Here is a 109040-nt window from a genome sequence, read left to right as displayed (position 1 = left end):
CAATGGGAATGCTGCACTGCCTGCCAGGATTTCAGTTAGAAGGGAGTAGTGAAAGAGAAGCAGGGAAGTTGCAGACACCATGGTAAGTGCAGATTTCCTCAGGCTGAATGATAATGTATGTGTTCACTCAAAGTTGGAAAAAACTGTCTAAGACCTTGGCCACCTTGGCTTTGAAAGAAATCACACACACAGGAGTGCTTGGCACTAACTTGCAAGCAAGCAATGGAAAATACTGCCAGAAAACTCATCCCTACTACTAGACTTTGGATGAGGGAAGGGCCAAGATGGTAGATTGGTACAAATAAACTTCTTTCTTTGTATACACCAGATCTTTACACAGGATTCTAGAACATGAGACTAGGATGAAGTGAAAATACTGTTTCCAGAGAAAAGACAGAGAATGTTAGGGTTAGGCTTAAGTTAACCTAACAATCTGGGCAAAGAAAATGCCAAGTATTATCTTATGTGATACCTGCAATAGTAATTCATAATGTTAGTGGCTTTACACTTTTTTTCTACTTTGTCAGGTTTTTCCTGTTCTGTGCAAAATGATGAAATTCTGCCTCTGAGGTTTGTATTTTTTTTTAAAGTAAATTGTGGAGAGTTTTTTAATATAAAGAGCGAGAGTCTCTCTGACATGTCAGGTCCATCTTGTCCCATTCAGATGAGATTTTTTGGTTTTCATTAAATAATGAATTTTGTATTTGTATATCCTTGTTTATCCTTGTTATCTTTGTATATACTTGTTTTTTCCTGGTTTAAAACCTTGAACTGTAATTCTCACAGTTATTTTGTGTTTTCAACTCAAGGCTACTCTTCTTCTTGCTGGGCAGTTCTGAACATTATTATAAAAATCTTGGTTCAGGTATTTTTTTTTGTTTTATTTTATAAAGAAAAATATCACCTTCTTTTTCAGCAGCACAAACACATGCAATGTAAAATGTCATAGAAGAATTAGCCCTTAAAAGATAAGAGATCTTTTGTTCACAAGTTCCAAACAATTTAATAAAAAAAATATTTGGAGTTGAACTGCCATTTTTAGTTCGCTTTTTGTATAATTTACTGTAGATCTTTCAGATAACTGGCCCAGATAACTGGGCACAACCCAATGAAATGAGTATGTTCTTGATGCAAATGTAAGCCATCTTTTCAGTTTTCTCTAGATGAAAGTTTTGTTCCTTCTTAGAAAACACCATGGTGAGATTTTCAAATGACAAGTGCAGGATAAATACTCTCTCCTGACTTCACTTCAGACATTTAAACAGAGATGGTTACTGATACTGCTCAGGAAATTTTTCCAATGCAAACTGGTCAGTGCTGTGCACTCTGCTTTTAGTGGGACCGGGCCATTCAAAGGCAGGGCTATTATGGAACAGAAATGCTCTTTCAACATTCAGTGTTTTATTAGGATTTCAGTGGGGATTAATGCTATGCATTTAAGCTTTTTATTTCCTCTGTAATGTAATATATTCTAAATTTTCACTAGCCCACTTAATTTGTGAGTTTTCAGGCTGTGAGATCAGTTAGATCTAAAAAGGGAAGTTCATAGCATTTAAGAAGTACACCACTCATTCTTTTCAGCTTAAAACTCTCAGGGCAAGGCAACTGCCCTGCCTTAAGGAACAGCACCCAGTGCTATAGTTTGTGGTTTACTGCAAACTCTCTCCACTAACTCTCTATAGGTGTTACATCTGCCTCAAACCTTCAAGTTCAGAAGCTGTTACCAACATACAAGATGACCCGTAAGATCCCTGCAACCCAACCCATCCTGTGATTCTATGAACCTTATATTTTGGATCATGCAGGTAACAGTTTCTTGAGCTTGTCTCTTTTTACAGATTACAGAGATATCAAGATTGTGTAGAAGAGACTTGCTCTGCAGGGATATTGAAACTTTCAGTATTGAAATATCACAGACACTGATTCCAGGGGAAGGGGAACACTGCTGGTGTTAGCACAGATAATCCCACTGGGAGAACATCTTAGGAACCAAATACTCTTCGGAGTCTCTAGTCATTTTAGTTCTGAAGATATTCTCTGAAATTACTGCAGCATAAACATGAAAGCAGATGCTAAAACATTAGGAGAAGCTTACCCATTGCTACAAGATGTGCATTGCTTACCCATTGCTACAAGATGTGCATTGCAACTCCTTCATGCAGCGAGCAGTTTCCTTTATGGTTGTTTTCTAGTTATATCAGTAAGGCCTGAAAGGTATTTTGATTCCTGTATTCCAAGAACATGAAATAAAGAAATGCATCAGGGGCACTGTTAGTCGTTTCCTAATGGATAAGAGACAGAAGATACTCATATTCTTTTTCCTCTCCATATTTGAAAAGCTTCAGATCTTAGATGCTTATTTTAGTAAGAAATTAAAAACCTGAAGCTCTCGTTACTCTCTGTTGACTCTAAAGGGGTTAAGAGTTGACTGTCTCTGATTTAGACATTTAGTTCAGCCCTTCCGTGCATTTCCTATTAACTACTATGAACAGTTTAGAAAGAACCTCTCAAACTCACTAAGTAGAAGAAAAAAATATGACCTGTTCTATACAAGTCATATCAGAAAGCTGAAAAAGTTCAGTGAATACAGAACCTTTTCATCCTACCCTAAAGAAAACTCTCACCATTTCATAATGGGCTGATAAAGGAATTAAAAAAAGTCCAGATGCAAGGAAGATCATGAAAACTTGTTCAACTCCAATGCTCAAGGAAGCTTAGCACATTGCACAGGATCTTGCAAGTACTCAACCTGCAAAGCAAGCAGGAACAGAAATGAACTATGTGTACTCTTTCTGAAAATGTAAGAAATGTAAGCAATGGAGGAAATTTCACTTTTTTTTTTTTTTTTTTTTTTTTTTAATATGGCTGTTTGTACCAGGTCATAACACCAAATGCCCAGTGTTGTGTTCTGATAATAGGACAATGACTTGTATCCAATGACCTTGTAACTGAGGATGCAGTCTCTGATGCTTTCTCTCTATTACCCAATTCAAAACATATAAAAATTGAGGCAAAGAAAAAAAAATTTGTTATTTGATTTTCTCAGCAGTGGTTTCCATGTGTCCTTCAACTTTCTGGATAATTTGAGACCAGCTTTCTCTGCCTCTGCAAAATGATCTTATTTCTTAAAGTCTGTGTCACTCACAGTACCTGGCAGCACAATGCCACAGATCTAGAGAGCTCCTGTTTACAGGATGTGCAACTTGCCTGCAGAAATTCCAGGAAACAGTCTGCTTGCTGTGACCTCAGAGCAGCCATTTCAATTTGCCACAAACCATCTGACAATAGAATTGTATTTACATGGTACACATGTTCACTAGGCTTTTTATTACTCTCTGTTAGTCACAGATCAGGAGAATATAATCTCCTACTCACTAGAATTCTGATCTCTGAGTGATTGTTCATTCCACTTTTCAATCAACAGCTTCTAAAACTATCACAACCACACTTAAAGTAAAAGCTTTGCCACTTTCTTCTTGCTTCTTCGAAAGGTCATAAATAGTCTTTGTTCTTATCCCAAATATTGTCTTAAAGGAACAAATGATTTCCATTGTAAATAATTAATCTGACAGCATTTTTCTGACCATGCTCATTCAGGTAAAGAACAACTCTATGTATTATGAACTAAGCCTTTATTTAGACAAATATATATCTACTGAAAGTTACTACTCACATTAAAAAAATATTCTGAAAATTACTACTCACATTATTTTTAATGCAACAGTTACTTTATATAGACACTATAGACAAACACATTATAGAGAAAATTAAAGCTGATCCCCAGAATCCCTCTACCAGCCTGAATAAGCAGACTCTATCCTGACAGTTCCTGTTACATGTGAGTAGGAACTATTTTCTTTGATCAAAACCATAGCCAGACATGTCCCAGGAGGCACCCTTCAGTACTTCCTGCACTCATGAGAATGTGTTAAATGACTCTGTCCAAATGATTTTTTTAAAAAAATGTGATTCTTATTCTCATTTTTTTTCACACACTTGATCCATATGATTGTTATAAGATAAAAAGTAGTAATGTGCAGTAGTGACTCTCATCACCTCCTGATTGTGATTTCCTTGTTTCCTGTCTAGCAGGAAGGGAGGGAATAAGACACAAAGCACTGACTGTCTCTGCTTAGGTAATGGCAGATTTAGAGATTTGTTGAGATGCAGGGAAAGTGAAAGAAATAGTATGTACATACTGGGATCTTAATTTTTTTTTAATTTGGTAAAATGCTCTGTTCTGCATTCCCTCTAAGACAGCTTTTTTTGGTGAGTCATGTCTATAACTCTCACTTCTGTGTTGAAATTGGTTAGATTCTCACACTGCTTGAAAAGTGAAAAAGCCAGCAATTTATTTTTAATGTATGGGTTTGTTGTGTTAATATTGCTGTTCATTAAACATCATGAATGGTTACACAGATCATTTAAAGACAGTTTGAACTACAGATGAACCCATTATGATTTTACTGTGAATGCCAAATTACCACAATCAAAGTCTTCTTAAAATTTAATAAGATGCCTGGACTTTTACAGTCTGGCAATCAATTTTGGCAGAACCAGTTGTAGTGATGTATGTTCTGAGTAGATCAGATGATAAACTTTGTCACATCATGATCTCCAGGATTGACCCTTGATAGTTCTTAACATATTTCTGATCACCTAAATCTGTAATATAATTCATTTCCATTTTTGTGCTGCTCCAAATGGTCTTTAGCTGTCTAAATATACAACAACCCATTACTTTGTTGTAATCTGACAAGCCAAAATATTCAAGATAGCAAGATCCCTCCCAGCCCCTGCACCACCAGTAAGATTGTGTCCTGGCAAGCTGTTTGGCTCCTACTATAGATTCCAGAAATCAAAGTGCTGCCTGAAATATTTTTTTTCACTCATTCTGCCATTGTTTTCCTTCAGACTCGGCTATCTCCGGATGTGCCTCCAGATCTTGTGTAAACAGATGGAGTCTTTGTTTATTTTTGAAATAAACAGAACCCAACCACAGTCTGCCTGGCCAACATCTTCTAACTGGAATGGCATCTTTGTTCTCATAAAGAACTCAACAATTTGAAAAAGGGATAAGCAAAGCTTCTATGCAGATACAAGACTCAGCTGCAATGAACACTTGGTGAATATTGTGTGTTCCAAGACTACTTTTATATTTGTCTTTGTTCCATAAGTGTTGAAGAAAAAAATCTCCTGCAATGCCTGTGATAATGCTGATGGAAAAAAATCAAATTAGGAAACTTAATTAAAAAGTTCTTTGCAGACCTGCAGCTCTTATTTTGCCCTTCATGACTGCTCCTTCTTTCTTATTGAAAGAGATTTTGTCATTTTTGCAGCATTTTAGACTATTACCAGGTAATTTGCTCATTTGAGGGTTATCTAGACTCATGGTCACTGATAAGAAGATCCTAAGGGCTAATGCTCCTATCAGATAAGGAACATGTTTCACTGACTTCCATTTTCTACATTCCAGTTTTCTTATTGGATTGAGATAACATCTTTGACCCATAGTTTCTTAGTCCATTAACAGCTGGAAATACAGCACCACTTAAAATACTTTGTATAGTTTCCTCTTGAACTAACAACTTTCCTTGCTCAAAACATAAACTTCAGTAATCCAGAAACAACTGAGAAGGGGTTCCTAAACTGATCCTCTTACCCTGGCAAACATAAATCTTACAAAATTCTACCTTGATTTGATATTTTATCAGCACATGAAATCTGAGAACTAGAAAGTTTAATAATTTGGGTGCAGAGATGAATAACTTCACTCATCAAGATAAGATATTAGAATTTTAATTTCAAGCCTGTTCAATAATGAATGTTTCTAATAGACACAAATATTTCTTGGGCAACTTACCAATAATCTGGTGGCCATTGCTTATCTTAATTTGAACTTATTGCCAATTCGTACTTGCATTGTTTTTTAATTAAAAAAAAAGTTACTGTATTAATTTCTGAGTCTTCTTTCCTGTAAGGTGACCTTGTAGCATTTTTATTCTTTTTTTTTTAAGTTCATGCTTTGTTTCTGTTTCCCCCACCAGGTTTCTTTCTCATCTGTTATTATTAGTCTGGCTCATTTTCTGCATCAGTCTTCTCATCTACCCTGAGCATTCACTGTCTGTAGTTTGGAGAGACTGCAAATGGCACCAAAGAGCAGAAAAAATTTATTGTTTTTCCTTTATTCTATTGTTCGAACCTGCTTGAGAGTTATTGTAGGGCTGGCTGAATGTATATATTGGAAAGAACTGTTGGCATTAAACAACTCTGAAGATCAGTTCCTCTCCCTTTTGGTGCTCAGATAAATCAGTGTGATGATTAAGGCTAGGTGAATGATAAAATTGCTAACAGGGAAGGCAACTCAAAGCAGTTAATACACATTAATAAAAGGGAACAAAAGCTTTCTGCTCTGAAGATCAATGGAAGAATGCAGGACAGGACTCAAAAGCCTCTCAGGTTGTCCATACAGCAAAGAACACTCAGAAAATTCGACCAAGACTGTAGGAGTCCATTAATACTCATCAGGATTCGTGACAGAAAGTAACATAAATGGCTGAACTCTGAAGGCTCCGAGGCCAGTTTGCTCCCTGCAGAAAGATAAACTTAGGCACTTGTGGGAAATGCTATTGCAACACTCTATCAACAATGAAGCATGTACCAGTGCCGGACCTCCTTCGGGGATGGCGCTTGTACTTAGAGCGGACCTCGAAACAAAGGAGCTTTAACTTTTGGTCTCACTCTCAGGGTGTCCCCATGCCCTGAGCACCGGGAACACGTGCTCCCGTGAATCCCCTACAGCCATGGGGCACCAAGGCAGTGCTCACCAGGCTGCTCATCTGCCACGGTGATGCCTCTGTCCAGACAGTGCTGGGTCCAGCATCCACGGCAATCACACAGGACAGAAGTGGCACCAGCTCTGAGGTTCTCCTCATGTCTCCTCGGTTCCTCTTGGCTGGCAACAATGCGGAGATTTTGGATATAGCTCTTTGTAATCTTTAGCAGCTGATAGTGATCAGTGTCTCTCCATTCTGTCTCACCTCTGTGAGTCATCAGGATTTCTTCCTTGCTCCTTTTCTTCAGAACTGGGTGTCTTGTAAAATGCACACAAGCTGTGCTGGGTTGGGTAATGTGCCTGCCAATAGCACAGTTCAAGCTGAGAACTCTTTTGCTGCTGTGTGCTTCATCCAGCACCTCATGCCCAGATATTACCATTCATTCTCCATTCACAACAAATTCCAGCCTTTCTATTACAGCAGTCTACATCCAGAGGTAGAGAAAACATTCTAAATAGCAAACATACCCCAAAACCCCACAGCTCTGCTGATGAATGGGGCAGGTCACTAGTGATGAAGAACTGTGAAAAGGCTGAGAGCACAAAGCCGTTTTCCTCTTGCACTTTACTAACAAGGTCAGCCCTTAGGGTTCACAGAGCTCTATGCCTAGTTTGGCAAGGTTTGGAGGAGGAGACTTTAGCGAATTTAGCAAATTACATGTTTGCAAGTCCTTAGGGCTGAACAGGAGCTGCTTGTAGAGGTGCTGAGGAAGGTGAGTAACTTCATTGTGCTGCTTCCTATCGCCTTCTAAAGGCCGTGGTAATCAGATGGGATTTCCAGTTACGGGAAAAAAGCAAATGTCACATCCATCATCAAAGCAAGGCGCAGGAAACTGCAGAGCAGTCATCCTTAGCAAGTATCTCTCACAGGTCATGAAGGAAATGTTTCTGGAAGCTGTTTCTAGGACGACAACGGACGAGTCAATTCAGAAAAAACAGCACAGTTCCACCAAAATAATTGCCCTCGGTCGTGAGAGAGTTGGCTCTAGGACAGAAGTGATAAGAGCAGCACAAACTGATTTTAGCAAGGGTCTTTTGCTGTGACATCCACAGCATCTTTGTAGTCCAGTCGGGACTGAGTAAGTAGACAAGGTGGATGGCAGCCTGAACCACTCTACTGAAAAAGTAGTGGTGACCAATCTGAAATGAAACTGGCATCTGGTTATGAGTGATGTTCCTCAGGGCTGAGTAGGGGAGTTTGACTAGAGGAACTCTAGAGGTCATACATTTTTCTCTGATTCTGTGATGAAGCCTTGCATGGCACTCCTTCGAATTTGGGTCCTCATATGGAAACCACAAATTATTTATGTTTCTGTGGATTAATGGATTAGGCTGCAGCCTTTCCTTGATTCTGAGCTGATTCATGCAGCTGATTCTTTATGATATAAAGTGGCACTGCATCATGAGGCATTTCCAGCTAAGAAGCTTCTCACTGCGAGATCTTCTGCTATGTTGTCCTGACCAGTAGTGACTTCCCCCAACTCCAGAACACAGGCATTGCTTGGAACCAGTCCATTCCTGCTTTGTGATTTGGGGACTTGCAGTTAAAAGCAGGAAGTGAAAATGAACCAATATTGAAAGAGGACTTTTAGTAAGGATCATATATTATTTTAGGCCCACATAATTTTCCTGGAGTGTCCCCTTCTCACAGCTATTCTGATGCATAATAGGCTTTTCTTTATAGTACTTGGATCTTTTGACTTCACTAACTCTCAGTTAAAACAGTTCACACTTGTCCAGGAAACTCGCCTCTTTCATGTACCCTTTGTGCATTCCTCTCTCTTTGTATTATAGCATTAACTAATTAATTAAATTAACAGCCGGTTTCTTTGTTTTCATCTGGGAAATTTACTCTGCTCCAGCTCCCCTCCCTAAAGTTAAACAACACTGAACAAGCTTTTTTAAGATACAGGCTTTTCATTGTTCTCTTTGCACAAGATCTGGTCAGATACTGTTGGTCTTTTAAAGCTGTTGTATTCACCAGCAGAAATGATAATGCTATGCATAGACTTCACAATTCAATGGGAGTTCATTAGGTTTAGACACATTTTCCAAATCCTTATATGCTATATGATTACTTTAAAGTTTTGGTATTTTTTTCCCCCATAAGAATATGTTTCAACTGGGAGGGTGTTTGCATACCAACTGTACCACTAGAGAAATTGTTTCCTGCTGCATTTAACAGTATTGTACTGATTTCACAGTTAGCATTCCGGATCTTGCTGCCCCGTGAAAGCAGCTTGTACAACTCCTTTTTGTGCTCTTGTCTCCTGTAGGGTCTAAATAGCAGGCAAAGACTTTCTCAAGGTTCTTTCAACCCCTCTTCTGTTATTTCTTAGGTAATTGCAATAGTTAATAGGAAATGTAATGTTTATATAGCTTTTAGCATCTGTACTGCATTGTTTTCTCACGTATTGTGTATCTAAGATACTAGATTGGATTTGGTCTTTAAAAGCTGTGTTATTCTTGTTAAATGTTTCTAAATGGAACGCTGTAAAGTACCACAGGTTTGGACAGGACAAAGCACAAAGACTCCAGTGCCATTCAGTGGCTTGATGGAAATACCATACGCAAAAGTTGGTTTTTTTCGGTCAAGACTTTAAGCATAATGAAATCGCAGTTGAGTCTTTGTGTTAGTTTTCCTGGTTTCAGTTGTGTGGGAAACACAAGAGTTGAAGAGTTGAAACTCTTCCTTTTCTCGTTTGTTGATGTTTTGAGAGTGCTGCAGTACACAACGAATCTGAATTTCAGAACGCTCCCCTCAGGTGTCTGCACTGGCGGCGCGATAAGGGCAGGTTTAACGAAGCCCAAGGTCTCGTTTTGCCCTGTAGCTAATCTATCTTATTTTCACGATCTTTCCTGAATCCGGCGCAGCCGGTCTGGACCTGAGGGGTTCCGTGACACGCCTGGCGGCCCGGGGGAGCCGGCGCTCCGCAGGTCCCGGCGCGGGCTGGCCCGGCACCGAACACCCCCGGACGGCGGCTCCCGGCACCGGGACAGCGGTGCCCCGGCGCGGTCCCGGCACCTGCGGCTGCCAGCGGTCGGTCCTGTCCCGTCCTGTCCCATCCCGTCCTGTCCCGTCCTGTCCCATCCTGTCCTGTCCTGTCCTGTCCTGTCCCATCCTGTCCTGTCCCGTCCTGTCCCATCCTGTCCTGTCCTGTCCTGTCCTGTCCCATCCTGTCCTGTCCCGTCCGGGCCGGGCCGCCGCGCGAGCAGCAGCACCGCGGCCGCGCGCCGCCCCCTCCCCGGTGACGTCACCGCGCGGTGACGTGTCGCCCGGCGGCGCGGGGGCCGCCGGAAGCGGCGGGAGGCGGCGCGGAGCGGAGCGGGTTGGTGCCGCCGGAGCGGCAGCGGCGCAGCGCGGAGCTCCAGCCCTGCGTTCCCTCCTTCCGTCCTTGTGTTCCTGCCTTCGCTCCGCGGCGGCGGCGGTACCGATGAGCGGGCTCCGAGCGCCCGGCGTGCGGCCGCTGCCGACCTGCCTGCTCCTGCTGGGGCTGCTCCTGCCCGCGGGCGCGGGCGCGGGGTGCGAGCTGGAGGCTGCGGACGGCGGCGGCGGCCGGCGGGGAGGACGGGGAGGCGCGGCCGCCTCTGCGGCGGAGCCGGTGACAGGTAACGGCCCCCGCGCGTCCCGCCGCCGGGCGGGCTGTCGGCGCAGGGGTGGGACGCTGTTCTCCCGGCGGCCGCGGCGCTCCCGGGCGCCTCCGAGCCGCCTCCCGCCGCCGCGGGGCCCGGCGCGGTGCGGCTCTGCGGAGGGCGGCGGGCCGGGCTGCGGGGGGTCCGGCTGCGGCGGCGGCGCTGCGGTACTGCCCGGCGCGGCCCTTCCCGGGAAGGAGCCCGCCGCAGGATGTGTGCAGGATCCTGTTGAATAGCGATATTGTTGAGATCCGGAGCCGCCGCTTCCGCGTCGCTCCCGCGGTGCCGCCCGTGCGGGGTCCGGGGCCCGCGGGGCCGCAGCCCCTCGCCGGTCCCGCCGTGTCCCGGCACAGCTCCTGCCCAGGCACAGGTGTCCATCCCTGCCCCACGGGCGTTTGGCTCTCCAGGAGAGTGGAAGGCATTCCAGCCTTCACTTAATTCTTTAAAGAAAAGTCACATTACTGTACTTAGGGCAATTGGGAATGCCTGCAATTAACACTGGCGGTTGTACTGAAACATTTAAAATAATCTAATTTCAGCAGGCTTTGATGGCTCTGAATTGCTTTTACACCTTCTGAATCTAGCTTGTAATAAACAGGAGGAAGCTTTACTGCCTTTAGACAGTTGACTTAAGAAAATAGGATTTGTGTGTTAGGAAATTCTCGGAAAGATTTAGAAGTTTGTCCTATCTCATAACGTGCTTTTCAAAAAGCTCCGTAGTTCGAAGGAAGAACATGAAAGGTGGACGAAACAAGGAAACCCCATATCCCTTCAGAATGAAAGCAGTGTGCATTTCTCAGAGAAAAACTTCAGATGTTGTTGGAATAGTGTTGACACCCTGAGCTGAAAGTGCTGAACTTCAGCTGATGACACATACCTGGAGCTTTTTTTCAGCCTAACACCTTAAAGACCTGAATTTTAATTATAATTAATGAAACTTCAGCCATAGTCATGAAATAACTCCAAGGTAGAGATGCAGGGGTACATGATCTAACAGTCCTGTCTGGGGAGGCGACATTTCTGAAATCTGAATTGTCCAGTCTGTTGGCTTGCTGTGTAAACTAAGGAAGTTGGAACATCCGCAGTCGGTGGAGCAGCAGTCGCATCTCCCAAGGGTGTTGTGGAAGTGCTGTATCAGAACAACTCTCTTTGTTTTTTGATTGTGATTGATCTGGTTGGAGGTGGTATTAAGCTGTTCTTACTTTGAATACTGCTGATGCTGTCTGCATTTTGTGCTTGATCAATTTTGATGTGTCTGTATGGAGAAAACCAAATTTTTTTAATGTTTTATGGGCTATAAAGGTACTGAGATGCCTATTAGCTGTGCTCTCTCCCACTTAGTGACTCTGCTGAAGAAGAAATACAATTATTTGAGGAATCTCACATGCTACAAGTGGGTTTATTGTGTTACATGACAGTATTGTCTGGAAAATACATATGCTTATAAGCCATCTTGCAAACAGTTTAAAATTTTAGGAGGTTTCAACATAGTTCTGTGTTCATCTACTTAATAAATACATGTTTCAATTTGTCATGGAAATAGTTTTCCTGCCTAACTCCCAAATAGTTTTAAGTTACTTTTTACAAAGCTGGAAGAACTCTTGAAGGTTTGGAAGAAATCAGATGAATTCTTCAGGGAGTGATTTTAGTTATATTATCTATCATTTTCTTGAAAGGTAAAAGTACTGTTGAACTAGAAAAGAATGCCAACACTCATCTGGAGAACAACAGAATAAACTTTTAATTCAGTTATTTTGACTAGTTTGAGAAGTACAATCCAGAAGATAAAAAGCTGCTAAATATAAAATTCTGCGCTAGGAAGAGGCTATGGGGTGCTCAGATAGAGGTATTTGGGAAACAGAGCTGTAGGAAATAATTCTGACTTCTAGTCACAGATTGGTCTCAATGAGCAACATGCAGCTGGCAAAAGTAGATGCTATCCTTGGATATGTTGATACAGTTTACAGAAGGCTCTTCAAATTACAGGAGGCTTTTTTCTTTTTGATTACACTTTTGTGTCTAGCTTTGAGTATTAAATTCTAAAAGTACAGAGGAATGTACCAATGTGATTTGAAAGGTTCACAACCTATGAATTATTGGGTTTTTTTAAATGTAGGTATTGTATAATTTTAATGTGTGGGAAAGGCTGTGTATGTAAGCAATGGTTCACAGAAGCACTGTGAGTTTTGGATTTTTTAAAAGCTTTTTTTTTTTTTTTTTTTTTTTTTTTCTACTGTGGATGAGACATGGGTTAAGAGGGAGTAAATTTTAGTGGATGTGATTTAGATTAAATATAGACTGGAAAGTTTTTTACCTATAACAGTCAAATTACGTAGACTGTTAAACAGGTTCCCAGTATTAGAGGTTTTTAATGCCTTAGAGAAGAAGCTGATAAAGGTAGTCTAGACACTTGACAGAAAAGGGATGTGTGATGAGTTTCAGGACTAGGAAAGAGCCTGTGATTCTGTTTTTGCCATATTTTATCAGATATTCAGGTGTTTACCTAATTGAGTATATAGATTATCATTACTGTTGTCTTGTCTGTGTATGTGTGCCTTTTTAACAGTACTTTTAAATGACAGCTGCATATGTAACATGTGACACTGTGCTTGAAGATATTTAGTCACGATTATGAAAATTGGACCAACAGAACTGTGTCTCCCTTGGAGGGAACATCATGAGGCTGTTAGCTATTCACTCTGGCTCTGCTTGTTCACTACTTAATTTGGTAGAAGGTTTTAAGGAACCTTCTGTTCTAAGCTTGAAGATAACACTGGGTTTTCACATTTTCATATTCACCCAATTTTAAGTTGCTTTGTAATTCTGGATCATTCTTTTAATGTGTAAATTTAATCCATGATCATGGATTAACTTGTCTGCTTTTGGGTGTGACAGAGAACCTGCACCTGTATTTGGCTAATAAATTTCTCTCAGATTATGTCTTATAATATTAGAGACTAGTTTTAACTGCATCACTGCATTGTATTTACTGAAGAACCAATAGGCAACGTAATGTAACCTTTTTTTTTTAGTAATTCAAAGATTTTTCTTTTAATTACATTTCTATTTTGGAACTTAGCCATTGTCTTAACACTCTGAACTCTTCAAATTAATCAGACTTTGGCATTTGAGAAGCGAAGGTTTCTGGAAAATGTGTTTTTAGCTGCAGCTCTACAATTGGCTTAAGCTGTTCTAATGTGGGTGGCTGTTTAAGTGGGGCTTTTTTCTCCGGAGTTGACCCCAGCTGGCCATGCATGCAATATTGTTACCAGAAGAGAGCTAGTAGGAGTAGGCATGCTCATCCCACTCCTGGAAACCCACAAGAAGGGAAGGAGTTCCATGCTCCTTTTCTGCTTTGTACCCCTCGACTTGCCCCGCTGTTGTGAGGGTGAGCGCTGTCTGTTGCTTTGGCTTGCAGGAATGTGATAAGCACCACAGGCAACAGGTAAAGCTATATTCATAGCATAGTCTTACCAGACTCTTTCCTGGCTTGCTTTAAGCCTAGTACCAGTGCAAAGAAGAAGGAGGACCATGGTGTCAAGAGAGAGGAACAAGGATGGTCTGCTTCCTAGTGATGGCACCTAGTGATAGTCTGAACAGAACTGTTAACAGAATTTCATTGCTAAGGTGACTGTGGAGCTGCATCAGTGATCATTTTGGGGCTTGAGTAATGCATTTGGAATTTGGTGGTTGTGTGAGCCTTCATGTATTGTGAGCTAATACAAAGAGGATGGTCAATTTAGGCACATAGCGAAATGCTTTTGCATGACTAGTTTGGGATGCACCAGTCTTGTAAGTTTGTGAGCTGTGACACTTCTGTTGCTTTCTTAGTAAACTGCTAGTAGATTTCTCTAGTGATGGAGACTCGGCATTATGGGTTTGGAGTTTTGTTTGTTTTTTGCAATTCTATTTCTTCTGTTTGTCTCTAGTAAAGCTCCTTATAATCTGGTTTTACTATTTCAAGTCCTGTCTCCTCTAAAGGGTGTTGACTTGCTATCATTTACTTTTTGATAGCATCTCAATACAGTCATCTGTCTTTGAAATATAATTACTTTCTCAGTTAAATGAAGTTTTAAATTTCTTAGCATGTTTTTTATTTTTAGTGATGAAGAATAGAAGAAATTCAGGAGAGATCTGTATTTTGATAGCTCAGTCAATAGCAGTTGCATTGTCATAACTATGGGATACAGTTAAAAAAGCTTTGAATGGCTGGATCAGAAGACAGTTTTGAAACAAATATTAAAAAACAATTAAGCAGGAAAAATCCTTTGTGTAGCTGAGTGGCATTGGACTCCCACTCAGAAATAAGACATCAAGCCCTTGTAACTTCCTTTGCCCTCAACTGAATTTTTTTACCTTACAGCCTTACAGTGTTTTGATTGTAACTCATCAGTGTGTTCTGCACCTTCTGGAGTCCTGTGTGTTTTTTCCTTCACCTCTTCTGAGGATTCAGTCTTAGTGTTGTGATTTAGATAGGGTCTACTACATATACTACTACTCTAACACAAGAAAAAAATACCAGCTAAATAACCTTTCTCAATACCCCCAGTGCTGCTCCCTGAAATGTTTGAACTCTCTCATGTCTCCATCAGCAGGTTTTTGTGTTGCCCTTTCAGCTGTAAGCTTTCTGAAGACAGCTCTGCTTCTCTGAGGACATCCTACCCCATTATGACAAGCTGGGCCTACGCAACTTGGGCATGACTCATTTTCTTCTGCCTAACTCCAGGGATAGTGATCTCTCATAACTAGGTTGAGCTGCCATATATTTGTCAAAAGAGGACTGCACCCAGTGACAGGAGCTGTTGATCTTGATAAGATTTCCCATGATGATACTACTACTGTGAAAATCACCTAAAAATACTGAGGTGTTTTAGTATTTGTATGAAGTAAGCAGTTTCATAGCCTTCTAATTGATTTGTAGATTGTGTTTTCTAACTTGTGCATCTTTATATCTTTTTTGTGTTTAGTATTCATTCTCAATCAGCATTTAGAGGGAGGAATGCACAGCAAATAGCTGTGATGTGGGAAAGCTAATGTTCTTTTTTTTTTTTTTTTTTTTTAAATTTTTAGTGCATGGCTAAAGACTCTTCAGAAGTCAAAGGTGTAGTGTTTTACATTAGGTGTTGACTAATTTACTGCAGAAATCCTGATGGTAGAGAAGACTTCATTGGGATTTGGGGATTAGTCTGTTACATCCTGTCTGTGGAACTAGCTTTTTAAAATGCAGGAACTTGAGATGTTTATCTTGACCACATAATGAGTGTGTAAAAAATAAATAACCACAATGTTTGTTGTTCTAAAATAAACATACACATATTTTTAGAAACCAAGGTGAGTTTCAAGTTATTACATAAGTTATTATTATTCTGCCTTTGGTTACTACTAAGTATCTCCAGTTACTATGGAAACTGCATATCTAAAGGAGGAGGGGTGAATAAAATTACAATGTGTTGTTAAAATTTAGAATCAGCACAAATAGAATGTGATGACTGTCAGAACATTTCCCTTATTTACTTGATTTCTCAATTCAAACTTAAAAGAGTTTACTTGTATCTTTTCCTCCCACTGCCCCTTCTGGATCTTGCTCATTTTCCTTCAAATCCAAAAAATCCATGGCATTTTTCAAAGACCTGGTAGAGGTGGGCGTCTTTAAATCTGTATAATGAGATGTACTGTAGAATTTTAACTAAAATTCATCTTGGGAATTGAAGATAATGTGCTTGTCAGTGCAATTATGAACTTGAGCTCACAGCACTCAGAACTGTTTGACTCATTTGATTCAGCAGAATTCAAATGAAGAGGTAAGAACCACTGACCTTTTCGATCTTATTCCTGTGGTCTCTAGCCAAGATTTTTTAAGTATATCAGGAGATTTTCTCTCTATACAGAGTGTTATGCTACTGCAGGTGAATCTTCTCCAGCTATTCCTAGATGTTGAGATGGGAAGGGAACCCATCACTGAGTTACTGCAGCTTGTATTGCAAACTACAAGCAGCACCACAGAAGCTTGTGTGAATTGGAATTGTTGTTGAGGCTACTTGAATTGTGAGTAGCTTAGCTTCTGGAGTAGCTCAGAATTTATAGGAATGCAAAGATAGTTTTGGTGCTTTTCCTCTAGGCAACACTTTCTGTTTCCTGTCTTTTTTGTGCATCATGAGTCATTTAAAAACTGTCAGCAGCCCAGCCCTCTGGTACTGTCTTCAGCTAAAATTTTAATACCTGATTGATTTTTGTGTGTGTGTACTGTGTTTCTGTAGTTAATGTTCATTAGTAAGAAGTTGTCATGTGCTCAGCCTCTAGAACTGAGAAGTTTACTAAAAACAGTAGTTTACTTTAACCTATTTAAAGCTGTGTTTAAAAGCATACAAACCTTGTGATAGAGTATTAATTTAAGTAAGGTTTTGTTGACTAAAAATTTGCTGAAGGCATTTTGGTTTTCTAGGCTCTGTGTATTTTCTCCTTAAAAGGAGAAACTTGCCCCACATGAAAGTGTTGTCTGAATGCTCCTTCTCACTTTGTAGTTTAGAATAAAGGAAGGGGTTAATTGTATGCAATTATTAAATATATGTGATAATGTTACAGAGGTAAAGGAACAGTTTTTCTCAGTTCCATCTAGTGGCTCTGTGAACTGAATTACTTAAATTCAGAGTTTCCTCCAAGTTAAACATGGCATTTAAAAAGGAAATTTTCACACAAGTGTTATTTTATTTTTAATAGTAAATAACTCCTTGTGGCTCCCCTGGAGATTTGTCAAGAATAACTCCTGAATGATATGTGTGTGTGCGTGTGTTCGGTTTGGTGGTGGTGTTTTTTTTTTTTTAAATATATGTGGCATTTGACAAATGAGTGTATCAGTAAGTGATTATTTTTTAGATATACTCAGTTTTCATGTAGAAGTATGTTCAGTGAACTTGGCTAAGAAATTACAAGCTTTGACTAATAAGTTTTGTCAATCTTCTGATTTTTTTTTTGTCCCATAGGCTTTTGCTTGAAATGCATTCCTCCCTTCTGCCCTCACTTGATGCATTGAGTAGGTGGGTCTTCTGTTTTTATGCATAGATCTAAAACGCATAAAAAGAATCTTATGTTGTTTTTCTAGTAGTCTGGAAATGACAAGCTTGATTAGTTTTTCCTCATTTTGAAATGCCACACAGTATTTTGATTTGAAGAACAACAAACAAGAAATACTATACTGTTAACAAATAAAAAGCAGATGCAAATCAGGTGTTCTGGGATGATTTTGAAACAAATGTGAAAGGTAGTTATTCTGAGTAAGAGTCTTCCTTCTACCATGGTTTTAATTCTAGATTGCTATATATAGAAAGTTGCAAGGTAACTTCTTGCTGTAACATTGTGTGTCTGTGTGAAAATACCGTTGGCTTCAGTTATTTTCATCGCCTGAAGTATTAAAAATTGTTTTGAAGTGAAAATGAAATTGCTTTTTTTTTTTTTAGTGCCAAGCACTTTTACTGTTTTGCTAAGTATGAAAATTAGATTATATAATATCATATAGTTCCAAAATTTATATTGCTAATTGTCAGGAAGGAAAAATATGTTTATATCCTTTCCAACTGGTGGATTTTAGTTACAGATGAAATGTATAGAGATAGTTCTGTCCTTCCCAGAGTATACTTTTAATTTTATTTGAAAAAACTTAACTTTGCCAGTATTTTTTTTGAACCTGGCTGCCTCAGTCTCTTGTTCATACCTGGTTCATGTTCCCTGAATATATTTACTGAAACTATCAGTGCTGTAGAGGGTATTCTAGTTACTTTGGAAACAGCACAGTAATTTGTTGGTCTAAAATACAGATAAGAGCTTCTGAAAAGGATTCCATTGACTTCAGTGTATGAACCTGTATTATTTATTCACTGGGGTTTCATTCCAAGACTGCATTTAAAGTAATGTTTTGGTTTTGGTCTTGGTCTTGTGATGCTCCACTGTGGATAACTAGTTTTGCAGTGATAGTGTTGCAGGCAGGGGTTGGGGACCTGTAGCTCTGCAGCTTTAAAGGATGTTAGCCTTGTGACTGGTTTAACTTAAAATGGGCTGTTTCTGCAGGAACGGGGCTCCTCCTATCTCTCCTTCCCTGCTTGTTTGGTGTGTTCTTGGTGCTCACTTACCATGTCTGGAGGTAGACTGCTTGGGGGAATTGATTGAGCTGAAAGCTGGGGTTTTTTTTCATCAGTATCAGGTCTTTGCTTCAGTTCAGTGCATGGCGGCTCAACAGTATCTTGTGAAGAGATAAAAGAGTTGGGGGCAACTATTATTAACCATTTTAGTGGAAGCCCACACATACCAAGTAAATAGCAATTGAGAAAGGTAGGTAAGGGAGACTTAGGTACTATGGAAAAGCAATGTTTTACCCAGATGTTACCAACTGTGCATCTGAAAGATCACATTTAAGATTGATAAGTAAGTTCTTCAGCTATCCATAACACTTGTAGAGAGAGGCTTTTAGATTAGCAGTAGAGCCATGATTTTAGTAGGGCTTCTTAAAGATATTAGTTATTCTAGATGATAGTAATTTAGCTTACAGAAAAATGGATGGTTTGGAATGAAACTTTCGTTTTGAGAGTTAATTTTTTTTTGCCTGTTGATTTATTGTAAAAGAATTTATATCTCGAAATTTAAATTGTTTTCCAGGCATAATTATTTACTTCTGTAAAGTGAAACTGATGAAATGTGATTTTATTAATACAGGATAATAAGAACATGTGCCATTCTGATTCAGCTGTAATGTTTGAAAGCTAAAAAACCCCACATATCTAACTCTAAATGCATCCAATTGACTACTTTTAACACTGTTATAAAAGAATCCAGGTAAAACTAGTTTGTTTTGTTTATTAAATAAACATCCTGAGAAACTATGCATCTGTGATGTGTTATTCTTTTGTCTCTGAAGCACTCGGAAGCTTGTTTTATGTTGCCTCATGTCTGTTTATAGTATCTCATGAACAGTAGTCAAGGCTCTTATTTCTCTTGATGTTGACAAGAGGTACTTCCTTATTCCAGCAGAGTGGAAGCTCTGTATGCAAACTGGTCTGTGATCAGGTTCACAGAAACCACTGTTTTTTTTTTACAAAACAGTGATGAACAATCACAGGTACTATGTTATCTTACTGGAAAGAAAAAGGATGCATCTTCACAGTGCCAGTTGGTTACATATGGAGCATCAGATATTACTGGAAGTTTGGTGTTAGCGGGGTGTTGAACTGGGGCTCAATCTAAGCTGCTGTTGCTTGCAGAGGTCTCTGAAAGTATTTCATGATACTGTATGACAGGGTGATGAGATGGTAGTGTTGACATGCAAAAGAGTGGTGCAGGGAGAGAAAAGAGGAAGGAGCTTACTTTAATGAGTGGTTTTGTACCATTAAGTGTATTCTTAGAGTTGATTTAACTGATGAAATGGATCTCTGATTAGCTGTTATACTTGAGATTTTTGGGAGTGATTGTGGATTGTTCTTTGAAAAAAGCCTGGGTGTTGGTCAGGAAGAAATACTACAAATTATGAATACAGAGAAATAGAATACTGATCATTGCCACTTGAGAGGATGTAGGAGATACAGAAACACACAGAATGTTCTGAGTTAGAAGGGGTCTGGAGGGATCATCAAGTCCTGCCCCTAAGTAAATGGCCCATACTGTGCTGAACCCACAACCTTGACATTACTAGCCATACTCTAACCAACTGAGCTAAGATACTTGAATGAAGCTTGCCAGTGCTTTTATATACATATTTTTGTGTAAGATAAGCTAGTAGAACTTCTCGATATTAAAGACCTGCCTGTGGCCGTAGCTCTTAGAAGCTAAAGGCAGTTTAGGCTTTAGCCTGCCTTCTTCCTCATGCTGAGCTATTCAATTTAATTGTTGGATTCATTTTTTGCTGGAAGAATATGTTGAAATTAGCTAAGCAAAGGTTGAATATACACTGGGCTGGAAGGCCAAGAAGGTGGAAGGAGGGATGGAAAAGCACTGTGACAGCCAGATGGGTTTTGAGTCTTAGGAGGGAGATAGCAAGGGTGTGTTAGGCCTCTTTGAAATAATGAGTGTTATAAGGCAGGCACCTGTAAGAAAACTGGTACTTATTTTCATGCTATGAGACCTGGAGGCATTAATTGTAAAATCAGCAGACTTTGAAAACAGATATATCTCTGCCCTGCTTCCCAGTTTGCAGGGTGAGGTGGGAGAACATGTCTGCATGAACAAGCACAATTGAGCTACAGATCTCATTTCAGTGCACTGTTTTGTAAAAGAAAAATGTGTTGTTTTGGGGAAAAGTTGTTGTTGCCATCACCCTCTGCACTGCACCACTTGCTGCTAGATAGTCCTTGGCAAGTTAGAATGGGTGGACACCTTTGATTAAGAGTGGCTGTTTCATATTTATTTGCTGATCTTCTATGAAACTGCAAGGTATGATTGTGTTGTTTGAGACAAAATAATTTGACAGTATAGTTCCATTTCCATTAGCATTTCATTTTTCTTTTTGTGCTAATGTTTAAGTGATTGCTAAAGTAGAAAGAGCAAGGGTAAAATACTTAAAGGAGAATGTCATAATGTTACAGTAAGATGCGTCCATAATTTATGTGGTTAGTTTTGGGAGGTGTAAGTAATCTGGTGCTTTCAGTTTGAGGACTGGCAAACTTTTTGCTCACTTTTAAAATCGATTTTATTGAACTCTGTTTCTGCTGTTGATTTGTATTGGTTTGCAGTCTCCTAACACTGAAATTTCTTTCCTGCCAGAAGCTAGCAAAATTACAATGACTTTTTTGGGTTTGATTTTCTTTTATCATACTTAGCTTTCTGTGCCCAAAGGCTGTCAACAGCACATTAACATTCTAGCAAAAGCCAAAGAACAAGACAGCCATTGCTTTGTTGCCCAAATTATTGTTTATATTCTTTAAATATGATTGTAATAGTTGATTATTCATTTGAATAGATTTTTTATGCTTTTGTAGAAATGTTTTAAGAATGATTCTTTAATTCTGGTCATTTGTTGTTTGGAGCTGTATTTTTGAGGTCTGTGAAGTGTTTGAGGGGACTTTTGGCAGAGAACTAAGCATACCAACTGAGTTTTCTGAATACAGTAATAATGTAACTGCTTAAAGACTAGATATTGTGGCTTGCTATCTGTCTTTGGTCTTCCACCTTCAGATCTGACCATGGGTGGAGATTTTAGGCAGCTGTAGGGTTTTAAGTGGTAATGATGATTTTGCAGGTTGATCAACTAATTTTTGAAGATCATTCATCTAAATTGCTTTGGAAAATAGGCATTTGCTCTGTAGTTACCACCAGGCCACTCTTGTTTGTAGAACACTGAGGGAACATAGCTGACTACTCAGACTTTATGGCCTCTTGTATTTTTTTTATTCAGTCTTCACCTGTCCTGCTCCCAAAAGTTTGTAAGGGTTATTGGAGTGAAAAGAATTGTTTCATTGCTTCTCATATGATAGTGAATACTTGAAGTGAAACTATCTGGTCTTGTCTTGGGTTCTGCTCGGGAAACTGACTGTAGAAATGTTTCGTACATGTGTGTAGTTCAGTTGCCTTGTTCAAAATTTTGTTGATGTACACAATTAAACGAAAGTGGAAGTGAAACACTCTGCTAGTAGCAAGGACTTGTTGCACATAAAATTTAAGGGAAATACGATGCTTAAAGGACTGAAAATTGTGTTTGCTTTCCAGGTCTGTGCGATCATAAAGGACAAGCTTAATTCTCCTGTATTAATGGGGAACGTAGTAAGAGTCTGGTTAGAAGCTGGAAAGAAGCATGTATTTAACTATCAAGACAGACCTATAATTGTTTTTCTTGGCAAGTTTTGCATTCAAAATTTTGAAAAAGACTGACTTAAATATGAAATTCTTTGTTGCTTTCTGCACACAGATGAGACTTGGAAAAATCAGTGGTAATTCATTATGGAAAGCAACGTCTTATGTCCTAAGATCAACTCAGAGCTTGTAATTTATACTACTGCTTGAGTATTCAAAGCTCCTTTTGTTTGGCTAGGTAGTGAATTTGACCTCAGCACCTGACTACAGAACAGTCTGTATTGTGTGGAGCTAAAGCATATAAGGAATTTCCCTGGAGTATTCTGCTTAACCCCAGAGTTGTTTGGCACCTAATGGAGAGGATAGTTCCTGAGTCTTAGTGTTAGTATGTGAACTAGGTGTAAGTTAGAGATGTAGTAAAAGATGAATTATGATGTTCATGCTGGTGCAAACACCAAAAATTAAGTTCTCAGTGTGTTGCAGTGCTAGGGCAAGGTAAATGCTGTTCTGTGCATCTTTCCGAAGAGTTTTTAAGTAGCCTGTAATGTTTGCATGAATAATGAGCCGTTGTCTCTGACACATTCACCTATTTTGTGAAGTAGCCTCAACTGATAGTCCTGGATTTCTTACTTAAAATATTTTGAAACTTGCTACTTCTTTGGCCTATCTCAAACTGCTCTTAAACAGAGATTACTTCAGAGTACAAGTTAGAGCTAGTTTGTTTGTTAAATAGGCAAAATCCCTTGATTTTACAGATTGTACTTTTCTGTGGCAATTGAAATGGATATGAGGTTTAATCATAATGAAAGCAACTTCAATATTTCATTCCTAACCTAGAAGATTTAAAGACAATGGGTATACCTAAATATCTGAATATGGGTTAAATAGTTCTATCAGAAATGATATTTTATTTTTGTTAAGGCGTCACCATCCAAAGGATGGTTTTCAGGCATCCTCCAGTTCTCTTGGTTATTGTTCCTTTCAGAGGAAATAGGGAAATAATGATTTGCATTTGGCAGGCTAGGCAGAAAGCTTTGTTTTTGCAGTGGTGGGTGAAGCATTTGCAATGGTTACTGGTGGGGTACAGGGCCCAGAGTGGAGGAAAGCAGCCAGACAGTAGCAGCTGTTACTTCTCACACTGGAAACTATTCCAGCAGTGAGCCTGCTTCCTTCTTGGCTTTTCTGAATGGCTGTTGCTCTTGCCAAGGCTATTGTTGTTGTGCTGGACTTTGAGAATGCAGCATCATTTGGGAGCTGGTGTTTCACACAATTCAATCCTCAAGATGTGGTTGGAAAAGCATTTCGGTAGCATTTACTATGCAGTTTCCTGCTTCCCCTAGTCACATTATTTTCGCTTGGTGTTTAACATTGTTGAGTTTGTAGGGGCCAGAGGTGTTGAAGTGCACACCTGTGGTGTTACTGACCAGAATCTTTAGGGATAGGATTCATTCCACGTCTCTTGAGGTGTCAGCATCTGAGATCCTTCTTAATAGATTAAAATTGTGTTGTTGTGAGATGGGAAATGCTGTTTGGACAAATGGACCTTGCCACTAAGTCTGCTCCCTGTGTCAGATTTCTGTTGAGTGTGAAGATGGCACTTTGTTCAGACACAGGGGGAAAAATATTGTCCTCCTGGCTTTATATGAGAACTGTTCTAAAGCAGTGCTTTATTCTGTTTAAGGATATTTGTTTATATGTAAAGTTAAGTGTTTTTTGAGTCAGGTATTTTTCCCATATTTCTTTAATGTTTTAAGTTTCTTGAATGCTACAGAATGAATAATTAATTTGATATTTATGTTTACAGTGCTTACTAAGTGCACTTAAGTTTTGTTTTTCTGTTATTTAGTTTTAAAATGTTGCAGGATAAGGTTTCAGCCCATCAGTAATACTACCTAGGAAGCTATAGTTAATATGTTACTCAGGGAAAGGAAGTGGTGTTAACTCCTTCTCCTCATATTTGATAGACTTGTTAGCAATAATTTATTACTTTCAGGAGGTTTGAGACTTCCTAGTAGATGCTTTATTTACTAGAATAGCAATACTTGAATTCACTTCAGCTTTTGAACTGTTCTACAAACTTCATCTGAGTTTGTAAAACAGTTGTAGTGTAACAGAATTTTTTAGGATGTAATGTTTCATAATATATTGGTAAATTCTTTTTAAAATATCTTATCTGTTGCATGTCTTGCCTTGCCTTCTTTACCCCACCAAATCCTGTATATATTTTATGTGCTCTGATTGTGTACCTCAAGCATCCTTAACAGGCCTTTTCACTCCTTTCATTTACCGCTTATTTTTTGCTCCAAGCTAAGAATGGAACAGGAATCCTGAAAAAGTAGAGACAGCATTTTCCAATGCTAAACTTTGATGCAGGAATTGTGTAGGTCTTGTAAAATGCTGGGTGTAAGAGTACATAATTGAAAATGCCATGTAAATTCCAGAAAGAATTTCACTACTTTACTAGATCTTTTTTGGGGAGGGCATGTAAGATGCACTGCTGTTTTTAGACTCTTCTGCCTATGTTCTTAAAGGGTGTTAGAAGTGAAGAGTAGACTGCCATCAGCCAACGTGGTTCTGAAAACCCTTAGTAGATAAGACTGAAGCAGAGCTATGGAAAAAAAGAAAGAACAATTCCACCTCTGCATTAATTGCATCAGGGAGCTTAAAGTTACACTTTGTCTTCATAGCAGAATGTTGTGATAAATTAGAAATTGTGATCTGCTCGCCCACAATTGTTCAGTCTGTGCAGCGTGATTGGTTTTAGTCACAGGCAGAATGCTGGGCTTGCCTACTCTGCTTTTGAAGCTTCCCACTACGCCTGCAGTTGCTCTGAGTGGTTTATTACTGCTCTCTTTTTTTTTTTTTTTTGCAGTCTGAAGGATGAGAGTTATGGGCAGTGCCTTTTTTTCTGATGGCACGGACTTGTCTTTGAAAGATACCACAGAGACAAGAGACACCCAGAATCTTCAAGATGTTGTGGTACTATAATTTGCAGCTTGTTAGGAGGCTATAGTTGTCCCGTGTTTGAGGATCTTTAACAGTGTTGGGAATATCTGACAGGATTCTCCTGAGTGGCTATTCACTTTTTGGGGCTAATGTTGGAATCTGCAGGAACTCTTGCCTGTTACCTCTAATGCAAGGTGTAGTAGATGAACATTTATGCCTAAATTCTGCACTGTAATGCTGAGCAGAGCAAATGTGTTTCATGTAATTGGGGCTTCTAGAAATCTTCTGGGCAGGTCTTTATACACAAGTATTTTAATAACTAAATAATTTTAGAAGTAATGATTTTTCTAGTATAGAATTATTTACTTTGTCATGTAATCTTAAAAATATAGTCTTTTTGGTTTTGTTTGAGGAAAACTGGCTTTGGATGCCTAGCTAACATTATCTTTACTTTCGGTTTTTTTCTTCAGTTGAATGTCCAAGGGAACTTGCTGAGCAGTGGTTTTAAAAAAAGTTCCAGAAGTAGATTTCTTTGCAGATTTTCCTTTTATATTGTTTATAAAATAGTTCGGTTCAGATAGAACAAAATGATGTGAGGGTGAGTACTTGAGAAATCTGTTCTTAATAAGTACAATGCACAGCAATTTAGATTAGTTAAGGCTGCATTACTGTCCGGATTTATTTTGACTTTTTGTGATTTTTGCCCAATTACTGAATGCCTGTATCATTGAATATATGCAAAAAGGCTGTTCTATGCAGTGTGACAGTGTTAATATCTCTGAACGGGGACCTTGCTTATGTATGGTGATGCTAGTAAATAACTGAATGTTCCATGGATATGAAATATTCCATAATTATAAGTAGCTTAGTCAACTTTTAGCAAAAGGTATCTCAAAGTTAATTCTTCGTTTCTCTCCATGCACCTGCTTGCTGCAGTATGAGATATTCCAACCAGTTTTTAATGTTGCCAACCAGGTTGTAGAGAGAAGAGTGTGACTAAGGTTGTCAGGCTGGCCTTATGAATGTTCAAGAGAAGATGGATACTGGCTGAACATGGATAGAGGAACTCAATAAAAGCTGGCAGCAGAATAAGGCAAGGGTTGAAAAAAGCTCTATCAAGGGAGGGTAGCAAAGATTGTCTGTTGCGCAATCCATTGTAAATTTTTTGAGTGGTTTTTGCATTTGTTTAGGAAAAAAAAAATCCCTGGCCATTAATGGCATACTGTCCTAAAGACATACAGGTGACAGATTTGGTTTGTGTAGGGTTAAAGGTTTGCATACGAAGTTCCCAGCAGCAAATGAGTCAGGAAGCTGTGAAATGTTGCTTTGGATTATTCCTTGTCTCCCATTCTCTTCATGTGTTTGTTCATGTAAGTAAATAATACTTTTTAGCTGTATGAATTTTTACAACTGTGTAAGAAAGAATTACAAAGCAAAACAAATGCTAAATTAAGAAACATCTTGAATTATGTTGTTTATTTTTATAGGAGAAATACAATGATTTGAAATTTTCCACTCTGAGGGTGCCTGACAGGTTACATTGTGTACTTTTTAGTCCACTCATGGCATATTCTTGCATGCTTTTGTTACATGCCTGGAAGTTCTTAGCTAATTCACTGACAAAGCACCTTTGTGCTTAGAGTAGGTTTACTTTTTTAAAAAACTTAGTTTGGCAGAATTTGTTTTAGTGTATGCATGAGAACAGATTGTCCAAAAATCAATAGTACTGAAAATATGCTGTGGGAAGCCCTAAAGGTTTTTCACTTTGTTGTACATAATTTAGCCTTACTTACAATTATTTGTTTTCATTCAAAGACTTGGATAACAGATAAGGAGGATGCATGTATGTATTTTCTGTTAACCCATTTTAAAGAAATGAATTAATGGAATAAAATTTTGGATGTAACTAAACCTTCACAGACTATCAAAATAATGTATTCAGCACAAAGTGGTCTTGAGCACTATTTTTACTGCGTTCATAAAATAATTAAGTTGCATTTCTACCAAGTGTCTATCACTGTCGTCTGTTATTCAGAAACATATTGCTAAAATTTCACTTCCTGATAGGCCAGAGGATTCAATTCCTGTGGCATAAACTCTAGCTAAAACATAGGTGCCTGCTTTTGTAAGCAAAAAGCCATGTTTATTATCCATGCTGATGAAATGTAGAAATTCATGGATGCTCCTTATGGAGTTGTATTTTTTTCCAGAGACTGCTCTTTCAGAAAAAAGCTGATGCTATTTGCAAATTGGATTTTAGGCATGTTACTGTGCTTCTCCCCCTGCACTGGTCCATAAGTAACTGGTTAAGGCATTGTTTAACAGCCTAATCATTACCTTACAAATTCAGAGAAATAAATAGCTTATCTAATATCTTGAAATAACCATCTGCCTGGGGCTTGAGAAAGGGTATTGCAAGAAGTCTAGGACACAGCAATTTAATATAATTCTTCCTAACAAAAAACAATTACTAATTGCCTTGTGTCCTGAACAGTGAAGATGTATTCCAGACTGCTTGATTTTTTTTAATCTTACCCAATATAAACATGGCTTTATGTTCATGTAGATCTCACTTGGAAAAAATTGGTGTCTTGGACATGATAATCAATAGAACTCATTATCAAACTGTATGTTAAGGCATTTATGTAAAGGCAGTTGTATCTAGTTTGTATTTTATTTTAGCTAATAGCTTTTCAAAATACTATGAACCAGAGAATAACTTTACTTTCTACTGTATGCTCATGTTTTGGTTTGTTTTCTTCACTTTGTTTTCTATTCTGTGCTTTTTGCCTATGAAGACTTTCCCTTTCTTCCTTTGAAATTATACTCATTTTGTTAAGAGACGAGCAGAGCAGTACGCAGTACTCAAGCAAGGAAGGTGTAATTACCTCTGCTTTTCTCTGTTTAGCAACTTTTAATAGCTGCTTATTAAGCAAATAATTTAATGGAGTTAACACCAATTAGCAATCTTTCTGGTAAGAAGTTCTCAGAAACATTCCAGTATGTTTATTACCTCAGGTGACTTAGTGTGCCAGTCAGCAATGGTCAGCTGTTCTGCCTCTTCCCCTCCACATCTCCCTCTGCAGCTCAGACTTGAGTTTCTCTGCAAAGTGTCATAGATGGTGTTTTCTGCTAACATGTTTTCCTTGCCAACAGCAAAATTCAGAAGGAAGGAAGAAGATTGTTATGCTTGGTGTCATTTCTGCAATTCAACTTGTAGCTCTCCAGCAGGAAAAAAGGAAGTCAGTGTTTGTTTGAGGCATAAACTGGTTATAAGCCTGAGTACAAAAGAAATGCTCCATACATTGTGTTCAATATTTCTCTGATGCATTTGTATCCTGTCTCTGAAAATTGTCTTTTGTTTGGTTTTACATGTTGTACTGTGTCTTCTATTGAGTACAGCAGCTTATGAAAAGGATTTTGTATGATCTACTGGCTGTTGAATTTGACTACAGGTAAAATACTAGCTTACCTTCAAGAAACAAAGTCAGCATCTTGCAGACAGGATTGAATGTTTTTCTCCTAAAACAGAATTATGAAATATTTATTATATTGCTGAGGGAAAAGAAAACTCAAGTCACTCTGTAGGCTGAGTTGAAAAAGGCCCATTATGGGGAGGGGTAATTTTCCCGTATTTGGCAAACATGTTATGTGAAGCAGCAAACAATTGGAGGACATTGTGTCAGGAATCTGTTGGTTCCGTGTGACCAAGCATTCCTGGGGATCTAAACAAAGCAAAATTTTCCTGATTTCTGCTAAAATATTTTACGTATCAAGTGATGAATGCTATCACATTTTTTGGGGGGGCGGTGGGTAACTCCTGTTAGGAAGCAACATTTTATTTACAATTTATTTTGTACACAAACCTTCTTTGGTAATGTTGCTTAGAATCTAGTGGGTTATTGTATCTACAGTTGAATATGTAATTATGGAGATACCATTTCCTTTAGTTTCAACACATTTCTTGTCTCTTTGTCCCCTAACAGAAGGGAAAGTATTTTCCTGGCTGTGAATTGATCGTGCAAAACCACAGTCTGATGGTTCTACCTGTAGCTCAGCGAGGTGCTAAAAGTGATTATGTTCACTTTGCAAGTCTTGCCTGGGGCATGTGCAAGCTGAGTTCAATATTTGCACCCATACAGAAAATCTCAAGACTGACTTATGAAATCATCTTTCTGTTATTTCCTGATTAGTTGATGATGCACCAAGGGCTGCAGCTTCAGCTTGTGCTGTGGTTTGTTCTCCTGTTTGGTGGTTGTGCAAGGGACCTGGGGAACTTTGGTTTGGGTAGGGACAATGCTCATGAGAATATAGAGGTTTTCTAGTTAGTTTGGAGTCTCAGAGGTGACAGGAAGACACAATGAAGCAGACATGGCTGTATGTTTGACCTGGTTTCCTTGTTTCTGCTTGAAGCTTCTCTGAGGTGTGGTTTCTATCAGTCACATCTTTATGTGGGTGGGTAATTAGCTACACTGCAGAAACAGATTAATCAGACTCATATACAGTGTGCAGGCAGGGAAACATGCAAGTGGCACTCTTAGGATTGACCAAGATAATAGGCATCACAGAACAAATTCTAACTGGCATTTTTTGGAGGCAAAATGTATCATGAAATATCATGATATTGATATTTGCCCAGGTTTGTTCCTTCTAAGTTGCAATCTGGTTTATTTTCAACAAGGTAGAAAACTGTTCTCAAAAACTCTTCCTCCCTTCTGGGTTTTACTGGGCTACTGCAGGTGGTTTTCATATGTAGGTCAATAGGCCTGTGCTCAGGTATTGTTATATGAACTTAGCATATACTGATGTGGTTTATTATGTAGCAATACATATGGGAGTAAAACTAAAATATTGGGAGAAAATTTAAATCTTCAGATTCCATTTGTATCAAGAGGTCTGTGTGGAAAATGGGGCTAAAAATCCTACTTGTCTTCATTTTAATTTTCTGAGGTTGCTTTTTTTGTTTCCTCAAATATCTTCTATTTAGCAATTATGAATACTCTTATTTGTGCTCATGTGTGTACTTGTTTTGTGCATAAGGAGAATATACAGTTCTGACAAATGCTGATCTAATTTGAAAAGTGCAAGTGAATGTTAAAGCATATAAAATATTATCTCCCTTTATGAAAGTCCTTGCCTTTTGCACTCTTTCTTGGAGCCATTTCCTATAGGCAGGTAGAATGCCCATTCAGATAAGAAAAGCATGTGCTTGTCTTTATTAAAGGAAGTTTTTTTTTAAAGCATATGTGAAGTTGAATATGCTAGAGAGTAGGCAGGAATTAGTTGTTACTTGTTTTTAGAAGAAAAGAAATTCTAGCTCTTGGAGTAAAAAACTGAAATTCGTGTTCTGGAGCTAGTTATTTCATTTGTTGCATTTATGCAACATTGTTGCATCCTCATTGGTCTGCATTTATGGAATTGCCTATTCTTGTTTGGCCTGGAAAGGTAGACGTAAATGATGGCAAAAGGAATGATTCATGTAAAGGCAGTACTTTGGTAGCATCATAGATTGCACTTTTAGTAGATTTTTTATTGCCTCTGCATGTATTTGCAAAATTTTATTGCAATTTGAAAAATGGACTTAGCTCTCAACTTTCTTCTTATTAAAATTGTGGATTTTTTGTGTTTTTACTTGTTTGATAGTTTCTGTAAATTTTTTGGTTATCTGTACTTGGAAATGGTATATACTTAATTTTTGCCTCAGTCTAGTGCTCTTGCAGTTCTATCTTTGGCTTCTAGTAGTGGTGTAATATTTATTTTAATTGCCAAGCTAAAGGAATTTTATTAATCAGGTTTTGCTACAACAGATAAACCTTTGTAATGGATCAGTAAATCAATGACCATGTGGTCTTGTATCAAACAAGGGAATTTAAAGAACACAAGTGTTTAAATTTGTTTGTTGTAACTTGTTATATCCCAACTATAAGTAAGTTAGTGTTTTTCTGTTGAAATAATTACTCTCCTTGGGGAAAAAAAAAAAAAAAAAAGGGCACAAAGAAGCTGTGAGTGCAGAGATTAAATTTTACTGCCAGTAATTTATATTATCTGCTGGCTTCCATATTCTCAAAACCTGTGGATTTAAAAGGCCAGTGAAACTTGCAATTGTTTGCACCAGTACATTTAGTAAACTTAAGCACTATTTGTTGCAGTGATTTCTGTGTTAGTTTGTTGCTTGAGACTGATTAAGTACTGTTCCTTGAAAATGTTCATAGTTTTACTCTGCTTACTAGGTAAGCTACTCCTGGCAAGTGTGAGACACTAATTTTTGGTCGATTAATTGCATTAAAGCCTGCCTTTAGGCAATGCCCAAGTTCAATGTGCAGTTCCATGGAATAGCTGATGCTGTTCAAAAGGTTGGCATTCTTTTTGGTGTTCTGTGTAAGTCCTGAATTTTCTTCAGAGTTTGCATCTTCTGTAGGTGTTGCTGCGAGTAGCTATGAACAAATGAGCTCATAATTTTTCATATTAAAGTAGAACTTCTTTGGGAACAAAACTCTATTGGGATAGATTTGGTTTTTCAGAGTGTTAGCTGCATTAATTCTGCATATTAATTTCACTTCAATTTATCTGATTTGTTGCTTCTCTTTATTAGTGCATTTCATATATGCAATAATTTCTAGGGCTTTCCAGTCAAAATATGGATAAAGTTGAAGGTTAGGGTTGCAAATAATTTTTGCAATACCCTGAATTTTTTTTGTAAGGTGCTTTTGTTACACTGCTCTTAAGTAGATAAATAAAACTGATGGTTTACTATCTTGTCTCTTTTTCTTCTACTTTTTCCACGATTTCCATACTCTTCTTTTTCCCTTCCCCCTGCTTTTGACTGCAACTTAGCTAACAGCATCTTGAATCTTATTTTTGATCATGACTGCAGTTGTAGTGCAGTAACTTATGTAACACTTTTTCATTAATTGCTTTTTTGGCTTGTAAAAACATTTTGAAAAAGCTGTGTCTTTTCTTCCATTCTCCTTCTGCACAGCAAAATTGCTAATTCTTCTGAAAATATTTTAAAACTTGGTAAATGTATAAAACTTTTAAAATATATTGATCTTCAGAGAACATCCTCAGATGTCTCAATTATTAAATTGCTGAAAGCAAAGGTGAGGCTTCCTACCAAAACAACACGGAATTTTACTGGAACTTTAGAAAACTGGCAGTGGAGAGAGTTTCTTTGCTCTAGCTGTGGGACAAATGTGTAGACTTTTGCAACAGATCTCACTTAAAAGTGTGGGCTATCATTTTTGTGGGGCTAGACATGGCCATGCATGTAGATTTTTAGTTTTTTGCCTTTGTAAAGTTTTTTGCCTTTTGTTTGTTGTGCATACAAAATGTCTCCTTTTGTAAAAAGTAGTTCTTTAAGAACTGCAAGATGCAAAGCAATGTTATACAACATAGTGGAGCTTTACAAAAATCCTCATTCTGGAATGAACATGCCTGTTCTTGTTGAGATGAATTCTTTCTTCTGGATGGTTATTGCCCTATTTTCAAGCTCTGGGCTTCTACAGGCATACCAGTGCTTGACACCCTGTTCTCTTAGCATGCCTTAAGTTCCACTGAAAGTCGTCTCTCTTCATTATATACAATGTATTGGTTCTAGCTGATGTGATGGTAAAGCCATACAGATTTTGCCAAGGCATTGCTTAGGACAAGTTTATTTATATGCATGCATGCATGAATGAATAGACAGTCTTTACTAGTGACACAAGATACATGTTGAAAGGAAGTAGAACTTGTGCACAGATAATGCTATTTGGGATTTGATCAGGACTTTCCAAGGGTTTCTTCAGCATTACCTTGTTTCTTCTTCTTTATAATTTACTTTATACTTTGGGATGTAAAATGTGCTGCGTCAGCAACTTCTTTACTGCAGATTGCTCCCTAGGAGCATTCTAAGAAAACAGGGTGAGGATACACGATTTCATAAATAAGGATGACATTTTTATTTGTTTTTGTGAATTGGAGCCCTCAGTATCAGGAGATTGGGGAGGAAATGATGACAGCACCAGTGTTATTGAGGATCTGCCTTTGCAAAGAGATTATAGATGCTGATGGAAAAGGGACCACTGAATGTCAAACCTGTGCTTTGGGCAGGAATGTCACCATTGCAAGAAGGCATGATTTGGCCAGCTCCTGAATACTGAGAGAAGTAAATTTATCGATTTGCTTAAAGATTTCAAATTGAATTTCTGACATGCCTAGATGGAAGACTTTTCCCTTAATGACTTGACACCTTCTCCTTTAAACAAATCTTAAGACTACCAAATCTAAATTTTAAAGAAGAAAGGAAGGACAAATTGAGAATTTAATTGATTATTACTAAGCTAGTAGGAAAGTGGGTCAGTAGCATAGTCTAGTGTAGTCTGTGTGTAATGTTATCATAGGTAAAGGAAGTGAGAAAACCTGCATCTGCTTACAATATGGTGAGTGTACTAAGCTTTCAAGTTACAATGATACCACTTGGAAATAAACTATTAAAGCCATGGTTTTCAAAGTTGGGTTCTCTTTTCATGATAGCCTCATTATTGTCACATATGCAAATACAGCTGTTCTTTGATCTGTCTCCAGCGTGTTTACTCTAGAGAGAATTTTTGAATAGGAGTGAAATTTTTCTGAGCATATTCTCCTAGTTTGAAAAAAATGGAATATTTTTTGATAGCGTTAACTGAGTTAAGGTTAAAAATATTTTTGAGGAATGTTATCTGGCTTTGGTTTGACATTAGTAGTAAAATTTCACTTGCACAAAGAGAACTTCAGCAAAAGTTTTAAATGTCAAAAGAGGATTTTTAAATGTTTCTCTGTTTTCATAGTAACTGAAAACTTTTTCGAGTGTTACCTTGTATGTGTTAATGAAAATTTCAGTAAAGAAGCTAAGTTAACGAAGGGAGAAGACTATTTCCTTTGTTTTCAAACAGAGCAAACAGAGAATGTAGCGTTTGTTATGGGCAATAAGGCATAATATGTTACCCGTTTTCTAGTATCAGCTATATGTGGACTGTGCTCAGTTTTTCAGAAATACAGAATAGAAAAACACTGTCCCCCTTGTCCCAGCAGATGACTTGGTATAAAAATTGCTTTAAAATAGTTATGTACAGAAAAATATTTAAAGCAAAGGTTTATAGCCTACAAATCACTGTGTTGGTATAGAAAATATTCAAGCATTTGTTCTGGTTGATAGATGTGACTGACCTGAAATAGTTATTTTTGGCTGTCATCTTTGTTGGCTGTGCATTTAGGGCATGAGAACAGACCTCAGAGATAAAGCCTGGAGTTTGTATGTTCCTATTTGATTGAATCGAAGTGAAATTACAAGGCAGAATAGTAAAACATGTTTCTCAGAGATGTGAATGAAGAACTTTAGAGGTATTTTATTGCCTATGAAAGCCATAGCTCAGCAACAAGACACCTAACAAAACAAGACAGAAACAAATTCTGATTTATTAAAGTGTATTTTCTACATGTTCTATTTGTACTGTATTTCTGTGGGAAGCAGCATCACAATTAACTTCTTGTGAAATTAACTTCCTGCAGTTTTTGAAAATGGAGTGTAATTGAATGTATTGAAGTAGAATTAATCTTTCATGGTTCTGGTTTATTTTTGTTTATGTTTAATGATGGGCAAATGGCTTTTATAACTTTAGGAAGTTGCTTCCTTTTGAATGCTTAAAATGATGGACTGCCTGTATGTGTTGATACTTGATACATTAAGACAAGGTAATGTAGTGGAAACATTGTCTGTTGCAGTGTGACTCGGTGCCCTATTGCTGGGGAGAGCGAGCAGCAACAGAACCTTCGGTAATGCAGTGCAAGAGATACAGCTCCATTTGCAGTATGTGCCCAGGAGAGTTTTAAAAAAAATCTAGACTATTTCATGCTTTAGTATTTTCAAACCAGTGTTAGACACAAACCAGTGTTAGTGTTTGAATTCTTACATGACAAAACTATACACTAAAATTTTATGTTTAAATAAATAGTATGTATAAATGTCATAAAGTACTTGTAATGAATCTCAGAAGTAGAAGTGGCATTATCTGGAAAAAGCACACTGCCTTCCAGCGTATGTTAGGAAGATATAATGGGATTTAAATGAGGACTTAAGAGTAGATTAAATGTCACTTAATGTCATTGGTTACCTTTAAGGATATCATATCAATATTCTTTTGCAATTGGTTATAACTTCAATTGTCACAGTCTTAAATTATAAAAGATCTTTATTGCTCTTTCCTTTGAGCTTTCCTTAAGTATATCTGTCTGTTCCTTCTCTTCAGAAAGCTGTCATCTTGTCTGCCAGTAATAAAAATTTAAAAAGCCCCTATGGAAAGCAAAACACTCCCAAACACAGACTCACTTGGTTTTGTGTAGCCAAATGTCATAGTTTGTCAGCTTTGGGACAGATTCTGTTATGCTTTTTTTTTTTAATAGCTTTGTGTATTTAGTTCTTAATGCATGGTCTGGCGCCAAGGTTTTGGAAAAGGGTCAAAAAACCTGGAGATTAAATGGAGGCACAGTATGAATTAGACCAGTGTTTGGGGCAGGCGTGCACTTAGCAGACACCTTGAGCTTGCTGGTGTGTGTCTGTAAGGATGTGGTGTCTGTCAAGGCTGACTGTTTATGATGTGGACTGACTGCTGCCAAATGGGCTGTGCCTGGGGGTGTGACTTCTCTAGGCTCAATGGGGAGGGCCTTGGAGAAAGGACAAATTGTGAGCTTCCTGGCTCACAACTTGAAACTGTTCTGTGAGATGTTGTGAGAATTTTTTTTTTTCTAGTTTGGTATTACTTCATCCCCTGCTACAAAATACACTAGGAAAAAAACTTGAAAAACACTTGATAGTTGTTAATTGCAACAAGTTGTCTAGGAGACATCCTTGTCCTGTACCTCCTAGTAGTGAAAGCCAAGATCTAAAAAGGAGGTGGAGTTTCCACTCAAGTAGTGTAGGTTTTTGTTCCATTCCATCTTTTCAGTGTATTGATCCCCTGCCATGCTGCTGGTTAGATTCAGTTGTAGCAGGGGGAGTGTCAGTACCAGGGCTGAGCAGCAGCACTGTGGCTGTACAGGGCATCTCTCTGCTTCTGAGTGGGCTGCTTCTTCCTCCCAGCACCTTTTGCTGTCAAAAGGGTTTGTGCAGTTGCATAGAGAACAAAATCAGACAGAATCAGTTTCCTGATCCTTCCTGCCAGCAGGATTGTACAAATGTGCTTGTGTTGGTACCAGGAAGGAGATAGTACAGGGACAGAAACGAACAGCAGGGGCACGAAAAATTAGAGATGCTTTTAGCATTATTCTTAAGTGTATGTGGAATATTGACTTGGCTCCTCCGTGCATCACAAATATGCTCATGCTGTTGGGGAGCAGCTGACAGTGTTGAAACTGTACAAGTAGCATTTGTACAAGATATGCTGTTCAAGCAAACGTAGAGTTTCCCTTATTGCTTTCTTCTGTATGCAATTACTTGAGTTTTATTGAGAGGTGGAATAGTACTACTTGAAACTTTTATTCGAATTATAGATAAGTAATTTTGATGGCAAGAGCCTTGTGTTTGTAGCATGGATTTTTGTTAAACAGTCTGAGCTAAATCTAACATGATGGAACTTATTCTAGGTTTTGGAGTTTCTTGTTCATTACTGAGTTTCCTCTTTTTCTACTCTGAGCGATTCCATTGCATGACTTTATGCACAGAGTGTATGCGCAGTGTGTACTCATTGCCTTCTATTTTATTCACTGCTTTAACAGCTACGAAATACATAGTGGAAAAGTACACCATTTGCTACTGTTTTTGTGGGCCAGAAATACATTTGCCAGAATGTATCAGCCAAGATGTATCCAAGATAAGTGCAGTTATGGTTTATTCTAACATTCTGTTAGGTATATGCCTTACTGTCTGTGCTAAGTTTGAGCAAGAGCATAATGATAATATGGTATCTCCCAAGACGCATGACTATTTAATTATTTCTTTTTTTTTTTTTTTTCTTTGTAAGATCAATTTTTTTAAAAGGCACTTTAATCTAATTTCCATCAAATAAGCCAAGGTGAACTGAGACACCTGAGTAGATTTGTCAGCCGGGTTTATCACTTGGTGAAATTCATCATGAGAAAAATATTTAGCAGCATATTAGTAGGAGCAAACTGCCAGTTATGCAATCTGGAGTTGGAGTGCTACAGCAGAGCAGTTCACGTAAGCTTCTGGAAGTAGGATAGTCCTTTAACTAGCAACAATCTGTACTACTAAATTTTCACAAAAGCTAATAGGACTATTTAAAGAAAATGATATTCATGCATACTTTAAATTACTGATATGTTGAATGGGGCTAAAAGGAAGTCTTTCATTACAGTGTTATTAAATAAAGTGAATCTATGCATTCAGTGCCTTTGTATTTCTGAAAGTATAAACATAGGATGGCAAAGTTAATACTCAAATGCTATAATTCTAACAGATTGTATATTTAAAAAATTGTGCCCTGGTGCTTTATTTTAATCTTCCTTTATTGAAGGAAGATGTAACTATGTTGCATCTTTTTAATAGAGGTTTCAGTTGTATAATTCTGATATGATCTCAAAGTATAAATACATCTTGACAACATGTTGTTACAGGAACTGTGAGGGAACTGATGATGCTACAGATGGTGCTCACAGAGGATTAAATTTGACTCCTCGGTTGGAACAGTTAATAATATGCGTACTAGATCAGATGGTGTAGAAGAGTGAAGTAATTCAGTAATGCCAGCAATGTCATGCTTACATGCCTGATTCATGGATATAGGATATGATTATGAATCACATGTGAAAACAAATATATCAGAGGAAACACTGACGTGATTAAAACTTTAAGTTAAAGATCTATATCATTTTATATGACAATAATTAAACTTTAATAAACTCCTTTACTTTTAGGAAATTCAGTTTATTTGTCTGAAAGTTCAGATTTTTTTTTAAATTTAAACACCACATCTGTAAAACTTTCTATGCTTATTAAAGCATATTAAAGCTTTCTATGTTTGTTAAAGTTTCAAAAAAAAAAAAGGTGCTAAAATCCTTTCCGGTGCTTCCCTACCTTCCCCTTTTTCAGTCATGGAAGTTGTGAACTACCTTTTCAGTATGAAAAAATCTGTGAATTTTAATATCACTCATATTTTATTTGGTTGCTTTATTTTGCAAACACTCTTCTTCCAAAAAGGAATTTAGTGGTTCATGCTCCTTCTAGCTCTTGAGCCATACTTGAATAGAAGGTTAGTACTCCCAATATTGATTATAAGCTTCCACCAGGCATCTGGAGATCAGGCTTCCCGGTCAGTGTGCTAGTATGGATGAGATTCTAAGCAAGAAAATGAGGTTTTCCTATGAAAATTATTACCAGCAAGTTTGCTTTTGAAATCACATGGACATGTTGTCAGACATTGAAGGTCACCTGTATATATCACTTTTCTTATTTCCTGACCAAATTAAGAAAGTGGCTTAAATGCTATGCTGCTGCTCTTTCTTAAGAGCTGACAAATCTTGGGCAGATTAAAGTATATAATCAGGGATATACTGCATCTTTTCCAGCTTCCTGTCATTAGAAAAGGAAGAAAGTGTTAGAGGAGCAATAAAGAACCAATCAGACCTAAAATACACAAAAAGCTTATAAGTGTGTCATTATTGCTTATGCCATGTCACCAGTAAATGTGAATACAAATCTGTAACTTTTTTCATCAGATTAATGAATGTTCTATTGACAACTGAACTCAGAATTCACTAAATCCTTTTTTTCTAACACGTTTCTTTAAACACTTATGGAAAATAAGACTGTCCTTTTTTAATTTTGTTTGAGGTGAAGGGCATGCTTATTCCAGCTGAATTCAGGTCATATTTATAAGTCTGTAATTTTTTTTTCTTGGAGCTATTATAATTTTATGTTGTTGATAATCACTATAATATGCAGAGTACATTTCTGAAGATGTATTGAACAGTCTTTACTACCAAATCATGAAACGTAGATTTAAGTATTTCCTTCTTGGTCTTGTACTAATAATATAAGTAAAATGAAAGAGACTTCTGTTGCCGAGACTAGTATCAGACATTTGGCATTGTTTTTTTACACTGAATATCCATCCATGTGTGTTAGTATGTTTGCACAGTAATATCACAGAAGTACAAGTAAAGTGAGAAGGAGGAAAAACCAGGATATTAGGGGCTTGCGTAAGATGCATCTCCCAGTTTCCTCTCGTCCTGCTTTGTTAGGGTGGCGGGAGTTCCTCTTCTAAATCAGTCTACTTTGACCATTGTATACAATAATGTTGAACTTCCCTTCAAACTGTGTAATTGCTCAGGGAGGGTGTGGGAGGGAGATGGAAAAGCCATGAACTCATCTTCCTAATTTTTATTTAGTCAGATAGAGCAGCATTGTAATTTAATAATTAATTTCCTATAAGTCTAAATAAGTATCTATACTGATATTTCATTTTGACAGAATGATCCTTGCATGATTAACATATTCAACTCCGTTTTTTTCAACTTCCTTTTTAAACAAGCATTTCTGATTGGAATAGTTGCTTTTAGTACAGTTATATAAAGCAAAATTAATTTGCCATCAGATCTAATCTCTAGGGAATTCCTGTCATATAATTTCCTTTGAGTCGCTGTTATCTGGGTACGAAGTTCTTAAATATTTTTCAGAGATAACGTGTGATATTTGAATGTCTTAACAAGTGATCAGAAAATTAAATGCCTGCTGCTTCTTTTGAAACTTTTATCTTGGAAGATTAGAAAAGCTTTAATAAACCTGTCTTAACACTTGGTTTTGTTAATAATATTATTTGACTGAATTTCTGCTTTAAATAAACTGTTCTCACTGATATTCTTTTTTTTCCCCCAGTGTATGGAGAATGAAGTTCAGAATTAGACAGCTTTTTTGTGGGTGTGGAGAAAGCAGAGATGAGCTAGTGATGATTAAGAAAAAATCAAAGCTTGCTTGCCTCATCTAGTTTCTATGCGGGGGAAGGAATCTAATTGATCTGTGTATATGAAAGGATACTGAAATAGCAGAATAAATGGACACTTTTTCAATAGTGACAAATCAGATTTGAAATCTCATGCGAAAATCACTTGTTTACATCTTGAAGCAGTAATGATTTATTTTAAGGTTGTTTGAAATGTCATTTTTTTTTAACTGAAGGTGTTTAGTGGATTTTAAAAGAGTCGTGGCAGTTTTCAGGCAGCTTATCTGCAAATAGTTTGGGCTTTTGTTGATTTTTTTTTTTCTGTTAAACTGCAGTGTTACCAGTCACTAAACATTACACAATATTCAGAAACAAATGCTCCAGATACCAGACTTAGGAGTCAGGAGTTTCATCTATGAATTTAATTACTGTTATTGCATGAGTTTATAGAAGTCACCTGAATTCCTAATACAGAGCAATAGAAAGTCTAATGTGGAAGCAGTTTCAATATCTTTGGGGACGACAGTGTTCTGTATTCCTTTCTTGTTGCACCCACTTCCCCTTGCCCCTACTGTCATTAGTATTGCATTTTCCTCTTCGAAAGCTCATTAAATAACATCACTGTTGTGATTAGAAGATAAGGTATTCTCTACCCTTTATGTCAAATTATGTCTGGTGGATTGTGGGTTTTTTTTTTGTTTTTTTTTTTTTTTCTTCTTCTTTATTTTTTGTGTGTGGTGTGTTTGTTTTTAAATTACTTTAGTGGAGAGATGTGCTGTACTGATGAGATTTACTTTAATTAACTCGATGGTGAAAAATAATGTCACAAATTACTTTGTCAAGTTAACTGTTAGATGCTGCTCAGCCTACTTGCCATATTGAGGAGTTTAATTATTAAGAGTAGGAGTGATTTGCTTTGGGAGATTTTTAATTGAAAGATGAAAGAAGCTCACTCTGAGTCTGTCTCAAGACTTTGAAGATTTTAGTGACACCTTATGTAAGGGATTTAACATAAAAATATGTTGGCCTTTACTGTGAATAAATTTATTTGAACAACAGGTAAGTCTGAAACACTTGCTTTTCAGTGTTTTCATTAATTCCTGTTCTATCTGATACTCAAATTTGTATTCAGATCTTCAAAAATTGTTATTTCATAAAGGTTTTTTTTGCCTTGAAGGTGTCACTGAATTGATTAAGAAACCACAATAGGTTAATGTATTTCTATAAACAGAAATATAAGGAAATAAGAATCCCAGTTAAGTGAATATTCATTTGGCAGTGGTTTGTATTTATTGTGGACACCTCCTTTGTTTCTGGAAAATGCAAAGAAATCCACTTCTGTCATCATGGCATACGGAAGCGTAGTTATTTTAAGACGAGAGTATGTACTTAGGAAGCTGATACTTATAGTGCTTGCCTTTTCTGTGAGGCTTCCCTTAATCCCCATATGGCTTTTTAGGAATGAGGAATCATAAACCTAACACAACATGGTACATTTCTGAATTCATCAGTAAAAGGCATGGAAACCCTGCAGGCTTCCACAGGACTGCCATACGTTATTATGGAAAACATGTTTTTCTTTCTTGGTGGTGCTGAACATCCTCGAAGAACAAAAATGATGTGTGGTAGTCAGTCTCTTGAAATAACTCCCAACTACTATATTGCTCTGAGTGAACTAATGGAAAAATTTAAAGGCATTTAACTTTAGATTGGAAGTGTTTACTTCATTCCAGGTACTTGTGAAAAATCATGAAGCTTCTGTGTGTCCCTGTATTCTTAAAAAGGCTCTTTAAAAAGTTCCAGACTGGAACTGTGAACACCTGGTTGGAGTCATTCTGTCAGGCTTGGCATGGCCATAGCTCTTGTGCTTCCAGTGTCTGTATGCAAAAGGAAGTGTGTGAGAGAACTGCAGGCTAATTCCCCATTTGTTGGCCTGTCAGTCCTTTTTATTCTGAAATCTGTAACACTTGCAGCTGTTAGGGAGAAGCAAATGCAAGATGGATGAAAGACTGAGGTGTATATACCTTTTGCTTTGGAACCTCTTCTGATGGTGTATTCCTAAATAAATTTCAGGGGCTTTGCTGTGATGAGCGCTTGAAGATACGGGTGTAATTATCTTTACTGGCATGTATTGACAGTGTCACATTTTAAGTTTAACTTCTGTTGTCTTTAGGAAATGGAATAAAGAGCTGTGAATCTAAAATTGAGGGGAATTTCAAACTGAAATTATTTTTGTAGTCTCACCTTATTTTAGTCTTACTGAAGAAGATTTGAAAGTGGGGGGAAAGGAGGGGTGGGGGGGGAAAGGGTGTGAAGTATTATTTTCCCTTTACCTATAAATACAACATTATCTTTGTCTTTGGTTGCATAACTGTGCTTGGTTCACTGTCAGACTGTCCTATGGGAGTCTCCTATGGACTGGTGAGGACTTCCCTGTTGCCTTAGAGCTGGGAGGCAGTTACTGCCTCAAGGCAGGAGGAAGGTTTGTTTCAAAATCCTCCGCCAAGATTTTTGAGCCACGATTCTGGACATTTAGTTTTTAGGGAAAATTCCTTTCTTATTATGACCAGTATTTCTGAAGCTTCCTTTCTTCTGAGCAACATGAAAAAATCTGAGGTATAAAATAACCTTGTGCCTGGAGTGATACCTGCTGTGCTTTTATGCCTCTTGCCCACCTTGTCTCTTTCTTTCCTTTGCTACTTCTTCTGTGAGTTTCATTAAAGAAAGCTCCAAATTCCAAGCTGTTGCTTCACTCCCTGAGTGAATTTATCATCTCTATTCTTTTCCTGTGGTGATGATTTTGGACTGAGCGTATTTATGACAACACACCAGACTATGGAGAAATCCACCAGACCAGTGGAGAAATCAGTCTAGACATTAAATTAGGCTTGTCCTTAAAGTACAAGAGAAGGTTTGGAATCCAGAACATCTTCAATAGTGTCGATTCAGAGTGAAAAATTATCAGCTAGTCTTATGATTTGTTGTGGGATTTCAGGGCTGTATTATGGTGTTTGCTGTGTCTACAGATTTTTTTCTCTTGGCTTTTGTCTTGAAAGCTTCCCAGACATCCAGTTAATTAACTATACTCGTCGTCTAATATTATTTGAATTGCCTTGCCATGCAATTGTGGCAAACTACTCCATGATAGAATATCTGCAGAACTGCAGATGATTAAATTTCCATCAGCTGTTTTTTTGGATTTGGTAGGGCTCCATAGGTATGCTTGTGAAGTGCTTTTCACTTATTCTTTATTAAGATTGTGGCTTTGTAGTTTGTTTGAGTTTGTTCTCTGAGGTAGGGGATGGACCAGTGTTGTCAGCCTAACTGCTTATTTTACCAGATAAAATAAGCTAGAAAATAAATCTGTATTCTCTTAGAGTGGGTTAATTTTTATTACAGTTGACATGTAGTCCTGCTCAGTTTTCTCAGTCCCAAAAAGAGCAATTGGCACTCTATCGGCTCTTAAGAGAGAGATCAAGTGTTCTTGGAGCCAGCACATGGGACATTTGAAGCACAAGCAGCCTGTTTACTTCTCTCAAGAAAAGCCATAGCTCTTTAAAGTGCCTCCATGCTTAAATATGCTAAAAGGGCCTATTTAAGATAAGTACCCTGATTAAGGGACCTGATCAGCCTCGGTCATGAGATAAGGTACTCTGAGAAACCTTTCTGATTTGAAAAACTGGGCTTTCAGCTGACCAAAATGGAAAAAAAAATCATTTGAGTCGGTGCTTGCAAACTGTGAACACATGTATCTGAAATTTAATTCCATGTTAGAATAGACATAGTACAAATTAAACAAGTTGGGTGTGTTTGAGGCACCTGTTTATGTTTTGACAATTATGCTTTTTTCTAACTTAAGATACAGTTTAGATCAAAACTTGTAATAGAAAGCTTGTTCCTCTGATATGATTGTATTTTAGTAAAATACTATATTTGTTCATGGCCTTGGAATTTAATTATTAGAAGAACTTTGAGGTGATTCATTATCATTGCAAAGGAAACCTTTCTACCACGAGGCACCCTGTAACTGCAGGGATAGGTCCTTTAACCCCTCCAATACTAGTAACTTTTTCTTTGCAAGGCAAAAATCTAAAGGCTAAGTATTGTGCAAATTAAACCTTTTGTAATAAACAAAAAATGGACAAAAAAAAAATTTAATCACTCCCCCTCCCAGTTCATAAAATACAGTTGCATTCCAGAGCTGAAAATTATATTGTTGTGATTGGTCTGGTTTAATATTTAGTAATAAATAATAATAATTAGTATTTTATTAATTCAATATTAATGTTTAATAATTCATTAACTAATAAATATAGAAATCTGTCTTTGAATACATGAGTAGTTTTAAAAGCAGCACCTCTTGGTTCTTGGACAGTGTCAGTGGAAGTGTTTGGCTTGTTTTTACGTACTTTCTTTGTTTGTTTGTGTGTTTTTAATTGATGCATGGGAACAGAGAACAGATTTCCATTAACTTCTGTATAATAAAACTTAAGTATGAAATAAAAATCCATTGACTCATGTCTAGCTGTGAAACAGTCCTGTTAATTATGTGTCTGAGATTCCAGCTATGTCATGGTTGTTATCTTTGCACTTCCTGCTTTGTAACCTATGCTTATTTTTATTTTTATTTTATTTTTAAATATTTTAAAATTTGTATTAGACAGAAAAGCAGAATCATACTAATCCAGCTGGTATAAAATTGTAAACGAAAAAAATTGTTTTTCTTTGAAAACATTTTGTTCCTCTTTTTTTATACATGTGCTTCCTTTAGTTATATAAGTGAGCCTTTTAATAAATTCTATAGCAACTTGAAAGCTTAATTCTTTGATAGATTAGAAGAAGCAAGAATTACTCACATGCTTTGTCAATTTTTACTTGCATCAATATGATTTAAGTGTAGTGTAATGGGTTATGGAACTAGTCAGTGCATTTTTAATGGCTATTATAGTGGGAATTCTCTACCTTATTAAGTTCAACTTTGACAAAACGATTTCTGTATCCTTCTCCACCTTCTGTTCTTGCTGGTGTTCAGTACATCAGAATTAATGTAATAGCTGCTATTAGTTAATGCCAAGGTCTGTGCAAGGCCACTGTGGTGGTGGCTGATCATCATGCATTGTAGAATTTTGGAGTATTTGGTGTGTATCTTGTAGAAGGGAAGGATTTAGCAATTTGATGTGGTGCAGGCTGAGCCATCAGATGTGCTCAAATCATAAGTCTTCAGTAATGAATGCAAATGAAATGTACTATTTTTGACTTGGAATCTTGCTCTACAGTGACTGTAGTTTGTGATCAGAGTGTACAGGACTAATACATCGTGTACTATCAGCTGTATTTTCTTTGCAGTGTGCTTTCTGCTCATGCAGTCTTTGAAAATTTTGTGTTCAGTAGTACTACCTATTTAGAATTTGATCTGCAATGTGATTACCATCCCTTGTTATCTGTTTATGAAACTATGATTGTGTGATATGGCCAATTCCTTTTCTTTTCCTCCACTTCTCTTTGTTTGATTCAGATTTTCAGAAAAGGAGGTTGGGAAATGCATTAGATTTATTTGCCACTGCACTAACATAAGCTAATGGTGATGATAAAAAAAACCAGAGATAATAAGTTACTAGAAATAAATTTTAAGAATACTAAAAATAAATTGAAGGGTCAAAACTATTCCAGCTATTTTTGGGACTCCTTCCTGAATAAAAAAGAGTTGATTTGCACACGCTTTTTCTGTACAATTACTATTTTATGGTTAAATTTGATATCTGTTACCTGGTGATTATGTGCAGTGAAGTACATGTACACAACACAGAATTTAAACCCCTTCTTTTGCATGGGAGCTTTATATTCCGAAGTGAAAGTAAATAACATTTCTGTTGTGTTGTTTTGGTTTTTCTTGTCCTCCTCACTTTAGATCCCTGCAGTTCACTGAGCCCGCCGTGCTTTACTGAGGAGGGACCGATTCAGCCTAGAAGCTCTCCGCATGATCCATAAGCAGATGGATGATGACAAAGATGGTGGGATCGAAGTAGATGAAAGTGATGAGGTAGGAGTAAAAACACTTCACTTGTGCATACATGAAGTCTTTTTTAGCCTTTGTTTTGTAAAGCTGCTTCTTATCTTTTAGCACTTGGGTAGTTTCTTGCTGTTGTTCTTAATTCAGCCCTTTCCTCAGACAAATATGTAAGAAAGTCTAATTTCTGTGTTTGTCTGAAATGGGATATTACTGTCCATTGTTCTAGCCTAAGGGAAAGTTTTGTATGACTGTATAAAGGCTGCTGCTTTTGTGATTGGTGTAAGAGTTGGGCAAGGGTGAAAGGTTTAGCCTGCAGTAAGGCAGTGATGTGATCCATCGCTTGATATTAAGGTTTCTTCACTCAAAATTTTCTTGGGCTATCCTATTTATCTAGATCTGTTACAGGAACTTCATGTGTAAAGCCATACCTGTTACAGAGAGCAGTCTAGAACAAAGATTTCTGGTTTGTTTACACTTTGCAGGCAAATGTTAAGAACATCATGTTTACTAATGGTAAATTAAGTCCTACAACCTTAAGGAAGTTTTTTGTGATTGTGCTTGAATGAGTTTGATGGTACGCTTCTGGTGGTCCTGGCAAAGGACTTGCCCTTGTGTTTGCTCACCATTACCATTGGGATTCTCAAAATTACTGGGTAGGAATGGAAATGTAGTTTTGTTGTGCTTGCTTTTTTTTTACTTTCTGGGCGTTGTTAGGCACATGCTTGAGAACATGCTTGTTAGGCACACCAAGTGCAGTGAAAATGTCCCCTAAAATGAGGGTACTGTCGTATGGTTCTGACACCCATTCTCACTGTAGATGAATGGGAGAAGAATCTCAGTCCATTTTGTCATCCTTTTTTGTAACATCTAGGGGAAGATTGTTCTCCATGAATGAGTTATGAATTATCGTTTTCAAATTTAATATGATGCTATTTACTTTTCTGTGTGCCTATGTGCAAACAGCATCAACAGGCCCCATCCAACTTGACCCTGAACTCTTCCAGGGATTGGGTCATCCACAATGTCTCTGTGCAACCTGTTCCAGTGCCTCTCTACCCTCTGAGTAAATTTGTTCCTAACATGTAGTCTAAATCTCTCCTGTTTAAAACTGTTCTTCATTGTCCTGTCACTATCTGCCTGTGTAAAAAGTTGCTCTCCCTCTATTTTATAGGCTTCCTATATGTACTGAAGGTTGCAATAAGATCTTCCTGGAGCCTTGTCCAGGCTGAACAGCCCAGCTCTCTCAGCCTGTCTTAACATAGGTGCTCCAGTGCTCTGATCATCTTGATTGGCTGGACTTGTTCCAAGAGGTCAATGTCTTTCTTGTGCTGAGGACATGAGGCAGCACTCCAGGTGGGATCTCACAAGAGCAGAGTAAAGGGACAGAATCACCTCCCTCAACCTGCTGGCCACTTGTCTTTGAATGTAGCCCAGGATGCAGCAGCTGACTGTTCTAGCCTGTGAGTGCACACTGTTGGCTCACATTCAGCTTTTCATCCACCCAGCACCCTCAAGTCCTTGGTAGGGCTGCTCTCTGACTTCTCCCAGTCTGTGCTCATGTCTTGGGTTTCTCCAATGCAGGGCAACACCTTGCCCTTGGACTTCAAGAGGTTCTCATGGTCCCACTTTTAAGGTTTGTCCAGATCCCTCTGGATCCCATCTCTTCCTTCTTTTAGTTCAGCTGTTCAGTTTCATGTCATCTGCAAACTTGATGAGGGTGCACTTGATCTCACTGTCTGTGTTGTTGATGAAGGCATCAAAGAGCCCCTGTCCCAAGAGAGAGCCCTGAAAGGCACCACTCATCACTGGTCTCCACCTGGACATAGAATAATTAACAGCTATGTCCATTCAGCCAGTTCCTTATCCATCAAATGATCCATTCTTCTAATCCATCTCTCTGCATTCTGGGATGTGGATGTTATGATGTTCCAATGGTCTAAGCAGATGACATTTTTTTGGTCTTCCATCATCAACCACTGCAGTCATCTCATCATAGAAGGCCACCAGGTCAGTCAGACACTGTTTATCCTTAGTAAAGCCAAGGTGGATTGTCTCAGATCACCTCATTGTATGTGCCATAACATTGCTTCGTTAAGGATCTGCTCCATGATATTCCGAAACAGAGGTGAGGCTCAGTTGTCTTTATTTTCTCAGGTCTGCATTTCCTCTCTCTAATAGGAGTGATGTTTCTTTTTCCCCAACCACCAGGGACTTCACCTGACTGCCATGACTTTTAAAAAATAATGCATATAGTCTACCTTTGTTATTGCAGAATGTTTGGGACAGGGACAGTTCAGTTTGCAAACTGAAATATTAGTGATGGAGTGTGAGCTTCCTGAGGAACTTCCCAGTACTTTGATTGTTTCTCTTGTACAGCATTTTTTATACATTGAAGTTGAGAAAGTGAAAAGAAGATACTGAAGCATTTATACATTGGAAACATTTTATTGGTATTCAGAACTTTGTTCTGGTTTCTAGTGGACCATCTTGATATCTGACATTAAGTTTCTTCCTGTTCCAGAGAAAGCAACAGAAGCTACTCTAAAAACCTGTTTAAATGGCTGAAATTATAATAGTTGATGAGGCATGCTGTTCAGCTGGGGTAATTAGAGATGAGTGAAACTATATGTTCAAACTACACATTGTGCATAAAATACGATGACTTAATTGTAGCCCTTGTTTCTGCTAGTTCATTTTTTAATTATTGCAGAAATAGTTAATAACCCACTCCCTGCAAAGTTGCACTTTTCTACATGTAATTTCCATGCAAATCAGTGATGAATATGTATTTGCATAGAGTGCTTTCTTCTAAGACATTAAATGCAAACCTGAAATTAATGAGAAATGCAGTTTAATTGCAAGTTCAGCTAGTAACCTCTGTTTTTCTTGTAGTGATTTCACTAAATCTTTACCATTATCTTAAAAGATCTACATTTACACAGCATAGTTACATAGTTACCTGATTACTTCATATTCAGTAGGTCTGAATATGTACTAAATATGTCCTATTTATATTTCAGACCCAGATTTTTTTTTTTGTTCTGTCACAGTGGGTAATGCTGCTTATCTTGATTAAGAATGAGGACTGATAATTAAAAACCCCACTTTATTAGAAGTAAAGCTTATATGAAAAACAAGGATTTTACTTAACAGCAGGGAATGGATTTCTGTTTTATGCTGCATGGTTTTTACTTGCAAGACTCCTGAAGAGCAGCATTTTGAGTATGTTGATTAGATGTTCATTAGCTTTTTACTTGGCAGGAAGAATGTGACAAAGTAGAATAACTTTCTGCTGTTTTACCAGCACTACAACAGTGTTACAAGGGTATATTTACACCAAGGAAGGAAGTTCTTGTAAATAAGTTATTTTGAGACAGGAAGGTAAAAAGAGGGTAAAGATGTTGAACTATTTATTTTAACTATTTAATTTGCTAATCCAGTTAACAGTGATTCCAAACATTTCATCTCATGCAGTTTATTTTTCCTAATGTTTTCATTCCCTGTTTTAAGTTTTAGCTTGTTTTTCATCTGTAAAATGGAGGCCCACATAAAACCATTCTGTAAAGAAGGAGTTTTTCTAGGATAGTTGAAGATTCGTTATTTTCTCAAAAATTGTGTGATACTGGAAGACCTTTGGACATACTTCATATGGACGGGAAAGAAACTTGTATTTGATCTTGGTAAATTTGATGTGAGGAAACCTGATCTAAATTTTTAGTGTGAGATTTAATAGTCAGCCAAACATGAGGGATTTTGTTGAAGTCTTCTAAAGGAAGTTAGAAGGGCTCTAGTCCAAGCATGGAGTAGTTACTTTTTCCTTATTATTTGGTGTGGTACAGCAGAGAAAAGGAAAAATGATGGAAGAAAGCTCTCTATATGAGGGCAGGCTAATATGAATTTTCCTATCAGACCTAGCTGCTGATATTATTACTTTATATGTCAAGGATTGCAATTGTTTAGGCTGGTTTCAAGAGGTAGGCTATAAACGGGTAACTGAAAGGGACAACATGGTGTTACTAACAGAGGTTTTAGTCATGTGTTGGTGGAAGGCTGTCTGCCTCAGGAAGCATCTGTTGCACCATGGGAACGTGTTTTGTTTAATGATGAGACACAAGCAATAAAACAGACTTATCATATGTTCACTATTTACATAGGTTTTTCCTGTCTCCGAAGAACTTCCCGAAGCAGGTCCTACATAAAGTCATTTCCTGAAGGAATCTCTCTGCAGTACTAGAATAAGTTGATGTTTTTTTAAGTATTAGTATCTTATTGTGTGTCTAATGTTTCACCAAGCTAAAGGCACAAATAGACAATTTTGCATGGGATCTCTGGATAGACCACTTCATATTTTGCTTAATTTTTTTTTAAGGAGTTCACTGGAATTTTGACTTTATTAAAAAAAAAAAAATCAAAAAAACCAAACTGAACAAACCCCATACAAAACCGACGACACCCTGCTCTACACCCTCCTCCCCTCCCTGCTCCCCCCGCCCCCCCCAAAAAAAAAAAAAAAAGACAAAAAAGTACAGTAAGGAGAAGAGACAGTAGCATTGAAAGCATCAGAGAATAGCTTTTAGCAGGATGGTCAAATAAGTTGGAACCTCCAAGATTATATGCTGAAGTGACTCACTTAAAATGTTGTCTGGAAGAAAGCATCAAATAGATTGTAACTTTAGTGGCCTAAACCGGGAAGATGATTCTCTTCTATACAGTAATTAAACAGGAAAAGTAGCTAGCATGGTCTGGAATGGTAATACAATTATAGCATTTAAGCTGTAGAAGTTTGATGAGGGTAGTCTTCATTTTGTTCTCTAGAAATAGAATCTCAGCAAAGATGCTAAGTGTTTTTTCAAGTTCCCGTAGTATTTTTTTGAACTTGTTATTTATGTAACAGAAGTCCTTAAACGGAGTTCATATTTCTGTAAACAACTTAATATTTTGGTGTCAGCTGTTTAGGCAAAATTCTGCATGTGGAAAAATACGTGCTGCAGTGATTCAGAAAATGAAGACATTAGAACTATTCTGTCATGACACTGGGATGGCTCCTGACTGTGTTTTACATCTCATTGTGCAAGACAGTCTGTTACAAACATTCATCTTTCAAACAAAGACTTTGAGCTTCCTAACCAGTGCAGCAAACCTATACCCTCAAAGCTATTGGGTTACTTTGAATTCCTTAATTTGTTGTGGCTCTCTTAATAGAGGTCTTTTTGAATTAATTCTTTTGTATTCAACTACTAATGTATTTGTCCCCAGGCAGAATGTGTTTTAGTCTCCTGAAGTTTTGTAAGCAGCTCTGAACGTGTCTAGACAATTTGTTTTTTGCAGAGCAGGATAGAAACCAGGTCTTGTGTGAAAACCTTGATGGTATTAGTTCACAGCTGTGCCTGTGCAAGAAGCCCTATAGAGAGGCAGCAGGTGTTATCATAAGTGCAGTTGGATAGAAACCTGTTCCAACGTGGTTTGGACTAGACCTACCTCACGCCTTTCCTCCTTGGACGTGCTTTAAGCTAATATGTAGCTGTCTGCACCTCTTTATTTAGTCCTGCTACAATGAAATGATCCCTTGGAAATTCTATCTTGGCTTTGCAGAGATTGCAAAGTTTACTTTGCAGTAGGTAGCTCCAGTTTTGTTTTGAGCTATAGGAACTTTTTTCAATAGAATGTGTAGATTACTTAAGATATACTTGGTAACACTTTTCTGGCTGAGTCCCTACATTTTCCTAGTCATGTTTTATTAATAATTAATAATATTATTAATTTTTTCTTACTTTATAGCATCTTTAGAAGCCATTTCTGTAGGGTAGGCAGTCATACCTGAATGTATGTTGCCTTTTAAAAGCTTATCCACTATCATAATTTAGTCAGTATGTGTGACATTTCAATAGTTGCAATAAATCTTGTAGCAAATAGATGTGAGGCAATGTACTAAAAGGCAGAAGTTGTAACTGTTGCAGGTTTTCCCTTTGAAGGAATAAACCTGAGGGAAATAACACTATTTGAGGAATAGATGCTCAAGGGCGAGAATAGTACCTGGCCAGGAGATGTTACTAATTATACTTAAAGTAAACTTGTCAGTTAAAGGGTCTATTTTAAGTTGATGAAACTGAAAATCATAAACTTGAGCTTTCACCCAGAACAAATTATAAACAATCTGAGAGTGCTTCCTGCTGCACTTAGTGAGTGTGGTTAATTTTACTTTTCCGGTGGCATTCTCAAAATATGCTTGTTTGCCCTGCAAGCATGTCTTGCAGCATCAAATATTAACTTTTTTTTTTTTTTTTTTTTTGGTGGTCTTACTTCAGGTTTGTCTTTGTTTATAATTGACTGGATTTTGGTGAAAGTTCTAGTACTAAAGGCTTTCTCAAGAGGAAGGAAGGTGGTTGCGAGCCTGATACTGGGACTTCTCCAGGGCTCCACAGGTCCTGTCCCCTCCAGCCAGGAGAAAGTTTCCTTTGGAGTTATTACACTGCTGAACTTTGGATTTTGGGATGTTAGTCTTTGTAGACGTGCAGCTGTTATAGTATTTCTGGGATCAAAACTGTAGTTTCAAGTCTAGGTGTGGTGGGTTTTTTAAATTCTATACTTGTTTTTAAAGTAACTGCTTTGACAAATGATTATTTTTGTTTCATACGAAGTTTTTAGGTAACTTATCTTCTGCTTTCTTGGTTTCAACCTTGTAGTCTTAAAAGGACTTCTCCTTTCTGAGTAATTATGTTGGCTAAGATAATACTTGGATGTGTTTTTCTTAGAGCTTATTCTTTTAACCTCCCTATTTAGAGTTATTTTTCTAACCTTTTCTTTGTATACTTAATGACCAGGGCAACAGAAGAGAGATTAGCTGCCATGACAAGGATCAGAAAATCCTCTTTTTAGCTAGAGTTGTTCTCTTTTGACTTTCTTCAATTTAGGTCTCAGTTCTTTTTCTTAAAGAAACGCTTCCAAATTAGGCCACTTTTGAAACAAAGATCTTTTATACAAAAGAAAGAAGTTTGATGTTGCTACGTACCTCTTCGTTAGTGAATGCACTTACTCTCTCAAACACCATGAGCTCTTTGCAGATATGTGCGCTGTAACTTTAGTGTCGTGGCCTTGTGGTGTCAGAGAACTTCCTCTTGGAGGAAGTCATCGTGGTTATTTTCACAGGACCTGGGAGCAGTACGGCTAGGACAGAACAGAAGAGGGGCTTTTCACTTGCAAGAAGTTCTCATAGATGTACAATCCCTGCCCCTGAGGAGTAACTATACTGGTTACTAACTGCAGGCTGCTTTGGTGTGTAGACACTCGGTTTTAAAAGAGGCCCGTAGCCGAGTGTTCCCGCCGCTGTGTGGTGTGAGGCGGCCCGGGAACACCCCGCGGAACTGCAGGAGGAGCCGCACTGCGCCCCGTGCTCCGCTCGGGATGAGTTCCCGCTCCTGTTAGCGTGGCACAGGCAGAACACCTTAAAGCTTTTTGTTTTCACTTGGCATCTTCCGACTCTTCTTTACTTCTAACAGTGTGAGCGGTATTGTTAACAGCCATTCAGATTTTCCTTGACAGCGCCTGTGACTGAACAAAAGTTCCCATGCTTTGATATTGTACAGCCTCTACTGACAGCTATCAGTAAAGGCAGCAAGTTTGCACAAATAAAAGTGATCTCGGTTTTAGCTGAGGAGATGCAAAATTGGCCCAAGCCTGTATATAAAACATATTCTGTCCCTCTTCAGCAACTTGATCACCCTACAACACTTGTTTTGAAAAAAAAAAAAAAAAAAAAAAAGTCCATGCCTGACATTTGGAGTCTCCAAGGACAGTGCATCATCAGTCACTAGAAAGCTGAAGAGTGAGCGTTAGCATTTACCTTAGCCCCCATGTGGAAAAAGATAATATTTACAGAGAGGGACGTACACTACATGTTTTTGCTGCATTTTTCTTTATATTTTTTGCAAGTTCCTGAAATACATACAGGGATGTCAACTGACAGTAGATACTTGCAGTCTGGAGGGAAAAGGTAAGGTGGGAAAACGTCAGTTGTTTCCTGCTGTTTCATCTGTAAGAGTGTGCTATAATCTGGAAAGGCTTAGGGACACTAGTGGATAAGAAAACTATTTTGGTTTTTTCCCTTATTGTTTAGTTTCTGCTCTTCAGTTTAGCCTTTAATAAACATGGAGTGGGAATGAACAAGACAGTTCATCTTTTGTTGCATGACAATTGTAGAATTTGCCAGCTGCATGGTAGTATTGTCAGTATGGGAAGTATTCAGAGCTCCCACTTGGATGGTGAAACATGCAACAGATATTTTTACATTTGCATACAGTTACAGCTTACAGTCCTGTGCCTGTGTGCTTTTTACTGTTGCTGATCCATGGTTTTTCAGAAGTTCTGTAATTGCCTTTGCCCCAACAGGCTGCTATTTTCAGTTCTCTTATATTTCATAGGTTTCTCATATATTTCTCATGGATATGCATGTGTGTGCATATGTATATTTACATCTCAATTTCTGCCATTCTTATACACATGGGGAAGAGGAGCTAAAAATGCTTCTGCAGTTTGTATGGTCTAAATGGAGCTATTTTAGGAACCAAAAGCCTTGAGAAAACCAATATCTGACAGTCAGAAAAAGTTTTGAAGTAACAGATAAATACGAGGAGATTTACATCCAGTAAGTGTTTCGATACTATGGCTCTGTGGTTTGTTTAAGTTGGGTAACTAGTATTTTGTCCCAGATCCGTCAGAGGAGAAACTTGAATCCATTCACAGTTTGACATTCCCTTACATTCTAGTAAAAAGTTTATAGTTAGGGAGAATTGGTAAGTGTTAGCTTTTGCTTGCCTATTTCTGCTATGGTATTCTGTTCCTTTTTATTAAGATTAATATTATTGTTAATGTTGGCTACTTTTCAGTATCTCCTGCCATTTCTGAATGGTATAATCTTTAGATTTGTTAGAAATGAAGCCTGTGTTAGAAATGGAGCCTTTGCAGGATGCTCTGCACTTAAATTATTACCTGGACTGAATTTTAAGAATTGAGTTCTTCTTAAGTGCATCACTAGCCTGGCTTTCTTCCTCACCTCTCCTGAAGTGGCGATGACATATGATCAGCCATATAAAAGGCTATTTTTTGACTTAGCTGTCATGACTATCTGTAGCTGGTTTTGTTTGAGCAGCTTCATCCTTTATGAACTGTAGAAAGCAAGCTATCTACTGTGGAAGAATATTTGGTTTTCTGGTACTGTTAGTTTTCTGATACTAATAATGAAGTCTTCACGCACAGAGACTGTTCATACAATGCTTTCAGGAACTGATGCTTATGAAAGGTTTCCGCTATTAACAGGAGGTCATATGCTATCCAGTATTCCAACTTTTCTAGGCCTTTATGAAATAAGAAAATAGAATGAATTTTACACTTCCATGCCTTTTCTTTGGTATGCATTTGGAGAACTGTTTGTAGTGACTTGTAGAATACTGATACAACACTGCCATCATAAAAATGTATCATAGAATCATGGAATGGTTTGGGTTGGAAGAGACCTTAAAGATCATTTAACTTCCAACGTCTGTGTTGTATGCAGGTACATCTTCCACTAGATCAGATTGCTCATCCAACCTGGCCTTGAATGCTGCCAGGGATACAGCATTTACAGCTTCTCTGCATGACCTGTGCCAGTGCCTCACCACCCACTTTGTATACCATGATTGCATGATCTTCCTTTTTATAATGTTTGCTAAAAGGCTTCCTATTAATTACTGAAAATGAAGCAGCTTTATGTAATGCTTCTGTGCTTGGAGTGTAACCACTGAGGAATGAATAGCAAGCAGAAAATTGGCCCTCTTATGACTTCTGCTTTTTAATTTGATGAATAGAAGTCAAAATTTTTGTTGTCTAATCAGAAGACTTTAATACTACTTAGTAAACAGCTTACTCTCATCCCTCAGGCAGTTGCATTTAACTGGTATGGCAGGATTCAGGCATTACTCATCCAAAAATGACTGGCACACTTTCAAATCTTACATGGTCTTACTTTCAAGGAGGGGAAATTGCTTAAATGTTGTCAGAATAAAGAAATGTACAGTGTTACTGTGTGGTATGTTCCTGTAATCACTGTAAATCTGAGGCATGCTAATAATGTTAAACTTAGTACACTAGAAACTGCATCGTCAGTTTTTCTAGGATTAAATAATTGTGAAAAACAAATTTTGTAAGCGTGCTTAACTTACTTTCTGAATCTTTGATGTAGAAAACTCATATCAATTCTCTGCTACTTGCATGGGGAAGAGATAGGAAAGACTCTACCTGATTTCTGTGTAGTTTCTCTTCAGAGGTCTCATATGGAAAATTGTCATTTAGGCTTTAAGATGATGTCTTTCTCTTTTTTTCAGTTTCTAAGGGAAGATATGCAGTACAAGGATGCCTCAAATAAACATAGTCACCTGCACAGGGAAGACAAGCATATCACCATTGAGGATCTGTGGAAACGCTGGAAAACATCTGAAGGTAGGTAAAGAAGTATAGCTGAAAATGATGGTGGCTATTGACATAGTTATAATTCAATAAATTTTCCACCAAGTGTAGAGTGGTGAATGAAGGACTTCTTGAAGAATCTTCATGGATCTGTTTTGACACTTATTTATAGGCACACATGAACCTGATAAGAACTCAGTTGGTCCAGTTAGAGGTAATTTCCTCTTCATGTGTATTGGGAATAAACTAAGATACCTTACATGAGGTTCTAATTTATCAAGGTGTCTGGTGCAAATGCTGAATTCCAGGTTAGCATGTTTTTAATTTAATAAACCCTAAGGGTTTCTCTCAAGCTATTTTAAAATACTTTTTTATATAGTATTAAGTGAAAAAATCAATGCACTGTGACTTTGATTTAAATTTTTGAGCTACAAAAATCTAGAATTCTTAATCCAAAACATTTTTGGAAATCTTCCTAGACTTGGGATACAGTAAAATGTACTGACAACCCAACACCACCAGACCTCCCTCACTTTGATTTAAATAAGTAAGCTGAGCCAACTATTCCAAGTATCAAAGGACAGTATTTAATCAACAATAAAGTGTTCATTGCCAAATATATCCCAGGATATAGTGATTATAAAGAGATCTGGAATGTTAGAATTGTTAGGAGAAAAATACCTATCTTCCTCACCGCCTTCCCCACCCCTCATTCCAAGCGTGTTGTGCCATCCTGGTTCTGGCCAGGACAGGATTAATTTTCAGCAGTAGTCAGGAGTGGGCATGGCCAACGCCTGAGTGTTATCCTGTACCCCTCACACCATTGCTGGGAGTCTGGGAATGAGTCTCTCTCTCTCCTGGGGAGAAGGGGTTCATTCTAGTCGAGAAACATGGGGAACGGACCGATCTGGTATTTGTTTATTGTCAGGGGCTTTCCATGTGAGTAGTTTTCTTATGCCTTTTCTTATTGTATAGCTGCTATTATTGTTCATTTTCTTATCTCATTGCTGTTTCCAATAATTTTTTCCTATCTCAACCTGTGATCTTTGCCCTTTGTGCCTCCAGTTGGAGGGGGAGGGGAAACCACACACGTTTGTAGAAGGACTACTAAATTTGAGAATACACTCCTAAACCGTGACATGTTCTAATGGTGAGCATAGAGAGATCTGAAACTTGGTATGGGTCAAACAAGTGAAAGTAAGAACAGGAGGGGGATGAAACCAGGAATATGGCATTGGTTCTTTCTGCTAATGCAGGAAGTCACTTAAGTGCATTCTGAGGTAATGCATGAAGTGTTTGCTATGTATTGAATATCTGTTTTAACCAGTAACTTTTGGCCTCATCTCTTCAAATATTCATTAAATACTTATTGGCTGAAGATCTTGTTCCCTGAATGTATTGCAACTCAATTATCAGAAAAAATTACCTCCTCACAACTGTTGGTCTAAGTCATGGGTAGCTCTTCAAAAATGTTGTAGGCTATAGTGATTCTAGAAGTATAGTTTGTCTGTTGTGTGTATCTTTATTCCAGTTTTCTTGGATGTAGTGAGTAGGGTAAGACTCCAAAGACTTGTAGAGAGATGTCTCATCTCATTGTGTCTGCTTGTAGTGGCTTTATTTGTGCATTCTGCTGTGAGAACTAAAATTGCACCACAAGGAGATCTTCAGAATGAGACTCCCGAACAGTGTTAACAGTGATCTGCTGACTGTTAGAAATCATGAAGCCCCTCAGAAAATGAACTACTTCAGTTTTATTTTAGGTAACATGGAAAATGTTGCCATCCTTTTCTATATGTTTTAGGAATTTTTGGTTTATTTGTTTCTTAGGTGCCACTTGCTTATAGCAATTGACAACATTAAACAAGAGGATGAAAGGTAGTGTAAATGACAGTATCAGTAATTTGAGACTTTTAAACAATCTGATGAGGTATCTGTGGGATACAGATTTATTACAATTACAAACTCTAGTGCTCTTGACAGTATATACAAAACCATCTTGGTCTACTGCTGCATAGTTTATGTGGAGTAGAATTTACCCATTCTTTGCCATGAAGTTTGCTTTATGTGAATGTTTGTCTTAAATATTTGTCAAATAGCTTAAAGGTGTTCTTTTTTTAACATATTGGTGGTGCAAGACAGTTAAGATTTGAGGGAAGAAAGAAAGAAAAAAAGAAGCTATTGCTGTTTGGTGTCTCCTTTTAGGATTAAGGAAAATAGAGGATGCATTTAAATAATTGATTGAGAAGGATTTTATACACTGAATGTAACACTGAGGATTGATTGCATTCAGAGCTCTAAAAATTGCCTAATAAAAGAGGGAGCTTCACAATATTGCTGTTTAATATTTCTGGCAGTGGGTAGGTTTTTGCTGTCTCTGCCTGGTGCAGAATCCTTAAGGCATAGTCTAGATTGGTGCAAATTAAAGGAAGTTCAAGGCTGTTAACAGATTTTACCTGCATGGAAGGAGTTGTATCATGCCTTGAATCAGCATCTGGCGTATTGTTGCCGTGTTGTCACTTGTTTAAATGACTCCTTTGGTATGAAACAAGACTATAATTTAATTTGGTTTAGTTAGAATGTGCTTTTTGTGACCTTTGAATTTTTTTAATGTCATAATCTAATCTACAGAGTGCTCTATTTAGAGGAGTCACTATGAACTATCATAGCTGTTTAAAAAGTAGGAGATGCTGCTCTCTGAAAGTCTTCTGACTTCTGTTACTGTGCGTTACTGTGTTCTTTAAATGTAAATGCCAGTATATGTTTGTTGTATGGTATTCTTTGGCTGTCTCCTCTTCTAATGAAGCAGTATTTATACATGTACTACAAAGTCTTTCAGCTATTCAAAAGTAACAAACTTAGTAGCTACAGTTAGGTTAATATCAAGGAGCATCTTTAGTATTTTTTCTGCAAGTAGTTTTGAGTGTGGAAAAGGGGACAGGTGAACATTTGGTTTGGTATCTGAGTGGCAGGCTTTGGTATCTTTGGAAGTTGTCTCATTCAATGGCACTCTCTTGCCTTCTCTTTTTGCCCCTATAATGAGCTGTGGTCATGTGAATTTGCTGTTTGAAGAGTGGGTCATAGGTATTTAGTCTCAGTAGCAAGTGGGCTGTAAAATCAGTCCAGGGCCTTCAGCTGGGTAGTTCTCTGACCTGTCTCAGTGAGTAGGGTTGGATGCTGCATTCTTAGTGATGTAGCATTGTCCCTTGGGACTTGATTTTGTAGCAAAGTAAAAACTGTTGAGGTCAAAGCTGGAGTTCATGTATGCTTGGCTATTGTCAGACTAATTTGAATCCTGTCAAAACCTAGTTGTTAGCCTTTAAAAAAAGCACCTTTTTTTTTCACCATTGTGGCATATTTGAGCTTTAATATATAGTATCTCCTACAGACTGCCCTATAATACAAAGAAACCTTCTCCTTGCCTATGTGTACCTTTTCCCCCTTCCTCCCTTAATTCTCTTTTGTGGAAAATAAGAGGTGAACTAAAATCTGATATACTATTTGTTAGGGTAAAAAGATACAAAAATGGCTCTAGATTTGCATGTGTGATCACCTGTTGCATTCTGATGTCCTACTCCACAGGTGTTCTTGCAGCAGCTGGGACTAAACTGCATACCACAAACGTTGTGGTTGCCTTGCTTTCTAATCATTTGCTGTCTCAGGTTTTAAATATCTGGAACCTGGAGATGCATGCAAGCAGGGCTTGGCTGAGGATTACTTACATAATGCTGCATACTACTGATGTTACTCCTAAAGTTCCTGAAAACTAAGTTTTGAATCTTTTTTTGTGTGATATGATAAATTTAACACAAAAAACTGGTAAATAGCCTGATCATCTAATTAATGTGGGTTAACAATGAGAAACTTTAATATAGGGCCAGTTTAAAACTACTCTTGCTGTCTTCACCTTCAGGTATGTTGGTAGAACAGTTGAAAAAAAGTAAGAAAAAGCTCCAATATCCAAACTTGTGGTCTGAAGTAAAATAGCTGATGGAGATCTAGAGACTGAGTGCTACTCTGGGGTGCAAACACTGTGCCTTCTGTACCTGCCTGCCCAAAGCATGTTGCTGACTTCCCCTCTCTGAAAGTATCTCTTTGTGAAAAGAGGTGTGAGAGAGAAGGATGTCATAATTACCCTGTAATGCCTGATGTATTTAACTTACAGTAATTGTGACTTGCTACTCTGCTGTCTGAAGTAGTGCTTTCTTTTTTGGTGATTAAACTAAGGAAAAATTACAGCCTCAGCTGATTAGTGGGCGTTGGCACATTCTAATTGGCAGTGCTGATCAAGATGAATTTCAGCTGGCCAGCTTGCCTTTCAGTACACCTGGCATATCACACTTCCCTTGTGTTGTTTCAGTTTACTTTAAGTGCTTCTTGTGGAGAAAGGCCAGTTTACTTCTCAGTACTTCATGCTGTTGTAGAACAGACATGTATGTATGTCATAAGGTTTTATTGGAGACAAGTCAAATAATACTCCTTACCAACATATGGCATATGGAAGATATAAACAAAAAGAAACAGTCTGAATGTTTTCACTGATTGATACAATAGGAAAGGAAGAACAGTGTTGTTTAGAGTCTGAGTCCACCTGGAAAACTTGGAGGCACTGGCACTGGACTTCTGTGTGTGAAGAATTAGTTTAAATAATAAATCTAAATTTCTTTCAAAATATGTATGTGAGAAGAGATTCAGATCTTGACACCCCAGAATAAGAGATGACAATATATATTCATAGCTTTAATGGTTGAGGGGTCAGTTAAAGTAACAAAGCATAAATAAAGAAGTAATTGATGTTATTTTTTAATAAATGAGTAACAGTATAAGAGTACAGAAAGTACAGGTTTCAGTTCTAGTTTAGGATAGACTGTGGTTGCTTTTTTTGCAGTTTCTGTACTCATGGAGGTATCTCTTACAGTGATAGATAATGAATAATAAAGTATTTTTTACAGAATGTAACTGATTTGTTTGGGAAAATTTCCTTGATAGTCTATAAAGAAAATGTCACACCAGTGACATTAAGCAGTGCAACAGATGTGATTTGTTCTGTGGTAAACCACTTTAATGTGTGTCTCATTTCTTTCAGAATAATATGTTTAATATTACTGCTGGATTGTAGAAACCTATAAATTTATATAAAATTTGGCAGAGTGTCTGCAAAAATCTTTCAGCAGTAAAAATGAAAAGTCTCAATTGTGTTTTTTACCCTTCACCCCAATTTATAACGTCAGTAAATTGTGTGGCTTCTGAAATTGAGTGTTCTGTACTGTCAGTGATAGTCTGTAGTGTGTAGTGGCTACTTTTGGTTTTTTTTTTCTTCTCCTGTCACAACAAAACAGTGCTTTTACTTTGGATCAATCTATGAACATATTTCTAGAATGCAGTTAAGGTGATATTTTTTGGATGATTTTACCACTCTTTTGAGACTTCAAAAGTGAGCAGTCAAATGACTTACAATGATTTGTTAATCTGATTGCTTATTATTCTCAAAACAGTTAAGAATCTTTGCAATGGGAAAACTACCTGTTTATAAATGGAGCCCAGACATTCTGCATAAAATCTTATAGTATGATGAAACCAAGTCTATTTCAAATCAATACCTGGCTGTAGCTCACAAGGAGAGGAAGAAATAGGACAGCATACTGGGAAGGTTGTGTAGCCATTCATATGGATAGCTAGATAACAAGAGGTTTGTACTGTGAGTTTGTTACTTGAAGCTGTGAGTCTGTGAAATGTGTTCTTTCTCCACCTACCTGGAATGATAATAATCTAAAATGTTTAAGCTTATTTTGCAGCTGTGCTAGTGTAGACAGGAGACCTAGAAGTCCTTATTTCAGTTACAGTGTGAACTGAAATATGAATTTGAAGTCATAAAAATTTCCATTGCTGGCAGCTTTACCTGTCAAGCTTTCAGCAGCGCTTTCTAAAGGATTATTGTCAGAAGTCACCACTGAGAATGTGTCCTAGTGATAATCTTTACCCAGCTCTGTCACATGCAAGTAGTTCTAGAGAAATGTTAAAACCTCCCTGCCCAGTTTTTCATGTGAATACATGTCTGTCCAGAAGGAGGCTGTCCCTGTTTCTTTCGTATGCAGACAGACTTTTGCAGACTCATAAATGGAGCGAACAATTTCCCTTCAATTTTTTCAGTGTGAAGCTGTAAACTGTAGCAGCTGGTCCGTAAGGGACAGAAATGTGGGGGTTTTGTGATATCTGTGGGTAGCATTTTCTTAGCACATCTGTAGTGATGAATGTTTATGTAGAATGTTGCTGTTATTAAGGAAAATTGTTAATTATTCTCTACATATTTTAAGTAATTTTTCTTAAACTATTTTTGCACGTAATTCCACTTTTCTTGGGCATGTTTGAGAGAGATTTAATAGTTTTCCTGTTAAATTTCTTCTGTCTTTTGGTGTTTTCTTTCAGTCTCCTCTTCTTCTCTTGTCAGCTCCCATTTTGTGATTAGTAGACATAAGCCTCTAAGAAAATTCTTGTCAAAACAAGTTCTTGAAGCATCATCCTGGGAAAGATCTTGGTATATTGCCTCAAATGGTTACAGTACCAGCTGATGTGTGTTTAATTCTGCAAGGGTAGCAAGGACAAAGGAGTTGAGGCTGGAATTGGTTTAAGTAGATGAAAGTCACAAGATGTTGTCCTGATTTAAACTAAAGCAAAAGACTAAATTGTTCTGTGAAAGTTTTAATAAAGAAGTACTTCTATTGGTTCCATGCTTGTTTGTTTATAGCTTGCCTAAGTTTTTACAGGGAAGCATGTAATGAAGAAGGCAAAATGCCAGAAACACCTTAGTAATGCTAATTTTTCTGGAATTATATTTGGCTAAACTCTTTTGGTTATTGTAATCTGCCTTTTTCTACTGCTTGTCTCCTAAGCTGTTGATTTTTACTAAAACCCTAAGTTAATTGAATTTTTCTTTCAGTTCATAACTGGACTCAAGAGGACACTCTTCAGTGGCTCTCAGATTTTGTTGAATTGCCCCAATATGAAAAGAATTTTAGAGACAGCAATGTCAATGGAACAACACTTCCAAGGTGAATATATCTTCTGAAGTAGTTTCAAATAATTCCCCTTAGGTTGCTGCATTAGTCTATATGGTAGGATCAACTGTGTGAACCTGAAGTCTAACAAGATACGGTCAAATGCAAGAAAAGAGAAGTGTCCCTTGAAGAGAGAGCTGTTTTTTTTTTTCCTGCCAGAATATTTCAAAATACAGCTTTCATAAAAGTTTTATTTCTTTCTGTGGAAGCTCTTATTGAAGGTCACATAATTCTGTGTGGTAGCAAACTTCCTTTTGAACATCTTTTGATCTATTGTATGGCTATATACAACAATGTAACTGTAAAATACCTTTCCTGGAGCATCAATACCACACCTGAGTATTGTGATTATTTAGGAGTTGATGTCACAAGTCTGTAAATATACCTTCAACTATGCAAAGTGGATTTATTTAATGATATTTTTTCCAGAAAGAAAAGAATAATTAAAGGATTTTATTTTCTTCTTTTGCCACATGGTGAAATGCTTTTATATAGCATTACTCTTGTATTGTATTTCTCTGTCTTAATTGCATAGCTGTAATCTATATAACTGTGGGAGGTGCTATTGATGTCTTTTTTTTTTTTTTTTTTTTTTCCTCCTCTCCATAGACTGATTGTGAATATTGTTTATGGAATAGGTAATGTTTTGTCTTTTCATTAACAGGATAGCAGTAAATGAACATGCTTTCATGATCTCTCACTTGAAAATAATTGACCGGAGCCATAGACAGAAGCTTCAGCTTAAAGCCTTGGATGTTGTTTTATTTGGACCTCTCACCCGTTAGTAACTTTTTAGAGTTCTTTTTCTTATCTCTTGTAAGAATTCAACAGAGCATATTTTCCACGACACTTGATACTGTAGATAGGACAGCTTATCTATTTTGTGGATGTGCTGATTGATTGCTTGGCATGTGTTGTGGAACTCTGCAGTGAATTAAAAAGGGTTATTTAGGTGCTTTGAGCAGAACAAAGGTTCACTTCTGTGTGTAAGATCACATAGAAATTTTAGTATAACCCTACTTGACAGATGCATTTTCTGTCACAAGAAGTGCCCTCTAAATATTTTTGACTGTTTAAATTAGATTTATAGTTAAGGTTACATTCACTTCTCAATTAGCTTGGACAGTGCAGCTGGGATGCTGAAATGAGAGGAGATGACCTTCCCCAAGAAGAAAAAGGGAAATAGTGATGCAAATCCAACACCTGTGTCTTTTAAGTGCAGTTAAATTTAATGCAGGAGTTCCACATCTGACCCATTTTACCTTATGCAGCCATGTCCATACCACATCATCAGTGCCTTGCGTGCTCTGCATGCTTGCTTGGACACAGTTACAGCTCTGCTCTGGTACTGTGTGTGTCAGGTGTTCCTGAACTAGTCAAGTCAGATCGCAGCTGGGGATTTTTAGGGGAAAAAAACCCCCACACTTTGTATTAGACCTTTAATGCTCACAGTAACTGTTTTTACAGAGGTGCAAGTGACTATAGAAGTTTTACTAACAAAGATATGTTATGCGAATCTTGGATATGATAGTTTGACAATCCAACTTTTACTTTTAGAAAGTGATATTGTTACCATTTTAAAATGTGCTTTATTATTTCTGAGTGCATTTTTAACTCAGCATAGGGTATTCAAGAGGGTGCAGACTGGGGAGAACTTGCTTAAATCTAATTACACCTCCTGCTGGCCTGATAAAGTGCAATTGTGGAACTCTATTTTAACTCTAAATAAAGATACAGAGTATGTACTTCTAAAGGGGTTCCGTAAGCTTTTCTCAGTCTAATGAATATTTTAGTATAGATTAAGTAAATTATATTAGAGCACAACTGCTTATGTTGTATGGAAAATGCTGTGGAATACTTTTGAAAGGTTGGAGGTGGTTTGAGGTAAATGAGCTAGAATTCTGTTTAGCATCAGGTTCTGTTGCCTTCTAGGCTTGGGAGAGGGGGGAGGGCCTTAGTCTGTTGTCTTTATCAATGAACTAGTTAATGATGGTGTTGTTCTCTGTACAGGTCCCCCTCACAACTGGATGAAGGATTTTATATTAACAGTTTCTATAGTTATTGGTTTTGGAGGCTGCTGGTTTGCATATACACAGAACAGAACCTCAAGAGAACATATCACAAAAATGATGAAGGACTTAGAAAGTCTCCAAACAGCAGAGCAAAGTCTTCTTGACTTGCAGGAAAGGTATAAAACCTAAAAGAAAAAAAAAAGCTGTCCTTTTGTTTTGAGGTTAAACATAAATGCAGAACCTTTGCAGTCTTCAGTTTTTTGCATTAACTGCCTTTGGATTTTGCTCATCTTCCCTGTGCATGGAAATGGTGATTTCAGTGGTGCTGATTTCTTGGGTAGACATTGCTTCTGGATATTTTAACAGTCAATACAAACTTGTGGATGACGGTAGAGAATAGAAACTCGGTCTCTTTTCCTACAGATTTGCAAATATGTATTGCTATTTCCATATAATTACAGTTTACTTTAAATAGTTACATGGGAATGAGACCATTTCTTTCTCTTTTTAAACTTTTAAGATTGAAACAGACCTGAACTGATTAGTTTCTATGGCATATATAGTATTGTGAGAGTTGATAGTCTGTGGTCACCTTTAACACAGTTGTCTATAGAGACTTGTGTTTTGATAATGCACTTTTAATGATGGTTCACTTCAAAGTTTGGGTATTTTGCCTGGTGTGGATATCACATTGTGTGATGAAATTGCTGCTGATTCATGAAGCTTGCAGAGTTTTTATTATCACAGAGTGGTTGAGGTTGGAAGAGACTTCTGGAGTTCATCTTGTGTGGCCCCTCCTGCTCAAGCAGGATCATTTATAACAGGTTGCCTAGGACCATGTGCAGGTGGCTTCTGAATATGTCCAAGGATGGAGGCTCTACCACCTCTCTGGGCAACCTGTGCCAGTGTTCAGTCACTCTCATGGTGAAAGTGTTTCCTGATGGTCAGACGGAACCTCATGTGCTTTGGTTTGTGCTCATTGCCTCTTGCCCTGTTGGTGGATGCATTTTGTTATCCTGAGGACTGCAACTTTTAACAAATATGCTGTGTATTTTCTCATATTTTTTGTTCAATTGTGAAGGCTTGAGAAGGCACAAGAAGAGAATAGAAACGTTGCTGTTGAAAAGCAAAATCTTGAGCGCAAAATGATGGATGAGATCAATGATGCAAAACGTGAAGCTCATCGCCTAAGGGAATTGAGAGAGGGAGCTGAATGTGAGCTCAGCAGGCTCAAATATGCAGAGGAAGAGTTAGTACAGGTATCTGCCAGCTGTTTATAAATTTACTGTTGACTTTAAATCAGTCCTAGTTTTATTAGATCCTCAGTAGTGCTTAAAGGAGCATTGCCCAAATGCTAGATTTGAATGGAAAAATTCTGAGAGCACTTTATGATTGTCTGTCAATCATGCCATTATCTAATAAAATAAACCTGAAACTATTAGAAGCTGTAAACTTGGTGTATTAACTCATCATAATATTTTGGGATTCATTGAATAAAAATATACAAAAAAGCTTTTTCTATCTTGTTATTAGAAGAGAGAGAGTAGCTTTGTTTCATCTGAACAGCAATACATTTGGATTTATTGTACTAAAAAATTATCATCTCACAAAAATATTTAAACTTTGAATTAGGAGCTGTATATAATTGGAAAACTATGGAAGGTCATACGCTACATTTCAGAGATGCCAGATCTGCATACCTGACAACAGCCAGCACACACCAAAACTCAGGTTTTGGTATGGTGCTGTGGGATATAAAGGTGCTTATAATTCACCTGTTAGTTCTAATGATACTTTTGGTTACACTTTTATTTCTTCTTGATTACTAGGTTCGTATGGCTTTAAAAAAGGCTGAGAAGGAGTTTGAGTTGAGAAGTAATTGGTCTGTTCCTGAAGCTTTGCAGAAGTGGCTTCAATTAACACATGAAGTTGAAGTACAGTATTACAATATCAAAAGACAGCATGCAGAAATGCAATTAGCAATTGCTAAAGATGAGGTAATAAATTATTCTTCAGCTACTTTAAGATTTTTCTGTTCTGTTGCTAGAGAAATGAAACAGTAAACACAAAGCAGATAAACATTTGTGCTTTTTTCTTCTCTGAATTTTTTGTTACCTGTCAATATTGCTAGTGTTTTGTCATCTGTTAAGTATGCTATTAGTTTTATACATTTCACTTTACTTTGCTTTTTAGGCAGAAAAGATAAAAAAGAAGAGAAGCACTGTATTTGGAACATTACATGTTGCACACAGCTCCTCTCTGGATGAAGTGGACCATAAAATTCTTGAAGCAAAGTAAGAGGGTTACCAGGACAGGATGCATATTCTTTCATGATTATTTGCTCCCAGAACAATGACATTTTCGAGAGTTATGGAATTGAGTATCTTAGTGGTTTTGCACTTTAGAAAGCAAAAAAATACCAAGATGTGAATATTTAAATAGCTGTAATGGATCTTCTGGTATGCTGGAATGAATGTGTTGCATTTCTTTATCAATAAGAACAGTATATAATTAATTATATTCCTTTCTTCAGGAAAGCACTCTCTGAGTTGACAACGTGTTTGCGAGAGCGTCTTTATCGATGGCAACAGATTGAGAAGATTTGTGGTTTTCAAATTGCACACAATTCTGGGCTGCCAAGCTTGACTTCCTCCCTCTACTCTGATCACAGCTGGGTAGTTATGCCTCGAGTGTCTATTCCTCCCTATCCAATTGCAGGGGGAGTTGACGACTTAGATGAGGACACTCCTCCAATAGTTTCACAGTTTCATGGTAAGTGATGAGCTCAGTAAAAAGAAAGAGGAGATGCTGTGGGGACATGGGATTTTCAAGTCAGGTGGGAGAAGAGTACTGAAGTCAAACAGGATTAGATCAAAGTCAAAAGGACCAAAATTCTATGTAGCATTTCAGATACCAGATCTAGTGTGACTTACATAAATGGAAAATTGGGTTTTGCAATAAAGAAAAAGCCTTTATTTGTTTCAGTGGGAGAGTAGGACAAATTCAGCTAAGGTTTTGAAAGTTTGTGAAGCTTGTCAACCTTGGATTGCTACTTAGACAAAAGTTTATAATAAATAATGCTGAGTTTGTAGCTCATTTATTCTTTCAGATGGAAGGGATGAAGTTAGTCCAGGGTTCCTTGAACTATGAGGAAGATCACATCCCTTGGGAGGCCCCATGCTACACAGCCTTGCACACATTCTTTAGTGGTTGGAACAAAATCCTGTTGTTGTTTAAGGAAAGCGTTCAGGCAGAATTTGTGTTTGGATACAGTGGGTTGTTTGAGTGTCCATCAGAGAGGCCAAGTTCTGGAGGGAGAGAAATCCAGCTTTGGTTAAACTATGATCAGAAGATATACACTGGGGATTCAGACCACCCTTGTGTCATGAGTCATTGTATCAAAACAAGAGCCTGTTTTGTGGAGGTTGTGATTAACTGGACTCTAGAGGGAAATTGTAAAGATGAGCTCCCATGCAGCTATTCAAATGAGCTGTTTTAAGCTGAGGAAGGAGTAGGAAGGAAAACTGTCATGTGGGTACATTTTTCTTCCAGGGCTGGGATTCTCAGAAGAAATTGAAACTGTATTTTAGAACAGTCTAAGGTTGCCACTTTGCTGGCTTCGCTTAGTCTGTCTTGGGCACTTGTTTTTCTTCTAAATGTACCAACCTTTTTTTCTGCAGACCACATTGAAAAGTTCATTAATCCTCTTGCAACAAGTTTTGATCACTTTTAAAGAATGCTGTTTCTCTAGTTGTCTCCAGTGCAAATACTTTGATTTAAACCTTAGCAACACATTTATTTGAGACCAAATAAAATATGGATGCCTGGAGTTAAGCTTCCAATTTTATACAGAGAAGCCTGTGGTCTGATTTCAGAAGGAAGAGGTCCATTTATTGTTATGATTTTCCAAATGGTCTACAATGCCAACACTTGGATATCTGTAAAAAACTTTAGACTTGTGGGGTTTTTTTCATTCATTTAGATCTTGCTTAGATATGAAACTAGAGAAGAGTGTGCAGTTGTTTCAAAGGAACTGCAATTAAAAAAGGACTGTACTGTTTGTAAGAGCATACTTAACTGAAACTTTACTGTATGCTTTGCAATTAGGGTTTAATTTTTTTTCTTTGCTAAAGATCTGTTCATTTGCAAGTATTCCTTTCTCAGTGTTAAAAGTAATCTGAATCTTAGTAACACTACAAAAACTTTTTTTTTCTTCTTCCTGAATTTTGGGAAGGCACAAGAACCTAGTGTGGTCAAAATTATCACATGAAGGAAGTGGCTAATCCTTAGTTTACTAGCTTTTAGCATTTCTATTTTGTAAATAAAACATGGAAACACTTAGGAGTGGGGAAGGAGAGAAAAAGATGCTAAATGATCTGTTGTTGAAACTAGTGTTGAGGAGTCAAATTATTGTAGGTTAGCTCAGTAACTGCTGAATTATTCCCATCCTTTAGACAAAAATAACAAATACATGAGGAAGGACAGAACCAAAATGGCTTGTTTTGGTCATGAGGCTTCGGGCAAAATGCATTGTGCATTTTAAGAAAGGGCTATTTCAATTGCCAGGTCTAAAGTGGACTGGGCTATTGCCTTCCCCCAGCATCCTTTGGACTCATGATTTACAAAATTTGAGGTCTGTTGTACAGGCTTCTTTGTGCCAGAGCAATTGTGTTGATAGGCTAATAGGATGTCAAATAATAGAGCTGTTTGATCAATTTCAAGCTGAAGAACAAAAATCGATTAAGAAATGGTATGACACTGGAAAAAAGTCCTTACAGTCGGAAGGTGATAGTGAAATTTCTACTTTTCCATTGACTGATTAGGATTCTGCTGGTTCCTTGATTTAGTGAGTTTCTTTTGCGCTGGAAAATTCTACATTTTTGTCATACCTGAATTCTTCATATTCCTGTGTATATACATCTACAAAGAATCAAAATACTTCCTGCTTCTCTCAAAATTCACTGACAGTTCAATCTTTTTTTTTAATACCAGCAAGTAGGATGGCATCTGATTTACCTGGACCTGTAGCACAAATTTCCTAGAGAGATTCTTCTCTTATCTCAGTTCACATTTGGTCTTTGAGGATTTTTTTTTTTTTTTGTAATGACACAAGATGATTTTTGAGCTCCCAACATGCTTTTAAGGTCAGTAGGGAATTCCTCAAAAGTAAATTTAGATGTTTGAGTTACACAACACCTCTCATGTTGAGACTCGCAAACCTTTCTTTCCTGCTCAGGAGTGGAAATAAATCTTCGTGTTGGGAAAGGTGCAGTTACTTACAGTTTAGTGAAAGTCATGATTTCCTGTACTAAAAGAGAGTGGACACCTTGTCCTTTTCTGAGATTCCAGGAAGGGAAACTGTAACTTACATGATGATAAACTGGCATTGCAGAAAATAAAATTATTTTGTCAAGCTAGACATCCTTGTCTACAGAAATATTTAAAGGGATTTTTAGCGTGTAGTGTTTGTTAAACAATTTTGAACCCCAGTAAGGGTCTGGTGTATCTTACATAAGCAGTGATGCATTCCATGGGACAGTTTGAGGAGGGGTATGAAACTTCCTGAGACTTGTAACAGCTAGCCTGAAAACAGGTCTGTAGATTTATTTCTGTTACAAGTATTGCTGCCTAATAATCTTTTGAAGGCAGAATTGGAGCATTGGAGTTTATCACTTCCTGTTGGGTTCTTTGCTGATGAAGTCTTGTGTGGTTGTCTCCATCCATTCTTAGTATTTTTGCTTCCAGAAATTCATAGTTAGCCTGGCAATAGACAGTGTTATCTAAAAGCAAGTTCTTGAGCTTAAAAAGTGGTTGAATTATGCATTTTCTCTCATGTTACATAAATGAAATTAATCTTCTCTATCTGACTTTTCAACTAGTGTAGTGTAGTGTAGTGTATATCAATTGGCTGTTTGGTTAGTCATACCAACATTGCAAAACTTTTACGTTTTCTTCTAACCTCCAAATCACCGTAAAATGAAAATGCAGGACATTGTGTAACATGCTAATTTCAGCACTACTATTTTTAGTTTATGAACGGTTGAGAGTTTCAGTAGAATCTTTCTTTTTGTTCTCAAGAGAGTGTAGTGAGCCAGAGTTTTGGTGTACTTGGTCAGGGTAGTATTTGCAGGCATAAAATCTCTGCAGTTGCATCTTGATTAGCTGCTTCATCTAACTGTAGAAGGTACGAGCTGTGCCAGTCTTTCTTCCTCTGAAACTGTCAAGCAATGTCAAAGTTGTTTAAAAGTCACTGTCACTGAAGCAGATAGCTGCTACTTAGTCTTCAGAGTAGATACTGTTAACATCAATGTCACTTGGAGGGTTTTGGTTTGCTTTTTCTCTGCCTCAGGGTCCATTGTAAAACCTCCCAGCACACTGGCAAGAAGCAGTAGCTTGTGTAGATCAAGACGCAGTGTTGTGCCATCATCTCCACAGTCTCAGCACGCTTTGCACTCCCCTGACCCTGACATCCTTTCTGTGTCGAGCTGCCCAGCTCTCTATCGAACTGAAGAGGAGGAGGAAGCCATTTACTTCTCTGCTGATAAACAATGGTACGGAGATTAGCAAACAGCACTTGGAACTCTTGATAGGATTATTGAGACTAACAGTTTAGAGTTAGAGCCAAAAGTTAAAGTAATCTATAGGATAATATAAATTAATATAGTCTACGTGGAGCAGAGAGTTCTTGTCTGGTATGTGTATGTAAATAGCTAGCATGTCATATACAGTTAAGTAATGTTACAATCCAGGGTGCACTGAACTAACCCTGATTCTCCATTACAATATGTTACTGGCTTTTACATCTGAAACTAGGATCAAAAGCAATGTCAGCTACTGGGCGAAGAGGAGATGGATGGTAACACAATTCTTACAGCATGTTGAGCGTGTACCTACTCTTGTTACATGGCCTCATAGGAAAAGGTTAAATTCCTTTTGGAAGGAGCAAATGAGCTTGTTGAAAGGTAGGGACACTTGTCCTGAAGAAACTTTTTGTATATGATAGGCTTAAATCTCCTTCTTTCATTTCATAACTTTTCTGACTTCACATGCCAGAAAGATAGATTTTGTTCTTTGAAGTGAGATACAAATGACTGATTCTGGGCAGATGCTGCTGCTCACAAAAGCAAGATTGCACAAACTAATTCCCTTAAGTTTAGATAATAAAATTATGTAATGCAAGTTGTAACTTAAAATGTTTAACTTAATTATTTTTTGTTTAATTAACTACTAAGGAAAAGTGTGGGTGGTGCTTTTAGACTAATGTTATTGATTCTAAATTAATTTCCTTTTTAACTATATGAAGAAAATTGTAGTTTCATTATATTTTCTCTTCTCTCTGCTCTGACTCAGGGAAGTACAGGAAACAGGTTCGGAATGTGACTCCTTAAATTCCTCCATTGGAAGAAAACAGTCTCCTCCAGCAAGTCTTGAGATGTACCAGACAATTTCTCCTCAGAAAGTATCGCCAGAAGAATTCTCACTTGAGGAATCATCTACGGGAGACTCCTCTTCTCTAACTGCAGATATTTCTAGGGGCTCTCCTGACTGTGTAGGCATGGCAGAAACTAAGAGCATGATCTTTAGTCCTGCAAGCAAAGTTTATAATGGAATCCTGGAGAAGTCTTGCAGCATGAACCAGCTTTCAACTGGGATCCCAGTCCCAAAGCCTCGTCACACCTCATGTTCTTCAACCGGCAGTGATAGTAAACCCAGCCATGAAGCTGCTTCTGTCCCCAGGATAAGCAGCATCCCACAGGACCTCTGCCAGAATGGTGAAAAAAATAAAAAGCCATCCAAAATAAAAAACCTCTTTAAGAAGAAGTGCAAGTGAGGTGGGCAGAAGAAAACCTATAGTAATATCATAAGAACTCTATTTTTTAAATCTTTAGGAATGTAATTCCATTTGAGCATTCCAGACTGGATGCCCTAATGGAATACTCTGTAGGTCTCCTATATTTAATGACTGTACTGTCAACGGTTGTGCCAGCTGTCAATGAGAAATCATTAAAAAGTTCAGACAGTTTACATTAATTTCTGCCTATTTATTTCTCTATTTTTTTCTAGTTTGTCTTTTCAGCCTTTTTTTTTTTTTTTAATTTGTTTTGTCGGGCTTTTTTAAGTTTGTTCATGAACTGTTTTCAAGCCACTTTGGACTCCAAAGCTTTAATGGACTAGTAAGCCTTCCTGGGCTTGCCAAAGTTTCTTGTTTACTGGAGCATCTTCCTATCTTTCCATAGAAATAGGACGTTTATCTACCGGACTTTAACAAAAATAAAAGAAGTAGAAGTAAATGAATTGCACTACTGTTTTACAGACTGGAACAGTCTCTGCAAGTGAAACTGAAAGACTTGTATTTGACTGAGAAGATGAATCTTTTCACTTTTAGATCTTTTGGGGTTTTTAAGTAGAATTTAGCATTTCTAATTGACTTGATTTCTGGAAATGGAAATGTCATGCTTTTATTATGGGAAGCTTTGTTAGATGCATTTATTATTAGAATGGTTCAAGTCCTGCTGTAAAGATCATTTTTTTCCCAGGACTGTCACTGTGATTTTAATTCACTGCAGGCTGTATGACAAAACAAAACAAAACAAAAAAAAAAAAAAAGGAAAAAAGTAAATTACAAATTACCAAGAGAACAGGCTCTTGATTCCTTATGCAAGATGGTTGTGAAACCTGACTGAAGACTGAAAAAATTCACCCTCTCAAAATGAGAATGGGGAATAGTAGCTTTTGTTTACAGGTTGACAGACAATAGACATTTGAGGTTGTGAAAGTTTGTACTGTGGTAAAGATGATAATAAATTGGAAACATTATTGTGCTTGGGAATGTTCCAATTTTAGCTGATGCTTGTTTCAGACATGTTTCAGAGGTCCTGTTAATTGGAAGCTGTCGTAGGCTACATTGCTTATGCTTACTGCTGTGTATAAGTTATTATATTTTTTGAATTAGCTATTATTGTCTTAATGTCCTCCTTTTGTAAGATTTCATACACTTTATTTTTGTATAGTTTGAAGATTTAGCTGTTCAGAGATGTCTGAAGTAAATGGTATAATTTTATAATGCATACTGTTATACTAACTCATAATTTTAGATATAAGGATGGATATAAGAGTGAGATTACATGCTTCAGATAAAAGCAATTTTTGTGAAGCTTTTTTAGGGAGAGATGAAATTACTGTGAGGTAACAAGGAAGCCTTCTTAGGGTAGCAGTAGCTAGTTGATCAAAAACATCTTTTTATTTTTTTTAAACAGAGACAAGAAATGTTTGGCTTAAGCAACAGTGCCTTTTATTCAGTTTGAAAATATTAATACTGAGCAGGAATTTCTTCTGAGGTACATTCCAAAGAAATATCTCCTGCTTTAGTCAACAGAAGCAATTTATCCAGTGATGACTAAACAGTCTCAGATCTTCCACAGGGGTGTTCCAGTTGCCCCAGTAGCAGGTGCCACTGCCAGGGACTTGTGATGAGGGGCTCACTTCTTGCCAATATGTATGTGATGTACTGTATGAATGAATTATTTCACAGACTGCCTACCTTTTTTCTAGTAAGGAGCCTTCAAAACCTGTAGCTAATTAAAATCAAGTGATATGTGTCTTTTCTATAATTTTCTATTTAGGTTCCACTGTACATACCAAATGTGTTAGTTGGTTCTCCTCAAGAAGTGGTGGTGATTTTAACAAATTTACTGTGGTTAGTGACATGGTTGAAAGAGAAGGGTTATAAAGTGGGGTGGAGACCTTACATGTGCAAGTATTTTAAATGTCCTGGTACATTGGTTAATTTCTTAAAAGAACAGAAATAATCCAGAGTTTTGTTGTCTAACAGAGGCTGATTATAGGCCATCTATGCCAAAAAGCATAGGACAAATCAACTGTTTGATAAAGTTTGGAGAAGAAAAAAATGGTGGAATAGAAAATAATGAGAACATAATATTGTTCCATTATTCTCTGAATCATCAGATTGAACACCTATAGCTTTAAAAACCAGTAATCACAAGGTAACAATGGTCTCTTTGAACAAAGATTATACTCTGTACATGGCAGACAACAAAAAGCAGCAATGAGAAAAGATTTGTGCTGAAGAACCACCTCAATGCTGAGCCTTCAAGAGCTGTAGTTTAATGCCTGATGAAGTACTGGAACATCTACAAAGGGAGCAATTACTTTTCTGCAAGTAGGGAATTTACTGTGCCTCCCAAACAACATGGAGAAGACTACTACCACAAAAATCTTGATGTGCTTGAGAAGGCTATAGCAATAATTGAGTTTAAAATAAGATCTGGGGCTGGATAGTAGATCTTGGTGTGAGGTTTGAGTAACTGTCTCATTACCAACAAAGATGAAGTGGCATTTTGGTACTGGAGAGTAAGCATTTACACATGGAAAAAAAGCTGGTACTGAGTAGTGGAAGGGCCGCACTTCTTAATTCTGATCTCAAAATTGGGCAAACTCAAATACTGGGAAGTCAAAACAGACAAATTCAGTTTTCTGTAGTAAGTATAACTAAAAGTGAAGCAGAGGAGGTATTGGACTCTTCATTGCCTGAGATTTAAAGTGTTAAATATATTTTTTAAAAAAACAATTTAGCTATTTTCTGGAAAAAATTACTTCATGATGATCTACAGACGACTCAGATGAGATTATCACAGTGATAGATTTTTGGCTTCAAAATGGCAAACCTTTGGAGCACAGACTATTCTCAACACTCAGTGTATCAGCAGCTGTCCTGTAACTTTAGAGCTGCTTTGTAGTAAGTGTTAGAGAACAAAAAGCTTAAATTAATACAATCAGAAGTGTGAGTATTATATGCTGGAGCATAAACTAATTTTAAGTTAATTGAGTTTAGTTTTTATTATTTTAATAGCTACTTGCATTTCTTGCCATTTAAATTTGTCCACAATGTAAGTGGCTTCCAATGCTTCTACTGCAGAAATTCCCATCTTGAAATGGTTCGAGTCATTTTACTGAGGGATGCTGAGAGCACTGGCTCTAAGGTAGATCTTCACTGGCAGTCATCAAATCCATTCTTTGAAGTACCTGGCATATGTCCACATCTAAGAAGTGAGACTGTGCCTCAAAAGGTTCTCTGTTCCGGCTCCATTTGCTAACAGTGTAACTTGAACTTGCTGGCAGTCAGGAAGTCCAGCCAGCATTCCATCCACTAGGATTCACAGGACATATCAGTCATTCAAGACTGTCAGCTAGTGTCATTAGAGATTGGTTTGTGGGTTTTTGTTTTGTTTGTTTGTTTTGGGTGTTTTTTCACTTTTTGTGGCTAAAATCCATGTTCTATTTTTAATTCTCTGGTATTTCAGAAGATGAGGCTCTTTGCTATTTAAATATTTTGTTAGAGTACTTTGTCAGGATAGCAGCTCATTTGTGGAAATAACCTAAAAGACTTCTCCCTGTTTAAAGTGGCTGTTTAAGCCACCTGTAAAATGAAATGTGTCAAATATGTGGTTCTAGATGAAGAAGAAAAAAAAAATACCAAATCTTCCAAAACTAAACAGACCCAAGTCTTTCCACAATTTTTACTGAAGCTATATGACACTTGATTAGCATAATAGTTTTGGGAAGGGCATTTTGGTTGCCATGGGGTATGCCTGTTACCTTCATATAGTGGATTTTGAGATTAAAACCAATTGATTGTGTTTGGGTTTTTTGGTTTTTCATTTTGGTTGGTTCCCCTCCATCCCTCATCCCCACAGCTCAGTGATGGAACTTAAAATTGTACATTGACAATTCCAGCCATATGTTAGCTTTTCTTTCCCCACTGGTACCTAGGTAGCAGATTACTCTCAACTTCCTGAAGGGCAGTTTGCTGAAGGAGGAAAAATTCTCATAGTCCAAGTAGTAATGTTGTAGTAAGAATATAGTTCCTTGTTTGGAAGCCTAGAAGATGATGAAACCAAGAGTACTTGATTTCAGTTTTCTTATGATATTTATGGATGCCACATGGATTTAGGCAATAATTTACAAGTGACTGAAAGCCTAAAAAGATAGAGCTAATTAGAAATTAAAGCTTTCAAGATTTTGCCCTTTTGCTTCCCAAAATATGAAAACATGGCATACACAGGAGGAAAAAGAGCTGATCAGTATTTCTTGTATCACCAGCTTTTAGAGTTTCAGGATAGTTTCATTCCATTTCCACCATACATTGCTGGAGAAGAATTGCTACCTTACTTTAATAAGTATACAATGAATTTTTTTTCCATTTAATTACAAGCATATTTACAAGCAATGGAGAATAAATAAAGGGTTTTTTTTAAAGCCAAAGTGGAGAATAAATAAAGGGTTTTTTTAAAGCCACATAGAGGAATTAGTAATTCTTGGACCTCTTCTCTATTTGCTTATCTCCTTGTGCAATATGTTAAGTAGGATGAACACATTTTTCTAATCTGTTGCAATTGCTCTTACCTACTATAGGGGTGTGTTACTATCTCATGTTTGAATCACTGCTCCAAATTTCTTGTAGGCATTTTAATCCTGGATGTTGCAATCTTCAGTGATTCATGGTGAAGCCTCCTATGCCTGGTTCAGTCTAAGTGCTGCTAACATTTTCTGCTAGTGACACAGATGTTGGGATAATTAATAACCAAAAATTGCCTGCAGAGTTTGGCTGCCTGACAGTGTGTAGATATCTAGGTGACCATTCTTTGAGGCTTCAGTAACAGTTCAAATGTGTCATACAGGTGTTCCACAGATAAATAGATTTTCTTCCAGCCCAGTACAGATGGTATTTTTCTGACTCTCCCCTTAGTCCTCTCTTACATGAACAGAATGCACCAATTCATATAAATGGTAACAATCTAAAACTTTTAACTGTTGTTCCTGGGTGCTCTTGCATCTGACATTGCTTAAGCAGATGGCAGTATTTATCAATCTACTTCAGGCATTCAGAAATGAAGTAGATTGGTGTTATCTTTTGTTCTTCTTTACAACTTTAAATCTCAAGTTTACCAAGTTGGGTGTGTGTGTTCTGTGTATTTAATGCTTCACTGAAATGAAAGTGGGAAGGTTGATGTCTGCTTAGATGTTAAGGATAACACAGTTGGGCAAGGTAAAAAAAGAAATGCCTCCTGCTCATTGGAGAGAATGAAAAATGTTCAGTGCCATTTAATCTCCTCCTAAGGAATACTCAAAATTTAGATTGCTAGAGATAAGAGGTACGTTCAATGTCAAGGATTTCAAATCAGTGGCTTCTTATCCAACTAAACTCCCCATTTTCTTCTAGGTGTACTCTTCAGGGCATTACCTTCTTATTTCTAATTTCTGTTTTTCATCCAGCATTAAATTTAGTTGCTACAGTACTAACTGGGGTGATTGCCAGGCCTCAGAGCAGTTTCAGATAACTTAATAGCATGTCTTAATGTCAATTTTGGTTTAATATGCACTAAAGACATCTGAATCAATACTTTGTCTTTCACATTCCTTTAATTTTAATTCAACTCACTTCTTTGTGATCCCTCTCCTGTTAAAAAAATAAACAGGTACTGGTAGTTGTTTATAGTTTAGAGTACTACAGGTTTTTTCAGTTGAGAGTTACTAATAGATAAATGGTAAATAGTTGCCTTTTAAAGACTTCGTCACAGTTGGATATTGTAAAAACACTGCTGTACTTCAGGCAAACGAGATAGAGCATTGTCTGGTGTGATTTGTGTATGAGTGGTAAAGTTATCCTTTAATTATCCTTTGATCCTTTATTTGTGTCTTAAGTTAATGCTGCACAATTATTTTCAGACTTGAATTCATTTAAAATTATGGTCAGTATGTCTAACCCCACAAAAGTCAATCTTCAGTTGTCAGCCATCACTCCATTCTTACAGAAATTAATGACAATCTTGAATATTTGTACTGGCTTGTTAGCTTGTTGGGTGGTAGAATGGATTCTGGTAAGACTTCATGTGGAAGGCAGAGAACTTCTGAAGTGAACTAGTTAACCTGTGTTCTTTATCAGCTTTCAAATCCATCTCCCAGTAAGATGGAGTCTCCCCAGGGGAATGTGGATGTACTTACTGCTTGGAACTTTGTAGTTAATTATATTTGGCTCTCTAATTCTAATAACTTGCATGTGTGCTATGCTTGCTTGCTTTTCAATAGCTGACAAAATCTATAGGAGATCTTGGGAGTTTGTCTTAAAAAATTGCTGTTTAAAAAAAAAAGACTGGCAAGAGAAATCTGTCAGGCTGTGAACTGAATAGAACGAACAAAGAGACCAGCTGTTGTCTAAAAGTATTGTTTAAATAATTCTTAATGAAATGAATTGGGTAGCACGTCTGTTTTCACATTGCTCTCCTCCAAGCAACAAATATAATTAGAATACCCTAGACTTCAGCAAGGCTGTTTGGGAGATGTCTTGCCCTATTTTTATTTTTAATTTAAATAACATTGAGTTGTAGTGAGTGTTCAGCGTATTAATGCCTGACTTAAAAGATTAGCAGAATTTGAATGACTTGCATTGTTTTGTTTAATTACTGCTTTATAAAACTGTAGATACTTGCAAAAGGCCCATTGGATCTGGATATGTTTAATGACATAGCAAGAAGAGGACCAAGACAAGTAAATATGTGCAAAATTTTAATCTTAAAATGCTGTACTGTTCTGGGAAGAGATGTTCTCCATGCAGATTCTGCTCTTCCTCTTGTTTGCTCTTGGCTTCTGTTTGTTTTCATTAGTTGAACTAAAATAAGAAACAAAGCCCTCAGACTGACTAGTTTCTGTCTCGAATATATACACTGTACTTGCTTTTAATCTCACCTATTGCATGTTGTAATGCTGTACACAAATGCATTTGGAGTATTTCTTGGGTGTTGTACAGCATGATGCATTTCATTCCCTTTTCTAGTTTACCTCCCATTAGCTATATATTGCTTTACAACTGGAAAAAACCCTGAATTTTTGGGAATTTAGTCTGTTTGCATATAAAAATACTTTTTCTTTTCCCTTTTCTGTGAGTCTTATGAGAAATGTCCTGCTTGGAGAGTCTCAGACAGTATTTTCCTGTGTTTATTCATGTTACTTTGCTTTACTTTATAAGTGAAAATTGATTTTATTGATTTCTGATGTGTTGTTGCACTTAATGTTGAATAAATCTGACTTTCATTTTGAAAAGTGAAACTGTGTTAGTGAAAATGTTATGTAATTTTAATTGATCTTAGCCTGTTCCCTGAGTATATAAATTTTTTAATTTATTTTAATTTTTTTTATCTTGAGATAATTTTTCTTGGTTCTGCTTAGGGTTCTGGCCAGTATTTCTTTTTTTATGCTGTTATTAAAGCTTGACAGCAATATTACTGTGAAGGGGAAGGTGGAGACCATTTTGTTTGGCGACTAGGGTGCTACAGTCAGGCTTGTAAATCCCTAGTCTCACTGCTTTTGCTTGAAAGAGCCTTTCTGAGTTGTTTAGCATTTTGAAGATTTGGGGCTTGTGCTGTTTTGGAGGGTTTTTTTTCACTCTTTCTTTTCTTTTCCCTTCTGAACAAGCTGAAAAGCCTTTCCAAGTGACCACTGGAATAATATGTAGCCTTGTGATTTTGAGCATGAGGATTGGTTTGAGAGCCTGTGGCTCTCTACCAGAAAAAAAAAAAAATCGTTGTTGTGTAATATTCCTTTTAACTTGTAGCTTGGAGAAGGAAGAAGCTCAAGAAGACCTTTTTCAAAACAGCTTCTCTTGTAACCAAAAATCCCACTTACGTGGAGGTGGTGAGATAAATCAGTGAGTGACAATACTGGTGAACCACAGGATCAATGGGAATCACGTTTAGAGGATTTAAATTATTTTTTTCCAGATAAAAATGGATATTGAGAATTGAATCTGTATATAAATGATCTTCAACTGTAGTTGTCTCATACAGCCCACTTTAGATGCAATGATTTAGTGTGTGTGTGTGAGTTGGTCACTGGTTTCACTTCAACTTGTCCTTAGAGTTCTTGATTAAACAGTGTCAAATGTTTATCAATGGGGAAATCATATAGACTGGCAAAGCCTAAATCAGCATCTTCAGAGTGCCAAATTATTGGGAACCTGCTGTTAATTCCTTCTGCAAATGTTGATTGAGCTATTATAGCATAGCTTATAAGAAATGGCTTATTATACTGCAAGACTTGGCACCCAAACAAGTGGAACACAGAGCATTCTAATCCCAAAGGACATTACTGAGCTTTGGTTAATTAACAGCTTCAGCAAGTTGGTATGCATTCAGTGAAGTCAGGGTTTGATTTTTTTTTCCTGATGAACTTAATTTGACTACCATCAAATCAAAGTCTGTTCGCTTACACTGCCAAAACTAGGTTTTAAACTGATAGTTTTTCCAATTTCACCAGGTGATGGAACCACTTGTGAAATTCTATAGTATCCTGCTTGTCCTAAGTGAGATGGAGGAAGTGAAATAGGGTTGAAATGGGACAGGTAATCTCCTGTAAGGTCTTTTGGGCATTTAGCTGTTCCTAGGCATAGAGTGTTCCTGGTTATGTAGGTTCTGGAACAGTTTCAGAAAGGTCTACCATATACTCCCTGTTACTCTGAGTGCCTTGCAAGGATGTGCTAAGTATTCACAAATATATCAATATAGTGGAAAATATTTCTATATTTGATGAATTTATTTGTATTCAAAAGAAGTTTAGCTGAATTTTCTGTCCTCTTAATGCTGTTTTAATCCTTATCTGTTTCAATCCTTCCTCTTCTACTTCTGTGTTACAAAGAGGAAATCAAATAGTTAAGTTCTAAAAGGCCAGGTTTTGTCTGTGTTCTAAGAGGTCTTATCTTTCAGCCTATGGCTAATCATATTCTGGAAGTAATTTCTGAACCTCATGCTGGATTTCTTGTTGTTATCTTCTAAATTATTCACTTTCCAGTTTTTCTTATTAATTTTATACAGAAGATGCTTAGCAATAGAGAAATATTCCAGAAACTGTCCCAATTAGAGCCTAGGGGTGAAGGCATGTGAATAATTGTATGAGTGAAGAAAGAGACGGGGGACAGAGGTACAGCAGAAGAAGGGGTATACCATGAATTTTTTGTACTCTGGAAAGCAGGAGTCTGGAATAATGATTGAAGGTACAAATTATATATGAGGGAAACTCAAACACAGACTATGTAATTGATATTTGGATTTTTCCCCCCTCCCTCACTCCTGCTCTTATGAAATATCCTTTTATAAGGTGTAAATATAAGATCTTAATAAGAATTGTCAGTGGAAATACTCCTTTGTGTTAAAAAAAAGATCAATTCTGCCTTCTGACCAACCTATATAGTTGTGTGTATAAACATATATAGTATGTATAAAATTTTTTAGCAATTTTACATAAAATACTTTGAGAAAGATAAATAAAACATCAGAAATAACATCTGATATACCTCTGGAGATAGAATGTCATCTACTAGGAACACTGCAAGATAGATAACTACCCTAAATATCTGCAACAACAAAAACTCCCAACAAACCAACCAACAGCCCTTGCCTCCCAAATCCCCCCAAGCCCCAACCCTGTTGTGTTTAAAGTATTTTCTTTTTTCAGATTGCTGTTGCCTAGTTGGAGCACAGAACAGCCTGTGTAAATGCAGTTTACATTGTCAGAGATTTCGATTAATTTCAGAAGAAGCAGTAGAGACATAAGAAACACAACACTGAGTTTTGATAAAGTTGGCAAAGTCAATGTATCTCCAGCACCTAACAAGCAAAGGGCTACTGAAAGTGAACTTTTTCTAAGACCGTTCCTGTCAGTTTGAAGAGTTCTTGCTTCTAGACATTGCTTGGCCACAGATGTGCTTTAAGGCTGTAGTTTCTGCTTTGATGTATGACTTCTGATTTGTAAACAGTAAAAATTCTGAAATTAAAAGTTGTAAAAGTTAAGAAAAATTTAAAAAACCTCAGTTTAGAAACTTCTTATAGAAAGGAATACACACTTTAAAGACAAGTTTTTTAGTGTAGACTAACTAAATATAACAATTAATTGTGTATTGGTGATCTTAGTTTCTTCCAGTCATCTGCTGAACCCATCAGTCACAGCACCACCTTCAGTGAGAAGTTATGTTTTGTAGTTAATCTGACCTCTCTCTTGTGTAATGCAATGAAAAAAGTTTCTGCAGTGCAGTCCATGCTCTTCAATGGACTTGTGCAGCCTCTGGTGCCTAAAACAGGTCTGGGACACCTCTGCTCCTTTACTGTTGGCAATGTATCTCCTCTTCCTACAGGCAAATCTAAGGCTTTTAAAAATTTATTTTTAGGGTTTTTTTATTGGAGTTTTGCTTTGTTGAGCCTGGAGTACTGCAGTCCAGGCTGGTCTGGCCAGAGCTACTGTGCATTGCTAGTGATCAATCACATGTCTGAGAGAGCTGCTGTAGCTACTCAGTACCATTGCTAATATTAGCCAGGGACAAGTATACCAATTGAGGTTCGGCAGGTAGTGGAGAAAATCTTTTAATTTCTACCTAAATCATGCAAATATAAATTAAGGAAAAGCTTTCAAGCAGCTCTAGTTACTGCAGTCTTGAATCAGGTTTTTCTCTTGAAAAAAAAAAAGAAAAAAAAAAGAGTAATATTTTATTCTTCAATATTCCAAAGTACTGTGAATAAAAGGAAACATAGTAATTCTTCTTGGAGTTCTGCAAACCCTTTGTGACAGTGTTCATGACATAGCAGCCAGGAATTAAGAAACTAAAAGGAGTAATATGTTTGTGTGCTTGATAGGAACAGTGAAGGCACCTTGTTAGATTTTTTGGTCTTTATTTTCATTAAAGTTGGAATGTGCATAAAAAACATACAAGAGCAATCAGGTGATTAGTTTTGTTAATATCAACTACTTTATCCTGTAGAATGCTCTAGATGTAGTTTAGATGGGAGGAAAGAGACTTGGCAGCCTCATGTAGAATTTGGTTTTGAGCTGCTAATCAGTTTGAATTTCCATGCACAACATCAGGGTTGGGATTGGATGTGTACAGATACAGTGATAAAGGCATTTGTAATGTGGCCAGTTGTGCAAGGTAATCATTAGATGCTGTGGTAATAATTTCTGTTGTAAAAGCTAACTTTGCTCTTTTTGAATCATCATGTTGAGAGATGTAATATACTCTTCGGCACTAAAGCAATCTAAAGAAAAACACAAATGGGGCTCCTCCACATTCCTGCTGTTCAGACCCTCATTAGTAACATTGTATGGTAATAATTTGAGAATTATTTGGAGATTCTGTATTTTAAAAATAAAGATCCTGCAGGAGTATTGTGAAAGGGAGCTCCACAAAAGCAGAAACTCTAGATGACATTTTCAGTTGAAGACTATAGACTTCCCCATGCCTTGTTTCTGGGTGTGTAGCAGAGAATACAATTCTGCTGCTCATGCTCCCATTTTAACCAGAGCTATTGAAATCAAGTGTAAGATCTACAATAACGCACTTAAATATGCCCTTAGCCAAAATTGTGAAGAATATTTGCCCCATACTTACTTGCTGTAACGTCTGTAGGTGAAGGTGGTGCCTTTTGGTTTACATGATCATCTTCTTTGGCTTCTACCAGATCTTTCAGCATTCCTGTGGAACCAAACTGTTCTGAGATTTGCATAGAAATAATTCAGCCTTCCTTGGCACTAATTTGCAGTAACTATTTTGGATTTGTATCTACTGCAGTTAAGAATTGTCAAGTGTCCTGTTTTCCAGGGGATCTCAGACAAACCTTTATCAGAGAGCTGTGATTGATTTTTTTTTTTTGTTGTTGCATTACAACCAAACATTAATTATCTTTTTTTGTTCCAGAAGGAGAAGGGGGCTTATGTTTTCCATGTCTTTAAAAGATGCTCTCCATCTCCAAGCACTGTGTAAACTGGCATATGTTAGACTTCGAACATCAGTGGAGAAAGCAGCACTGTAATTCACACATTTTCATTTGATGGTTAGGTTGCAAATATGCTAACATTCAACTTGTTGATTATTATTGCTGCTCCTTTTCACAAGGGAAATTAGTATTCACATTAGAGGATGACTTCTCTGCAAAAAATTACACAAACTAGGCAGGCAGCTCCGTTTTTTAGCTTTTTGTGGGGAAAAAAGCCTTTTACTTTTTACTGTATTCCCTGTCTGGAAGAAGTCTAACATTCATTTAAGCAGAAAGGCTTGGAAATTAAACAAATAGTTCCTTCACTTTGGGTGCAGCCTGAGCTCTGCTGAAATGTTGCCTATTTCCTCTTTTTTCTTCAGGGTCTTGCAGTGGTGAATGACTGTTTTAGTGCTGTGCTCATGACATAGCACATTCACAATTTTCCTACTGAAGGCTTGGGGAAATCTGTGTGTCCTACTGGGATGCTTTTCTATACATAAGAAAAGAAGGGATTGCAGCAGTAAGGGACACCTGCTTTAATCAGTACTGTACCATAGGGTGTGATTGAAGCAATGGAGAATTTGGGGGCAGAGAATAATAGAAGTGGCAGGAATTCATAGATCACACTGGTATTACTTTTCAGGAAAATACTGTTGGATTCTGGATCTATAGTTGGAAGCCTCCTTGCTGCTTGAATTTTATAGCTTACTGGTTTGTACACCAGAAAAATGTATCAACACCCTCTGGATTTTAAGTTGGTTTAGAATTTTATCATATAGATTGGAAACATTTAAATAGTGCTCCATCAACTTGCCAGCTTGAAATTTTAGCTCATGCAGTTTAGCTTGGGAGTTTCTTCAGTTTTCCAATTAGGTTACTACTAATGTTTCTATTACACTTCTGCCCACCATCTCTGTTAGTATGATATGGTCAGTTCTTGCTAAGTCCTGCTGGAAGTGCAATTAAAACCTTAATCACTGGATCTTTAGTAGCACTTTCTTTCCACCACACTAGAACTGGATTGTAGAAATAAACAGAAAATTTCTATTGTGTGTGAAAACACAAGGTGCAGTGTCACTGTGGAAGAACATAATTTATTATTATATTATTATATTCTGCAGTATTGCAAGTCATTTACCTGTCTTTAGTGAAAATGAGGTTGTGTGGTGTTTATTTCTCCTTTTTTTTAGTGATAACACATAACAATAATGTCTTGCTCTGGGAAGAACTGGGAAGAAGTTCGCTTCATGAACCTTACACAACTTTTTACAGCCCTCTTCGTCTTAAGTGGCTCTGGAAATACTGAGAAAACTACAGGACTTTCAAAGCTGCTTTTAATGAACTGGTAGGACTTTGTTCTTTCTGTTTCAGGAGACAGATAAAGCGGTCCCTGCTGCGGTTTCCCACTGCACCCCAGCTTAGTATTTGATCTGCCTAGGCTGCTGCTGGCTGTGCTTTGTGTGATGTGAGGGCTGTACCTGATAAGACTCAACCCTGAGCAGCTCAACCAGGTTCTGTCTAGATGAAATAACTACTGCCTAGCATGGCAATCTTCACACTAATGTGATGGGGGAAAAAACCCCAAACCCCAGAACCTTCCATAAAGGAAAATTGACATAGTCTACTTCAAACTCAACTTCAGTCAGTGTGTGTGTGCATTTATATATATACATATATATATATACATACATACATACATTTGGATGTAAAAATAAATAGGTGGCTAAGTATTTATATAAATTCCCACTAATACCTTAGAGCAATGAATATTTCAAGTGAAAAATTCCGTTGTTTTGTCTGTTGTCACTTTGAAGTAAGAGATTTCCTTTGTATTCTGGCCCTTCAAAGGTGAGTATCGGCAAAGATAGTGCCTTTAGATCTTTGCTTTAATGAATATAAATAGATAACATAATACATTTAGCTAACTTCAGAAGCTGAAATCTAGTTCTCATTGTCACTTACTTGTTTTGTGACTTTTAATTAGGCAGTTCAGTTGTTTGGTAAAATAAAGGCAATAGTGACTGGCTTCTTGAAGAGGTTGAATGAATGTTAAGCTTCTGGCAATTAAAAGTACTATTTTGAATTCTAGATGTTAGTAATTCATCAGATTAAGGGATAGAACTTCTGAGAGCTAAGCATTTTTTCTTGCAGAGAAAAATGTTGATTTTTCAAAGCTACATTAAACTATTGTTCAAGATACTCTAGCCTATTCATATTTTAGAGGGTAGGGGGTGTGGGGAGGAGTGAATGGAAAGTAAAAGGAAAATCCAGGAAAGAGTAAATTATAAAATGCAGATTTCACCTTTCTTCATCTCTAAACAGGGACTTTCATAAATTGACATGATGGAGTCAATGGACAAAATACAAAAGTATTGAGAATGTAAAACATAAGTGGTATGAAAACATCAAGAAGACTTTCAGTAGTGCTCTCTATGTATTTCACATCTATATTCTAGTTATTTTAAAATCCTGTATATGTTAATGGAGTCCACACAAATAGGAGAGAGGAGTGTTCAAGCTTATCCTCTCATTTCTGCTCATTAGCTGACAACATTAAGTATTCTGCTAGAGCATAGTCCCCGTTTCTGTAGTTCGTATTTCAATTCTTGAAAAAGTCTCACAGCTTGTCTTATTTGGAATTCAATGTGCTCAGTGAGCTCTCCTAGTTTTTCAAAAGTGTTCTGAGCTCTTACTGTGGGTGAGATATCTGCAGGTTTAACTTGCTGGTGGATTGCAGTTAATATATGAGAATGTCTGACAATCTCTTATCTCTTTTTGTATGTTGAATTTTAAACATATTGGGGTAAAGTCAGTTCTTTCTTTAAAAAAACTTTTTTATTTATTTTTTTTTTTTTAACATCTTATTCAGTCACCAGGACATGGGTCACAGAGTCACAGAACCTTTAGGATCAGAAGGAACCACTGGAGACTGTCTAATCTAACACCCCTGCTGAATGCAGGGTTACCTATACCAAGTTGTTCAGGACTGTATTCAGTTCGGTTTTGTATATCAGCAAAGATGGAGATTCCATGGTATCTGTGTGCTGGAGTTGCTCCATTGTTCATCTATGCTGTATGTCTGTACTGGGGAGTGCAGGGCTGGTCACAGCCCCTATGCTGTATATCACCACTGGAATTATCATCTCCCTCTGCCTGCTGCCTTGGCTCTGCCTAGTGCTTCTGGCACTAGTGTGCAGAAGGTGACTCAAGTTTCAAGGGTGCCGAGTGACTCAAGTTCAACTCCTTGTCCACCAGGATCCTCCAGCCCTTCTCTCCAGAGCTGCTTTCCTTCCGTTTGCCCTGCACAGCCTGTGCTGGTGCATGGGGTTATTTTCTCCCCAGATACATGACTTTAAATTTGATTTCCCTGAACTTCACGAGGTTTCTGTTTGCTTATTTCCCCCAACTGTTGCGGTCCCTTGGAATGGCAGCAAAGCAACATAGCCATCTGGTGTATCAGCCACTCCTCCCCAAAATTTATAATCTACAACCTTGCTGTTGGTACACTCTGTTCCATCTTTCAGTTCATTAATGAAGATGTTAAATAGCCCTGGCCCCAGTATCAACCTCAGGGATACATTAGTGATTGTCCTTCAGCCAGGCTTTGTATTGCTGATCACAACAATCATCTGAGCCTGGCAGTTCAACAAGTTTTCAATGTACTTTATTGTCCACTTATCTAGTCTGTATTTTGTGTATCTATAAGAAAGTTATGTGAAACTGTCAAAAGCCTCAATGAAGCAAAGATAAACCACATCAGTGCCTCTCTTCTCACCTGCTGAGCTCATCACTTTGTTGTGGAAGGCTGTCAGGCTGTTCAGGTATGAGTCCTGATCTGTAAGTTTATGCTGACTCATCACCTTTTGTGTGCTTGGAAATAGCTTCCAGGATTATTTGGTGCACCAACTTGCCAGGGTTTGAAGTGAGGCCAGTTGGCCTGTAGCTTCTCATATCTGCCTCCTTGCCCTTCTGGAAGATGACACTTGCTGTCTTCCAGTCCTCAGAAACCTTCTTCAATCCCTATGACCTTTTAAACATCATTGATCGTGGTATCACAGTGACATTGGCTGGCTCCCTCAGCACTTGTGGGTGCATCCCTTCTCTACTGACACCACTTTCCCTGGTTTAGACTTTTTCACTGATTTCAAGAACCTCAGACTTCTGAAAGGCAGATCTTGCTAGGAAGGACCACAGTATAGAAGGCATTGAGTACCTCAGTCTTATCTGTGTTGACTGCTACTACAGAGCCTATTAAGCAGACCTCACTGCCCCTACTCTTCCATAAGTTGCTGATATGCCTGTAGAAGCCTTTTATATTGTCTTTAGTGTCCCTCACTGGATTCAGCTTCAGATGTGCTTTGATGTATCTCACTCCATTACTATATATTTGGACAGTGTCTCTCTGTTCTTCCCATGTCACTTGTCCCTGCTGTCATCTCTTATTTTCTTGCTTTTAGGTGAGTTTTGTCAGGAACTCCCTCCCTTTCTGCACATTGGAAGAGACAAATCTTGAGATTGGAGGAGGTGATCCTTGAACAAAAACCCAACAGCTGCCCCCCTCTTTTCTCCAGAACTGTACTCCTCCAAGTGGGTCCCTGAGGAAACCAAAAGTACTTTTTCCTGGGTAGCAGGGTCTTGCTATTTGCCTTGTCCCCTCTTTTCTGGATCCTGGACTCCATAACTCATGTTTGCCCCCAGCCTTCACACTCCCTGTATGAAGTCTGGCTGCAATGGAGTTAATTTCTGTACCTGTGCCGAAAATACCTGTTAAGTGCCATGTTTGGGACTGGTGACCAAAGTGATGCTGATTACATACCGATATTTTCACTACTGTTGAACAGTGCTAATACACTATCAAGGCCTGCTCTATTTCTCAGTCTGCTGCAGTGAGGAGGCTGGAGGCGGGCACAAGGCTGGGACAGCTGTCTACAGCTGACCAAAAGGAGATTCTGTAACATTCTCAACCATAAAACTGGGAATTAGTTTTCCAGGGCTTGCTGTTGCTCAGAGATTTAGTTGGGCATTAGTTGGCTGATGCTAAATAATTGCTTTTGCAAATTTTTTGGTTTTGTTGTTCTCCCTTTCCTTTCCCCCTCCTCATTTCCACCTCAACCTACGCTCCTCTTTTAATTCTTTCCCTCAGCACTCTGCAGAGAGTAAGTGAGGTTTAAATCACAACATCCCTGACTAGTTTTGTTTTTTTTTTTGCAAGGATCACAAACCCAACAGAGTATCTGCTCTTTTTAGCTGGCTTTTGGTTAATCACTTGTGTCAGAAAGTCATCATTAATGCACTCCTGAAACATCCTCTGTGACTTCAGTTACTTGTGCCCTGCTGCATTGTCCCTCCACCAGATATTGGAGTGGTCAAAGCCTGCATGAGCAGCAAGGCCAGTGCATGGGGAACTTCTACAGTTGCCTGAAGAAGTCCACAAAAATCTAATGCTTTAAATCTGGTGGTTGGTATCAGACATTCACTACAACATTAGCAGTTTTGGTCTAAGCAGTGATTCTGGGCCCATAAGCTGTCAGCTGGCTCATCATTCATCCTTAGGCAGGACTCTTGTCCACTTCCTGCAGTGTTCTTGCTTCAAGAGCAACTCCAGCTTCTCACCATCATGTCCACCCCTTGCAGAAGCTGTGGAAGTTACCCCACCATGTTTCATGGTCCCAGTGAGACTGTAGCCCTGCCATCTGTGTGCAGGCCTCCAAGTCCTTGTGTCTGCGCATTGAGTGTTGGTGCACAGGCACTTCAGAGAGGCCCTCAGTTATCCTGGCTGCTTGTTGATAGCATGACTGATGCTACAAAGGCCTATCACAACACAGAACACACCAGTTATCAAACCTCAGAACGTGTCCTTCAATGTGTTTCTGCTGTAATGGAGATGAGCTGAAAGGACATAGGGGTAGACAATGAATACTTACTGCTCCCAGCTCCCAAGATCTGCCTATTTACTCCTGGTTCCCAGAACAGAAAATTATTTGCTCCTCAGGGAGTCAGCAACGATCAGTATTGAAAAATGTGCTAAAGGTTGAGAGAGGAAAAATGTTCTCTGACTTCTGGAGGGAAATGTCAAGTGAAACAACTTGAGGGACAGGGTGTTTGGAGGAAATGTGATACTCAAAGGTCAAACAATTGGAAGTAGGTTGAGACTAGCAGATTTGAAAAGAAAGGTGAATGTGTTCAAGGTTAGGAAGATAACAGAACATACAGAAATAATAGTAGGGCTGGGAAATGCTAATAATACATAATCCTGCAAATGACATAAAAAGGAAGAAAGGTCAAAAGAAACCAGTGCTTTTAAAAAGTATCTATGCTTCATAAATCACATAAAAATCAACTGCTTTGTTTTAACTAATCCTTTGACTTTATTTTCTTTGTCCTAGGATGTATGTAGGTTGATGTGATCTGAAATGGAACCAGAATCATTGTGCTTTCAAGGGCTTGCTTCCCTCTATTTTGCTTCGATGGCTTTCTTTCCTGCATCCCTTGGGTGTGATAATGGCATTCTGTGAATCATAATAGCAGTGCAGAGCTTAATTAATGTTTGCAAAACACTTAGATCCTCAGGTGAAGTGTGCTATGTGCATTCAGTGCAACATATTATTGCCAATAAGCAGAGGCTATTTTTAATTCCAGCAACAACTAATTTTTGGTACTTTTTATATCACAAGAGCAACCACATGAGGATAGCGAGGAAGGGTCATGCCAAGGTTCAGTTATCTCACTATATCAGCTTCAGGAGTAGCAGGTGTTTAAGGAACAGATCTGCACAGAAGACAGAGGCTTTATCTGGCAAACTCTCCTGGCTTCTAGAAACAAAATTTTAAAGACTTTTTGATCTGAAGGTTACATCTAATACTTGCCCCTGAAGGGAATACTTGTCCCAGCCTTTTCAGCCAATGCTTGGTGAGCCAAGGGATTAACCTTGCATACCCTTTATAGGTGTTCTCCCTGGACTGAAAGAGAAAAAATAGAGGAAGAAAATAATATTTTTAGTCTTTTTAGTTGCAAGCAAATCTCCATCCACCAGGATGACAAATGTCTTTGAGTCACTAGAGGAAAAATTATGTGATATTTGGTACTTTGACATACCTGCTCATGGAAGAGCTCAGCATATGTCCTCTCAGCCTCTAGAAAAGGATGATTTATTGCTTTAAATTAACTGGTATCTTTAAAACCATAGATTACTATCTGAGGAGACATAAGTTTTTCATCCTTGTGAGTGAGACAACTGGATGTAGATGCATTAGTTCATACTAATGAGATGTTAAAATCCTGTCTTTGATATAAATTAAACTAAAGATCATCAGCTCTATGTAAGGAATTACTTTGCCTCACCATTGCCTTACTTTTCCCCTCCCAGCTAACAGACAGTGTTTTATGTATCAACTGGCAGCAGGTTTTGGCCTCCAAAATAGAAATATTTGGAAATATGACATATACACAAACACACATATATATATGAATGAACTGGAACAGTTTTTATGTTCAGTTGGATTATATTTTTCTTAATTTTCTGATTTACTCAAATAGATTAGTTCCTAATTTAAAAACCTTGCCAAGAGAATTCTCTTCAATTTATATGGGGAAACATATAACTTCTATGTGGAGTTGTGGAAATATTTGGAGAAGTGTGTAATGAAAGGGCCAATAAAAATGTAAATTATCTCAACTGTATTTATTATATATTTCACCTGGTTCTCTGGCAATGCTGCTGATTTTGATAGCAAAAAGCCGATTAAATATTTTGTAGCATGCTTTAAAAAAATAAATTAATAAACTCATAATATTTGCATTTAATTATCTGCCAGAGAAGGTATCTCTTCCATTTCAAATTAGTCAAGCAGATATGTTCACCAAAATCTTTTTTATCTTGGGCCTGGATTTTACTCTAGGTGGCAGAATTGCTCTATCTACAGCACACAAAGAACAGATTAAGAAACACAAAATGGTTAATGATATAGGTCTCCCTAGTGTGAATAATTCCTGTTTCCTAAATCAGCTGCCTTATTTTTCCAATAGTGTCAAATGTATCAGTAAGCAGGTAGAATTCATAAGCTGTGTTTTTTAAAGGGGAAAAAATAATAAAGTGTTTTCCTATATGAAAAGTACCTGGCTCAATTAGAAGCTGCAGAATTTTTTGTAAAGTATAATTGCTACGTAATGCTGATACTTGAAGCAACTTTGAGGTAATGTGTATGAGCTGCTGTGTATGTATGGTTTCCTAGGAGGGGTTGAGGCTGGGGGAAGAGCTGACCTTTTCCAACAATGCTATGTGAAATTCTTTGCATATGACAGGATTAAATTATACCACAAAATGCATGTTAAACAGGGAGATGGGACACTTTAAACACCTTTGTAAGGAAGCTGTTCTTTCATTTGTGTAAACTGCTCTGTGCATTTTAAGAGCCTAGAAGGATTAAGCCCCTCTAATGGTTACCTAGATAAGCACTTTGACAAGAGCTCCGCCTTAGATCCTCTAATTCCAAGAATTTTGAAACATTGGATATAATTTCTTTGTTGGCCAGTATAATGTATTTTAAGTATAATTTATTATGTCCTCCTGACACTGTTTCTGAACTTTAGATTATAGGAGGAAAAAAGGGGGGCAAGTGAAAGCTTTCAGGAGGAGCGGGGTTTAAATTAGACTCTTTAGAAGGTCAGACATTTCAAATCTAGAAAATCTTTCTGGAGATGTGGAGAGGGTGGAGAATTGCAAGGATGTCATGTTCTTCCTTCCCCAGCTTTAGTGACACTACTTCTTCTGTTTAGTACATGTTTTTATTGCCCACATTGTTAGGCTTCCTCTCCATCCATGGCGAGTGTGTTATTGCTACTCCTAAATGGAAACTATTTAGAAAAAACTCTTCTCAGTGCTTGCCATTTTTTCTGGGTTTTCTAGCAGGGTTAGTGTTGTGGGAGTTAAAACACTGTATTTTAGTGCTGCTGCCAAGACTGATGTTGCCCATCTTTACAGGGTGGTGAGTGTTAGCTGGGCACATAAATGTAAATATTGAAATATGTTTCAGGGATAGAAAAAGTATCTTTTCTTTCAGTTATGCTACATTTTACTAAAAGCTTTCTACATTTTCACTGGTTTAAAAGTAAAGCACATATAGCATTGCCTTGCAAGCCTCTCCTTGAAGTTGGAGAAAGTGTATTTTTTTTTTCCTCTTTCTTGTAGTACAGTTGTTGACTACATGCTCGTCTTTGGTTTGTGGACTATCTGGACTTCTTTTCCTTCTCTTTGATTGGCTTGTTGCAGTATAATCTGCTTTGTGTTTGGAGTTGAAAGCACTCTTTACTCATGCTGAATGTAACTTTCCTTCCTGGAGGATCCATTGAAATAAAATGGAGCTGCTTTGTAAATGCAGGGAATATAAATTCTATACAGGAGTTATGAATGCAGTCCTTGCCTGAGCACACCAGAAGCAAGAATAGAAGGTGGAAGGCTCCCATGGCAATTTATCCCTGGATATTTCTGAAGTGTATTTTTTACTTGATTTCACTTCAATCAGCAGTTTGTAAGACTCTGTAGGAGTATGTAGAGGTATGTCAAACTAACTGATAGTGTGGGGAACATGGGAACACTTATTTCTGTAAGATTATCTGGTCAAGGACCTTGTCAAACATGATGAAAAGGAAAAGAGGGAAGCAATAAATGAAACACAGAGACACACCTGGCAGACAAACATAATGGGACAAAGACAAGAAGCAAACAAACTGGCACTTTAGAACTGATAGGGTTGCAAACCTGAGGCTCCAGGATGTTGCAAATGGTTGTTGGTACTGCCCAAACTGGCGGGGGAATGTGCAGGGGAAGGGACTGAAAACAGAACAATGCGGATACAGACAGAAAGGGATTAAAAAGGTGTTGGTCACTTGACTAACAAAGCTGGTCAGAACGTTTGCCTGACCGAACCCTATACTCATCACAGGCTGATCAGATCATGTCTTAAAGATTCTCTGTAACATCCCTGCCTGGGAGTGCTGCAAAGACCAGGTGCCAGCGGCTGGGGTGCTGTGTGAGCCGGGCTCAGAGCGGGGTGTGGGCTGCCCCGGCCCGTCATGTCACCCACTGCAGCCAGCGGCATTATATGGTGTCACCCGCGGCAGGGGCCGGGGAGGCCTCGTCCCCACCAGCGTGGCCGGAGCCGTGCGTGGGACTCAGTGCCCACAGCGGGACGGGGAGGGAGGGTCAGAGTCTCTGTGCCCGGCACTTGTCGCCGTGTTTGGTGTGAGTGTCCCCCCACAGCGACTGTCCCTGCGTGCGATCACTGCAAGCCCCGCGGAGCAGCCGCCGCCCGGGAGGCGGCCTGTGGGCAGGGCTGGAGGGTCCGGGGCGTGAGGGGAGGGCTGGAGATGCCGGCCATGTGAGGGCAGGGCTGGAGGGGCCGGGGTGTGAGGGCAGGGCTGGAGGGGCCGGGGTGTGAGGGCAGGGCTGGAGGGGCCGGCCTGTGAGGGCAGGGCTGGAGGGGCCGGCCTGTGAGGGCAGGGCTGGAGGGGCCGGGGTGTGAGGGCAGGGCTGGAGGGGCCGGGGTGTGAGGGCAGGGCTGGAGGGGCCGGGGTGTGTGGGCAGGGCTGGAGGGGCCGAGGGTGTGAGGGCAGGGCTGGAGGGGCCGGCCTGTGAGGGCAGGGCTGGAGGGGCCGGGGTGTGAGGGCAGGGATGGAGAGCCCGGGGTGTGAGGGCAGGGCTGGAGGGTCGGCCTGTGGGCAGAGGGCGGACAGAGGGGCTGCCCCGGTACGAGGGGCTGCAGGAATGTGTGTGTGTGCTCTTACCAGTGACCTCCTGTCCCTGCCAGCTGAAGAGGAGGGCGCTTGGCTACCTGGTTTGTGTTTTGTGAAGGTGTTGAAGGCAGCGCTTTGTCTGTGGCAGCCAGTGGGACCAGACGTGTCAGCGTCTGGATGCGTGTGCAGCTTTTGCCAGTGGCTGAACCTGTAACTGGAAAAGCAGCAGCCACATCCCTGCGGCTGAGCACAGACATCAGTGGCCATGCACTGGGCTGGGCCTCAGGGACCAGGACAGAGTCCTGGGCAGGACATGCCGGAGGTCTCTGTTGTTCCCCTAACAAAGCTTTTTTGTTGAAGGGAAAATAAGGAGAACCATCCTGATGAGGGATTTCCTATCGGTGTTTTTTTTTTAACTGTGAAAAGCAAATATATCTATAAATAACTAAAGATATAATGTAAAAGTTTCAGGAAAATATGAATACTTGAATTTATGAAAAATCCATCATTCAGCTTGGCTCAAAGGCTCATAAATATTTGTAAACAGGACTGAAACAATGCTGTGTCTGTTTCTGAGCTTCATCTTTATTTATGTATAACTCCTCAAAGCTTACAAGTTTAGCATTTCTATAGACTATAAAAACAGCATTTTATTGACCAAAACTTGTATGAATTTGCTCTCTTACTGCTTCTCAAAAACCAAATCAACCTCATTACTAAATAAAATTGAAGACTACCTTCAATGGCTTGATTTGTTTCTAGGAAATCTGTTGTGTTTACTTTTCAAAACTTCCCAAAATTTGTGATATAAGTTTTCAGGGATATTTTGACTCTTGAGGGATTTTGGCACTCTGCATGCTAACTAGTACTACTGCAATGCAACCATTTATCATTAGGGAGGCTTGAAGGTCTTCAGCGCTAATGCTGCTATGCACTGCTTGATATGACAAGACTGGTGTTTCTATAGATTACTCATACCTTGTTGTCAATGGGAAAGGTCATACAAAACTGAATTTTTCCCAGTGTAATCATATTTCTTAGTTTGTAGTTTCTTAAATTTAAACAAAATACTTTCTCCTTGCTATAGGAGAATTGAACTGATCTTCCTTAGGTAGTAACTGCAATTCTTGTGCTGTTCTATTTTGGGAGAATAGGTTTATATTATCACCTCTCTATAAAACTATTCAGAGGTCACCTTTTGTGACATCATTTTTCTTCTACTTGCTCTAGTCACCGTGAGGGGATTCTGTTCTCTGTGAAGCAGGAAGCTCTATGCTAATGTTGTTTAATGTGCTTTCCACAGGGGTTTGCTATCAAGTAACATAAAGTGATGTTCAGGAGGTGAGGGTTACTACCTTTGTAGTTGTTCCTGTACAAGAGGAATGTCATACTCTTACATGTTTTTAATGTTAATGAAGCTATCTTACAAAAGGATCTTTGCTGTGTTTTATGAAGCTATTGTACAAAGAGGTTTTGACTGTGTTTTATGAAGCTATCATACAAAAGGTTTTTGACTTTGCATTTTCTCTCCGTGAAAGGATAAGTGAAACCTTAACACCCACCACTTCACCATGTACTATGCACAATTTTATTTTTGTGAGGTGCAAACAGTATTGGTATCTATTCCACCCTTATTAACATAGTGTTTGGTAAAAGTATCTTATCTTCTCTCTGGGCTGTCAGTTTGTGCGCTTTGACCTTTATGTCAATGTTCCCCTCATTTTCCTCCAGCAATATAATTTCAGTATTTCACTACTCAAACAGTGATTGAAAAGATTTGCCTGCCTTCTTGAAACCAGTGTGCTGTGCTGGTGACTGCCCACCTCGGTGAGCTGCTGCGCTGCTGCAGAGCCTGTCAGGGGAAAAACCTGTGCAGGGGTGTTGCCAGAAGCTAAAGCTGGCTGCCTGGTGGGGCTGCTGTAGTTTCACTGAGAAAATCTGTACGCAGCTTAGTAGTAAATATTTGCTGAAATATTTTGCCTTCTAATCAAAAGACAGAAGTCAGTTTTCAGAGGGTTTTTTTTTTATAATTCTCAATTTGGAGCTTTTCTCTGTGGAAAACACATTTTAACAGAAGCACAAGCTGGTTTAGGGAATGGTTGTCACACTGTATGTGTATGACCTGCAAAGAGGTGTGAGAAATCTGAGATTGCATAACGAAGCAGTATAATGATTTATAGGTCTGATGATTTTAGACCTACAAAGAGCCCTCACAGGCAGAAAAAATAATTTGAAGTTGAGTAGTTTTCAAAAGATAATCTGAAGGTATATAGTCTATGCTGCATCTCAAATCCAGTTATTAAAAGGGAATAGCACAACACATGCTGAAATGCTGAACAACAAATGCTAAAAATGAAGTAAATGCTGGCCACCCCTTGCATTAACAAGGGTCGACCAGAATAAAGATAAATATTTTGGAATTAAAACATGTTTCAATAGAGTTTGATGTATGCTGGAACATTGCTTAGTTATTAATCGTAATATTTCATCACTGTAGCACTGTACCTAAAATGTACCCCTAGCTGAAGGTACCTTTTATCCTTGCCCTTAAAATGTGCTGTTTATGAGACATAACTCTCCTTATATTTTGAAGGAGGAGGGATCCTGGTCTTTTTCCTGCAGCCATTGGCAATCTGACAAGGCTTTTTTTGCATTTGAGCATCCTGAGAATGAGACAGTGATTCTGCTAGCATTGCCTGTCCTTCTCCTATATAGTGGAGATATTCCTAGACCCTAATGCCTGGATAACCTGTGTGTTTTTGGCCTGAAGTGTTTTTCACTATCTGGAAGAAAAGGGAACCGTTTATGTCATGACATGCATTTTAAGGGACAGTTTTGTTTCAAAGGGGAGTGCAAATAGGGTTTGTCATGTTACAGGCATATATCTTAGCAATTTACAACTTTTGTAGGGAAGGTATGCTGATAAAACCAGCTTCCAGGGCAAATAATGAACAGTCTTAGGGGATAGCTGATTTATTCTTGTCCTCATAAGAGGGAGAGGTGCCAAGGGATTTGCTTTAGTAGTGATTCCTAGTGGTGATTCCTTGCCCATTAAAAGAGGTTAGATAACTCAGCCTAGGCACAGTAAGGAGGAAGGTGACAGGTTTTTGGAAGAGGAGGAAAAACCTTGCGGCTAATAAAGATTCAGCCTTCTTCAAAATCCATGCGGTTGCATCATTTATCCATTGTCAGAGAATGATTACTACTAGAACATCATTAATGATTAAAAATGGCAAAGTTGAGATGGGATAGGTGACACATGTTGGAAACTGAAGGATCATGGAAGATTATTGGAGATCCTTGAACAAAGTGGATCCATTTATAGGCTGGATTTTCAAGGAGTTATGGAATTTTTGTTTAGTGGTGGGGATTTTTAAAATATTTTTATTAAAACCTAAGCAAAGATTCTACCTGAAAATGAAGCAACTTCAAAATTTTACTTTTCATGCGACATTTTTCCTGACTGAAAGGAACATTTGTGCTTGCAGTCTTACTTAACAGAATTGTAATGATGAGTATTTAAAATCCAATTCCAAGGAAAACTACTTCTAAAAACTAAAGTTATGGGATAGACAGAGCTTTGGGAGAAACAGCGAATTATATGGAGAAAAAAAGACTTCCATTTTAAATTATGCTCAGTCTCATAAAGCTCTTATCAGAAGAGACTCTCTGGCTGCAGGGAATAGTTTAGGTTTTTGGTTTTTTTTTCTGCAAATAGCACAAGAATGGGATTTTAAATTTTGTTCAAAATGCTAAAACTCCCTCCATCTTGTGCTGAAATAGGTTTTTAAGGGTCTCTTGATGTACCTCAATAAAAATTTGCTTGTACTTTGGTAGTTTTTTGCTTTTCTAATGTCTGCTGAGTGATACATATGAATACCTGAAGTTTTACTTGAAAAGGCCTATATTAGTTCTTGAATCAATGTTGGAAAAATACCCCAAACATTTCAGAGTCTGATTACAAAAACAATTTTCATGCACTTCATCTGGACAGATTCTTAAAATACAACATTTAGTACTTGTAAGTACAATAGTATTTGTAATGGAAGGATTTTGGACAGCGACGAAACCTTCCTAATGCTGAGGATGACTGAACTTGTCTCAGGCTCCTCCCTTTCTGGCAGTGATGTTCTGCTTGCTTTACTGCAGATATAGATTTTCTATTTTGTTAATTTTTCTTTTGTAAGCTTCAGGGATTTTCTCCTTTTACATTCTTCCCTGTGTGATGGTTGCTGGAATGGGGAAGATACAAACAGGGGAGATTGAAAGCAGCCTGGTGTAAGCCCCAGAAGTCCCTTACCTGGCACAGTCATCTCTGTTTTCTCTGGATCTGCGTGTGTCAAATGAAGCTCCTGAAGCAGCACACGGGCTCGGTCACACAGAGTAAGGGTGTATGTTCAGTCTGGAGAACAGCTTACACTCCCCTCAGGCAGGTCAGTGTCCCTGGAGAGGCTCTACAGGTCATATGCACAGAGAAGAAAATATAACAGTTGTCAAGAGCAGCTTTTTGTGGTTGTAGCTTGGTATTGTATTTTCAATGTCACACCTTTTTCCCCCACCCCGGATTTTTTTTTTTTTTTTCTTTCTTGCAAGGGTCAAATCCTATTAATTCTGAAATCCATGTGGTGTTTAGGTATCATCTTCACTCTCTTGTGTGCATATGTCTCTATGTGAGAATCTGCTCACATTCATTCTCATGATTTCTAGGTACTTTGAAAATTTTGGGGACTACAAGCTTGTATTCATTGCCTTAATCCCAATATGTGCAATGTTACTTCTATAACTGGGAATGCTGTTTAACCTGAAGTTTTTTGTAATATTGGTCATGATAACCAAACAAAGAATAATAGGGAGAACAGAATATGTGGGTAGGAAAGGGGTCTAACAGATTCTTTAATCTCCTATGAAAGTCAAGCAGTCATCTGTGAAGACTCCTTTCTCCTGTGGAGAATTTGGATACCACCACTTGTGGTGAGTTTGTATCCTAGTCATACCTATTCTTTACTGAAATAAATTTTAAAGCAATTTTATCCTACTTATTAATGTACTGCTCTGTCACATTGTATAAAGGGTATAAATACTCTGGTGGGTACAAGAAGGGAGCAAAAAAATTTATTTCCTGATCTACACATTGGAATCTTCCTAAAACTTGTTGGTGTAGTGTTTTGGATTTTTTTTCCTTTTGCTTATTATTGGACATATATTTTTGTGAAATTAAAGTATACTGTCTTAATTGAAAATCCAATGTTTTTAAATACTTGGGAGAAGGAAGGGAATCAACTCCAGTGCTGTACCCATCCAGACTCGTGTACTCTGTTCATCCATGTGACACCTCAAAATTAGCTTGTTGAAAATCAGAGAGAATCAATAACTTTTGGTTCTGACTTAATCTAAGTAGTGTTTAATCATGTGACTCTGAATGGGGAAAAAATTTTCCTGAAAGTTTTCCTTAGCTTCTTTCTGAGAGGTAGACAGAGCAGTATTCTGCAGCCAGTGTCATTTTCAAATGACACTGGAGTTAACTTATTTCACTGTGTTAAAAAATCTCAGAAACTGTCATTAGAGCTATTTTTTTATTTGGAGAAACTCTTTGGAGTTCTGGAGACTCTGCTCCATTGTTGTTAATTAAAAAAAAAAAAAATATTACTCAGTATGGCAAATTAAAAAAAGCTTATGCTAAGCATATTAAAGATGGCATTAAATCTGCCTGTAGCAATGTTCCCCAACATTGCTGGCCTGGGGGTAGTGATATTGAATGAGTCATGTGCTGCAGGCATATTGTACTTCGTTCTTCCCTTCAGCTTGAATTCAGGTTTTAAATTTCCTCTGCCTGTGAGCAGTGTTGGGGGGTATCATGGGCAAGCAGCGCTCAGGAGCGGTAGGGACGCAGGGCTGGCCTGTGGTGCATCTCCCTTTGCTGCCTCTGATCTGTCACGTTTGTGCTGCTCATTAGGGACTTATTCCCAGAGTTCACTAAATTCCATGAAATGTTTCATAAACTGAAAATTAGGCTAGCAGAGAAGTATGTGGCACATGCAGGATCTTTATATGATGGTGTTACTAATATGTACAAGTGGGCACAACCATGCTTTCCCATGCAATTTTAATGTCCTCATAACATCCCAGGAAATTAAGCAAACATACTTCTGTTCCCTGAAAATACTGGGGTACTAAGTACAATAACATGTTAGTTAATCTGTTCAAATTTTGAGTTGGCATTATTAAGATGCTAAATTCTGATTCAAACTCCATTTCTCTAAACAACTGCTAGATCAAAAAATAGATTTTTTGCCTTTTTTGTCTCATATAGGTGTTGTACATTAACACTGCACACTAACTGTGATTTGTGATCAGTTCTAAATTGTTGGTTTTCATCCACATTAAACAATTACAGCTGAGTTTCATGGCCCAGCTTTCATTCCTCATGAGCTGCTGAGGCAGGCTAATGTAATAACCTGTATCACTTTAACAATCTAATAATAATTTTCTTTAGTTTAATATTTACATAGATCATAATATCCACTTTTTCTCAGGTTCTTTGCTTTGTGAGACCCTCAAACTAACCCAGCACAACTCTTCATAGTCTGATGGAGACAATAATGGATGTTGCTACAACTAGAAAAGAATTTGACACACTGATGCATGAATATGGAAGTGTTTCTCTCATGGACTAGGTGGAAAGCTCATGTCACATGTCATTAATTTATGCCATCATGATATGATGTATTGGGTAAACCTGGCAGTATTAACACTTGAACTTATTTTTCAGACAAAAATCTGCTTCCCTGGAAAAACATTGTGGAATTGCTTGTGTCTATGACACTTGAGGCCAGATCAGATGTAGTGTCTAGTTTAGATGAAGTTATGTTATATCTTGCAAACGTTGAGCTAATTAAGCCCCAAATAGTGGAAAAGAAATTCCATGCAATTTTTGTTATTTAGTCTTAAAGTCAGACTTCAAGGATGCCTTCATGACCTCTATTTAATTGTTTTCTCTATTCACTAGAGACTTGGTTGAGATAGGAACAGGCTTAGGCATGAAAAGTTCATCCTAGGTCCTGAAGTTTTTAGGCAGGGATTTAAATGTATATCTATCTCTATATCTCTATCTGTATAAAATTGCCAATTTGTATTGTCTCAGTGCTGTATCTTGTTTTCCCAATGACTGTAAAGTGAGATTTTTTGCATGCACTGAAGAAAAATAGTTGTGCCAGAATTGTCTGTGTGGCAATTAAAAAAAGTATGCAATTATTATTTTAAATGCTTATAAGTAGGGCTCAATCATGTTGGAGTGCAAACACAAAGCAACAATTAGTCCTCATTTCAGAGATGCTATGTGTTATAAAGGCCTGATGGAGGAACAAGGAGAGGAAGCAACGTAGTGGTGGCAACTGCTCATGTTAATATGATTATTTAAATGATAGGATATATTAAAGTTTTGCTGAATCAAAAGTCAAGAGAAGGCAGCAGATGTGTGTCGGGTCCTGCTCTTCTGTAGCCAGCTAGGAGAATTCTAAATATGCTATAGTCATGGAGATGAACATTTTGATAAAACACTGAAGTGTAGGAATGTGATGAGGGAGGAACAAGAGTGTCCCCTGGTGCTGGGCTGTCTGTGTTTATGGCAGTTGTGTGTTCATGCAGGAGTGCACTGTTGTTTTAGAGAGCTGCTTCCCACCTGAATAGACAGGGCTGTACACACCTGGGGAATCTGAACCCACCAGAGTGTGGCCACAAATGTGGCACGGTAAAACCTATCGGACCACTGAAACCAGTAGGACAGGTGATGTGGGATAGAACCTACAGATGCTGTTGAAACAGTATCTTATCACTCTGTATGATTTTTGGAGGCTCCCACAAACTTGTTTTGGGGCACTTAGATTCTGACCAACCATGTATCTGCATGTAACAGACATCATTTTTACTGAAGGCCAGCAGTAATTTCACTACTTTTCTTGGGAAAATAACATTTGTATTTCACTTGAAAAGCCACTGAATGCCTTCCTGTTAACCTGCTACAGAAAGGACTGTTTCTGCCTATGTTTGGAAATGGCAATGCAGAGTAGGAAGTATTGTTGCCCTGGAAAGGTCAAGATTTCGGTTTGAAAGCAAAACACTTTTGCCAATGTAGCTGGTGTAAATCAGGCTTGATTTATAATCAGTCTTTGCAATCTAGATATTTCCAGATAGTGTTGCATGTTCTGATACATGGCAAAGGCATAAGCTTTTACTGTATATGAGGTCTAACTGGAAACAATGCTGTCCTTAGCATTGTAGCAGAGAATTATTTATATTACATATTAACTTATATGTTATGAATATTATGCAAGACAAAGCTGTTTTATGCATATAAAAATTTCAGTATATATGCACATGCATATGCTTGTCAGTGCAATGCTATTAATTATAGGCCAACTGTGACTGATCTGGCTATCTTATGGTATTCTCAGGTGTAATACTTCATGTGTTCTAATGATGTGAATTTCTGCCGTAATGTCTGTATTTCTTTTGAGAATGCTTCTCAGAGCTCTGTAAGAGAGTCTACAGATTCTGAACTTATACTAGTCTACTGCAAAAGATCATCATTAATTTTTAGGGAATAATTGAAATAAAGTTTGCAAAAATCTAGGCATACCTATGCTATTATGACTGTACAGCTGCAAAAGGAGAGAAAACCTCATAAAATCAACAGATAACATTTTGAACAATAGATAGACCTTTATAATTCCTTTGAATGCAGTGAGTTTTGAAAATAGCCTGCAGCACAATGCAGTTGGTGGCCTAATTTTCAGGACTGTTGAAGTTAAAGCTTTTCTTCTGTTATCGAGCAAGAAACTACTATATCACTAAGATGCTTGCAGTTTCATGACAAGAATCTTTGTGAGGAGAAAATGGTTAACTTATTTTCATCTGATCAATATGAAGCTGACATGAAATCTTTGCTATAGCAGTTCCCTTGGAGGTGATGAGCTGCTAGATGAAGAGTTTATACCGGTGTTCTTTTTGCACCTTCACTTGTGTATTATGTGTATGTGATATAAAAGGGCCTTGAATGCTTTCTTTGTTTCTTTCTTTCTGCCTAGAGGAGCTTGTAAGCTTAATGTTTGGTGCATGCTGGAGAGTCTCAGGCTCTGATGACTATTCACAGGAATCCAAGTGATGTCTCCCAAAGACTGTGTGTAAGTTGAAGTTGTTGCCTGAACAAAACCAGCTGAAGACTTTTTTTCTTGTTGTTCATGAAAGGAATGCCTATCTTTTTGCCTATACTTTTTATTGAATCCGAGATTATCTCTGAAATGATTTTTATGTATCATGATTGAATAACCACATTTGCAACTTGGGGAATATGCAGAGGCAAATTCTTGTAAACAGTAGTCAGATAAAGAAAAAAGACATACCCAGATGGGCTGTGATTTCTAACACTACAGTCAAGCACAATGAACATGCAGATCAAAAATAAGTATGGCTTGTAGCTCTTTATGGAAATACAGCTAGGGAGAAGCTGTGAGGAGCAAGGTTTAGAGATAAAAATATGTAGGAATCTAACACAAAAATGTCTTGGGGACAATAGATATTTCTTGCTTCCAAAAAGGCTTTTCTTTTCTTCTAGTCAAATGTTTTATGGGAAAAACACCCAACCTTGGAGCAGTAGTATGTTGCACTATGTCTTAGTGCGAAGAAAATCTAGGAAGGTTTAAGGCAACTTCACTAGATGGAGTTGAGGGAAGATCTTGTGTCTGATCAAGAACTAATCAAAGAGAAAAGATTTCTAGAGATGTGAGCTTTCCTTTTCTCTACTACTAAGATAAAGAATGCCTGTATTGTATAGTTTCTGAGAAGAATTAGTCTGGATGTGTTGTTAAAACAGATTTTGCTAGTGTTCACTGATCTTATTGATCTTTTTAGATAGCCTCACATGCTGTACAGGGTGATGCTAGAAACAGACTTCAGCAAAAGCTAGAAGAGACCATCTGAAATTATGGAGGGAGAAGTTGTACCTGGTGACTCTGTACTTTATGGAAAAAACTTTCCTTTTAATAAAGTCCTGTCCTACAAGATTGCTGGCTGTAATAACTGACTATGTTAGTGTTTAATCAGCTTTCTCCATGGAATTTGTGGAGTGCAGAATGATGTTTTATAGATTTGTGGAGGGAGAGAAGTTACTTAATATTTTTGAGCATCTCACTTTAGGTCCTTGCTCAAGACAATAGCAATTTAATTCTCTGTTTAGGCAGAAGTCTCACAGGTTTCATCAGATTCTTGATTTAGATCAATGGAAATGTTGGAATTAGTATTTTTCTGAGTCCTGACCTGAACAGCTTTCATAAAGTCAACAGAACTGGAACGGGTGCCTTCTGTGTGTATTTTTCTGTGAATATAAAGATGTTAGATTTCAGAAGTTTTCAAACTGGCTGGTGCTGATATTGGTAGTGCGTCTGGAAAGCATTTAGGAAATAACTCCCTTTAATGACAAGACTGTCTGCAGCTGTGAGCTAGGACTGGGAAATTATCTCTGTCCTTGAGTTGCAAACTTCTCTTGCCATCTACTTATTCTATTTGTTACTCATTGCTTCTACCTTAAAGTGGCTTTAGTATCTCTCCTACTGGATGTTTTGAAGGCTGGCACACATATGCCGTGAGCCTTTCAGATCCACAGCAAAAAGGAATTGCAAAGGTTACTAGTTTTGCTATTTGCTGGCAATCTGTATTCCTAAGGGTTAACACAAAAATAACTTTAGCTTAGCACAGTTGTCAGCCAATTTAAGGTGAAGATTTCAGAAGATTAGTTCTGACAATCCTGTGGAACACACCATATGTCATCTTTTGAAAACTGAAAACAGTATTCCTTCTGGTCTTTGTTGAGAACTTAATGAGGTTAGAGAAATGTCCTCTGTCTTTTACAAGACACAAGGGTAGAAGGCCTTGAGTTGAAAAATGCTGATCAACAATGTATCTTTAGTGAGAAAACAAATTGAATTATGCTGCTGGTTTTGTTTCTGTTGTGTCTCTCAATAACAGTTTCATCACAAAATGATTTAATTGTAATTGCTTGTAAACCCCACAATTTGTGACAAGCCAGAGTGGAATCCTGTAGGGATGACTGATTGTTAGTTTTGAGTTTTCTTACTCCATGTTAGAATATCTAACCCTGATGGAACAGACTAATAGCTACAACAAAGGTGTAGGAGCTATCAGCTGCAGAGCTGTTTCTGCTTGGGGATCACTGGAGGAATGAGCTGCAATGTTCCTCTGACTGAAAGAAATGACATGCCAGCATCCCTCCGGCCAATTACAGTGTGATGATGTTTTCATTGTTTCACTGCTTTGGATATAATGAATGTTGCTGCTATGACAGAAAAGTAGTCTTTATTATGAGAAAAGGCTGGAAATAAATTGTGCATCCAGCTGCCTTGCTGACTGTGTATTTTGCTATCTGGGTCTCTTAAATGACAATTGGAAAGCTACCTGGTTGCTGCACTACCTGCTCTGATCATTTTGGATTGTGTATCTCTTTCACTTACCAAATAGCCAAAAATACTTCTAAGTAAAGATATAAATATTAGAAAATCAATCTTTAGGATTTGACTATTTTTCCTATGTACCTAATATTCTGTCAACTAAATTGGACTAAAGTACTTGTATTTTGTATCTATGCATACTAAGTTACAGTTGAGAAATACTTGTAGATATTTTCCATCCTTTTTAAATTAAAAACCCCCTCTTTTTAAAGAAAAACTATCCATGATTTCTGCTGTTCATTCAATCTTTTCTTCTTTAAGCAAACTTAAATTTTGAAATATAGGATTTAGGGATGGTGCAAGTTTTTTTTAAATTGGAAACTAAACCAGGAAAATTAAGGAGAGCTCATAACTTATTTTTTCTTTCACTTTTGAAAGTATTTTAATCAACAGGAATGAGAAATATGTCATAAATGAAACCAACATGATGTTAGACATAAAGTACTTTTCTGAGACTCTTGGATTTGGATCAAGAGATTGGATCTTCTGACTTTGCTATTGATTTCCTAGGTGATGATGTTTAACTTCTCTGTATATTTGGGCAGGGGCTCTTATCTCATAAGATTTTCTCATACTTTGCATCCATATTTTTTTTATTAACTGACATGGGAAGGGAGGGAAAAAGTAAATAAGGTGCAAAGGGAGACACTGACTCTTCACTTATCTGAATGCTATCACACAATGAGAAAACTTGCTTTCTGGGAGAGTAATAACCTGCAGAACACAACACTGATAAATCTAAATGGATTGAAGTCTGTGTATATTTAAGATGAATGATCAAAAGAGCCAAGTGGCACAAAGCAGAAATGGGATGAGAAACAGCAGTAATAATGAAGGCAATTAGTTTACTTTCTCTGAGAGAACAAGATGCTTTGCTGCCAGCTAAACATCAAATTGCCTGGCAGCTGGGGATGGTGTGTGAGGGGGCAGGAGCAGAGTGGTGAATTGGCAGTGCTTATCCTTTTCTCTCTTTCCCAAAGAGGTTCTGGGCCTCTGGAGCAGATGGAGAAAGTCACTCCTTCCTGCAGAAGCAGGGCTGACCTTCCAGGACAGAGGGGACCTGTGCTGGTGAGCTGAAACTTGCTGCAGGTGGCTCCTCTCTGGAGGTCCTCCTTGAAGTGCCAGCAGCCCAGATCTTGGGGCTGAATTAGTACTTTCCTAAAAGCCAGAATATCAGGATGCCTTTAAGTCTGATGACTTCTTGACAAGGTGAATGAGATGGTGAGGGTTTGGGATGGATGTCTTCCAGAATACAAGATTTGAATGTCTGATTTCTATATTGAAAATGTAGCTCAGGATGATGGCTCAGTCTGCCTGTGATGTGAAACACAAAGTAAGAAAACAGTGATGTGCCTGCTGAACTGAGA

At 37.9% G+C, this 109040-nt stretch overlaps 1 protein-coding gene across 1 annotated transcript; it reads left to right on the top strand.

Moving 5' to 3' along the window:
- Positions 1-10151: 10151 nt before the first annotated feature.
- Positions 10152-74236, top strand: STIM2 (stromal interaction molecule 2). Its single transcript, XM_066317141.1, is given in 13 exon segments — positions 10152-10444; positions 46004-46044; positions 46046-46135; positions 56464-56578; positions 63480-63591; positions 64262-64377; positions 65608-65785; positions 66691-66868; positions 67439-67606; positions 67803-67903; positions 68143-68381; positions 71959-72160; positions 72960-74236. Coding segments are annotated over 13 exon segments (2196 nt in total). The 5' UTR covers positions 10152-10269; the 3' UTR covers positions 73441-74236.
- Positions 74237-109040: the final 34804 nt, after the last annotated feature.

This window comes from Sylvia atricapilla, chromosome 4, assembly GCF_009819655.1.
Source record: "Sylvia atricapilla isolate bSylAtr1 chromosome 4, bSylAtr1.pri, whole genome shotgun sequence".
NCBI classification, from domain to species: domain Eukaryota; kingdom Metazoa; phylum Chordata; class Aves; order Passeriformes; family Sylviidae; genus Sylvia; species Sylvia atricapilla.
This window is presented reverse-complemented; position numbering and strand designations above follow the sequence as displayed.